The sequence below is a fragment of the Onychomys torridus genome, chromosome 10, assembly GCF_903995425.1.
Source record: "Onychomys torridus chromosome 10, mOncTor1.1, whole genome shotgun sequence".
Classification (NCBI taxonomy): domain Eukaryota; kingdom Metazoa; phylum Chordata; class Mammalia; order Rodentia; family Cricetidae; genus Onychomys; species Onychomys torridus.
Genome location: NC_050452.1, coordinates 82247059 through 82391237, shown reverse-complemented (window position 1 = coordinate 82391237; position 144179 = coordinate 82247059). Strand labels below are relative to the sequence as shown.

The 144179-nt window shown below is 44.0% G+C and overlaps 2 protein-coding genes across 3 annotated transcripts in view; both read left to right on the top strand.

The window, feature by feature from the left end:
- Nucleotides 1-63685, top strand: part of Fras1 (Fraser extracellular matrix complex subunit 1) — a 417436-nt gene extending 353751 nt beyond the window's left edge. The window contains exons 48-74 of the mRNA XM_036200993.1: nucleotides 1632-1756; nucleotides 2006-2146; nucleotides 3411-3638; nucleotides 6493-6606; nucleotides 8525-8675; nucleotides 9626-9785; nucleotides 11755-11923; nucleotides 14143-14389; nucleotides 15639-15983; nucleotides 17673-17833; nucleotides 19045-19192; nucleotides 23784-23989; nucleotides 31099-31255; nucleotides 34284-34484; nucleotides 36514-36701; nucleotides 37707-37982; nucleotides 40687-40919; nucleotides 43337-43497; nucleotides 46043-46257; nucleotides 48511-48661; nucleotides 49703-49810; nucleotides 50712-50871; nucleotides 51684-51800; nucleotides 56257-56423; nucleotides 57681-57886; nucleotides 59786-59932; nucleotides 60929-63685. Of these exons, the coding sequence (XP_036056886.1) occupies nucleotides 1632-1756; nucleotides 2006-2146; nucleotides 3411-3638; nucleotides 6493-6606; nucleotides 8525-8675; nucleotides 9626-9785; nucleotides 11755-11923; nucleotides 14143-14389; nucleotides 15639-15983; nucleotides 17673-17833; nucleotides 19045-19192; nucleotides 23784-23989; nucleotides 31099-31255; nucleotides 34284-34484; nucleotides 36514-36701; nucleotides 37707-37982; nucleotides 40687-40919; nucleotides 43337-43497; nucleotides 46043-46257; nucleotides 48511-48661; nucleotides 49703-49810; nucleotides 50712-50871; nucleotides 51684-51800; nucleotides 56257-56423; nucleotides 57681-57886; nucleotides 59786-59932; nucleotides 60929-61522 (5276 nt within the window). The 3' untranslated portion in view covers nucleotides 61523-63685. The remainder of the gene's footprint in view (nucleotides 1-1631; nucleotides 1757-2005; nucleotides 2147-3410; nucleotides 3639-6492; nucleotides 6607-8524; nucleotides 8676-9625; nucleotides 9786-11754; nucleotides 11924-14142; nucleotides 14390-15638; nucleotides 15984-17672; nucleotides 17834-19044; nucleotides 19193-23783; nucleotides 23990-31098; nucleotides 31256-34283; nucleotides 34485-36513; nucleotides 36702-37706; nucleotides 37983-40686; nucleotides 40920-43336; nucleotides 43498-46042; nucleotides 46258-48510; nucleotides 48662-49702; nucleotides 49811-50711; nucleotides 50872-51683; nucleotides 51801-56256; nucleotides 56424-57680; nucleotides 57887-59785; nucleotides 59933-60928) is intronic.
- A 10605-nt stretch (nucleotides 63686-74290) lies between these two features.
- Anxa3 (annexin A3) lies at nucleotides 74291-132940 on the top strand. 2 transcript variants are annotated; one of them, XM_036201006.1, is made up of 13 exons: nucleotides 74291-74450; nucleotides 77996-78048; nucleotides 94293-94380; nucleotides 98944-99038; nucleotides 102046-102159; nucleotides 105841-105931; nucleotides 110838-110917; nucleotides 114993-115049; nucleotides 115402-115495; nucleotides 117315-117410; nucleotides 121002-121060; nucleotides 123557-123679; nucleotides 132453-132940. In XM_036201006.1, exons 2-13 carry the CDS (start codon nucleotides 78034-78036, stop codon nucleotides 132510-132512), a joined length of 972 nt encoding a protein of 323 aa, XP_036056899.1. In that variant the 5' UTR covers nucleotides 74291-74450; nucleotides 77996-78033; the 3' UTR covers nucleotides 132513-132940. The 2 variants fall into 2 exon arrangements, with proteins under 2 accessions (XP_036056899.1, XP_036056898.1); XM_036201005.1 differs by lacking the exon at nucleotides 74291-74450 and adding an exon at nucleotides 90010-90097 and having other exon boundaries at nucleotides 78018-78048; nucleotides 132453-132774.
- The last annotated feature ends 11239 nt before the right edge of the window (nucleotides 132941-144179 follow it).

The window sequence follows — 144179 nt, the reverse complement described above, 5'->3', positions numbered from 1 at the left end:
ACCTTGAGCTCATTGATTCAGCTAGGCTAACTGGTCGGTGAGGGTCAGAGATCTACCTGTCTCCACACCTCTCTACCCTAGGACTCAGACATGAGTGATGGGCATCCAAACTCAGATCTTCATACTTGTGCAGCCAGTGTGCTAAGCTACAGAGCCATCTCTCCAACCCCTGAAGTTATTAAATTTTTAAAGAATGGTGTAGATTTCTGTCCAGCTATAAGACAAAGCTGCAACACCAGGGGCTGCATTTCTTCCCTGTCAGGAACTGATGTAGCAAGTGCAGAAATATAAAATGCCTCATCAGAAAATTAATGCCCCAGTAGTCAGAAGGCTCTTGCATCTGGATGACAAATTTCAGATGATAAAGACACAAATGGAAGCCCTGTGAGTTGATTTTTTTTCCTTAAAGACATAGCCTGGGATCCTGACATCACACTAGGACAGAGAGCAGTCAAAGAAAAAATCATTGTAAAATAACACTGGTTTTATCAGGATTAGCAGTGAAAAATAATAATTCCTGGGAAGCAGCAGAGGAAATGTCAAGGCCAGAATAAAAGACTAAATTAATGAGATCAGTAGCTCACTGCCCCAAATCAGAAAGGCAGGATTACATCTCCATCTCTCATCTTTCTTATTGTGCAGAGGCTCAAACACGGGGCCTTATGCATGCTAGGAAAGTACTCCACCACTGAGTTACACTCCCACCTCTATTTCAACCTTTTGTTTTGTTTTGTTTTCTCTTGTATAGTCAAGGTTGGCCTGAAACTCACGATGTTGCTGAAGATGGCCTTGAACTCCTGATCTCCCAGCTACCTCCCAAGTGCTATTTTAATCCAGTATGTTTTAGCCTTGATTGATGCTTGAGTATAAATCCCTGTAGCTCTAAGATACAAACAAGGATTCTGGACTATTTTTTACTAAATTTGGGGGATTTAAAAACAGAGCTAATATGTGTTTGAAGAATAACATCATTTTTTAAAATTGCTTAAATTTTTAAATGATGATTTCTTTTTCTATGACATGTTATTAAAGAATACTGTTTTCTAGGTCAAGGTTAGTTGATATAGGATGACTGTTCAAACCCAAAAGTCCTACAGTAAGTCTTATTACCACCTGGCTGGCTAAAATAGCATGAGAACAGAATCACATGCCTGAAAGTTGAAAGGGACCTTGAAAGACACTGGGATGGTTCCCCAATTCCACAGACGGACTGTGTAGTTGAACCTTGTAACTACAACAGTCACAACATTAAGAATTAGGGCAGAGATTCAGAGAGAATTGTGAAGTCATGGGGGAGTGTAAAACTTAAGAGAGTAGCGTTTGAACAGTAGAGCAATCGTTCCTAAACCTTTTAGAGATTTTTGGCTGCGTACAAGAAAGGAAAGGAACACTTATTGAACACCTCCTGTAGCCAGGGCAAACAAAAGCCTCGGCAATCAAGTTAACATATACTACCAAAGAGCATATGTCTTTGTAGAAAAAAGGTCTAGGAACTACACTGGTCTTCAAGGACAGAGCATGGACGCTGTGTAAAATACAGAAGACTCTGCAGGAAAGTCTGGCATCTCCCTGCCTGGAGGGATGGCTAGCATCTTGGTGTCCTTCCCATTTCTCTCTGCTCCTCGCACTAGGTGTCCAGATTGGTTCCTTTACTCAAGCTGACCTGATTTCACAAAGTGTCCAGTATGTCCATTCTCGTAAGGCCGTGAAGCACTCAGATGCCTTCAGCTTCGTGCTGTCTGATGGCGTGCATGAGGTAAGGGGCCCTGTCACCCATCCTTGAGTGGGTTTCGATTCCGAGTTGTCTTTGTTGAGAGGAATGGACAGACAGACTGGAGATCAGCGTGACCCTCTGTTCTTAGTCACAGCCCAGGCGCAGCCCCTGACAGCCATGGGCTTGAGCTCAAGAGGATTCATGTCAGGGTTCCTTGGGAGTGAGGCATGGCAAGGGCTGAGGAGAGGGTGGTACTGGGGACCGGCGCCCACCCACCTGTTACTGGTGTAGGTAATGCAGACCTTCCACATCACTCTTCACCCTATGGATGACTCCCTGCCCCTGGTGCAGAACCGGGGCATGCGTGTGCAAGAGGGCGTGAGGAAGACCATCACAGAGTTTGAGCTGAAGGCAATGGATGCAGACACAGAGGTAAGTGGCTTCCCTGGTCTCAGGCCAAGCCGAAGTAGAGTTGGGGGCAGGTGCTGATTTGCGATGCATCCTGGGAGTTGGGAGAAGGGAGGTGAAAACAGAAGACACCTTGGCTTTATGGAAAAATTAAATTGGAGTTCAAATTGCTTTTCAGTTCGTCCCGAACTCCTCAGTAACTCATCCTCACCTTAGCTTGCATATAACAGCTCTTTACGAGCTGATTTTATTGTGAGTCCTAGAGACTAAGGTAGGTGGCGCTCCATCCCAAACATGCATTATCTCTAAGTGGAGGTACTTTGGGCCTCTCTGCACCTCTCGTCCATTGTACCTCTAGCACCCAGACTCCTTTTCATGGTTAGTGGTCATCACAACTTGAGCAAACTCTAAGAAGAGTCTTTGTCCAGAAAAAAAAAAGGCATATTGAGGCCCAGCTCTCCTCTCATGTTGCTGCCCGGGCCGAGCATTTAGCGTGTGGACTTGACTGGGCTTGGACAAAGCCCACCGCTGTACCTGTAGGTCTGTGTACCCCCTTCTCTGTGCCCAGATTTCACTCGCATAGCCGTGTTTTCATGGAACGTTCATTGCCTACTGGATTGTAGACTCCTCTCTAGATGCTAAAGGTATAGCTGTGAAGAAAACAGAAAATGTGACAGGAATTTACAACCTTTTTGATTGGAGTAAGGAAGGGAAGGAATGAAAGAATGAAGGAAGAGAGGGAGGGAGGGAGGGAGGGAGGGAAGGAAGACTGAAGAAAGAAAGGAAGAGGGAGAGAGGGACCAATCGGACATGGTCGGCATTGAGTGAGATCAAGATTGGTGGGTATGCTATTTTAGACAGAGGAACCAGGGAACATCTTTAAGGAGATGCTGTCTGAACAGAGACATCAGCGTAAGAGCAAGCTATGCAGTTACCTGGGAGAATTCACTCTCCAGGAAGAGGAGACAGTGCCAGGCTTTTAGATCCTGAAGCCAGGAGGCTGGAATCTAGTGCCCAAGGGGCACCAAGAATAGGCAGCCCCAGCCTTCCCTGTAGTCCAGCCTGTGCCATGAGGCCTGAGGAGAGCAAATGTAGATGCTCAGTGTTCTGACGAAGGCTGTAAGGTGTAAGTCCAGTTGTAGTAGAGAAGGTGGTTTCTCTCACTAGCTTCGTTGTGTCTCTAAAGAGAACGCAGGCTGTATTGGATGGCTTTAGCCTCTATTCCTTTACCAGCTCCCGGCCACCACTCACTCTATGAACTTGCCTCTTGCCTTTCTCCTTTGGGCAGGCCCAGTCTATCACATTCACCATTGTGCAGCCCCCACGCCATGGCACCATCCAGAGGATGGCCAGGGGTCAGCCTTTCCAGCTCATCTCCTCCTTCACTATGGAAGACATCTACCAGAACCGGATCAGCTACAGCCACGATGGCAGCAACTCCCTCAAAGACCAGTTTGCCTTCACCGTTTCTGATGGGACCAACCCCTTCTTTATCATTGAGGACGGCGGGAAAGAGGTGAGAGCCGGTGGTGGAGGAAGAGGCCCAGCAGAGCCTGTCAGAGGTCACGTGGGGATTGTTAATGTTAAGTTATTGGCTCTGGCCGAGTGCTTTCTTTAAGTCTTGTTTTTCGTCTATGAAATGGGCATAGTAATGATGGCCAGCTTCTGGTGCTTTATCTAGACACTAAAAGGGACAATCCTAATAAAGTGTTTGACACTGCTGGTAACTAGTGAGCCCCTACTAAGACATGGTGATTATTAATGTTACTCTTTATTTTTTCTTCCATCTGGTATTCCTACAATATTGTGTAGTTCTATATTCTCTTTCTTTTTTTGGAATAAGACTCCTCATTCACAGAGCGGCTTCTGTGTACAGGAGACACACAAATCTTGAATCCTGGCTCTGCCACTTCTTAGCTGAGTGACTTTGTGAGTCATGTTCCTTTTGAAAGCCTCGACTTCTCAATCTGTAAAATGGAGTTAGTGCCTCTCCTCCTCCTGTACATAAGGCCCTCTGCCCCGTGGCAGGCCACGGAAACATCAGAGCATCTGTAGCTACATCCATCTTCATTGTCATCGTTTTCAGATCAGCCTCTGGATTCTATAATAAGATGCCTTGCTGTTGAGGCTGAGCAACTTCCCAGCTTTCCTTCCTCCAAGACTGAGGAGGAAGGAGCTGGGTAGATGGCTCAGTTTGAATGTGTTTTCTGTGTGGTTGTGAGAATCTGCATTCAATCTCCAGTACCCGTGTAAAAAGCTGGGTGTGGTGGTGGGAGCCTGTAATCCCAGCACTAGGGAGGTAGAGACAGACAGGCTCATCCCTGGAGCCATTCTATTCTAATTAGCAATCTCCAGGTTCCAAGGAGAGACCCTGCCTCAAAAACACAGGGTGCTTAGTTACTGAGGAACAACACTTGATGTTGACTATTGGGTTCTACATGTACACACACACACACACACACACACACACACACACACACACACACGACCTGGGTTCAGACTCCTAATCTACTGCCTCTGCACCATTTGCTCAGTTCTTTGTCCCTTAACAGAACTCCACTATTATTCCACAAACTCCCCCTGCAGTCACTGTATCTCTGATGGAAGGTGGTGGGCTGGGGACATCCCAATACCCTCCACAACTGTGTCTGGCTCCACAGAAGCAGCTAGTAAACAGTATGCTCACAACCTGCTGTACTCCCAGGACAGTGGAAGAGTCTTTCTTGGTCCTGGTGAGTGAGTTTCTGTCCTACACTGATGGTGGATAATTATACTCCTGGGAGGGAGATCATCCTGTGTCCTGTGTCCTTTGGAGACACAGAAGGTCATCCTCAGCTGGTCATTGCATCCGTAGGTGGCTCTTGGGATTCCTCTGCCTGGCTGCATCTGTCTGTCTGTCCCATGGCATCCCTGACAGGCTACCACTTTCTCCTTTCTCTCGCTGCTGCTGCTCCTGGGTAGCCTGACTTTCAAAGGAGGAAAATAAATCTAGATGTACCAGCAATGGCTACCCTCTTAAAAACCTAATCGTCAGAGCAAGCCTTCTGTGGGACCGTGTCAGCTTAAAAAATTGCAATTGTGTAAATTGTAGATTGAAAAGCTGGTATCTCACTGACCTGTGTTGCATGCAGCTGGTACACAGTCAGGGCCAGTGAGCGTGCGTGGGCTAGGACTCGTGAACGGAGTCTATAAACAGGTCTCTCTCTCTCCTCTCTCTCTCTCCTCTCTCTCCCTCTCTCTCTCTCTTTCTCCCTCCCTCCCTCCCTCCCTCCCTCTCTCTCTCTGGAATTACAGCGTAAATTCCCTTCACCATTCATGCCCACAGATGCTTTTTATTCTTGATTTCTTCTGCCTCTTACCCACAGAGGGAGCACTGTCCTTAAACCAAACAAGGACAAAAGCAGGGAAAGGAAAGGAAAGGAAAAGATCTCTGTGCTTAGAAGCTTCCCTCCCTGTCTGAGCTGACCCACCTGGAGCTCCACCACCGTGAGCATTTTACTGGTGCTCTTCCCCAGCCTCTCCTGAAAACTTCAATACAAGATATGGAGAGAGAAAGTATCTGTGTATTGTTTCCTCTTAAGCAAGGGTTGTTTTTTTAATTAATTTTGTAAGTTAGTGGACAAAGTAATGTGTTTCTACACACAATTTCACATGTGTGTGTCACCCCACCTTCTTCTATTTTATGTGCCCCACTGTCCTGCCTGGCTTCCCCTTCTTCCGACCCCAAAGTTCCACCCTCTGCTTTCATGTGACTGACGTATATTCCACTCTCCCCTCGTTTCCACTCCCTTTAGGTCCTGCTCCCCTTCTACTCCCATGTCATTTGTAGACATTAAAATATAGAACCTTACCTCAGAGAAAACATGCAATATTTATCATTTATTCCAAATCTAACATCAGGACATCCCCTGAAGAAGACATAATATACCCACCCATGATGGCACATATATGTAGTCCCAGCTAATCAGGAGCTTTAAGGCAGGAGGATTACTTGAGCTCAGAGGTTCAACCTAAGCAATGCTGGATGACCCCATATTAACACACATGTATGCACGTACACACACACACACACACACACACACACACACACACACACACACGTGAAAACCAACTTCTATAGCAGGGGCACCGTTGAGGTTGAGTGGAGACACCTTTGCTTTTTGTTTCTGCGTCCATGTTGGACTCACCCAGTCTATGATCTTTCTCTCTGAGGCTTCATGCCAGTTGTGATAAGAGATGAAGGCTAGCTTTGTGGCCTCTGCTTTGTCTCTGACATGTGCTGGGAATTCAAGGATTCTAGCGTTTTAGGTACAGTGTCTAGGAAACTCCAGTGTTGATAATGAGTGCGTTTTTTGGGGCTTCCCCTACAGATTAAGACTGCAGCACCTCAGCAGTTCCATGTGGACATCATCCCAGTGGATGATGGCACCCCCAGAATTGTCACCAACCTGGGTCTGCAGTGGCTGGAGTATATGGATGGCAAGGTAAGTCCTATCCCATCTGCCATATCCACTGTCCCATGCTCTATGTGGGCTAAGTCCTCAACAGAAAGCTACTTAGCAACAGAATGGCAGCTCACCCACCACTCTCATGACCTGGCTTTCCTAAGGTAGGGGAACCCAAGAGTTTCGTTAAGATTCTTCACTGATTAAATTCATAGGATCATTTAGCTTGTTATAATTTAATATAACCCTCTAACCCTAAAAAAAGATCCCCCCAAATAGTTAAACAAAAGAAACATGTGATGGGAGAGTACTGGGCCAGGTCTGTAGCTGACACCTTATAGCTATGATGGTCCCACCCATCGCTGAGGGTCTGCTGTTGAATGCACAGCTAGATTTCATTACAAAATCCAGGATGAGGGACTTCATTTTAAAGAAGAGACACAGAAATTGAATCTGTCATTTCCACTTACATTCTGTTGGCAAGAAATTGGTCAGATGAGCACGGATGTTTCACAGGAGGCTGGGAAATCGTGTCTGGAGCTGGGCAGGCAGGTGCTCCACTAAAACTGTTAACTTCGAGGAAGGGAGAGTGGACTTTAAGGAGCATTAAATGCTTGCCCTAGATAGAGAGGAGCAGATATCTCTGTCGGCAATTGTCCTGAGAAGAGTCCTCCTTCAGAGACCCAGTCCTCAGCGGGTCCTTTTAAGGTACATCTCATCATTGTGAAATGGTAGCGGCTCAGCACTAAGCAACAGCATCAGCACCTTGGCATCTCTTCCTCCCATTTCGGAATTTGATCAGTGATATTCATCTTATGCCACGTCTTTTCATCCTTGTGGAGCTGCTGAGATGGATAGGGTGTTTAGCTGTTGATCTGTTAGGTTGAGCAAACAGCTTAGGCAATAAAGAGCGTGAGGATGTAAGCTCAGATTCCCAGCTCCCATGTCAAAAGTCGGGCACACTGGTGCATGAGTAGAACCTCAGTGCTGGAGGCAGAGGCAGGCAATCCCTGGAGCTCAATGGAAAGCCATCCTAGCCTAACTGGTCCAGATTCAGCAGCAAGAGATTGTTTCACAAAATAAGATGGAGAACTATCAAGAAAGTCCTGACGTAGATCTCTGGCTTACACACACACACACACACACACACACACACACACACACACACAAGTTCTTATACACTCTGATTTTTTTTCCTCAATATTCAATCAGAGTGATTAGTTTCTCATCACTTGGATTTCCTTCCCATCTCTCTTCTATTCCAATAGCAGTTATTAACGTTTCCAATGGCCAGATGTAGTAGCACATCACTGTAATCTGAGCACTTGGGAGACTAGTATAGGAGAACTCCAGTTAGAGGCCAGCCTACATAACATAATGAGACCCTGTCTGGATAAATCAGTGAATTATGAAGTCACCAATGACATGTGGTTTATAAAATCTAAAAGTTAATGCCCTGCCCTCATCCGATTAACCCCCTGACTAACATAGTGCTGCTCACCACTCTTTCTTTCCATGGGCTTCAGATCTCACTCTGTGTGATTGAGTAAACAGGTAAAGCAATCAAGTTTAGCTAGTGTATTTGAGTAATATCAGGGTACAGTATATTTATCCTAATCAACTTTAGGATTTTCGGTGATTCTCCTAAGGTGTAAGGCTTAGCCATTATATCATTCCTCCCAGGTTCCAATTCTCTTTCAAAGCCAAACTGAAATCTCCTGCTTATTTTCACAGAACTCTTCCCCCATTGACCTTGCTTAAGAGCCTTTCTTTGTGAAAACTTCCAGAGCAGAGGCTGGCATAGTTTCCGTTCTTATGGTCTCTTCCATCCAGCAGTTTTCTGTGCAGTAAATGCTCTCAGTAAATCACTGTGGAACAGAATTAAATCTGAATCCAAGGGTCTTGCTCCAGCTTAATTCCCACCTCAGGAATTAAATTTAATGGGTTTCTATTCCAGGCAACCAACCTGATCACCAAGAAGGAACTGCTGACCATGGACCCAGACACAGAGGACTCACAGCTTGTCTATGAGATCACCATGGGCCCCATGCACGGCTATGTGGAGAACAAGCTGCAGCCAGGCAGAGCCACGGCTGCCTTCACCCAGGGTGAGTTCTTAGGAACTATACAGGAGACGTGCTCCAATGTTGCTCTCCCATGTCTCCGCCAGTCACTTCCAGCTACTTTTATGGATGGATCATCTAGTTTCTAACCACCCAGCTTGTACATTTTACTCTTCCTGGTTTCTTCCTGTCACTAAGAACCAGAGAACTTCATCTTCGTCATGCCCCTGCCCTTGGGTTTCTGGGTTTTCTGGAAATGATGTATGGAACTGCTCCATTTTCCTATAAGACAAACAACAAACTGGCTGCCAGACCGAAAGATTTGTGATCTTAAGAAGTTTATTGTTTTATTCTCTAAGGATGATGGCATTTATTTCTAAACATCTTCAGCCAAGACGTTAAAGTCTGCTTTATATGTCTATAAGTTGCTCAACAGTAATATTTTCCTTTTTAAATAACATAAAGTAGGTCATTTTGGATAAGCTTGTCACTCCTCTTTGGGGATGGCTGTGACTGGGCACTCACGGAGACATTGCTTCTTAGGGTGTTCCCTTGCCACCCCATTCTCAGCCATGCTGAGCTGTGGCTTGTGTGTGAGTTGTGTAAGCTGCTGTCAGCCAGCTTTCCCTCTCCCACACACCTTCCTCCATAGAGGGTGAGTCAAAGGCTCGTCTCTGTCAGCTTTCAAATTTGCACTTCAGCATTCCACAGACACTCTCTGGGCGCTTTCTGTCCAGACTCCAAGATTCTCCTTTTCCAAGAGCATGAAGGAGCTTTCTGTAAGATAGGTATTTGCACATGAAATTGCAAGAGTAATTTAAAACTAAGAAGAATCATTTGTTTTTAAGCCTTCTATACTTGTTACAGTTTTGAAAAACAGTTCTTCTAGCCCATTAGACGACTAGACTTGATATGTTGGTCTGGTACTTATGAGAGTGTCTTCACACTTCCACATTGTTCATGGTGGATTCTGGGACTCTTTTTTTTTCTCACAGAGGATGTGAACTTGGGGTTGATTCGTTATGTGTTGCATGAGGAGAAGATCCAGAAAGTAATGGACAGTTTTCAGTTTCTGGTGAAAGACAGTAAACCCAATGTGGTCAACGACAATGTCTTCCATATCCAGTGGTCCCTCATCAGCTTCAAATATACCAGGTACAATTTTTATTGTATACTGTGTGTTGAGATATAAATTGAGCAAGAAGAGGAAATTATGATGAAATACTATAGAAGGCAGGTCCATTATGGTTGATGATGGTGGTAGTGACGGTGGTGGTCATGACGGTAGTGATGATGGTCGAGGTGGTGGTCGGGAGGCTAGTGATAACAATCATTAAAATAATTGCATGAAATATTTATTGGATGATATAATGTACATACCAGGTATGGTGCTATGTGCACAACATAATTCATCTTATTTGCTTGCAACGTGCAATTATGAGATTCTCTTCCCATCCCCACAGTAGCAAAGCAGCAGAGACAGGAAGAGGCCAAGTCCCTCACCCCTAGTCATGTAGCTCTCAAGCAGTAAGATAAAATCTTAAACCCAGTAATCTTTTTAAAAATAATTTATTTATTTTTATTTTATGAGCATTGATTGGTGTTTTGCCTGCATGTATGCCTGTATGAGGGTGTCAGATCCCCTGGAACTGGAGTTACAGACAGTTGTGAGCTGCCATATGGGTGCTGGGAATTGAACCCGGGTCCTCTGGAAGAGCAGCCAATGTTTTAAACACTGAGCCATCTATCCAGCCCCAAACACAGTAATCCTAACCATCCTCCTTCAGTGCCTCTCTTGAATACTTTTGCTTCCATCTTCAAGTTATAGAAGATAGTCCTATAGAATATGTAGGAAAAACAGAAAAGAGACCTTCAGGTTGTGTTTTTCCAAGATTTCTCTGAATTTCATAGAACTGTCCATCACATATGTGGATTATGATGTTTTCCTCATCTATTGGAGAGTTATAGAGGGAACCCAGAAGAGTTACCATTTGATAATGGTGTTGGACAGATATGGTGCTGATTTTCTAAGTTAAACTAGGGATATTATAACTAGGGTTATTATTCTACAGTGAACTATTTTTTTAAATAGCATTTCACTGTCACTGTTCTAAGACCTCAACTTCTTGACACTTCTGGTGTGGATAGGACAACTGAACTTCCAGGAGCCCCGGACATAACTTCCCCATTCTTGGACGTACTCAGAATAGTTAGAACTAACTGTAAAATATATAATGTTTTGAGATTTGCTTTTAGTTTCCTCCTGATTGCATCACCTCCAAAATTAAACAAGTTGAGTAAAAGCCATCCCTTCCTTTGTGCTGGCAAGGCTGGTGGACTGAGTTGCACGGTCCATGAACTGACAGTGGGGTCCGCTCTCTCAAAGGTGTTTTGCCTAAAACACTCAAATCAGTGAGACACACAACAGGCTGAATGGCTGCCCTCATTGATGAAATCCAAAGCCTTGGTCACTGCTGTCTTCCTGTGGCTTTTCCAAACCTGCTCACTATATGAATTAAGATCTTGAGAGGAACCAGCCCCTTGACACATCCAGTACAAATCCCAGTGTTAGCCTGAGACCCCTGCCCAGGCTCTCACATCGTACAACTCTGTCTAGAATCTTTGTCCTCTGAGCTCAAGCTTAGACATCACCACAGCTGGATTGCACACATCCTACAGAGCTGGCTCAGTGAGTTCCTACTGGAGCTGCCCCTGACCACCTTCAGAAGGACTCCCTGGCCTCTTCTCACTACTCTGCCCACTTGTGAGGGGCTGTTTGTCACACACACACACACACACACACACACACACACACACACACACACACACACCATGCTCTGAATTCTGAAGTTTGTAGCTCCTGTTATAAATGTTTTGGGTGACTCTAGTCTGCTCCACAGCGAGTAGGTGGCATTCTTTAACCCTGGTATCCTTGTTCATGCAGGCTGGGACTGCCCCTGGTAAGCACGTTCTAGCCATGTATGTACCTTTTTGAAGGCACTAAATTGCCTGTCCTCTGAAATGCCTGACTCCCGTGACTAAGTAGCACAGATGAGCACTGAGTGAGTGGTCTCTTCATAGCCCCAAGACAGATTTCCAGGGCCTGATTTTTGTGTGCCCCTAGCTATAACATCAGTGAGAAGGCGGGGTCTGTCAGCGTCACAGTGCAGAGGACTGGGAACCTGAACCAGTATGCCATCGTCCTGTGTCGCACCGAACAAGGCACAGCCAGCTCCAGCTCCAGGGTCAGCTCTCATCCTGGACAGCAGGACTACGTGGAGTACGCTGGCCAGGTAGGTGTGGTGAGGAGCACCCTCAGCTTGGTGGCAGGCTGTGGTGGTACCCATCTCCTTCTTACCCATCTCCCGTCCCATGGCACTGTGTTCTTCAGCCTGGCTGCTCTCCCCTGAAGTATCTGCCAGGCCTTAATTTGTCATCCGGCTTCTAGGTGTTTACACTTTGCTTCATGACATGACCTCGTCAAGGTATGTCTGTACTCAGTTCTTGGTGTCCTCCCTCATCCCCTGCCTTCCTGGAGGTATGGAAGAGAGTATATAAACAAACCACTTAGAGAGTTCTTGGGATAGACGAGGTGAGAGATGATGAGCTAGGGGGCTTCAATAGTAAGACTGACAGGATTGACCTGTGGATGGCAGAGAGGGCCAGGAGGCAGGCGTGGATGGCATTGCCCCTCCTATGAGAGGGTGACCAGGAAGAACAAGCTTGACAGAGTTTAGTGCTGGGGTTTTTGTCTTAGGCATATTGAGTGTGAGTTGCCTTAAGCCTGGGCTCCAGAGAACTTTCCAAGTCGTCTCTTTTACCTTCAGGGTGGTAAGGAGAAAGAAAAGGGAGAGTGAGGAATGGCAGGGTTGGATATGTGGTACAGGTCAATGGGGGATGCATACCTAGCATGAATTAGGGGTAAAGTCGGGTAATTAGCTCCTCTTCTCCCATAGGATGCAGTGCTTGTACTTAATGGGTATTTACTCCATTTTTTTCAAGTCAACTTCAGTTTAGAAGTTAAATCTCTGTAAAGCAAAGTGGGCTATGTCCTTTCATGAAGTTCAGGCATCATGAATGGAAGCCTTTTATGTCAACAAGGACATAGAAAAGGCCAGAGAAGATAAGGAGTTTTTAGCAAAGGGATGTCCCATTTTTCACGTGAAGACAAAGGTCTGTCAGTGTGTTCCAGATCTTAAACAGAAATCTAATGAGTGTTTTGTTTTCCTGGGGGCATTCTGAAATACAGAGATTAGCAATAACTCGGTTTGATCAGTTGATTAGGTATGCACTAGTGATTTTGACTGATTTAAATTATGCGGTTTCTCTGAGTTGGGTGCCCTGAGAGGCTTCTGACTAGTTCTTATTTTTAACTGCCTCAGTTTATGCAAACAACAGGCCAGATTCATTTCCCACTCTTCCAGTGTGGACAAGTGTCGATCTCTGGTTCTGTTTAAAGGATTTATCACTTTATTAATTCTCTCTCTCTCTCTCTCTCTCTCTCTCTCTCTCTCTCTCTCTCTCTCTCTGTCTATCTGTCTGCCTGTCTGTTTCTGTCTCTGTCTCTTCTACTTCCTTCTCTTTTTCATTCATTCATCCTTTTTTTCAGACAAGGGTCTAACCAGGACAATTTTTGTTACATTTACAGTTATGTGCATACAAAATAAGTTCTCTGTATTGTACCTGCCAAATTCACTCATAACCCTAGCCCATTTTATACAAAATATTAGTCTAGCGTGTTAAGTGATGTTTTATGAACTCAAAGTACAACAAGTTTCTATTGCTAATTTTTAATTAGATGTATAATATAGTCATGGCAGTGGTGTGTAGTGTTTTAAAATATCTTAACACTTTCATCATATGGTTTTCTTTAGTCTTCCTAATAATAGTTAGTGTAGAGAAATATAATGAATTCATATATGATGTTTATAAACTTTCATAACTTTATCTACTTGGGGGAGGGGCACCTGAAACTCAAACTTCATACTCTAAAATCGGAGCTCTTTCCTGTTAAGCTTGCCCCCAATTAGAAAGAGCACTGAGCAACTAAATGATCATTGTTAATGAAAGAACACAAATAGAAGCCAGTAGTGGTGGTACATGCCTTTAATCCCACCACATGAGGCAGAGGCAGGTGGATCTCCATGAGTTCGAGTCTAGCCTGGTCTACAGAATGAGTTCCAGGATAAGCTCTAAATGCTACACAGAGAAACCCTGTCTTGGAGGGAAAAAAAGAACACAAATAAATGTCACCCATTTTTCTAGTCACCAGGGGCAAGATATCTCTTTGCCCACCATGTTCTTATACAATAAATGAGCCCCAGTTGCACATGGAGAACAGGGAGAGGTGTCTGAGGGTTGTGGGCTGGACTGAGGGGAATTGTGAATAGAAGAACTCAAAGGTATCATGCAGTTTTTTGCTGAATCAAGTCGGGTGATCTTTTCTCGCAATCCTCCCGAGGAACTGAACCTAGAAAGGCACAGTTCAAGGCCTTCTCTTTATTTCTGGTAGGTGCAGTTTGATGAACGAGAGGACACCAAGTCCTGCACCATCGTCATCAATGATGACGACGTATTTGAGAATACTGAAAGTTTCACTGTGGAGCTCAGCATGCCAGCCTATGCCCTGCTAGGAGAGTTCACCCAGGCGAAGGTCATTATCAATGACACCGAGGATGAGCCCACACTGGAGTTTGATAAGAAGATCTACCGGGTCAACGAGAGCGCTGGGTTTCTGTTTGCACCTATTGAAAGGAAAGGTCTGTTGTTGCCGCTGCTGACGAGGAGCTGTGATGATAACTAATGTGCCTCGAGCCTCTTCTGTGTGCCAAGTGCTCAAGTTTTATATTAACTCCTGTGTTATTTTTGTATATATTAACCCACTGAACCCCTAGAAGAGCTCTAATGTAGAGTCCACCTGTACAGAGCATTACCAACAGGTTCCCCTTCTCGGTGCATGTAGTTAGAGCTCCGTTTATTTTTAAAGGCCATGTAAAGACTAGTTATATTTCATCTTGCATTATTTATTAACTTAGTCTTTTTAATCAATCACACATTCCATGAAATATTTACTAACTGTGGTCAAGGAGAGAGGTTGTATTTGTGCAAATCTCAGGTTTCAGAAGGCAGAAAATATACTTAAAGGTTTCCCTACCCATATGTAAGTATAATGTTGCGATGAAAAATATACCCCTTTGGGAAATAAAGGGCAATTTTTGAAGGCTGAACATTCAAAACAAAGATTTTTATGGGTTTATGATTGTGCAGTTCCGACCTTTCAAAACACATAGGGATGAAATCCCCTTTCAAGACCACAGGAATGCAAATGATGAAGTCAGGTTTCAGTGTTGAATCTGCTGACTGGTTATTGGGGAGATAAATACTGAGGGTAGCACAAAAACCTTAGCAAATAGCACTTGGAAGACAGGCAAGCTCCACTGATTGCTCTGGGCCATCTCACCTGGCCCACAGCAAGCTGTCACCAAGGGATGTGACAGCACTAATGAGTGCGCTGTCGCATTTTTATAGTGTTTTATATTGTTTTGTATTGTTTCATCTCTCCTTTTTTTAAACAAGCTTGTTTCTCTCGGGGAATTAAAGTGCAGAAGTTCCTCCAGAGAGGCACTGAACTGTTCTCATCTCACTTCCTTCAGGACACAATTACTTTGCTACTTAAAGTACCAAATCTGCCTCTTATCTTTCCACCCGCTGTGGTCTTAGATGGTGGGCAATGAGTCTTGTGAATTAACAGAGCACAAAATTTACAGAGTAGGAAATCCATTTTAAGTTATTTGGGGAAGTATCTGGGGTATATTAAATCCCCAAGCGGTTTATACCACAGGCTTAATAGAAACTGCAGTTCAGGAAGGTTGCCTGTCAGAGTTTGAGCAGCAGTAGTGATGGAATGTGCCGAGGGAAAAGCTCATTAAGTTACTAGAAATGTAGAAATGTTAAAGTGTGAGGAGCACTCATTCACATGCTCTGACTTTCTCGCCATGTGTATTGCAGGAGACCCGAGCAGCATTGTGTCTGCCATTTGCTACACAGTCCCGAAGTCAGCTATGGGCAGTAGTCTCTATGCTCTGGAATCAGGTTCCGATTTTAAGTCCAGAGGGAGATCTGCTGAGAGTCGTGTGATATTCGGACCTGGTGTCACCATGTCCACATGTGACGTCATGGTCATTGATGACAGCGAGTATGAAGAGGAAGAGGAGTTTGAGATTGCCCTGGCTGATGCTTCTGACAATGCCCGCCTTGGAAGACTGGCAATGGCCAAGGTCCTCATTAGTGGTCCCAATGATGCCTCCACTGTCTCCCTGGGCAACACAGCTTTCACCATCAGTGAGGATGCAGGTAATGGAGAGTCTCTCTGGGTTTCTAGGAACTATTTCCTGATCCTTCATCCCAGTACAGGTTCCTGTTTGACAATGTCCTTAAGACATAGTGAATGTCGTTCCTTAGTGACACTATTGTTGGTCTTAAGTATTATTACGTGTTGCTGGGCATCAAGACCAGCAATGGAAGGTAGTGAAAATAGAGTTCTATTAACTTTGCTTGCTCTTCTGGTTAAGGATAGAAAGGTAACTGGCTTGGAGCATCATGATCTTTGTGGCCCAGAAGGATGCTATGGTCCTAAGCATTTTGGCTTGTGAAGTAGAGCAATGTGAGTCATTGAGGGTGCAGACCGTTAGTACACTGTTAGCTGCTGAAACAAACATTCTCGTTTCAGTGTCTTAACACAATGGAGCATAATCATTTATATATCATCCCAAAGAAGACAGTAGTAAATCTCTTCTCTATGCTGTTTTAGAGCCAAGGCCCCTTCCTTCTGGTGGCTCTTAAGGGTCTCAAAGTCTATCATGTGCCCCTGGTAGAGGGAGACAGCAATTGTATTGAAGCTCAAGGCCTTCTATATCTTTGAAGAGATTCTGTGGTATACTGGGAACTAACACTTTTTAAAGATTGTGTATGTGTGTGTGTGTGTGTGTGTGTGTGTGTGTGTGTGTGCGCGCGCATTCATGCACATGCATGCACGCATGCACACAGCACATGCACAGGTATGCAGGTCCCTCAGAGGCCAGAGGTGACATCAGATCCTCTGTAAGAGCAGCAAGCTCTCTTAACCACAGAGCCATCTTCCAGTTCCCAGGACTAGTGTTTTTAACACATACTGAATGTCAAGCACAGTGTCCTGTGTGCTCTGTGCCTTCTAACTCCATCTTCAGTGGATCAGGTAACATTGCACAAAAAAGCACATCGAGGCCCAGAGAAGTTACCCAGATCATCTGAGTTTATTCACCTAAAGACTGGAGAGGTGACTCAGTGTTTAAGTGCCTCGCTTACAGAGGACTGGGTCTGGCTCCCAGCACTACGTGGATGCTCCAGTTCCAGGGGACCCAGCACCCTTTTCTGGCCTCCATGGATACCAGTAGGATATATACCTGTAGGCAAAACATTCATACAGTTAAAATAAAAACCAGCAAATAAGTCTCTAAAAAAAACTTCATGTAAAAAAAAAAAAAAAAAAAAGATTATATAGCTATGAGGTATGAAATATCTTTAGGATACTGCAACTATGGTGAACCCAAAAGACGAGGCTTGTTCCTAAGATAATAAGCCCATATGGTTTAAGTAATGATGTGTGTACTGCTGGGTAAAATAGGAAAATCAACCCAGTTGAAACATTTCATTAAGAACGTGGAGCTCCAGGGCCCCAGAGCTCAGTGCTGACTTTTCTAGCTGAGGTTCTCGTCTCAGGGGATTTTCCCTTAAATAGGCTTGGTTTTTGGGTTTTTTTGTTTGTTTGTTTGTTTTATTTTGTTTTGTTTTGTTTTTGGTGGCAGGCGATCCCTCAGGTAGGTGTGAAACCTGCTCTTCCCAAAGGCTATTTTTTTCAGTGCCCCACCCCACTCCTCCTGTGAGTCTCCTTTTGACCTCGGTGTCCAGGAAAGGGACACCTCTCAGCCATGTTCATGTCCTGAGGTGCCCTCTGATATTTTGGCTCAGGGTTGGACATTAAAAATCACTATTACCTTAATCCAGGCACAGTGAAGATTCCAGTTATCCGCCATGGCACTGACCTTTCTACCTTCACCTCTGTGTGGTGTGCAACACGTCCCTCAGACCCAGCTTCTGCCACTCCAGGAGTTGACTATGTCCCTAGCTCAAGGAAGGTGGAATTTGGGCCAGGTATCACTGAACAGGTAGGTCCACAGCCACCAAAGCACCTCAAAGTCAAAAATCTCATTGTTGTTAGTGTAGTTTCCTCCCTCCCTCCCTCCCTCCTTCCTTCTTCCTCCCTTCCCTCCCTTTCTTCCTCCTTCCCTCTCTCCCTCCTTCCCTCCCTCCCTCCCTTTCTTCCTCCTTCCCTCCCTCCCTCCCTCCCTCCCTCCCTCCTTCCCTTTCTCCCTCCCTCTCTTCCTTCCTGAATATAGATTCTTCCCTCTTACAATAGATCCTGACCACAGCTTCCTTCCCCACCCTCCCTCCTCCCAGTTCCCCCCTCCCCACCTTCCATCTCCGCCAGATCCACTCCCCTCCATCTCCCATCAGAAAAGAGCAGGCCTCCACGAGCCAGCAACCAAATATAACCAAACAAAACACAATAAGACAAGGCAAAAGCCCTCACCCCAAGGCTGGACAAGGTACTGGGAGGGGAGAGTTGTAGGAACAGGTAGGAGTCAGACATACACCACACACCTGCTCCCACTGTGAGGAATCCCACAAAACCACCAAGCTACAAACACAACATACACAGAGGATATGGTGCAGACCCATGCAAAGCCATGCTTGTCCCTTCGGTTTCTGTGAGCCCACGAACCCTGTTCTGAAGGAGTCCTCCATCCCCTCTGGCTCCTAAAATCTTTCCTCACTCTGCTCCCTCAAGCTCCAAGGGGAGGGACCCAATGACCTCCACTTTAGACCTTTTTCACATAATGTTTCCAGTGCAGTTTCTGCCTGCTTTCCAAGTTGCTTCCAAATAGTAAAAGCCCTTCACAACATTTCAGTCCTTTCTTTCTTTGGAAACACATACAAACAGAAGCAGGCAATACAGCCCTCACCTCTAAAACTTATGGCCTGAGTTTGATCCCGGTACCCACATGGTAGAAGGAAAAAAACCATCACCTGAACATTATCCTGTGATCTTCACACTTGTACCATGGTGTGCTTGCACACAATAGATAAATGTAAAAAATGCATTAAAACATATGCAAATGAGCACCAATTCATGAAAGGATCTTCTTTGCCATCAAATCTCTGACAATGCCAGCTTAGAATAGAAACTGTAAGAATGTGATAATGAGATTATCATTATGAATTTCAATAAAAAATAAACTCGAGTTATGAGCACAGAGAAAGATGCCAGCGATGGGTGTCGTGCCCTCTCTGAAGTTTGCTTTCCTCTCTCCCGCAGTACTGCACCTTGACTATCTTGGATGACACGCAGTACCCAGTCATTGAAGGACTGGAGACCTTTGTGGTTTTCCTCAGTTCAGCACAAGGAGCTGAACTGACCAAACCCTCTCAGGCTGTCATTGCGATTAATGACACATTCCAAGACGGTAAGAGACTGGGAATGCCTACTGCTAGTTTAAAGTGTATTTCTGTATTTTCTTAACTCCAATGCATGTTACATTGTATCTCATTCATGCTTTCATTCATGAAATCTGCATGTTTGTATATATGTTATACATATATCTATGTGCAAATGCATGCATGTATACTTGCATAGACATGGAGGAGACAACCACTCATGACAATACTCTGCTGGGCTCAGAGAGATGTGTAAGCCTTAGGTCTTATGTTCAAGAAGTTCGGTGTCTGGTGTGGCAGCTTTTACAAAGGAGTCTCTGATAGGAATTTATTCATGGATAACAGAGGAAAGCCTATCACAAATGAGAGGTAAGTATAGACGAGTGAGAAATACTGAGGGATGCATATTTGGGGAACTGGAATGCTGATGTCTGCAATGAACAGGACAGCAGGTGAACAGAGGCATGAACAGGAAGTTGCAGTGAGTCAGGTCCTATGGGGCCTTGTGTCCTGGCCAAAGGGCTTTGCAAAGGGAGCAATATGTGGTTATGAGCAGGAGGGACAAGTTTGGTTTTTTTAGGAAGGTAATATCGGCAGTAGTGAAAATGGTCTACACCAGTGAGTAGAAGCAGTATATGACCAAAATGCAGTCACCACTGAAGACATAATGCACGTAAGTGAGGCTGAACACGAAAGCTGCTTCTCAGGAAGGAGTGAAGGAAATTAGCATTTCAGAACATCTGGATCCATATGTGGGTACAGAAATTGGATATCAAGTCATAGTTTCCAAGTGAGGCAAGAGGACTGTCATCAGCAGCCCCAGTGGCTGACGACAGAGTCAGGGTTGAAAAAATTCCCTAAAATAGGAAGAGACAAGCCACAAGATAATGTTTATGTTTTTATTTATCTTTAGATATTCATGTATATAGTAGTAAAAACTACAAATGGCAAAAGACACGCTATGAAAATTTAATATTCCTTATATCCCTACCTCTCAATTATCTAGACCCCATCACTGGAAACAATCATTTTTTATGCATTGTTCAGGATAAATGTGTGTGTGTTTATATGTGTATGTATGTACGTATCTATCTATCTATATATGTAACAATTCATCAAGGTATAACTTAATAAGTTTAAACATATGCACTAGGAGAAGAGTCTTAGAGACTCTGTAAACAGCGACATACATGTCACCAGGATAAAGATGAACAGTCTCATACCCTACCATCACTCATGCCCTTGTGGCAGTCTCTCCCCAACTGAAGCCCTAGCAACCACGTGTCTGCTTTGTGTCCCTGAGATTCTACTTTCCTCAGAATGTCAGAGACAATTCTGTAATGCGCCACATAGTAGATGTTATTCCATGTTCATGTATTCTTGGCATGTCTATAATTTACCATATGAACTGGTCAAACTCCAGTAACACTTACCATCTTCATTGGTAAATGAACTCTGGGGAATGGATTTCCCCCAACATTTTATTGGTAGGTGTTAGAGTTGCAATCTTGGGAATCTGATATACAAAAAATGTTTCTGATCTATTAGGAAGGCTACCACGTGAGTTTTATGTCAAGAATTATCCCCAGAAAAGAAATCCCCAAACTTACTGTAGTGATCGGTTGTAGTCAACGGGATTTTCTCATGATGGTCACCTCTCTTCCTTGTGATCACTAGTTTTTGTTGAGGCCCTTCACTGCACACACTATTGGGTGTAGAGACTTTACACATGTTAGATCTGTCCATCACAGCAACCATTCACATGTGACGACACTAAAATCTGAAGAGTCTGTGTAAGACCCTGTGAAGAGATGATGGAGCCAGAGGCAAAGCTCAGCTCTGTTCCATTCTGTTCCACCCAGTTAAGGTCCTGCCTTGCTGCCTTTCCGCCATGCTGCTGGAGCTGGCATCTGCCCTCTAAGTGGCAATGTCTGCTGTAACTTGAGGACCTTATGAAGGCAGCTTTTACCTTACAAATGCAATCGCTCACCTTTCTGGGGCAGTTGCTCACATTTCTGACATAATCTTGGGGACTTCTATCTTTTTTCCACTGTGCTGAATTCAGAACCCTAAATAAGGAATTCATCTTAGAAGGTTTTCTTGTTTTTATTTACCTCTTCTGAAATTAGATTCTAATGTGCATATGAGTATTACTGGCAGACAACAAAGATCTTGTAGCCACTGACATCACTTATCCCTGTGTGTACAACTGAATAGAGCTTACTCATTAACTCCAAAGAATCAGAGGTGAAATTTCTGTTAACTCCCCAACATAACCATTGCCTGAAAGGAGGCCACCACATACCAAGCATTGTTATTGCATTCACTTTGTCAGTGACCAAAAAGATGAGCAGAATAATAGGGCCTATGGAACATTTTATGTGCCTGAATATGGTGCTCAATATTGTATCAATAACAGATACAGATTTATTTCCAGATCTAAGGCTTACATAAATAAATATGTCTGTCATGTACAACAAATGTGCTAAGAGAGCTGCTCAATGATAAATGTGTTATACCACAGCAAGCCCACATGCCTTTAGGGAATAACCTCCTTTGCATCTATGCACCCCATCAGTAGAAAGAGAGGGCCCCTGAAATCCTGGAAAATCATCCCCCTGGCCATTGCTGCCTCTTCCTAGGACTGCATTGCTCTGAAAAGCACTTGACAGATGGCATCAATATGTATGAGAGTCCTAAACACAAAGCATGACCTACACCGTCAGCAGTGTGCACAGCCTGTTCTGCATTCACCTTGCTGTCTTGTGTTGTCTCTTGCAACCTCCTGGTGATGGGGGCTTTCTTAAAGACAAGGATTTTTTTTTTCTGTGCACACAGTCAGAAGTGTCCATCCCTCAAACCCCCAATAGATAGATAGAAGTGACAGTGATTATCTTGTCACAGATGGGGAGAGAAGAGTGTTTACAGTCTGGAAGAATCTGGGGTTGGTTAATGCATGAGAAAAATATTACCACTTCAGTCCTTAACTTTATCACTTGGCTTGGAGCTTGCCAGGCTGGCCAAAACCCATCCAAAGCTCTCAACACAGGCCAAGAGCAGCACAGTTTCCTTGCTTGTTCTGTTCTCCCTGTGGCAACACACCTCCGTTGGTGTCAAGCACTTTGCACCGGATGACAGGCCCCTACACTCTTAAGATGCAGTCACTAATTTCCACTTAGGCTTCATATTGTTTGAGGAGGCATCCTCTTTCGGTTTGTGTGGTCATCATTGATACCCGGGAGACTCCATTCTGACAGGATGGGTTTGTCCTTGCTCCATCCAATCCTTCTAAGCCAGAGCCAATTGAAGGCAAACAGAACTTTCTGGGTATGAACTGGCAGAGTGGCGAGCTGCTCCCAGCACCCCTTTCTTTTAATTTTGAGAGGCCTCATGCAGAATGCAGCCAAGAAGATAGTGACAGTAGCATGAGGGTTGCATATCTACAGCTCTGAACACAAAATTCATCTCAGGAGGCTTTGGCCTCTCTCTCCTTGCACTGTTCATGGAGAAATTAATAACCAGCAGTTAACCAAATGCTGGGCTTGGTGAAAGGTCTTAATGTAGAGCATCACCGTGGGCACTGAGGCAGCAGAGAGAGAAATGATTCCCTGAATGAAGAAGCATGAGGCTGGGGCACATGCCAACCAAAATATATTCAACCTACCATATTTGATTGACTCCTGTTGAACCTTGTGCTACATACACTCTGAGTATCATGGCTTGTGTTATCTTTGGAAAGCCAGTCCTCTTAACCATGCTAAGAGATGCTCATATTTTTGCTTTGCATGTTTAAAAACCCAAAATTCAGAGAGTCGAAGTCATTTACCTTGTCATACAGCCAGTTTGGAAGGTCAAGTCTGTTTCTTCTAATTCCTTTGCTTCCAACCACCTCTCCTTGGGGTTCCTTCCTGAAGTCAAATAAGCTCATCAGGTTTCAGAGAGCACCTAACACTGTAGCACCAGTCACAGGTCAATTACAACCTCTGAAATTCAGCCTGTTTGTTTGGTCCAAATAAGTTGGACCTATGTGGAATTTCTTTGTGGTATTTTATTTACTGTTGATATTAACTTAGGAGAAAAATGTAGATCTCTGGCTCAATTTGTAAGTAACATCTGGCAGCAACAACAACAGCAAATGAAAACAAAGCCCTCTACATTGATCCAGCCTGTTTTGTTGTTGTTGTTCGTTTTGGTTTTTTCTTTGCTAGCAGCTCTGCTCTTCCCTGGTGTCTCCTTGACCCAGGACCTATGTGAGGGGCCTTCAATTGTCATCAGCCTCGGTTTGTGTTTTTCTTACTGTATCCATAGGAGGAAAGTGGGCTATGTGGCATATTCAAATCATTACCATACTGTCTTTGTGTGTGTTACCTGTTTGTATTGGAAGTAGTAACCGCACTCTGAAGCTGGGGGAAGATGGGTACAGAGTCAGCTTCGTGTAGCTCGTTGGAATCACATTCATATCAGCAGCGGCGGTTGTGTTGTAGGATGGACAGCCATGCTTGAGGCCCCCTTTGCATTAGTGTTCGCCGTCCTGTGTTGGCCTTCAGGGGAGCGCCACTGTGGTTGCTGCGTCTTCTGTCTCCCACTGACAAGGCCCCCATCTCCCCATCCCTTGCCCAGTTCCCAGCATGCAGTTTGCCAAGGATTTGCTTCTAGTGAAGGAGAAGGAGGGTGTCCTGCACGTTCCTATCATCCGGAGTGGGGACCTGAGCTATGAGTCTTCAGTGAGGTGCTACACTCAGAGCCACTCAGCTCAGGTCATGGAGGACTTTGAGGAAAGAAGAAATACAGACTCTTCACGGATTACATTTCTGAAAGGGGAGAAGGTAAGTGGGCTCATGGTGGCTCAAAGATGAAATTAACCTCCTTGTAACCTTGATTTGTCCATGAAGTAAATTAGATACCATCTACTCTAAGAGTTCTCTACAGATTGATAAAATTACTAATAATGCCATCATTTCCACTTTGTCTTTGTGTACAAGAAAACATATACATCATTGGTTGAGCTGGGAAGCATAGATGGAATCCAGAAGAATCAAACATAGACCTCTTATTCTGGAACTGTAATAGAGAAACCCCCAATGTCACTTAAACAGCAAACAGTGAAAGAGAGTTCTCTGATATGAAGGTCTTTGTCCCAGGGCAATATATATCCCAACATAGGACCTAAGAGGTGTGCGCTATACAGCTTCAAGGGTTGTCTTGACAGTGTGCATAAGTTATTACTCACCCTTTTACATTAAATTAAAGCCATTCTCAAGGGAGAAACTCAGTGTCTCAGATATGGTGGCTTCTGAATCTCACAGTCCTCTCAGAGGCCTGTTCCCTGTAATTTCATGGTGTCTCAGAGGGAGGACTGAGAGAGAATTGCATTTATAGCCATGTCCAAGTCTCAGTCTCAGTGGCAGAGCCAGGTGCGTGCATCCGTTGTTTAAGGCACACGGTCCTCACTCCATGCAAAGCTCCTCCACCGCCTCTCGGGCTTGTCCGTTCCCTTCCTCACCTGCTCTGTTTCATCTGTAGCTCCTATTTGTATTTTTTTCTCTAAAGGTGGTTTTGTTTTGTTTTTGTTTTGTTTTGTTTTGTTATGGCCGGGCCATAACAAATGGTAAAAATACTTACTGCTCTTCCAGAAGACTTGAATATAGTTCCCAGGACCCATGTCAGGCAGTCAGCCATGTCAGGTAGTCATAACTGCCCTTAATTCCAGCCCCAAGAGATCCTTCTCCCTCTTCTAGCCTCCATGGATTCCTGTACGTACACACACACACACACACACACACACACACACACACACACACACAAGTAAATATAATTTCAAAAAATCTTTTTAGATGTTATTATTTATAAAATGTTATTCTTTTGCTGTCTTTACAGCATTATGTCTCAAGTTCTGCATGTGTCTTTTAGGTCTATATCGAATCTGGCACTTTTGGCTATTATATAATATTTCATGGCGTGTACCTAGTCTGTTACTCATGCATGCCTGGGAATAGTAAGGAGCCGGTGTGTCCACACCAAATGACCCCCTAGCTCTTGTCACCACAAATCATGCTTCAGTGTCCAGCCTCACAGGGTGCATTTCCAAGGCCTGAGTGAGAATCTCTCTAGAGATTTATCTTCTAAACAAACTGCTGGATCCTAGGATGTACATACACTACATTAGATAAAGGAATTCCAGAGAACTTTCCAGAACATGACTGGACATGTATGAAGAGTGCGGTCAGTCTGCATCCTCTCCTGCCATTGGCATTCCTCACCCTTTCCATTTTTTGTAGTATAATAAAAATGAAGCTGGTTGTCATTTTGCTTTGTGTTTCTCTGCTACTGTTTTATGTGACCATTTAGTGGGTGTCTCGGTTACAGTTGCTATTGATGTTATAAAACACCACAACCAAACGCAACTTGGAGAGAAAAGGGTTTATTTCATCTTACAGCTTACAATCCATTATCCAGGGAAATCAAGGCAGGAACCTGCAGGTGGGAACTGATGCAGAGGCCATGGAGGAGCAATGATTACTGGCTTGCTTTTCATGACCTGTTCATCCTGCTCTCTTATACCAGCCAGGACCACCAGCCCAGAGTTGGCACCACCCTCAGTGAAGACGATACTTTACAGACTTGCCTACTGGCCAGTCCTATGGAGGTATTTTCTCAATTGAGAAACCCTCTTTCCAAATTACTGTAGCTTGCATCAAGTTGACAAAAAAAACAAAAAAAACAAAACAACAACAAAAAAAAACAACTGGCTGGTACAAGTGATCCCGTGTCAGCTCGACACACAAGCACATTGTTATTCAACTGGAATCTTTCCTTTGTTGACAAGATGGCATTGTTAATATTAATATCAGAATATAAAAGATTGTAACTTTTACAAGTCCCATAGTCTTTAAGAATTGAAACACTTTAAAAGTTCAGTCCCTTTAAAACATTCAAAGTTTCTTTCAAAGTTCAGTTTCTGAAGATATCCAAAGTTTCTCTATAATTTCAAAGTCTCAAGTGTGGGCTCTTATAAAAATAAAAGATACGTTAAATACTTTTCTTACCTCGAAAGGAGAAAACCAGGACACAGCTACAGTGAGAACAAACCAAAACCCAAATTCAACAGTGTAGAAAGTTCTCAGAAAGACATCTGAGACTCTCTCACAATCCTGGGCTCCCAAGGGCCCTGATGGCGGCATTTCTCCTAGGCTCAGGCCAGCTCCGTTCCAAAGCCGGTATGTCCTTGGTGGTCACCCCACAGTACTGGCATCTATAGAATGTAGTTAGAGTTTTCCTACCTGGCCCAGAGTCAGGACAAATCTCTCTCACCCACCAGTCCCACAGTCTCTCAGACCCAACCAAGTAAGCACACAGAGACTTATATGACTTACAAACTGTATGGCCGTGGCAGGCTTCTTGTTATCTACTTCTTCTATCTTAAATTAACCCATTTCTGTTAGTTTATACTTTGCCACATGGCTTGTGGCTTACCAGTGACTTTACATGTTGTTTCTCATGGCAAAGGCTGGCGGTGTCTCTTTCTACCCAGCATTCCACCTCCCAGAATTCTCTTCTCTCTTGTCCCGCCTATACTTCCTGCCTGGCCACTGGCCAATCAGAACTTTATTTACACAGAGCAATATCCACAGCACTTCCCCTTTTCTTTCTTTTTTTTTTTTTTAAGGAAGGTTTTAACTTTTACATAGTACAATTACATATAACAAAACAATTATCAAGCAAGAATTACAGTTACAATATTAAAGAAGATATCCTATCTATCTTATTTTTGTGAGTCTAAGGTTTTATATCTAACTTATCTTTTATCATAACTGAGGAAATTATAACTTTCTATTCTTCAGCCATATCAAAGACCTCAGAAGGCTATAATATTACCTGAGAACCGGGAGAAGGATGTAAGCATTTTTCAGGAGTCTTGCGAGAGTAGACAGAGACAGCTGGCAGCCTGGACAGTAACCTAATGTTCCTTTGTAAAGTTGGGGCATTTGTCTTCAGCCCACAGGGCTAGAGACTCTCGGTCACTTCTCTCAGTGTCCTGTAGAATGTCTGGCAGTTTCCTCTGTGAAGCAGGAACCTGAAGGACCATTTTGTCAAGCAAAGTTTAGTGGTCACCTTTCTATGGGTCCTGCATGTCCAGTCGATCAAGCAGTCCAGGCAAGAACAGTTTCTTGTCCAAATGGTTATTTTTGCCAAGGTGAAGATAAACTCCATATGAAGTGTCTTCAATGCCCATCCTCCTCTCTGAAGTAAAACGGTGCTGCCAGGAGCAGACATGTCTCACTGTCCAGAAAGTATAAATTTTAAAAATATTTTAAATGCCATATTCTGTAGGTCTTTGAAGTATTTGAAGATTACCTATTTATCTGAAATATCTCTATGTATATGTAGAAGACTTAAGTAATATGGCTACAAGTATGATTATCATAGATGACTAATTATTAATCTATTTTTAATTATCCATTACAATTTAAAATGAGCTATACAAACATAATATCTTAAACATGAGTGGAAATATGCACACAGTACAACAAAATTAACTTTAAGTTTGTATCAATAGACTAAAGTCTATACCAATGTAAAACATTTTAAACAAGTTGTTGCTCTTTAAGTAAGTTCCTTAATCTACCCTTTTATCCTATTATATCTATATCATATCCCCTTTTTATCTTTAGAAAGAGATTGCATTTATAATTAACCTGTTTTAAATAAAATATTGGTTTTTCTCTATCCCACACCAGAGGGCTCTTCTGATTTGGGACACAAGAATCTCTTAACCTATTCTTCTAGCAATATTTCTGGGTTTAGAGAAGGAGTGAGCCAATTCCATCTCCAAAGCCAGCTTGATAATTTTGGGAATGTGGGCATAGTTTCTCTTACTACTTCCTGCTGGAGGGGGGCGCTGAATCTTATGGGGACACAAAGAAAATTTTAGGATTATGGAGTAGTCCGTGAGGGTAAACCTCTGAGCCAGTTGCCTTGAAACCATTTTGGATGTTGGATGATCGGGGCTATGGTGTCATTGGAGACCTTTCAGGTGGTCTTGGCTGATCAAACCTGATGTATCTTAATCTGGAACAAACCCACAGCCTCTGGCTTTCTGTGGAAACAAAAGCAGAGACTCCTTTCCAAAGCAACATATCCTTATATCCAAATTTTGAAGTCAAGGTACCTTTAAAATTTACATATTTGTTTAACTCAACAGCTTTTATGGTCAAATCTTTTTCTGCAGTTAAAAATCCCAAAGACAACATAAACCAGATTCTCTGTGTAATATCCATCTTTGTAAGACTGAAACGCTGCTGTGGCTGCTGGCTCCGCCCACCTCAGCTTCCCAACATGGCAGTGGTACAGTTTACCACCAGCTCTGGGTCTGGAGCCATGTGTACCATCAACTATCAGAAGCAATTCTATCAAAGCAGCATGTAGCCTAGAAACCTTTTTTTTTTTTTTTTTAAACTCCAAAAGTCTAAATCCACCACGCAGCAGAGTAAAGTGTCACTTGTAGACTCCTCATTCCTGCCATACTGTGGTTCTGAATTCAAAATATCACATAAATGGTCTTGATAAGTAGAGTCTTGCTCCCCTCTGGAACTTTACAAGCGAGGCCTCTGTCATCTGCACTGTTCCCAACATTGTCTTCTGTGTTCTCATGGGAATAGGTCATTAACCTCTGAGCATTCAATGGCTTCTCTAACCCAAAGTTCCAAAGTCCTTCCACAATCCTCCTAAAACACATGGTCAGGTCTATCCCATCAATACCCCACTTCTGACTCCAGTCTCTTACTTAGGGTTTTCTATTGCTCTGATACAATACCATGACCTAAACCAACTTTAGCCATTTTTTTTAACCTAACTAAAATTTTATAATAAATATCAAATTTTCATAATATAGTTGAATTTTGTCAATTTTGATGGGGCTGGAGAGATGGTTCAGAAGTTAAAAGGATTGGCTGCTCCTGCAGAGGGCCCAAGTTCAATTCTCAGGTTCCACGTGGCAGTTTACAACTGTCTTTAACTCCCAGTTCCAGTGGCTCTGACTTCCTCACACAGACATCCCTGCAGGCCAAACACCAATGCACATAGATATCTAAAAAATAGAAATGAACTACTTAAAAAAATAAATTACTATGAGAATATAAAATTAAAAGCAAGGATGTGTTCTAATATGATATATATTAATACTACAATTTCCTGGCTATGAAGACATAAGGGGTATTTGCTAAGTTCAAATTTTAAACTATATATAGGAACATTTTTTTTTCTCATGTGCTTTCACATTCATGTGAGTGTACACAAAGAACATAAATAACAATTCTTGTGTCTTCTGTCTACTGTTTTCTGTAACTCCTAAATCTAGGGGGGAAATCCTTTAAATGGGAATCTCTAAGGGTTTAGATTTATTTTTTATGTATAATTTCAATTTTAATTTTTTATGGTTATATGCTTTTTTTATCTTTTTAAAATTAACCATAATGTTCTTAGCTCAACAGAAGTGTCACATTTTGATGTAGCCAAATGGATCAAAACCTTGTTCCCTGGTTTAACCCTTTGACACTTGGCATAAGAAGACCTCACCTGCTATAGAGGGCTCCTGACTCATCCTATGCTCATCCTCACTACAAAAAGTAAAGAAAGCCTTAGACAGTCATGACACACAAAGGCTGGTGCTAGTTTTTGGAATTTTGTTTGTTAGTGGCACATTAGCACCTCAGTTTAAGAACATGTACAAATACTGCAGATACATTCTTGTGCTTTGAGTCTGCACGTCTGTATTTGTTTTCAGCTAAAAAAAAAAAAATTCACTGCCTACTCGAGAAATAGCTTTTCATTTAATAAAAGAAATTGAATAGACCATATGGTACCCAGTCTATAATCTCTCATAATTCTTCAGCGTACTCTGGAAGCTTCATTTTCTTTGGCTTATTAAGCATATGTCTTCAGAGTTAGCATTTACAAAACTATCTTTTTTAAAAGATTGAAAAGTCACTGCTAAATTCATATATTCTATAATGAATTCTTGTTGTAGGAAAGATGTTGAAGGGAAAGGCTATCCTTTAGGAGCTTGAAACGATGTTAAGAAGCCACATACAGATGTTCGTGGGGAAGTCTTGCCATTTAGCATGATTTGGGAAGTATGATTTAGAACTCCTTCCTGCCCACACACAGCCTGTGTAAGATAGTTGGGTAGTAAATTTAAAATGGTCAGGTGATGATATCCCACATTCTAGCTCATGAGTCTATTGCTGAGGCTGCTATATATAAAAACATTATGATTTGGGTTTACATTTTCTCAGAGACATGGTCCTCAGTGGAGAATATTCAGTTTGAGAAATGCTTGGCTTCTGACCACCACCAAGAACTTAGATTCTGTTCCCAGGTTTCTATCTTCTCTAGTGTTTAGATGACATACTTTAGGTAGAAGATTGGAAAGCTTTTCAGCATTTAAAGTTGTCTTTAACCTGAGATCCTGCCTTTCTGAATTCCTTACAAAATTATTCAGTTTTCACAAAAGAAAAGGAATTTATTCAACCCTCCAGGAAGAAGAGCCATATGCTGACTCCTATCATTAGACTTCTGGTTTTTTAACATGTACAAACGTCTTCATTCACCCAGATATCATAAGGGAAAGCACACTGATGTTTGCAGGTGTGCTATGGTGGGTTGTTTCTTGTACTGGTTTGATTTTCATAACATCTCACCAAAAATTTCAAATGGTTTGGAGTGTTTTTATAATACAAGCCTTATCATATAGGTACATCCTACTCAGGCACAAACTGCTAGAATTAAAATTTTATTTTATAAGTGAGACTGCTAAAATGCTTTCGGGTTTGTGCCAATTCTTTGCTGCTGCAAAGAATGAAAAGAATCATCTAAAAAACTGCCTCTCACTGGTCTCCTCCTCCAAGGCTGACTTTGTCTTGTGTGTTGGTTGTAGGCAAAGAACTGCACTGTCTACATCCATGATGACTCCATGTTTGAGCCTGAGGAGCAGTTTAGGGTCTACCTTGGCCATCCTCTTGGAAACCACTGGAGTGGAGCCAGAGTCGGGAAGAACAGCATGGCCACTGTCACCATATCCAATGATGAAGATGGTAACAGAAGAGAATCCCTTTAGTATTGGTGAAATTATTAAGGCCACTCCACATAGTTAAAAGGGAGGTTTATTTTGTGGGGTAACTTACAAATGAAGGTATAGGTTGTGGGGTCTGGCAAAGGTATGGCACAGTCTGGCGGTGTTCTCTGGAGAACTCTGCTCAGTCTATCTCCAGCGTCCAGGGTCCTGGAACCAAGAGAAGCCTCTCCTTTGGATCCTGGATCTTCAGCATCCTCTCTCAGCCCCGCCTTGTAGGTGTGAACATTACCGAAGCCTTAATGGGGCTTGGAACTTCCAGGCCAAGGCTGGAATGGCAACCCACTACATCTCCCCCTTTTGTCTAAATAAGAAGGTTCTAACCTAATACAAGACTATGTACAAAGAAATGGTTATCAGATATTGTCCAGGAGTAATAAGGGATAATGACCTAGATAAGATGGAACTACAATCAATGCAAACAATATCAAGCAAAAAACACATACTAAAATCACTAGCCTCACTTAGGTTGCTAGGACGTGACATGAGGGCTTATGAATAATACTAGTGTTTTGAAAGGGATACTGCTAAAAAAAAAAAAAAAAAAAGTACCTACTTATAGCAACCTGGATATTTATATAGAATGCTTGTAACCAATGACCACCTTCTGTGGGGCTCCTGTAAGTTCACAGGAATCCTTAGTCTCATTATGCCCTACATTGTCAAAGATAGAGAACAAATATGCTTAAAGCTAGGACAGGAATTTTAAAACGGTGAATAGAAGTCACCTAAGTCACTACAGGTCTGGCAGGGGGACTGGAAATATAAATCAGATGTAGTTGAGTCCTGAGAACTGATCTGAAACGCTGCTGTCTGCCTGACAAAGTCTAATTTCTAATTGACTTTTCAAACTGACAAAGATAAACAACCTTAAATTCTAACACCAAGTGACCTACAGAGTAACCAGACACCCAAGGAAAACAGCACCTGTTTTTATTCGAAACATCGTTATTTTACTAAAATAGATTTTTTTTTTTTTTGTAGTTTTTTTGTTTTTTGAGACAGGGTTTCTCTGTGTAGCTTTGCTCCTGTCCTGGACTAGCTCTGTAGACCAGGCTGGTCTCGAGCACACAGAGATCCACCTGCCTCTGCCTCCTGAGTGCTGGGATTATAGGTGTGTGCCACCACCGCCCAGCTAAAATAGATTATTTTAACAGGTGAATACATAATGCAATCCCCACTTTTTACTTAATGTTTATTGTACTTGTTAAGCGTGTCGTATTACTTTGTTTTACTTAATTCTGGCAATAATCCTTGAAGTAGACGTTGCTAACCTTATATGTGAAAAAACAGAGTATAAGCAAAGCACTTAATTTGCATCTTAGCTACCCAGCTATAAGCAGTGGCACTGGATGAGAACCTTGATTTTAACTGGATTCTGGAACCTGCATTTTAACTACTCTGAGAGTGGCAAGACTCCTAGAGGTCCTAAGGAAAAGTCAGAAACCATCTTGGACATCAGTAAGAAAAGCCAACCTCGGGGCTGGGAAGATTATTCAGTTGGTAAAATGACCCTCATGCTTGAGGGTCAAGACCTGAATTCAATCCCTTAGGATCCACATAAAAAGCCAGATGTATTTATATGTCCAGTGCTGAGAGGTGGAAACAAGGAAGAGCCCTGGGTTTCGCTGGCCACTGTCCTTGCCTAGTTGGTATGTCCTAGGTCCCAGTGAGAGATCCTGCCTCAGAAAAAAAAAGTAGATAGCTATTGAAGAACACTGCCTGCAGCTGACATCTTGCCTCCCCATGCACACAAGCATACACACAGAGAGAAAGACAGAGACAAAGGGGGAGAGAGAGAGAGAGAGAGAGAGAGAGAGAGAGAGAGAGAGAGAGCGCTTTGTAGTTGAATTAGCCCTTTATACCAACCTAGGTTCAACCCCCAAGGTGAACCTTTCTCAGATACAAAGAAAACCCAAATGATCAAGACTCAACACGGCCGAGGCTAGACAGATGGCTCTAAGGTTAAAAGCAATGGCTGTTCTTGCAGAGAACTGGAGTTCAGTTACCAGCAGCCACTTTAGCTCACAACTGCCTGTAATTCCAGTCACAGGGATGCGATGCTTGTTTCTGGTCTCCATGGGCATCTACACACACATGTGCATATATATAGATACAGATGAAAGAAAAAGATTCAAAAGGTAACAAATTCACCCCATTCAGCAATGTTCCAGTGTTTCAAAGAACCTCTTACCTAGAACTATTAAGTCAAAGTGAAACTTTCTGAGAACGTCAGAAAAAACAGATGAGAATTTCTGAAATACACTAAGATGATTATAAAATTAATAATTGCTCTCAATTTTCCCATCATGTTATCTTCTCTACCACTGTCCTAACCTTCCTTTCTTCATGAAATTTGAATTCAAGGTATAAAATGAATATTATTATTATTAATCATTTCCCAACAAAATAGTGTCTCAAACCATATTGAGTCAAGAAAGCTTGTGTTCCTTAACTAACTATACTGACTGAAATAAATATTTAGAACTTAGAAACAGCGGGCACAGGGAAGATCTAAACACTGAGACAAAGTCCAAAGGTGCAGAAATGGAGTTGGTACACTTAAGAAACATGTAAATGAGATGCACTGTAAACCTTTGTAGTGTGTAATTTTTGTAACTGATCAATAGATATTTATCGAGTACCTTCTATGTCTCAGTCACTTGATAAACTGTGCAAACTTTAATTTTAAAAGCTTTAATTTAAAAACATTCTTTGAATGTTGGAAGCTTGGCCTTTATGCATTTTAAAGTCTCTAGGACATTTCTTCATTTTTTTGCTTTTAATAAGAATCATGTGAGAAATAATGCTCACAGGAGCCCAGATGAGTTCCTTTGTCTAAAACGTTGCTCAAGGGTAAGCACTGGTTGATCTTTATGAGTGCCGGCCATTTGGCTGGTACAGGCATCTGCAAGCTATTTCCTTGGGAGTCTGATGCCTGCTCTGAGTTATTCTAACTTGCTCTTATTTTCCTGCCCACATTTCCATAGCCCCTACAATTGAGTTTGAAGAAGCCGCATACCAAGTCCGGGAGCCCACAGGGCCAGATGCCACGGCAGTGCTGAGCATCAAGGTCATCCGCCGAGGTGATCAAAATCGGACCTCCAAGATCCGCTGCAGCACTCGGGATGGCTCTGCCCAGTCTGGTGTAGACTATTACCCCAAGAGCCGAGTCTTGAAATTCAGTCCTGGTAAGTGAGTGCCAATTTCAGTCTTTGGGTTTCCTTTTTTGTTTTTATGTTAGCCTTTATTGATTATATAGAAGAATATGTTTCATTATATTTGTATACCTGTATGTAATTTGTTTTGTTCGTATTCACGACCCATTGTCCTTTCTTGTCCCTCACATTCTCTAAGATCCCCATTCCCTTCCAACCTGTCCAATTTATAGGGATCTTGTTGTTTTCGCCTTTGTTTGTTGTTTTGTTTTGTTGTTTGTTTGAGAGACAGGGTTTCTCTGTGTAGCTCTGGCTGTCTTAGCACTTGCTCTGTAGACCACACTGACCTCAAATTCCAGAGATCCACCAGCCTCTTCCTTCCAAGTGCTGAGATTAAAGGTGTGCACCACTATTGCCCAGGCAGGGTTTTCTTAGTGGAGAGGAAAATGTCATCTTTGAATAAATGATTATGATGAGCTATTAAATTAGAATAGAATAGCCACAATAATATAAAACATTTACTAAATATATATTTGAGATTACAGGTAAAAAATTAGCTAGTTTTTTAAAAAAGTACCATTCATAGAGCACACTGAGCATTTGGGTTTATTTGACAGTTGTTTAGTTGAGTGAAACAGCACTTGATTTTAAAGACAGATACAACATATGCATACACCATTCCATTCGATGGATGGTGGAAATACCGTCCTGGGCCCTTTAGGGCTTATCAAACTCTGAAAGACACACAATCCCATTGTACAAATGGTTTTACAGCTACTGGGAAACAGAATAGCCTGTCATAAGCTTCCTAAAACAGTTTATCCTAGAGACAGAAATAGTGATGGGTCTGGGAAGAGGGAAGACAAGAATAAGTCATAACCATTTGACTGTCCGATGCATTGATTTGATAGAGAAATGGTTGGTGGTTCCTGCAGCTCAGACACCTCACTGGAGCTCTACAGGGCTCTCAGCTGTCTTAGTCAGGGTCCCTGTTGTTGTGATGAAACAGCTTGACCAAAAGCAAGCTGGGAGAGAAGGGTTTATTTGACTTACACTTTTACATCATAGTCCATCATTGAAGAAATTCAGGACAGGAACTCAAACAGGGCAGGAACCTGGAGACAGGAGCTGATGCAGAGGCCATAGAGGGGTTCTACTTACTGACTTGCTCCCTGTGGCTTGCTCAGCCTGCTTTCTCGTAGAACCCAGTACCACCAGCCCCGGGATGGCCCCACCCACTGTCAATGGCCCTCCCCCATCAATCACTAACTAAGAAAATGCACTACAGGCTTGCCCGCAGCCTGATCTTAAGGAGACATTTTCTCAGCTGTCTTTCTTCTCTCCAACGACTTGAGCTTGAATCAAGTTGACTGAAAACTAGGCAGCACAAGTTCCCTGCCTTGAGTGTCTACTGGGTGTCTGTTTTTGTTGTTTAAGATTCTGAAGGGAGGACAGGCCAGAAGCAGCATAGACCAAATGTGAGAAGGAGGGAGGGAAGGCCCTTACTGCTCTGCACTTCACGAGAGATGGAGGGAACTAAAGCCGTTGCTGCCTCCGTCCGGCATCTGGTCCTCTGTGGTATTATCTTTGCAAAGCCTGGCCTGGTAGGCATGAGCCTTTGCTTTGAAGGGCATCTGTGTGCAAGCTCTTAGGTGGCATGCAAGCTCTCATAGCCACCTAAGAGCTCACGCATAAGTGTAAAAGGGAAAGAAAAATTAAGCAAAAAGTAAAAAAAAAAAAAAAAAAAAAAAAAGTAACCAGGATGAAGTGTACTTCGGATCATAGATTTTTATTACAGCCAGCCTGTGTCAGGCAGGGGCCATTAATCCTTGTATGGTGTTGAATAGCAAATCTGCACAGTGCCGAGTCTCTGCCATAGGTAGAATTTGGTCTATAAAACAGTCTTCACTCAAGACGGGTCTGCAGTGTTTAGCAGTCACTGCACTTACGAGAAGCCCCTGAAAGGACAGGGCATGCTTTAATGTCATGTCCGAGTTGTGCCAGCCTGCACTCTGTAGTTCACGCCCTCATCTTTGACCGCTCTGTTCGTTCCTTGGTGAAGGTGTGGATCACATCTTCTTCAAAGTTGAGATCCTGTCCAATGAAGATCGAGAATGGCATGAATCCTTTTCTCTGGTCCTTGGCCCAGATGATCCAGTGGAAGCAGTGCTTGGGGACGTGACCACTGCTACTGTGACAATTCTAGACCAAGAGGCAGCAGGAAGTCTCATATTGCCAGCACCGCCCATTGTGAGTTGCTTGATCCAAAGGATGGCTGGTTTTGTGTCTCCACAGCCAGGCGACGAGAACTGGGGAGGAGATAGATCCCAGTGTGCACTGCTCCCAAGGGAATCTCTCCTCCTACTTCCCCTTACAGAGAATGTTGAACCATGTCTGGAGACATTTCTGTTTGGTACATCTCTCACACAGGGTTCTATGACCATCTAGTGGGTAGAACCCACAGACTCTACAAAATACCCTTCAGGGCACAGCATGGCACCCAACAACAAAAAACAGTTATTTGGCACAAATGCTAATAGTGTGAAAGATGGAGGAACCCATTCCTGATGTAAGACCAAACTATCGCCACATTGATTGGTCAAAGATAGAAAGTGCAGTTCAGTGGATCTTCTAATTGCTTTGGTGGGAAGAGTAAGAAATGTCCACTGTCCTCCAGAGTTACTGCACATGGAATTAAGTATATGTGGAGATGTGGTGCCATGTTTCTCAGTTTGGGAGGAATAGAATGAATGCCATTAAGAAGCAAATGCCCAAAGGTCACCAGTGGACACTGAATCTTTGAGTCAAGTAACCAGAACTCCTCTGCTATCTTCCCCTAACTAGTCTCTTATATATCAGAAGAGAAGATTATTTCAAAATTTGTCTCTTATTTGACTATGAAACAAATACACTACCTTCATTATTACTTTTTCCTATTTTGGACAAGCATGCCTCTATGCGCCACTAACAGTTTAATGCAACTCTAAAATAGCAACTGACCATTAGAAACAGAATTTGGGTCTGTTGTGTAAAAGAATTAGAATATTTTTTCACGTAAGAGATAAGGCTCTGGTTCCAGAATGCAGCTAATAGGATGATGAAGCTTCTGGGAGGCTCTCCTCCACTTACAGTGTCTTAACCTCTCCCTGGCAAGGAACTGCAGAGTTTCCTGTTGTGAGTGAAGAGGCTGTGGGGTCTCAAGGAAGGCCGAGGTAGTTCCTCAAAGCAGCCTGAAGCTCTCCTGCTTTCTCCTAGGTCGTCACCCTTGCTGACTATGATCATGTGGAAGAGGTTGCAAAGGAAGGAATCAAGAAAGCCCCATCTCCAGGCTACCCGCTGGTCTGTGTCACCCCCTGCGACCCCCACTTCCCTAGGTATGCTGTCATGAAGGACCGCTGCAGGGAGGCTGGCGTCAACCAAACATCAGTGCAGTTCAGCTGGGAAGTGGCCGCCCCCACTGATGGCAACGGGGCTCGGTCTCCCTTTGAGACCATCACCGATAACACACCCTTCACCAGCGTCAACCACAAGGTAAGGAGGGAAAGAGCTGGGGTTGCTCTTGCCAAATTCCATGAAGTCTGTGCATCGCATTAGAGTAAATCTAACAATCAAGTCTAGGCTTAGATGTTAGGAAAATTAACGTGGTATAATAGAACTATGCAGTTGTCTGTTGGCCTATTTACAAATCCCGAGTATGCCTACCTTTCAGCCACTTCATATAAAGGAGTTCTTTGGCCTTTCTTAGTCTCCTGATCTGTAAAATAATATTTGTTTCATTTGACTGCTTGACAAGATCACTGACCAATGTGGTTTTATAAATGACCAAGCAAGTCCATGATTCTAGGTGGGTACCATTACGTGATTCCTTTTTATGTATTTTTAATCATTCAGTAAGCGTTTGGGTATAAACTTCTTGAGGATTCAGATTTCTCCCACGTTCACGAGTCTTCAAATGACCAGCAGATGAGTGGGGAGTGGGTTTTAAACAGGATAGACCACTTGCTGTGTGGTCTGCACGTGCAGAGCCCTGTGGGAGGACATGAAAAGGATCTCCTTGGGCAGTTGTTGTTGTTTTTTTCAAAGAGCACACGCACGCCCCACCTACCACTCACCAGAGAGTGGTGGCTAGTGCTGTTTGCCCAGCCTTGGGAAGAAGTGAGGTGCCCCCAGCAGATTTCTTCATACACCAGTGACAGGGGTGGGGTTTTTGAGATAGTCGAGACCCAGGCTCAATGCAGACTCTAGTCCTGTCTGGTGTGTGTTTTCGCTGCAACTCCGCTCCTGACGGGTTTGGGCCTCGGAGACTATTTCAGACTGTATTTTTTTGAAGAACAGGGTCACTCATAGTGTTGTTTTTCACACAACTCACTCACAAGGGCTGGGAAGCCCATTCTTTTGCAATATAGCACACATTTCATCACCTTCTGCATTATTAAAAAACTTAAGAGCTTGAGAGATGCTTGGGAGATAGAGCCCTTGCTGCACAGACAGGAGAACCCGAGTTTGACTCCTAAGAACCCACATAAAAGTGGGCATGGTAGCCTGTCATTTCAGTGGTCCTAAGGTGAAATGGGTGGTAGAGACAAGACAGTCCCTGGAAGCCTGCTATCCTGGAGCATGCAGGACAGTGTCGAACAACAGAGATCCTGCCTTAAACAAGGTGAAGACAAGTACAGAGAGCCCAAGGTATCAGTATACACACACACACACACACACACACACACACACACACACACACACACACGGAGAGAGAGAACGCTTTAAAGTAAGACTTAACAGCTTACTGTAAGTGTCTGATTCTGTTCCAACAGAACCTTGAATTTGAGCCAAGGGTGCATTTGTTTTACAGGTACTGAATTTGAAGCATTGTGACCATAACTTCTTTCCTGTGTTGAACTAGTGACTAATACCCTTTACCCCAGTTTCCTTTGCTTTATGTTCATTTCTTCAATTATTTATTGAATACCATTGTGTTTATGCATTTTTGTAACATGCCTAGCATCCCTCCTAGACAAAGTCCATTTATAAATAAATAAAGAGGTGGCAGCTAATTAAAAAAGTTTAATGGGAAAATTTTCTTTAATTTTTAATGGACTTCAGTGAAAATTGTTTCCATGGGAGGAATTGCAACATTTATGTGATTGCTTTGTGGGAGGTCTAAGGCACACAGAACTACTAATTAACTTCCCTGACCTGTACTTCCATGTGTGCACACATCACCTGACATGTCCAGGTGACGGGGACCGACATTGCCTCCGAGCTGACCCCCCACACACACTCTTGCTTCTGCATTTTTGGAAATGCAAAGGACTCCGGAGAAAGACTTTCAAAGGCCAAGAGGTGTCAGAGGCCAAGTTCTCTGCCTCAAGCTTTTATGACCCTCTGACCTGGGCAGTGTTGTGGGGAGTGGTGGGAATCTCTCCAGGCCGCTGTTACTCAGGAAGGGCTCACTGCCTGACACCCAGAAGCCAGGATGCCATCAGCAGGTTTTTGCGGAAAGGTGAAGCTTTTTTGAGCATATGACTGACGAAGATCAGGAACTAACCCCTGCTCTGGCCGGCCTCCCTGCTCAGTCAGGAGTGCGAGAACATCTGGGAATGGAGGAGGAGAAAGGCTGCTATTGGGGTGACAGAAGGGAACTCGTGTTTCTTTGGGAGGCGGGCTGCATTCTGCGAACAAGATTTTGAGGTTGGGACATTGCTGGCCAGTCGTCTTAGCCTCTTCCATGCACTCTTGAAAGACTGGTTCTAAATCAGTCCTTAGGGAAAAGAGTGGAAGCTTTCTCCTGAAGATTAGGAATTATGCCTCTCGTGTGCAGGACTTCACCTCGTGGAAGCACGTTCTCAGCAGCAGAGGCCAATGAGTCTGCTGGAAAATGAGAAACAGTTGCGTTGTCCTAGTGCTAAACCTCCAGTCTAAAGAGAACAGTAGGCACAGTTACTGTTGACTGTCTTTGGATGCCTGTTCCATGTTTACTTGCTGTCCCGTCCCGTCCCGTCCCTTTCGACTACCAAGCATTTACTTCTCTGGCCCTACTGCTTGGTTCGCGGTGATATCATTGACACTGTATGCTAACGAACAGATGGACATCTCAGTGGGTTGATGCGGGGATGGATGGATGGATGGATGGATGGCCCCCATGGCTGACTTTCTAACAGTGCCTGTTGCATCATACCCATCAGATACAGTGCTTATGCAGCATACTCATGTCTGTGATGCTTTCTTTGTCTCATAGGTCCTAGACAGCATTTACTTCAGCCGGAGGTTCCATGTGCGTTGTGTGGCAAAGGCGGTGGACAAGGTGGGCCATGTAGGGACCCCCTTGAGGAGCAATATTGTTACCATTGGAACAGACAGTGCCATCTGCCACACCCCAGTGGTGGCTGGGACAGCGCGAGGCTTCCAGGCCCAGTCCTTCATAGCAACCTTGAAATACCTGGATGTGAAACACAAAGAGCATCCAAACAGGTCAGGCAACACTCCCCCCCCCCCCCGCCCGCCCGCCACCCTTGCCCCCCCCCCCAAGAGTAGATTGCAAATATCCTGTGTGTTTTCCAGCTGGGGCAGATCAGCAAGAGACAGGTTCTGCAAAATTAAATAGTGGTAATTAGAGCTTCAGAAGAAAGGCTTTCTTCAAAGGCTCCTCGAGGTCTGGCCACTTGCCTGTCTTCCAGCCTCATTCATCTCACCTGTGCATTTCACCTGCCCCCCCCCCCCACCTGCGGAGAATCACTTCCCAAGGGCTTCCAGCTCTTTGGTGTTACATGCTTTAGAGCCCGACTCCAGATCTCCCACTCTCTCCACTTGCTGTAGTTAAGCCCTCTTGTTCTATAACGTGGCACAGCGCAGCATCTCTTCTAGGAATATTTTCAACATCCCCTCCAATCCTCTGATGTCCGTCTCTGCTGCCTTCCGCATGTTATCATCATTCTCGGCGTCCATGTGTGGTAGATAGTGAAGACCTTGAGGGACAGGACTGTGGTCTGTTTTGTATCTCTTCCATCCGGTTCAGTGCTTCTGGTCCCCAAGACACACTTGCTAAATCTCCGCTAAACTAATGAGTAATAACACGGCCCAAACCACAAGTCACTAGACTTCTTTTTTCCCCCTCTGCCACTATGATTTTAATGGGAGACAGATACTTTCATTTCTTGCATAGCAGAAGAGAATTCCTCCATGTCATACATATTCATTAAGCTTCATAGATTTTAAGCATTTACCTTTTTTGAACAACTGAGTGGGCCAAGTATATGCAAATCCCTCTTCTCTTCAAGCAGAACAGAATTTATTTGGGCTAAGGAGCAGTAACAGAGGGACACAGGCAGCAGTGACCCTTTCCTAGGTAAAGAGACGCACTCCTTACATCTCATGTCTGGATTCCTCTGGGGGAAAAATGAACTTACAGACAAGCTTTAGAAACTCAAAGCCCAATAAGCTTTGTGAAAATTTAAACTTGCGCAGTGAAAACAAATGCAGCCCATAAGTACAGCTCGGCTTGTGTCCCAGGCCTTTCCCAATATTTATTAAGTTCATATTTTATTTTGAATTGTATTCCACATGCACTGCAGAGACAAAAGCAATACAAGAAATGGTCCTTGTCCTCAGAGTGGGGAGGCAAGATAAGCAGTCTGTAAACATCCAAGAACTAGCAGCCAGTGTAAATAAGTTACACACAGCCTGGGACAAAGGCTTCCTCCCAGGGCTGAGGATAGAGATTGAGGGCCAGCTTGCTGCAGACTGAGGATGGTCAGAATGGGGTGCAAGGTGTTGGGGTGGAGGCCGGAAGAGAGAGATGACTGTGGTTAGTAGGATTTGGCTGGGTGGAAAAACTGACCTTAAATTTTAAGAATCCAACTGTTCTAGTTTTATTATTATTATTATTATTATTATTATTATTATTATTGAAATCAATGCTTAAAACCATATAAACAGGCTGGGGAGATGGCTCAGTGGCTAAGGCACTTGGCACACACAGTGTGGAGAATGGAGTTCAGATCCCTAGAACCCGTGTGAAAAACTCAGCAGTGGTTGAAGCCACTTGTAATCCCAGCACTCAGGAGACAGAGACCAGGGCATTCTGGTCTAGCTAAGACTGCTAGAACCAGTGAGCTTCAGCCTCAGCAAGAGACCCTGCCTTGAAGTGGAGTGAAATCCAGGGTGACCCAGCTTCCGCCTTTCTCAAGTGCACATGAAGGCACACGGTGCATGTGCACTACACACATGCAAGCATGCATGCGCACAACAATATACAGGACATACACACGAAGAAGCATATAAACATGTCAGCCTTCGGTATACACGGCGACAGAGTTGGTGGTAGCAGTGGCATCTGTCACTAAGCCTTAGCTCCTAAAGAGACAAGGCTGCCACTTAAAGCAGATGAAAGCCTCAAAATGATTTGTGAGCACAATGTTATCCTGTATGGGAAGGAAAAAACATCTATACTTCCTGATTGCCATGAGTCTTGAAGATCCTTTAGGAGTGAAAGTGACCCTGCATGGATATGTATGCCAGAGGTTCACAGGCTGTGGGTCGTAACCCCCTTGGAATTCAACTGACCCCTTCACAGGGGTCTCATAAGACCATCATAAAACACCATTACGATTCATAATAGTAGCTAAATTATAGTTATGAAGTAGCAATGAAAATAACTTTATGATTGGGGTTCAGCACAACATGAGGAACTGTATTAAAAGGTTGCAGCATTAGGAATGTTGAGGACCACTGATCAACACCCTCATGTTCAGATACAACTCCTACATGGAAAACTTCAAGGGAAGAAAACCCGCTCAATTCTCTGGCGAAGACAGATTAGTGATGACAGAGGAATGTGTCCAGGTGGCTCCTCCACCCTGCAGCTGAACACTTCTGTCTTCTCCCTCTAGAATCCACATTTCGGTGCAGATCCCTCACCAGGACGGGATGCTGCCCCTCATCTCCACTATGCCCTTGCACAACTTGCATTTCCTGTTGTCCGAGTCCATCTACAGACACCAGCACGTCTGCTCCAATTTAGTCACCGTCCGTGACCTGCGAGGACTCTCGGGTGAGTTTGCTCCTATGTCATGGCTTTGGAGGTGGGGCTCCATGGGGAGGAACAGACTTTTCCTGGTTTCTAGTCCTCAACTCTGTATCACTTCTTCCTTCTTAGAAAGTATCCAAACCCAGGGGGCACAACTGGTGTAAACAGGAAAAGGGGGTCTTTCAAATCCAATTAGATTCCCAGCCTGTTCTGAGCTGTTACCTAACCTGACCAAAAATGGCTTGACCTCTCTCAACCACTGTGTTCTGATCTGTGACATGAAAACAACTATTTCTACCAGTCAAATTGGGAGGAGCCGATGTGTTGTTACATTCAAGATGCCTCCATGGTAAATATTGGTTACTTCCCCACCCATGGAGACCATTCTTAGTTTCAGGCTCCCATGAGAGCAACATCTTTAGAGAGTGCAGTGTTAGATGTTGAAGGATGGATGCTCTGGATGCAAGAACTGAGGAACTGAAGTAGAGTTTAGGCAACATGGTTTTCTTTAGAGATCAGCATCTACTTAAAGGGAAAGGGAAGAAGCAGGACTGGGCAGAGGGAAATGCCCAACAGCACGGTGCGCAGCAAAGAGAAAAATGCTGAAGTGAAACAAAAACCCTGTATAGCCCACCTCCCTCTGTCACTGGGTGGGCCTGTCTAAGCAAGAGCTTGACCTTGGCTGGTACTCCACAGCAGATGAGGGCCTGAAGAGGCCAACAGCTACAGGCTGTGCATCTGTGTTCACCACAGCAGACATTTACAAAAAGTCCTGCCTGTTTCCATTTACCAGTGCATGTGAAATACATGCCTGCCCACCCGCCCCCTGCCCCAACCGCTTCAGCTGATGAATCATTCACCAGTGGTTTTGAAGACAGAAATGCGTTCATCTGCTCTTTCATATTCATTAAGTGGCCTTTTTGGTAGTGGTGGTCTTTGTATAGTAGAATTAGTTGAGCACAAATTATTCTTAAGCCATTGAGCTACACATGAAAGTTGAATTGGTCCAAATACATAGGCAATGAAAAAAATGGTATAATTAAAAGTTGAAAATCTCTGCCTCTCCCTACTTAAAAATATTTAAATTCATCACAGGTCCATTGAGTTCCTAGTAGAACAAAGGGCTGGTTGCTGGTGGCAGACATTCTGAGATGCTTTAGCTCTTTTAAAAACAATGGCCACTTTTAGTACTCTAAGTTATAGTCTGAGGCTGGCAAGGTGCTCAGAGGGTATAGGCATCTGCCTCAAGGCATGGTGACCTTGGTTTGGTCTCCAGGACTAACATGGTGGAAGGAGAGAACTGACTCCTGCAAGTTGTCCTCTGACTTCCATGCCATAGTCTTCTACACACACATGCACACGGGCACACATACACACACACACATACACACACACGCACACAGACACACACACACACATACACACACACACACACATGCACACGGACACACACACACACATACACACACATGCACACGGACACACATACACACATACACACACACATACACACACATGCACACGGACACACATACACACACATATACACACACACACATGTACACGGACACACACACACATACACACACACACTAGAATAAATAAAAACGTGAGAAAATTAATTGTATTTCAAATGTTCTAAAACTCCTGTAATTCAGAACAGTTCACAGGCTTGGCAGCGTTTGATTCAGGAATTTGGACATGCAGCAGGTGAAGTTGAGTCATGCACCATTAGCAAGCTGTTTACTAATTGAGGTGTTTCCCCCAAGAGTTCAGGGCACTATTGCAGGAAGGATGAAAGGAAGTCAGATGATGATGGCTTTTCATAAAGCTGTTTTTCAAATTGGTCCTAAAAATAGTTATTCATGAATGAGTGATCCACATAGCAAATCAGTTTCATCAAGACCAGTGGTGAGCCATAGGAGGTGTAGAAACACTTGGAAAAGCTGCTTTATTCTTCCACGATCTCGGGTTGTCTTCACCCTTTCTCCTGGGTACCTGAGGTTCTTAGAGGGGCAGTGACCCATTTAATACCAGACAACAGGCGGCTCAGTGCTCTGTCTCCCTCTCTCCTCTCTGTCTCTCTCTCTCCTCTCCTCTCTCTCTTTCATTGGTGTGTGCGTGTGAATGTTATATCTTGTGCACATGTTCATCTGCATTGTGCGTGCTTGTACACATGTGTTAGCCGAAGCTCCATCAGAGGTCTCTCTCAGTCATTCTCCATTTACTTTTGGAGATTCTGTCTCTGGGTGCCAGTGAGTTTCAAGGCTCCACATGTCTCCGTGCTCCAGCACTGGCACTACACACACATGCCTCTACAGCTGGCTTTTTTCTGTATGCGCTGGGATTCCTCATAGGCTCCTCGTGCATATCCTGTGGGGAACGCTTTACTTGCTGAGCCCTGGCCGCGGTCCCCAGTAGGCAGCTCACCCCTTTACAAGCTCTCCTCTGGACCTCCCTGGGCACTGGGATTCCAAGGTAAATCCAGCTGTAGTCTCAGATGAACAGCTCAGCACAGCCTCTCCTGGCAGGCTCAGACCCTGTCCCTTGTTCCCTCTGTCCCCTGCAGAGGCAGGGTTCCTGGATGATGCAGGTTTCCACAGTATGGCCCTGGGCCCTGGCTATGACCGCCCCTTCCAGTTTGACCCGCGTGTCCGGGAGCCTAAGACCATCCAGCTGTACAGACACCTGAACCTGAAGAGCTGTGTGTGGACTTTTGATGCATACTATGACATGACAGAGCTTATCGATGTGTGCGGCGGCTCCGTGACTGCTGACTTCCAGGTGGGTACCCTGGGTTCTTGTGCTTGGGTGCTGTGCCAACTCTGTTCCGGAAGTACGTCAGTTCGCATGTAACATTCCAAACTGGGCTAGCCAGGTAGGCAATATATTCTGTATAAGTCCCTTATCTGGATCTTGGCAGTATTGTGCTTAAGAGAGCCCCGCGGTCTTCTAAATCAAGTTAAGTACAATAAATTACTACAGCAAGTCACGTCTGTACAAAACCTGAGTACCTACTTCTTTAGATGGATGTGTGATTCTTTTCTCTGGGTACACTTTGGAAAATGGAGATTTACATTCGATAGTGGGGTTCTTTATGTGGGTGTACTCTCTTCCCCACTTGGAACAAATCAGAATAGCAGATGGCAGGCCTACTCAGAAGACAACTCTCGATTCCATAACACTGGGAAGAGTGCATTGTTTCGAGCACTTTGACTCTGTGCTTATTCCAAATTCACAACCCCAGCAAAAACAGATACATACACAGGCATGTGTGTCTGTGTGCGTGTTTAGCAAACCACTACACATCCCTGATGACAGCAGCTTTTCTAGGGAGAAGCCAGAGGCTCTGGAGGACAGTTCTGTGAGAGAGACAATGGCATTGGCTACCTCATGAGAAATTTAATTCTCAAGTTCCATCCCACTTCTGAGCATTTCGCTCATGGAGCCAAACGTGTGAGCTGTTTGTTTTTCACTCCAAAAAAACAAGTGCAGCCTCACTAGGTGAGAGAATCTGCAGAGAGATTTAAATCATTGGGGGAGTATCTTTAGTTCAAATGCGGTTTCTTTGTTCCGGCTTCTCTGGTTTTTGTGTGCAGCGCTGCCCTCTACTGGAGAACTTCAAGGCAGCCCAGTTTGTTTCTGTTTGTGCAGATGCCCGGCCTACATAGTCCAAGGATATGAACAATCACAAACCTGATCATCCCTCCCCTCAAAAATTAATGTTCTCCGTTCACCATGATTTTTCTTCGATTACAGATCTGGATATTTTTGTTCATACTAGTCTTTAAAAAGTCCCAAAGACAAGGATTGTTTATGTCCACTTTTAAAATTTGAGACAGAAAAAAATAAATACCCCAAGTATTTCATTGTTGTGTGTCTCTAAAAGTAACTGAAATTGCTGATTGTAACTGGAGAAACAACCGGAGTAAGTAAGCTCTCATTTGGTGTCCGTCAACTAGTACCAGTGGACTTCAATGAGACAGCCTCCCTGAGTCCTATTAAACTGTAACTCATGCTCTCCGCATAACACAAAGCAGATATGCATGAAATAGTTGTTGGAGAATGTTCTTAAAGATTAGCAAGTCACATCATCTGAGATAAAGGAAAACAGTAAGGGAGGAGGAAAAACACAGCCTTCCGTGTCCTGTCAGAGTTGCCCAATAACAAAATCAAACTGGTCCAAACTTACTAACTTAGCTTTTCCTTATAAAAGAAATGCATATTTCTGGAGAAAAATATGAATTTTAAAATAAACTCTCCCATCCATTCATGTACACAGTTCACTGTGGAATCATCTGCTGGCATTTTGTTATTTTCCTGTCCAGTTTTTGTTGATGGCCTAGTAAAATTCATGTCAGTGCACCAAATTAATAACTGTGAGCAGAACCCCCTGAGAGTGGTGTTCCCTTGAATGTGTCATCTGCTCTGTTTTCAAACATTTCTCCAAAATACTGTCTGTGCCAGTAAACTGCTGGAGTTCCTGCAGCCCTGAGCTGTTGGTAATCTTCCTAGAGGTGATGTTAATGCCTGGCCTTTGTTCCTGGAGCATGAATGTGATGTTCAATAAGACCCCCTGAGCCAGGCCTGTGTTCATTCCAGAGGACGAGATTTGGGTGCCTTTCCAGTCACCACTGATCAGCATTTCCTACAGGTCTCGGGTCTAGCTCACTGACAGTAGGTTACAAGTCAGCAGCCAATCCCTTGGCCTATGAGACTTCACATTTCCAGCGAATGCCTCTAGAAACTGAAGGTCGGAAGCCAAGATGGTTCTTAACTCTTTAAAATTTTTTTATTCAAGTATTACCTCCTCAGAAAAGCCCTTGAAGATCACTTCTGAAGAAGCGTCCAGGCCACCTTGTACCCACCCTCTTTATGTTTCAAAGACACACTGCTAGTGTAGGACTTAATCAAGAATTACTGTAGGAGCCAGTGACCGAGGGGGTGGATGGAAACTGAGCCAAGAGCTCATGATCTTCTGCCCTTTCCTCCGAGGAAAGAAGTAAGCCTGTTTCTCGTACACTGTTTCCTTGGCAGGTGAGGGACTCGGCTCAGTCCTTCTTGACAGTACACGTGCCGCTCTATGTGTCCTACATCTACGTGACAGCCCCCAGGGGCTGGGCCTCCCTGGAGCACCACACAGAGATGGAGTTCTCTTTCTTCTATGACACGGTTCTCTGGAGAACAGGTATGCCCACGGCCGTCTTCATTGTTCTATCTCACATTCAATCGTGATTAACTAAGCAGTGAATTCTAACAGGGGCTACATTCCTGTGGTCTTCTAGAAAGAAAGAAAGGTGAACTAGGATCTAGAGAGTATGCTGATCTCTTATTCTTTTGTTTGTTTGTTTTTCCATTTCCAATGTCCTGTACCTCAACACGACCCCAAGCCCACCGCCCCTTACTTCACTTCTCCCAAGCTTACCTCTCTCTTTCTAGGGGTGACACCCTTCATCTGCTGAAGAGATGCTGAAGAGCTTTAGGAACGTCTTTTAGATAGGCTTCATCTCTAGTACCTGAACATGCATCCATTCTTCTGTTGATGGCTTGAGCTCAAATCATCTGTTGTATATTCCCTCAAGGGAAAAGACCTTGACATTCTCCTGCCTGAACCAAATCAACCCATTCAGCCTTTGTCTCTTGAGGGTGGGGTGGGGAAGGGGTTCATAACTTTTATTTTTCTCCTCCTTTGATTACATTTTATTTTAGGTTATTCTGAACCCATTGGGCATCATGCCTCTAACTGCCTCTACTCACTGTGGGTAAACCCACAGTTGACTTTCTACAAGATCCCCTGTCCTCTCTATGGTTTAAGTATAAAATGTAGATATCAGGACAATAACTCTTTTAGGTCCTAAAAGTAAAAAAATAAAAATAAAAATAAAAACAATATGGAGGAGCTACAGAGCCAGGAGTTTGAGATCCACTGTTTTCTAAAATGTGGGCCTACTCTGCATCTGGGATAAGTGGTATCCACATAGATAAAGAGCCCTACAAGGACAATGGATGTGGGGGAAAGAAAACAGAATGAGCTGCTGTACTATTTTCATTGGCTTTCATGTCTTAGTCAGTGCTCATGTGAATATATAACTTTTCTCTAAATCACATTCACATAAACACTTGAATCCTCTTAGAGATGTCTCTGGGACAATGTCTAAGGGGGCAGGTCACTATCTGGGAGATTCTCTTCATTCCCTGACTTTGTTTTGTGGCGTTGTTGCTTGTCAAGGGATCCAGACAGACAGTGTGCTCTCTGCAAGGCTTCAGATAATAAGAATCTACATTAGAGAGGATGGCCGTCTCGTCATTGAATTCAAGACCCATGCCAAATTCAGAGGTAGTTTCTGTGTGTTTTTTTCCTGCTTCTTTATTTAAAAATGTTTTAAACATTCAGAAAAATTGAAAGATTGGAACAATAAAAAATAAATATCTACTAACATTTTACTATCCATGTATGAACCTACACATACTCCTTTTGGTAATCTTATTTGAAATTTCCATCTTCATGTACATTACCCCAAATACTTCAGTAAACCTTATCTAAGAACAAGGAAATCCCAACACCATTTTACATCCAGTCTACCCAACATAGAGACCAATAGTCCCTGTACAAATAGCCCCTTGTCTCACAAATGCTTTTCCTACTTGTTTTTTTTTTTATATTTACTTTGTATCTATACATATAAAGGAAAGTAGATTCAATCAAACTCTACATGTTACATTTTGGTTGTGTTATCTCTTTAGTTTCTTTCCATCCAGAAGTGTCACTCCACCTTGAACACTCACACTGGATTTTCAGAGTAATGATGTCTTATTAAAATAACCTTTATGTTTTTAGAGACATCTACACTTGTCCTCTTCCACCAAAGACTTGAATAGATCTAAATGTGATTATATCCAACATTGATATTTATAAAGCACTAAGACTCAAAAATGTGTTCGTTGAGATTCAAAGCTAAGTATATTCAGTGTTTGTTGTTCCATAAATATCGATAAAATTGCATATTAGCTTAGCAATTTCCACATTTGTTTACACATATATCATGTGACCATAATTGCCATTATGAGTAGTGTGATGGGCTGATATAAGATGCTATGCTGTCTCAACATTTGTAAAATGTATTCTAAAGGGTATATGTGCCCTTAGTGTCCTTAGTTCTTTGCTAGAAAAATAAAAATTAGGTTCTTAGGCAAACACAGAAAACTCACAAGTCAGAGTGTGTTTCCCTCTGAAACAGGCCAGTTCGTAATGGAGCATCACACTCTCCCAGATGTGAAGTCTTTCATATTGACTCCAGACCACCTTGGAGGAATTGAATTTGACCTACAGCTCCTATGGAGTGCTCAAACATTTGATTCTCCACATCAACTCTGGAGAGCCACAAGCTCTTACAACAGGTAATGACCTTGATGGAAGCTTCTGGGGCTTGATCTGAAGTTTCAACTTCATTCAAGAGCTTGAAACATAGGCACTTGAAGATTATTCCAGAAGTTTCTGGATGTTCTCCTACCTTCCGTTTAACCTGCTAGGGCTATGGTTGTTACCTAGTAACAAGTCAGGGATGGGTACAAAGACTTCTTGAGAATTTTGTCTTGCCATAAGCGCACCAATTCCTACTGACAATCCCCCCCAACAAGAATCCATAGTTTTGTGTTCTTCAACTTTGAAAAGAAATGAGGCCATGGAGTCTGGGAAGGGGACCCTGAAATGGAGAGCTAGTCAAATGGAGGTGGATATTCCAAGGGCACTGCTTCTGTTCTTTGGAGAGTTGCTCTGTCTTTGTCATAGTTGCCTTCTTTTCTGCAGTATCACCTGATATAGTCCCATTTTAACAGACAGAAACTCTTGCATCTCAAACTATGTTAGCAGGTTGTCAGTTGACAAGAAACACTAACCAGATTGCTAGGCAGCTTTCATGAACTCTCTGCTTGTCATCACCTGAACCTTCTGGATCTTTATTAGCCATGTACCTTTTGTGGCTTTCTTTGTGAAAAGGACTTGAGTAATGAAAATGTTGTGTGTTGTGTTTTAACACCTTGGGATAAGACTTTGAAGGTTAGAATAATCAGGGATGAGTCCCTGAAAGTGCCACTTACAGATTGTCAGTGTACAAGTACCACCTGAACCTGCTTAATGAAGTCATGTCTTCCTGAGGCTGAGTCATCATCAGGCGTTGCCTGTGACTGCAGTCTGCTCTGCCCATTTCCAGAAAGGACTACTCGGGGGAATACACCATCTACCTGATCCCTTGTACCGTGCAGCCCACACAGCCATGGGTGGACCCAGGAGAGAAGTCTTTGGCCTGCACTGCACATGCCCCAGAAAGGTAGGCCAACATAGTTGATCCTCACTAACTTTGTCTCATTATTTGATAATTCCCCTGCTCACTAAAATGTATTTTTAATCCTCAAGTGAATACTCACACTGCATCCATAGTCATTCATAGATGTTCAGAAATGTCAAGTCACCCGTCAGGCACAGCCCCAGCTAAAGCTGAACAAGTGAGTTCTCCGCCTTCTCATATCAGCTCACTTGAGTACGATGATCCTTCATGGTCTATTTAATGCTATATGTTTTCATTTGTGTACATTTCATTGGTGGCCTTGATGTTTTAAGTGACCCCTAAGCATAAAACTGAAGTGTGTTTCCTACTGTTCGTAAGCACATAAGGGCTATCCTGTGCCCTATGGAGTATTAGATAAACTCCATTCAAGCTTCAGTTATTGTGCTGTTGGCCATGAGTCTGATGTTAATGAATCAACACTGGATTTAAATGAAGGGATCTTTAAACAGGAATACACATAAGGAATGGTTGTGTGTTTGTCTATTGGTGAATGTTATAACCAGACATTCACAGAAACCTAGTTCTGTATCTCCTGGGAGCAGGGGCCAACACCCGCTAATTCAATGTTTATAAACTGTATAGACATAAACTATGGAGAAGAATAAGAACCAAATATATGGAGCTGAAGAGATGGCTTAGCAGTTAAGTGCACTGGCTGTTCTTCCAGAGGACCCAGGTTCCATTCCCAGCACCCACATGACAGCTCACAGCCATCTGTAATTCCTTACTCCTCCACTCCATGTTATTCCACACTGAACATTACCCCTTCCTTCCGTGTTGTTATTCATTCCTGTCTTATCAAGTGCTTTCCTGGTCTGAACACTGAGATTATATAATTACGTTACAACAGTGTCTTAAAAGTCACCCAGGCCTCAGACACCTTATAGTTTAAAGCCACCTGTCTGAGCACGATACCTAGAAAACATTGAGAGATGATGGGAAAGACAGAATTGGCACTGAGAGAGAATTACTTGAAGTGTGACTTTCCTGTTGAAAGATTGGGAGTTGGCTGTCAGATTTGGTAATGCCAGGGTTCATGGGTACACAGGCTGGTGAGATGCATGAGATGCTAACCTGGGAGAGGGGGTGAATTCAAGAGAGGAAGCAAGCAGGAACAATAGGCATGAGGAGTTTTTCGGAAAAGCATGTCAGAGAAATGGTACAGTAACTGACAACAGATGAGAGGCCATATTTGTAAAGAGCTTTTACTAGGTTGTGCTTTAGGGTAGAAAACGTTTCCAAATGTTTGCATGCTGCAGTGAAAAGGAGAACTAATAATGCATGGGATGAAGCCAGGTCCTTGAGGGTGGTAACGGGAGAGTCATCCGACATGAAGGAAGGGGCTGGCTTTAGCTCGGAGCTGAGACAGCTCATCCACTAGCCAAAGAAAACAGGCAGAGCCTGTGGGTTCCAGAGGAGTAAACCAAGTGACCAAGCCTGACAAGGTAGGTGTCTGACTGCATCTGGCATTGGCCAGAAGCAAGAGGAGCACTGAGGTCTCAGGGAGGGGAGGAAGTGAACAGAGGGACTTAAGTACAGCGGGGCAAGCAGGCTGGATCATTTTTAAATTGTTGTATTATCGATGGTAAACAAACTACAGATGCAAATGTACACATTTAACACATATTGGCATACATGTGTACTTGTGAAACATCACTGTGATCAAGACAATACACAGCCATTTCCTCCAAAAGTCTCTTCATGCCTCTCTGTAGCCCCCAACCCTGCCCCTTCTCCAGGTGTCCCCTCGTCTGCTTTCTGTCACCAAGAGGAGACTGAATTCTCTAGAACCTTTGTAAGTGTTATCATACAACTGCAGTTATTTTTCTCTGGCTCATTTCTCTTGGCATGATTATTTGATTTTCTGTGTTACTGTTTAAGTAGTTTCTATTACCGCTGAGTTGTGTTACATGGTATGGAAATAGCAATCCATCAATTCATCATTTGATGGGCAGTTGAACTCTTTCCAACTTGGATCTATTTTAAATAGATCTGCCCTGAATATGTATGTGCAAGCCTTATGTGAATACATGTTTTCTGTTTTCTTGGGATGACTGGATCATATGGCAGATGTATATTTAACTTAAAACTTAGGCTGTTTTCCCAAGTGTTTATAAATAAGTAATTATGTGTGGACATCTCCACCATGTCTATATAAAGTATTCCAGGTCCTTTGAATTCTGGGAAGAGTGTTCAGGGAGGGCCTGCTGTAGGTGGAGAATTAACAGTGTGATAAACGAGGAGAGGAGCTGAAAAGATGGGGGACAGCATGGAAGGTGTTTGAAAATGGAGTCTAGGGTGCTTGTCAATAGTAGCAGTAGGAAAGTAAGTAGCTGCCATTGGATGGAGAATTAGCCCAAGGCAGGTAAGGAGGTGAAGATTTAGATGGTCTCTGTCTGGATGTTGAGCTACCAGAATTGATGGCAGGAGTAATGTTTGAAAGTATCCCAGTCAGCCACATACAGGAGGTGTAGTGACCAGGGAAATCCCTGAGGCTTTGATAGAGAACTCCCGTGTAGGACTGAGTGTTCCCAAGTCTCCCCCTCTCTGCTCACTGTCCATGGTGGGCCTTTCACTCTGTGCTCATTGTTCATGGCAGGCCTTTCACTCTGTGCTCATTGTCCATGGAGGGTCTCTCCCTCTCTGCCCATGGTCCATGGCGGGTCTCTATGTTAATTCCCATCTACTGCCGGAAGAAGCATCTCTGGGGAGGGCTGAACAAAGGCACTGATGTATGGGTATAGTAGTGTGTTATTAGGAGAGTCATTTTATTGCTAAGTTCCTTTAGCAGAAGAATAATAGTAGGTTTTCCCCTAGATCCATGGCCTATCTAGTCTCCTGTTCTCATCTACTTTAGCAGTTCATGATGGGTGTGGCAGAATCTACAAGTATTCATCAAAAGAGTCCATGACTCAGGGTTTATGAATCTAGGATAAGTCTAGCTGGGGCACTGTGGTAATCAAAGAGCCACTTGAGGGACTGATAGGATGGGATTCAGGAAGGACAGAAACCCCAGTCTGCCACAGACAGGGAGGGTGGTGACAAGAAAACTGTGAAGAACAGAGGGCGAGTTCTATGTTGGGACATGCTAAATAACTTACTCTACATTAAAATTTTTAATTTTATACTGTGTCAGCTACTCAGAGGACACATATGCAACAAGCATGTATTTAGCCCCTGTCTTAAATAGAACATTACCAGTGCTTGGAGATTTTTATTTTTATTTGTTGTTTTGTGTGCAGGTGTTTTCTGCAGCTCAGCATTTAGGACAGAGTTTTGTTTGCCATCATTCAGGCTGGATTTGAACTCTCTGTAATTCACATATGAATCCATAGTCTTCCTGATTCAGCCTGCAAGTGCTGGGAGCCAGCAAGTCTAGCAAATCAGTGAGCTCCAGGTTCTCTGAGAGCCTTGCCTCAAAAATACAATAGAGAGGGACTGAGGGAGACAGCTAACAGTAACCTCTGGCTGCCACATGTGCATACTTAGACACATGCTCCCATACATACACACATACAATACACACACACACACACACACACACACACACACACACACACATGACACTTTGAGGGGGAAAAAAGTGCATCTGGTACCAAAGAGTTCTAAAGAATGAATTATCCTATTCACAGAGAGGCAGGGGCTGGAGATGTAGTTGAGTTGGTGTGGTGTTGGAGTGTCAGCACTATTGAAACAGTGTAGTGGGGTGCATGCCTGTTATCCTAGGACCTGGAATGAAAGAAGAAGGAAGGGTCAAAGCCGTCTTAACCTACATGAGACCTTATTGTTTTTATCTCAATATAAATGTTGCTTTTAACTAAATCTCAGTCGTTTGATTTTACCAATAAAGACTCAGGAGCCAGATGCTGGGGTGAAAACCTGCTACCTCAGAGAGGCTGAGAAAGCAACCAGCTGACCTTCCTTCTTTGCCAACATCCAGAAAGAGGCTTTCTCCCACGCCATCTCAAAACAAAAGGCCGCCAAACTCAATGCCCCTCCCCACTACTTCCTGTGTGTCTCACTATCCATCTTCCTGACTCCCTCTTACACTCTATGGTTACTTCCTGTCAACTGGTTGCTTGCTCTGCCTCTTGAACTATGGAATGCTATTTTTATTTAATCCTGTTTACAAGAAGCAGGAAGCTCTTGGGTTAAATGCATGTGCTAGGGCTGAGCCACACCACAACTAGAAACAGGTTTTTACAGTAAATAACAATCTCGGCGTTCACAGTGTGATCAGATGTCCTGCAATAAGACCCTTTCTCAAGAAATAAAAATGAATAAAAGCGCCGATTATCCCCATAAAGGCATTCAGTAAATGGTTAGTGCCCACAGCAGAGTGCATTCACTGTCAAGAAGGGCAGGCAAAGAAGACAACTCAAATGCCCATTGTAAGTTGACCCCGCCCTCAAGGAGCTCTCATTTCTCCAACCTCTAGGTTCCTGATACCCATTGCGTTCCAGCAGACCAACCGCCCTGTGCCGGTTGTGTATTCTCTCAATACTGAATTTCAGCTCTGCAATAATGAAAAGGTGTTCCTGATGGATCCCAACACGTCTGACATGTCACTGGCAGAAATGGATTACAAAGGAGCCTTTTCCAAAGGTGAGTTGCTTCCTCAAGCTGCAGTAAGTGGTCTGCCTAGAGAGCCAGCCCCTGGACTGGATGCATATTCTGCTCATGTCTCATTCAGCAAGCTCTGCAGGGAACATCTCCCAGGCTTCCGTTCTGGGGCAACCAAGAGAGAAGCAAGGTAAAGACTCCCACTCTTCCCTCAATTTATAAAATACATTGTGGTCTCAGTGCTCTAGAGACTGGCATTGTAGCACCATGGGTAGGAAGAGGATTGGCGTTTCCAATCCAGTTCTAACATGATGTCTAACTTGGGTAAGTTATCTCAGCTCTGAATTCCCTGGAGAGACTGCAGTAGCACTCCTGTTGGCTCCCAGTTACACAGTCACTGCTGTGGACCTCACTAGCATAGGCTACTTAAGGGAATAATAACTGAACCATCGTTTGGACTCTTGGAAGAATTAAATAAGATGCAATAAAGAACTCGAGGCCATATCAGATGCTGTTCAAAACAAACAGTTCCCACACTAGGATTCCTGCCAACCTAGCCTTCAGTATTTTACATGGATTTTGTTTTGCCTAGAATATGCTGTCCTGTCTCCCACCCCAAAATATTCTGATGACTCCTTGTTCGTGTTTTAGGAGACAGCTCAAAGAGCATCTCTCCTTAACCCCCTCCACACCTCTCCCAAAGCAGCCTGTAGCCTGGCTAGCCCCACACTCATGTAACATAAAGGATTCTTCTCTGTTGTAGCAGGTGGTGTACAGCATTGTACACGCCGTTAGAGTGAGTTGCCGAGCCTAAGTGCCCTCGTTCTGCATCCCTCTGAATCCCACCTTCACTACTTGCAATCCTGGCGACTTTCAGCAACTCACTTAGCCACTCAATGTCTCAGCTTCCTCAGCTAGAAGACTGTAGGCACCCCATGAGTTTCACTGCAGGAGAAAAATTTAGTGCAGCATGTAGCAAATACCGAACTTGATGAATGTTATCAATAAATGTTATTAATCTCTTTGCTCTCATTTCTGCCCGCTCATTTGCATCTCACTTACCTCTGTATCCCTTGTGCATAGCCAAGTGGTTGGCATATCATAAAGGCTTCAGTAATATTAATGAATTAGAAGCATGATAAATGGTAAACGTGTATTTCTGGGACACTTGGAATCAGAGCTCTTCATAGAGAAGACACTTTGACTCTGAGGACGTATGTCACATCCTCTCTGCCCTTGACATGTTTTTTCTCTTTAACCTCGGAGTCCAATCGAGTTGATGTTTTTTGGACTTTCCAGGGCAGATCCTTTATGGCCGTGTCCTTTGGCATCCAGAACAAAACCTTCATTCTGCTTACAAACTGCAGCTGGAGAAAGTCTATCTTTGTACTGGCAAGGATGGCTACGTGCCTTTCTTCGATCCTACTGGGACAATCTACAATGAAGGGCCACAGTACGGATGCATCCAGCCAAACAAACACCTGAAGCACAGATTCCTGCTGCTGGTACGCTCTCCATTAATGCTAATGCCAAGGAGCAGGTAGTGAGCCAGTGTCTCTGCTGTGAGTTCTGGCAGAAGCACAGTGCTTTCTCTATACTTTCTTTTTATTGTTCTTTCTCTCCCATGAGTTACCTACTACATTACCAATTTATTGGTTATGGTGACTTGCAAGATATCTGCTTTTAACATAACAGGAAGAGGAAACTGTAAGCCAGTGTTTCTTCAAGACTGGTTCAGAGGCCCTGAGTGGTCCTCACACTCCTTCCAAGAGTCTACAAGGTTGAAATGGCTCTCCTAGGACTACAGTGGTGCCCCCTTTGCACACTCACATCCTCACCAGAAAGTTTATTAATATGATTTCAGAGTCCATGTTGTACTTGGGCAGTGGAGAGATGGCTCAGTGGTTAAGACCATGTACTGCTCTTGCAGAGGACCCAGTTTGGTCTGCAGAACTCACATCAGGAAGCTCACAGCCCCCAGGGGATCTAATGCCTTCTTCTGGTACATTTCCTCTCCTCAAGCACTCACATGCAAGTGTATGTACATACCCACACCACATACACACACACACACACACACACACACACACACACTAATTAAATATTGAAGAAGGAGCAAAAAGTTTTGAAGACTATCCAGGGTATGGAGATATGGCCCAGTCAGTAAACTGCTTGCCATGCAAGTATGAGGACCTGAGTTTGATTCTCAGGACCAGCATAAAGAGTGGTCACATATAATCCTAGCACAGGGAAGCCAGAGACAGGAGGATCCATGTAGCTCAAAACTAACTAGTCAATGAGTTCCAATTTCTGTGAAAAACCCATCTCAAAATGAAGTGAGGAACACACCTAATATCAATGTTGGGACATCCACACACAAGTACACATCCCAACACAAACATGCCCATGCCACACACAACTCATCTATCTATCCATCCATCTATCCATCCATCCATCCATCCATCCATCCATCCATCCATCCATCCATCCATCCATCCATCTGTCCATCTGTCTATTCATCCATCCATCCATATCTGTCAGCTATCTACCTGTCTGTCTATCATCTATCTACTGTCTATCTATCTATCTATCTATCTATCTATCTATCTATCTATCTATTATCTATCTACTTTCTCTGTCTATCATCTATCTATTATCTATATATCTCCCTCAGTTACCTAAAAAACGTTGTAAATGGATACCCCCTTTTTCCTGCTTATAGCTGTGTTGGAAGCTAGACTTTCTTCATAAATCAGTTAGGATAGTATATCACAGCTGACTAAATACAAAAACAGTTAGGAATCTCACAAAACGGGGGATATCTTTGAAGACAAAGATGAATATGGGCATATTTCACTAAAATGTATCTTCCTTAGATTCGAATATAATGAACTTTTCATTATAAATTTAAAATGAATCAGGAGTATTTTTTTAATTGCTCAGGTTTAATTTTTAGTAAATATTGATAGAAGAAAATCACATAAATAAAAGTTCTTTGAGGTCTTTAGTTTTTAAGTATGGAAAGGGCCCTGAGACAAAGTAGCTTTAGACCTGGTGGTCTGCTGGGCATGTCCAACCTTTGGGCAGGCAAAATGAATTCGTCTACAAGGCTCTTGTCAGGGGTTCCACAGATGACTAACAACATCAAAACATGACCAAAAAAAAAAATAAGTTTGTAATTTTGTGTTGACCAGCATTCATAGCTACCCTTGGCCACACAAGGCCTGTGAGACACAGGTTAGATAGAACCTACCAGAATCCTCCCTTAGGGGTGTCCAGGGGCAGCACCGACTTGGGGGAAACCTTCTACAGCACACTCTCCTCAGCCAACCCAGAGAAGCAGGGGAGAACATCCTGTCCTCAGGATCGCCTTCCACATGCTGTGTCTCTTCCTCTAATTCTAGGATCGCAGCCAGCCGGAGGTCACCGACAAGTACTTCCACGATGTGCCTTTCGAGGCCCACTTTGCGTCTGAGTTGCCTGATTTCCAGGTGGTCAGTAGCATGCCAGGTGTGGATGGATTCACCCTCAAAGTAGATGCCCTCTATAAGGTGATTGACCGTTTCTTTTGATAACTTTCTGGCCGTGAGGCCCTTTTCCTTGTTAGTAACCTATCCTGCACTCCAAGCTTCTTCCCCTATGCCCAGGAGACCAGAGCAAGGACAGAATTCTTTGATTTGCATCTGAGCGTCCACCATTGTCCATCAGTATATGGGCTGCTCTGACTTTTCCTGAGTTCTTTTAAATTCTAGCTTTGGGGCTGTTGGCTGAACCAGCAGGTTTCACAGGCATTTGGAAAACCCTGAACAGAGTCACAATGCCCAAGCTAGAGGGCACAGATGACTAGTATCAGATAGGAAAAAAAAAAAATACCCTACACTCTAGCAACAAACCTGACCTTCCAAGATCAAATTTTGCAATTTTTTTTTTCTGTCTTCCAGCGGTTGTCCATGACCTTGGGTTTCAGGGCCATCACTGCTCTTTTGAAGTTATTTCAAAGCCATGAAGTGTTTCCAGGCAGGCAGATAAGGAGGCAATACAGTACTCAATGGTCCTCCTCTGGGGGGTGATCTAGAGACTTCAAGTTCAGCAAATTTTTGTCATGAATCTGTATATTATGCTGAGAATTGTTTAGTGAAATTTTGTTGACTGACTCCATTTTAACTGAAGTTCATCAGTAAAAAGTAATTTAGCATAAGGAGCAGTTAAAGGGCACAGAGAGTAATGTGGTAGTTAATAGTATTATTTCACTGCTATTAATAAAGACCAATAACTCATAAGCATTAATTTAGCTGAATAGACCATGAAAAATAAATTCTTAGGCCATTCCACATGAGTAGGGAAATTGAAAAGAATATGTTTAGCTATCCTAATCTAGAAATAAAACAGAATCCCGAATGCTTGGTTTAGTTCCCTGTATCTTAGAACATGGAGTATCCATTGCCAATATTTAATTGAGACTGTTTCTCTGCCTGGTCCTGTCATAACAGGTGTCCTTCACTTCTTCTGAAATGCTCACGGATAACAGGTGTCTTGTCTCCCTGCAGGTGGAAGCAGGACACCAGTGGTATCTCCAGGTGATCTACATCATCGGCCCTGACAGCACCTCAAGGCCCCGGGTCCAGCGCTCTCTCACAGCCTCTCTGAGGCGCCACCAGAGGGACCTGGTGGACCCCAGGGGCTGGCTGTCTCTTGATGACTCCCTCATCTACGACAACGAAGGAGACCAAGTCAAGAATGGCACCAACATGAAGTCCCTGAACCTGGAGATGCAGGAGCCCATTGTCGCTGCATCCCTGTCCCAGACTGGGGCGTCTATTGGCAGTGCCCTGGCTGCCATTATGCTCCTCCTTCTGCTGTTCCTGGTGGCCTGTTTCGTCACCAGAAAGTGCCAGAAGCAGAAGAAGAAACAGCCCCCCGAGGACACTCTGGAGGAATACCCCCTGAATACCAAGGTGGATGTAGCCAAGAGAAGCACAGACAAGGTGGAGAAGAACGTCAGCAGACAGTACTGTACCGTGCGCAATGTCAACATACTGAGTGACGGCGAAGGGTCTTACACATTCAAAGGTGCTAAAGTAAAAAAAGTCAATCTGGAAGTCAGAGTCCACAACAATTTACAAGATGGAACGGAAGTTTAATGAGAAGACCCATGTATATTTTTTTTTTCTAAACTCATTTTTATAAAACTGGGAGAAATACTGGTATTTTTATAATCTTTCAGATTTAAAAAAAAAAAGGGAAAACTAGCTTTGAGTGGTGGATAGCACACATCGCATGCATAAAACTCACAACTGAGCTACCTCATGAAATAGAACCACTGAGACCCCCAGAGTATCATAGTAGAGTTATGCCTACAGGTCCCTGTCACAGTCTCTGTGGCTGCACAGAGCGACTCTTGTCAGGCTGACCACAGAGGTGCTTTAGAATTAGGGCAGACACTGGACAATTAGCTTTGCTGATAGAATTGAGAGAGTGGGTGCAGTGTGGGTAGTGGATATCTGAGAGTACAGAGCCATTGGTTTCCTCCTTCGCCCGAGCTTTCCACTGTGTGGGCTTTTCTGGACTTGTAGGCAGCAGAATGCAGGCTGCTGACACAGATTCCATTAAAAATTCTAATTGGCACAACTCAGACATTTGTGCATTGTTTCCACTCCATGGCCTGTGCACCTTGGCCTCTACGTACACTTGGCTTTCCTAGGGCTCTTTTTGAATGGGGATCTCAACATGCTTTAGACTGGACTACATGTCTGTATGTACTTAAAAGCCAGGAGAACTCAAGTCGGGGCACTGAAGAGTGCTGCAAAGTTCCGGTCTTTGCCTGCCAGAGATCCTTAAAGATCAGCCACACTTGCCCACTTCCCAGGCCTTCTATGGTGCAGCAATGCAATAGGAGCCCGTGGGCTTTGGGTTTTTAATCTTGTTAGTGTTTCTGGAGAGTAAGTGAATCACTTGAATGAGCACATTTACCAGAAGTTGGAGTAAAACCAGAGTTTACAGGTACACACGGGGCCTGTTTTCTGGGTGTCACACAGCAGATAGAAGCATCGTCCCTGGCACAGTAGTTCAGGGACTTCTCTCTGGGGGTTCTTTTCTGGTAGCTCAGGCACTTAATTTCCCCCACATCAGTACATGACAAGGCCACATTTTTGTGGCTTTTACACAGCATAGTGTTCAAATATCAACTCGAATATTCTGTGTGGTGTGCACACAACTTGCCTTTGCTTTATTTTCATTTCTATTTTTTTGGCAAAACATTAGGGGTACACATTGTGTTTTTAACCAGAGGTACAATTCCATTAGGCAGAAGTGAATGTTGTTCCGGTGCATGGCACATCCTATGATTGAGCAAATAACATAGCATCCGCGTTGTGTAGCATTTGTATGGAAATGACCCACACTCTTTGAGAACATTCCAAACTCCTACTAAAATCCAGAGTGAGCCGCAAAAAGCTCACAGGCCACTCTGCCGACCCCAGGCTTGAGCACAGAGCCTGTGTGAGCCACACCTTCTCATTCTTCAGCAGTGCCTTGCACATTACCACATGCCAGACATGTTTGTTGAGTGAACAAATGGACGGTGCTGTGGTGACTGATAGGAAGTGAATTTAAGAAGCCAGGCTGAGAAAGTATGCCAGCAGTACAGCAGGGAGTGTAGAAGTGAAACAGTCCTCCAACTGGGAGGAAGAACAAGGCATACTTTTAGGTGGGCGTGTGACTGGTGGTGGTCCTGAGGAGGCAGGAAGAGAAAACACTGCAATGATGCATAAGCTGTGTATTGGCATCTAGAACAGATTTGGGGGAGAGCCGATTTCACGTTCTGAGAGCAGTGCAGTGTGTTCAGGAGAGGGTGTGTTGGATTGAGCCCAGAAATTTCTGGCTGCTCAGGTGCTGCTGCAGACCAGTTTGCATAATTCAGGGCAGAAATTCTGAAACAGCGCCAGAGCAAGGAGAGGGAGCCCGCCCTCTGCGGAGCAGCCTCCCATTCCCACTTGGCCCGTTACTGGTCACACCTCCCGGTGCCAGGGTGTTCACACTTTAGCTCCGCAGATTCCCACAGGCTCCCATGAGCTGCTTACACACACCTTCCTTTACAGTCAGTGGGACACGGACATGGGAGGAGACGGCAGAAAGCCCAGTGTGGGAAGGGAGACTGAACCCAGAGGCTTTCATGCACAAGGCGGGGAGTGACAGGGACATCAGCCTGTGCAGACCTGGACATGAAGAACTCTGAAAGGAAAGCCCCTGATAATAGCGTCACCTCCCTGCCTCCCTGCCTCCCTCCTCCCTGCCTCCCTGCCTCCCTGCCTCCCTGCCTCCCTCCTCCCTGCCTCCCTCCTCCCTGCCTCCCTCCTCCCTGCCTCCCTGCCTCCCTGCCTCCCTGCCTCCCTGCCTCCCTGCCTCCCTCCTCCCTGACTCCCTGCCTCCCTCCTCCCTGACTCCCTCCTCCCTGCCTCCCTCCTCCCTGCCTCCCTCCTCCCTGACTCCCTGCCTCCTTCCTCCCTGACTCCCTGCCTCCCTCCTCCCTCCTCCCTGCCTCCCTCCTCCCTGCCTCCCTCCTCCCTGCCTCCCTGCCTCCCTCCTCCCTGTCTCCTGACTCCCTGACTTCCTGACTCCCTGACTCCTTGCCTTGCCACTCCAGACACTTTATCAGAAGCCAGAACTACTCTAATGGATGCCCACTTCTTACACAGAGAGCGTTGAAGAGGTGTGAGGCTGATTTGCCCCATTGATGTCCAATTGTTCATTTCATTTACGTTTTCTACTTCCTCTTTGGGGTTGGATAATTTGGTGACGAATGTGGATTCTATTTCGGTGAAAGCTGTGCTTTCGGTGTTTCTTACCTATTCACGACTGCCTTGTGTGTTGCCTCACTAACCTTTTATATCATGCCTTCAGGTGAGAAGGAAGGGAAAAGCTCTCGGCAGGTTATTCCTTGTTTCTGTCAGACGCTGCCTTCACGTGAAGGTCAAAGGAAGTCACTGTCTGCCTTGCCTGCCCCGTTATTGCACCAGGCAGGGTCTTCTGAAAGCTCCTACAGCTTCCTGTGGTTGGATAGGAAACTGCGTAGGACAGCGTTTGCACAGTCTTAACGATAATCACTCCCAGTCTCCTGTAGGTATTTGTTATTGCTGGTTTTTCTCACCTGCCCAGAGTGAGGAAAACATTTGTGGTGCTGTCAACCTGGGTTCTTGACCCTCAAATGATGTGTTTGTATCTCTAGTATGAATTTGTGTGTTACAAATTTCTGATTTCTCCAATAGTGTATGCCACTATATAAATTTGTATCAATAATAAATGGCAGCCGGTTGTCTTTTGTGTGCTGTACTGTTTGGTTTTTTCCCCATTATTCATCTCATTAGTATAGAGCTGAACTGTTGCATTGTTCTGCAACTGGAGGCTTTTTTTTTTTTTAAAGAACAAAACTACTAGTATTGAATCTGAAACATATTAACTGTGCTAAGAGCAGGATGCTGCATAAATTCATGTTCTTGGAGAGCTTTGCTTTTGCAATCCGAACAAAGAGAAATCATTTAATTTCCAAGTGAATACAGTAGGATGAGTGTTGTCATCCAGCCTTCTCAAGATCCCTGATACAGTGTGAGGATGGCTGTGTCCTTTTGTTGCACAAGCAAAGGTTTGCTGAGTGTCCCAAACACCCAGGAGATGGTGGAATCTTCCAGCCAGAGCCTATTGGCTTGTGAAGAACACAGTGTGGCAGAGACAGAATGGAACTGAGCCCAAGCAATTTTGGCATTCTGTAAGCCTGTGCATTTGTGTGTCTTTACCCTCTGATAATATGAAAAACTGCCAAGGACAGTGACCAGTATGGCTCTGTTGGCACATTCGCAAACTCAGCAAGACCTGAGAACTCAGCATGCTTTCATAAACCCCAGGGAAGGGATGCCATGTCCAAGCCCCTGCGTTCTCAATGCCCCCGGGGCCCGGTGATCTTTATACCCTCAGAGTCTCCCATTGTCACCCCCACCTAGCAGCAGACTCAGCTCTAGGGTGCATGCCTAGAGCACATGGAGGAGCAGTTCCAAAAAAACAGTCTCTAAACTTTTATGATTGGCTACAAAAACCCTTCTGAGACCCGAAATTTCATCACCATAAAATTTAGGAATTTTGAATGGCAGAATATTCATATGAATTTAGGGTTTAAAATGGTACATATGATTTTTAAATTGAAAACCGAGGAAGGAAATAGTATCTAGAATATGTTACTATGTTCAGCCACATGAAATTGAGGGTTTTGTTGGTCATGAGAAGTCCACAATGTAGTTTTGTATGTCTCCACTTAATATCAGGATACCGGAATGTCTTTTATAGATGCTTTCCCCAAGTGAGCTAGAGAGAGATCTGTACAGGAGTGGATCAGAATGATGCACTGACTTAACAGCCTGGTCACAGTCTAGGGACAGTGTCAAATGATGTGTGGAGTATGCCTGGAAAACAAGTACCATGAACCCATCACGATTTCCACCTTGACCCCATAACAACTCTGAGACAAGTGCCCTAGATAATTTTCTTTAAAAATTCCAAGTGAACACCAGAATTTCAAAGCCTTAACAAGAAGAGTTGCTTAAAATTGGCCTCAGGTTCTCATTACCCTGATTGGAATCTTGTGCTGAGGCATCCCATCACTCAGTTAATATCCTATGACAGGACCATGCTACAAGCCTTCCTTTCCAAGCTGGCAGAAATTGCATCCTTGGGTCTGTTTTGGTTTAAAGCTCTCAGGTTTTAGAACTAGTCAACACATGACAAAAGTTTATCAGGATCCAGCCTCTGGGACAATTTCCAAAAGTTGTCCAAAACCAGATCCAAGATACTCTCTCAAACATCCCACTGAGAGATGTTTCAAAAGTGAAGCAATGCTTGGGACCAACAGCTCTGGAAACTGACAACCACCCAGTGTTCTGGTTTCTAGCCCTGTCTATAGCCACTGAAGTGAGAAAAGCTTCAGGTGATGGGCCTGCTGTTCTCTCCTGCCTGTGATTTCCTCTTCTTACAGGTTCCAAATAACCCCTTCCCTCCTTTGCCCATGTGGAGACAGCAATGATTTCATGCTCCTCCCAGTTCTCAGGAACTTCATGATGCCATGGGAAAATGGTAACGTGGCCCACACTTGGGGAAACACTCTCTGTATGAAGCTCTTTCCTTCAAGCCCTCTGGGTACACCACCTCTCTTCTACTTGAACTCAGGTAGTCTTTAAACTCTGTGACATTCAGCCATAGTTTGTTTTTATTTTAACACAAAGCCCAAATGCTTGAGTTCAAACCAAGTATCAATTTGAAATTTGCCATTCCAATTAATATTTAAAAACTGGCTCCTAGAGCCACTGGGAGGTTTAAATGCAGCATCTATAGGCTTTTGTTAGTATATACTCCAACCTACCATCACCATTTCCCTAATGCAGAGCTGGAAAGAAATGAATGAAAGCACAATTTCATACCATATTTTCACCGTAGGTAGCTCAATAGGTATACGTAGCCTCAAGAGCCTGGTAACATTAGCAAGTGGTTTCTCTTGAAACCTTCTTATTTCCAGTGCTGGGGACTGCATCCTCCCCTATGTACAGGCAAGTGCCACAGGCTCAACTTTTAATACTTGTTTCCTTTGTTGTTAGTTTACTGCATTCAATTGTTACCTATTCAAGTTTTACTTATGTCTTAAAATATTTTTATTAATTCCTTGAGAACGTTATGCATTGTATTTTGATCATATTCCGCTTCTGCTCCCCATCTCCATGCAGCCATCACCCCTGTTCTACACTCACCCACTTCGTGCTGTTTTTGTTGTTTTTATACCCACCAAGTCCAGTTTGTTCTGCTTACATACTCTCAAGTGTGGGGCACAATCTTTAAGAAACCCACTCTCCCTTTTTGTGGAGGTTTGAATAAGTACAGCCTCCATAGACACAGGTGTTTGAATGCCTGGCCCATAGGGAGTGGCACTATTAGGAAGTGTGGCCCTGTTGGAGGAAGTGTGTCACTGTGGAGGCGGGCTTTGAGGTCTCATATCTGCTCAAGCCATGCCCAGTGTGACAGTTCACTTCCTGTTGCCTGCAGATCAAGATGCAGAACTCTCAGCTCCAGCCCCATGTCTGCCTGCACACTGTCATGCTTCCTGCCATGATGAGAGTGGACTCTGAACTCTAAGCCAGCCCCAATTAAATATTTTCCTTTATAAGAGGTGCCATGGTCACAGTGTCTCTTCAACACAATAGAGACCCAGATGAAGATACTTCCCCAGCAGCTATCAATTACCAATAGCTCCTCAGCTAGAAGTGAAACTCTTGCCTGCCTTCCCTCTCTGTGCTGGAATTTTGTCTTGTTTGGGCTCACCCAGGTCTTGGGCATAACTGCCATGTTGTGTCCAGAAAACACCCTCCTGTAGTGGGTAGCCATCCCAGCCTTGGCCTGGAAGTTCCAACCCCCATTGAGGCTTTGGTAATGGTCATGCCCACAAGGCGGGGCTGAGAGAGGATGCTGAAGACCTAGGATCCAAAGGAGAGGTTTCTCTTGGTTCCAGGACCCTGGACGCTGGAGGTAGACCGAGCACAGTTCTCCAAAGAACACCGCCGGACTGCGCCATACCTTTGCCAGACCCTGCAACTTATCCCTTCATTTGTAAGTTACTCCACAAAATAAACCTCCCTTTTAACTACGTGGAGTGCCCTTAATAATTTCACCAATACCCTCCTTGTTCCCATCCACCACCTCTGGCTTTTACACTCTTTTTCTCCCTCTTCTACAATGATCCCTGAGCCTTGGGAGGAGAAGGTATGACACACAGATGTCCCACTTAGGGCTGAACACTCCACAATTTCTTATTCTCTGCATCTTTACCAGTAGTGGGTCTTCGTATTAATCAGAATCTGCTGCTGAAAGAAGTTCTCTAATGAGGCTGAGAAATGCACTCATTTGTATGTGGTGGCTTGAGAATGGCCCACCCAGGCTCATATGTTTGAATACTTGGTCCCCAGTTGGTGGAACTGTTTCAGCAGGATTAACTGGTATGACCTTGGAGGAGGTGTGTCAGTGGGAGAAGGCTTTGAGGTTTCAAAAGACTCATTCTCGGTGTCTCTGTCTGCCTCATGGTTATTGCTCTCAGCTACTACTCCAGCACCATGACTGCCTGCCTGATTCCATGCTCCCCACCATGATGAGCTGGACTCTGACCTTCTGAAATTACCAATTCCAAATAAACTCTTCTATAATTTGCTTTGGTCATGGTGTCTTCTCATAGAAATAGAAAACTAAGACAGGTATAATGAGAAATCATTAGGAATCATTTTAACACTGTGTCTCTTTAGCAGAGTACTAGGTTCCCTCCTAAAGACTATGACCTGTCTAGCCACACAGTTAGGGCCCTGATAACATGGAGCAGGTCTCAAACTAAATTTTTACAAGTGGTTGGTTACTCTCTTGACATTCATGCCACTACTACACTACTGGGAGTATCTTGTCAGGCTGGTTTTTATTGTAGCTCATAGGGTTCATACATTGATATGAGGGGGACTAGCTAACACCAAAACCTTATTTTAAAAGTCATATGAAAAACTACTACTAATTGTGGTTGTAGCTGCTGTTGCTGTGCTGCAACCACAAAAAGAAAGAAAGAAAAACTACTATAGCAGAAGCTTCCTAGAATGTAAATATATATGTACATAAAGAGTTTAAATGAAGTTACCCATAAGAAGAAGACGATGTCTCTATTAGATACTACAGACTAACAAATAAAAAGCTGAGTTCCAGAAATGGGTTACATCTTTTGGAATTATTGGCCAATGAGGTCCCAAATATTATAGGCTATTTGCCATTGTTCTTAGTTACCCTTCAGAACTTTAGGAAAACCCTATTACTGAGTACGCCAGAGGCATGAATCATAGAACATGGAAAGTCATGGTACTGACCTGGAAACTTCATCCCTAAGGGCTAGCTTTCATGGTACTGGGAGGTACTATGCATGCTACCAGAGGAGAAAAGTAATCGTCGAACTTATATTTTTGAAATGGGATGTCTCTGTGTAGCTTAAATTGGTCTCAAACTTTTAGGCTCAAACCATCTCCCTTCCTTAGCCTCCCTAGTATATAGACTATAAACACATACCACGATGCCAGGCTTCAGCTTAAACCTAGCCCTGGAAACTTAGCCATTGATTTTATATACTTTGAACATAAAATATCACAGAATAAATATCCTCAATCCTAAAGGGAGGAATGGGGTTGTAGTAAAGAAGGATCAGACCAAAACAAGAGAGAAATACAACATGGCAGATGCTGAACAAATCCTACAACTCCATGTCTGGCAAATCCTGTTGCCCGGTCACAGTAGAAACCGGCACCCTTAGGCACCTTTGTGTCCTTGTTCTGGGGGAAACACTTCCTTATGCCTTTGGTTTGTTTGTTTATCAGGGAATCCCTCCAGAGGCAGGGTTTAGGCTGTGTGGTGGAAGTATATAAAATTAATGCCTAAGTTTTCAGGGATGTCATAGTTATTAAAAAATAAATTAAGTTGAAGGCTGGGCCAGTGGTTCGTGTTTAGGCTCTCCCTCACTGTAGACCTGGATGAGCAGAGTGTACAGTAGACATTACATGGCCTGAATGTTAGCCTGCCTTAAAACATCCCCCACCAAGCAAATTAGCCCATTAATGCAGCCTTGCTTAAGTTCTTAGGACACAGGCCAGGCCAAATGCAGCCAGATTCTTCGCCAGACTGTCACAAGGGTTCCCTAGCCCAGAGCCTTATAGAGTCCTTAGTCCCCTTTGAAGCCTCGTGAGGAGCTTCCACTGTCCACATTTCTCTCATCTTCTAAGGTCCCATCACAATGGTCCAGTAAATTCTCCTCTCAGCACTCTGGGACTGGCCAACTTTTCCACATCACTCCAGACATCTAAGAACCACACAGTCAGGTCTCTCTCTCCAGCATCAGTACTCTTGGTACCAATTTTCTATATTAGTTACTTTTCACGTTGTTGTGGTTAAAATACCTGCCAGGAAGCAATTAAGGAAGGCAGGCTTTATTTTGGCTCCATTGTATCTGCAGCCATGAAGCAGAAGGAATCGAATAATGGTTCCTAGCTTATTAGTGAAATTATTAAGGCCACTCCATGTAGTTAAAAGGGGGGTTTATTTTGTGAGGTAATTTACAAATGAAGGGATAGGTAGGTTATAGGGTCTGGGAAAGGTGTGTCACAGTCCGGCAGTGTTCTCTGGAGAACTCTGCTCGGTCTACCTCCAGCGTTCAGGGTCCTGGAACCAAGAGAGCCCCAGCATCTGGAACTTGGGTCTTCAAAGCCCTCTCTCAGCTCTGCCTTGTAGGCGGGACTGTTAACAAAGCCTCAATGGGGGTTGGAACTTCCATGTCAAAGCTGGAATGGCTACCCACTACACCAGCTTGCTTCTCCTTTTTGTTCAGTCTTGGCCCTCAGCTCAAGGGATGGTGTTGATCTACATTTAAGGTGTGTCTTAGTTAGGGTTTTTAAATGCTGTGAAAAGACACCAAGACCTTGGCAACTCTTATAAATAAGCACATTTAACTGAGGAGGCTTGCTTACAGTTTCAGAGGTTCAGTCCATTATCATCAGGGTAGGGAACATGGCGGCATGCAGGCAGATGTGGTGCTGGAGCCGAGAGTCCTATATCTTGACTCAAAGGCAGCAGGAAATTGATTGTCACACTGAGGGAAGCTTGAGAAAGAAACTTCAAAGCCCACCCACACAGTGACACACTTCCTCCAACAAGGCCACACCTCCTTATAGTGCCTTCACAAGGTGGATCTTCACACTTAATCTAATATAAATATTCTTTCAAAGATATGCCTAGAGGTTTGCTTCTTAGGTGATTAATCCAGATCCTGTCAAGTTGACAATATTAACCATCATAAGTGAGTTTCAGATACTTTGCCTGGCAGAAATAAGTGAAAGGTATGGCGATTTCCCATGTATCCCATTTCTCCATGCACAACACCTCCCATTATCCACATACCCACCTAACTGGTATATTTCACTTGAGCATTCACATATTTCACCCAGAATCTATAGTTTTCCTAAGGTTTACTCTTGGCACCATATAGTCTGTGTTTTGGCAACTATATAATGTCATTTATCCATCATTAGAATGCCACACTACATGATTTTATTGCATTGAACATTCTCTATGGTGCACAACTTCCTTCTCCACAACTCTTAGCAACCACGGACCTTTTCACTGTCTCCATAGTTTTGTCTTTTCCCAGAGTGTCACAGAGTAGGAAGCACATTGTAATATACATCCAAGGTTTCTCTATGGCTTGATTGCTTACCTGGTTTTAGCCTTGAATAAAATTCCAACATACAGTGTACCACATTTTACTGTCCATCCACCTACTAAAGGACCTCTTGGTTGCTTTCATGTTTTCAGCTATGAATAAAGCTGATACAAACATCCATGTGAGTTTTTAGTGAACACATAGATGCCACAATATTGGGACAAACACCAACAAATGCAATTCCTAGATTAAATAAGAGTGATTTATCTTTGTAAGGACCACCTAAATTATCTTCCATATGGCGGGCGGGTGGGACCACTGTTGATTCTCACCAGCAATCTGTCCCATGGGGTCAAGCTTGTTGTTAATTAGACTATGACCCTGGCCATTTGTTTCAAGTTTTCAAACCTGACAACAGGACCACCCACAGGGATCAGTCGGTAAAGACACCTGCCACTAAGCCTACCATCTGAGCTCACATGCCATTGCATACACACAAGCACACACACCATCTGAGCTCACTTGCCATTGCACACACACACAAGCACACACACACCATCTGAGCTCCCATGCCATTGCACACACCAGCACACACACACACACACACACACACACACACACACATCATCTGAGCTCCCATGCCATTGCACACACCAGCACACACACACACACACACACACACACCACCTGAGCTCACATGCCATTGCACATACATAAATACACGCACACACTCACAAATATGAGCATATAGGCACATACACACATAAATAAATGTAAAAATAAAAACCTAAGAGTTAATAAATAGTATTATGTAGTACTGCCACATAAGTATTTGGAACAGTCTAAGGTCACATATGAAAACTGGCTATAACTATGCCTCAGGGTGGTTCTTAATTCAGTCCTGCACAGAGGTAGGGTAACATCAGGGCTGGACCTACCACTGACCACTGTCCACTACCTTGGCTCATGGGTAAATTACTTTCTCAATCAACTTCTCTAAGCTTTTTTCCTGCTCTATACACTCTTTACGTTTTATTTTGTTGCTGTTGGTGGTGATGGTGTGTGTGTGTGTGTACGTGTGCTGTGTTTGTTGGTGTGTCTGAGCGTGCAAAGACCAGAGCAGTATGTTTTCCAGTGCTGCTTGCTGTAGATGAATTGCTAAACGGTCAGAACTTGGCTCTGAGTTTTTTATTATTAAGATGGTTTAGCAATTCATCTACAGCTTTCTGCCTTATTCCCTTGGCGCAGAGTCTCCCTTAGAACCAGGAGCTCACCGTTTGGGTTAGGCTGGCTGACCAGCCAGCTCCCAGAATCTTCCCCAAACACAAAGTCATGCCAAGCTTTAAGTGGGTGCTGGAAATTCAAACCCAGGACCTTGTGCTTGCATTCTCAATGTTCTCACCGTGAGTCATTTCCCTAGACCCCTCCTCTGCAAGCTCTGATAAAAATGCCGTGTGCTAGAAACAACTTGAAGCAAAGTAAAGGGACCATGTAATCTTCAATGTCTGATAAATGGTAGCATTTCCTTCTGCCTTCTTCCACAGCCCGCTGACCAGAACTGATTTCCCAGCATTAAATGGATGTCTTAGGGCAAAGGTTCTCAACATGTGGGTCAGGGCCCCCTTGTGAGTCAAATGACCCTTTCACTGGGGTCACCTAAGATATCAGAAAACACAGATATGATTCATAGCAGTAGCAAACTTACAGTTACGAAATAGCAACAAAAATAATTTTATGGTGGAGGTCACCACAGCATGAGGTTAAGGGATCACGGCATTAGGAAGGTTGAGAATCACTGCCTCGGGTTTCTATTGCTAGGATAAAGCCCCATGACCAAAAGCAACGTGAGTTTATTTCAGCTTACACATACATCTACAGCACACTCCCATCACTGAGGGAAGTCAGGGCAGGAAGCCAGCGCGCAAGAACCTGAAGCAGGAACTGTTGCCGAGCCCATGAAGGATTGCCAATTCCTATCCAGGATCACCAACCCAGGGGTAACACCACCCACAATGGACTGCGTGCTCCCACTCAGTCACTAATTAAGACGCTCTAAAGGCTTGCCAACAGCCCCATCTTATGGAGGTTCCTTCCTCCCAGAAGGCTCTAGCTTGTACTCAAGTTGACATAATACTGACCATCATAGTGGGACTTTAGTTGTTATCCTCCGTGACTTAATGAGATTGCCGTGAGCTCTAATCCTGAGCTCTAATCCTCAACCTGGAGTCAACAGGCGTACTATAGGGCTCCCCAGACTCCTGCGCTCAAAATGTAGCTCTGCTGTCCTCTCTACCTGACGTGTCCTTTCTACGTCCTTCCTAGCCTGTCCTCCTTACTTGTAAAACGGGGATTAGAGTGTAATAACAGCATCTACCTTGTAGCACGGCTATTATGCAGGATTTAGAACGGTGCCTGGCACGAAGTACCCGCTAGGTAAGTAAGTGTTACTTAGTGTAGGTACCTGTGAGGCACTCTGAATCCACTGCGTCTAGAAAACAAGCCAAACACTGAAGACAAAGAGAAACAAGAAAAAGAAAAGGCGGAGGAAGGGGTTTGGAGGCAGTGGGTGGGGTGGCGAGGGGTTGGGTCAAGGCTGGAGCACAGTTTCGAGGGGTTGGGTCAAGGCTGGACACACACAGCTTCCCTGGCCCCTGGCTGGCCTGGCCTGGGCGGCCGGTGAGTGGAAGCAGGAGGAGGGGCCGAGGAAGGGCGCGGTCGCGGTCTGGGTCGCCGTCCGGAGCAGCCAGAGCGACAGCCGGCGCACACCTCCCGGCACTTCTCCCTCGGGTTCGCGGCCGCTGCGCCTAAGGGTGAGTCTCCCACGGCCGCTGCTGCGCCCACGAGCAGCGGGTCCCCGCTTCGTCCGCGCCGGCCCCGAGCGCAGCTAGATCCCCGCACTGTCCCGTCCCGGTCCCTCCCCTAAGCCCTCGGAATGGAGGAGACTGAACCCCGGGAGCGAAAGGGCGTCGCTAGGGCAAGTTACCAAACTCGGGGTCCTGGCGGCCCAAGCTCACATCCTGGGGGTCCGGACGTGCGGGGCCCTTCATTCCTAAAGGTCTTGGAAACATTTAAAAGAAGAAGGGGAAGGAGCGGGCCTCGGTGCCTCTGTTCAGAGTTCTGTGTTGAGAACTTTATCCCAGCAACCCTCCTGAGAGCTCATTCTCCCCTTCCCGTGTGCAGTTTGTTTTTATTTTTTTAGTGATTAGAAGAAAGGTGAATTAGGGTATCGGGCATTGAGAGCTCAGGAAATTCAGTTTTCTCTGAAAAGACACCGTTTTCTGTGATTACAACAGCATTCTTTGACTAGACATGAATCACCTCCCCTGGCCCTTGCTTGAGTCAGCAGGTGAGGGATCCGGGATCCAGGTATGCGATTTGCAAATGACCATATATAGTAGTTCTGGGTCCCTGGAGCCCCTCTGCCATAAAAAGGTAAGCACGGGGCAAATTCTTCCCCCGGGGGTGTGTTCAAGAGAAGGGTTTCTGTCCCGGAAGGAACTTCAGTTTCTACTCTTTACAAACATCATAAAAAAAAAAAAAAAAAAAAAAAAAAAAAAAAAATAGACCAAAAGGTTATTCTTTGAAAGATTGTTACTGGGTTTCCCAAAGGTGGAAAAATTCACACTGCCCTGAAAGGTAATTTTAAAATATAAGGAAAGTTAGACCCCTGTTCCCAGAGCTGTTTGTGTTGAGAAATCCATAGATTTCGACAGAAGAGCGTGAGGAAGTACAGAGAAATTATGTAGCCGCTGTAATCGCTTTCAGGAAGGACGTGTTTCAAGTCCTATTGTTAGGTCATCTGGCCTCTGCAGTGGAGTCATTCTTTACTTTTTAAAAGCTTAAGGGGTGGCTCAGTGATACTTCTTATAACTTCCAGATTATATTATGTAGTGGGTAGCCATTCCGGCATTGGCCTGGAAGTTCCAACCCCCTTGAGGCTTTTGGTAATGCCCACAAGGCAGGCCTGAGGGAGGACGCTGAAGACCCAGGATCAAGAGGAGAGGGCTCTTTATCTCAGGGTCATGGGTACGAGCCCCACGTTGGGCGCCAGATATTGGTGAAATTATTAAGGCCATTCCACGTAGTTAAAAGGGAGGTTTATTTTGTGGGGTAACTTACAAATGAAGGGGTAGTTTGCAGGGTCTGGCAAAGGCATGGCACAGTCCGGCAGTGTTCTCTGGAGAATTCTGCTCTGTCTACCTCCAGCGTCCAGGGTCTGGGCACCAAGAGAGCCTTCTCTTTTGGATCCTGGGTCTTCAGCATCCTCTCTAGGCCCTGCCTTGTAGGTGTGATCGTTACCTAAGCCTCAATAGGGGTTAGAACTTTCAGGCCAATGCTGGAATGGCTACCCACTACAATATTGGATCAATAAACATTAAGCATCAGTTGGGTCAGGGACTGCGGGGCATGGGGACTAACAGTTCATTTCTTTGGAATTTGGATGTGGGGCATGGGGACTAACAGTTCATTTCTTTGGAATCTGGATGCCTGGGTTCAGTAGGATCGACCAATAGCTATGATTTTATCATAGCTCTCTGAGCCAGTGTCTTCCTAGGCAGAGTGGCTCCCTAACTCACTGGGTTATGCTGAGGCTTATGTTTAAATCACTGAATGAGTTTCCCCCTCATATACACCAGTGGACACACATTACACAAACCCCCAGCTTTGTGGAACTCACATTCTCATACTTTTCCTATTGCCTGGCACATAGTTAAAACAGAAGATGCTGGCTGACATTATAATGTATCTATTTTTTTTTTCTTCAGCACTAGCAATAGCCTGCTTTCTGTTTTACAGATGAGGAAATCCTGACTCAAATTAGGTTTCACATTAAGAGATGTGTTAGCTTTTTGTCAGTGTGACAAAATACCCGAGAGAGAAATGATTGAACAGGAAGAAGGATGTCTTTCAGCTCATGGTTTTGGAGTTTTAGTTCAGTTCTGGGCAACTGGCTCCATTGCTAAGCTCTCTAGATGAGGAAGGATATGTTGGTAACAGGTGTCAGTGGCAGAGGAGAGAGCTGACTGCATACGGTGCAGAGAATGGGCAAAATCAGGGGCTAAATATTTCCAGGGACCATTGAAGTAATTTCCTGTTGAACTTTGCCCTTGAGCTGCCATTGAATTTTTAGAATATTTTGTTGCCAGGATGGGTGGGAGCAGCTTGTTCTTCTAAATCAACCCTGGAGACAGGCCAGCAGGCCTGAGGAATGTCTACTATGGAAAGTAGACTGGGTCCAAGGAAGTGGCCTTTTTCATGTCTGTACCTACTTGGGACTGACCTGGCCTCCTCAAAGAATAGATGGGTATTTATAGCAGGTTGCATAGACTTGTACCTTGGACAATAAATAGGCAAGGAATCAGCCCAAAGCCAGCTGGGATTATCTTGTTTTGGGGTGGGGAACAACTTCCTGGATTTTTGTTTATTCTTTTTTTTCCTTGCTATGACGTCAGCCTGTCCAGATTAAAAGACATTGTTAGTAGACACAGTTCTCCTGGTTTTGTTGTTGGCATTTTGAGTTGGATGTCCTTGTGTAGACTAGGTGACCAGGTGACCCTCCTGCCCCAGCCTCTCATATGGTGAGACTGTAAACATGGACTACTAGATTTAAGGAAGTAAAAGGGACTTCCCAGAAAGTATTTCTACAAGACACTGAAGTGAAGTGCTGAACTTCTCTTGTCTTGGAGCCCTCGAAGGTCCAGGTCCAACACAACCCCCATGCAGATGTTGTAAGGCCAAGGGAAGGGATGGTAAGGGGAGACACCCGAGCCCCTCCCTTTGATTACCACACTATTGAAATGGTGGTCTCCAAAGACTTAAAACTTCCCCAGAAGTCTCATGCTGAGGTAAGGAAAGGGAAGCCAGACAACTTGTCCCCAGGAAGAGATTTCACAAAGTTTTGACAACTTACAGGACAAACAGGAGCCAAGACAACAATGGCGGGCCCCTGGCGCATCAGGCGGTACTGTTTAACTGTGCATGCCTCCTGTCCCGTGTCAGTACCCTGAAGGCAAACATGAGGTTCCTGCACTCCTTGTTTTTCTTCCCAGCAGGCCACTCTGAGTGAAGCTCCTTCCTCTGCTTTCCATTATCACTTGTCTCTTTCTGATTGTACCGAGGACAGGTGGCCAGACCCAAATGACTCTGCTAAAACTTTGAATTTGGAAAGTGCCTAGTAAATGCTTGCCCAGGGAATGGGTTTCCTGAGGCCAGATTCACACCTTCTTCAGGAGAAGTTCCTCACTGACTGCTGACATCTGCTTTCTGGATTAAGCATTAGGAGTTGAACTGAAAAGTTTCCTTCTGAATCACAGCACAGCTTATTTAGTTCAGTCCTTCTTTGTTTCTTTCATAGGTTACGGTGGTTTCGGCTTGAGAAAGAGGTGGAACATCATGGCATCTATCTGGGTGAGTAAAAGAGCTAAGCCCTCACAACATAGTAACTTATGTGAGTCACAGAAAATCAAACTACCAGGCAAAAAAGTTGAAAGTTGATTAGCTGTAAAATACACACACACACACACACACACACACACACACACACACACACACGCTAGAGAATATCTAAAAATAATAAATTATAAAAGAATGTATTATAAGCCAGTGTGGTAGCATGTATCTGTAATTCTAGAACTCAGAAAGTTAAGGCAGGATGTCAAGTTTGAGGATAAACTGAGTTGGACTAGCAGTGAAAAATGTCTTAGAGGGCTGGAGTCATGCTTCAATGCTACCCTTGCATGCAGAGGACCGCATTTCAGGTCCCAGAATCCACATCAGGCTGGCTACAATCACCTGTAGCTTCGGCCTCATGGGATCCAACACCCCAGCTTCCAAGGACACCTGTACTTATGTGCATACAACTCCCCCCCCCCCCCCCATACAGGTAAGCAGGTTTTAAAGGTATTATAGAGTTCCACACTTGGCAAAGAGGCCCTAATGGAGAACAAATTAGTGTATAACTCAACATAAATAATGATAAAGATGGCATTTACTATCAGACAAGGAAAGATAGTTTCTTCTGTTAGTAAAATTAGAGAGACTTCTAGCTCATTGGAAAAGTAAATCTATACTCCATCTCCCTTCTTACATTAAAATAAAATTTAAATGCATAAAATATGGAAGTGAGGGGCTTGTGATGGCAATCCCTGGGTTCAGTGAGAAACCCTGTCTTAAAAAATAAGGTGAGCGGCTCCTGAGAAATGACACCAGATACTCTGTGGCCTCTATAGGTACCTGCACACACATGCACCTACGCAGCTATGAGCATGTACTCACAACCTGCGTAACACACACACACGCACACGCACACGCACACAATACAATTCAAGTGTATCTTTTAAAATTAATTTGGAATGGAGAAGGTAATTACAACCATAAGCCTAAAGCAAAAGCCTTTAAAAACATGTATCTGGGGGTTGGGGATTTAGCTCAGTGGTAGAGCGCTTGCCTAGCAAGCGCAAGGCCCTGGGTTCGATCCTCAGCTCCGGCAAAACAAAACAAACAAACAAACAAACAAAAAAACTGTATCTGTTTATAAATTTGTAATTATAGCAGCAACATAGTGAATAGAGCCAGCAGATAACCTCCAGGGAGAGACATTTGTAGAACATCAGACAAGAGATTTATTTCTGTAACATACAAATGACTTGAATAAAACAATTTTGAAAAATGAACTCAATGGGAAACTGTATATACAAAGTAGCATGTGAACAGAATTACAAGTATCTGGTACACATGTATAGAGAACCTTGCAGAGCTAAAGAAATACCTAGCACAATAAGGAACTATTTCCTACCTAAGAACTCGGTAACCGGAAAAAAATAGCAAGACAGAGTTAGTTGTGTATTCAACAAGAAGTCTCAAACTGTTCATGAGAGACTATGTTACACTTTCAGGTAGTATTTGGGTCTGCATCTGTCAGTGTTAAATGCGTGTGTCCTTTACACCATTATTTACATCACTATGTGTCATAAATATGAATAAGGTTGAAAAATGGGGGGGCAAATGCATATTTGCCCATATTATTGAAAATACACAGACAATGTAAATGAACACCCAATAGGTACAATTGCTCGTTTTTAATTTGCAGTCATTTTTAATATAAACATTAGAAAGCATGTGGGAAATAGTTAGCTCTATGGAATGATCTTAGGAACTGTACCAAATGTGTTAGTCAATGAAAACCTCCAGCTCCAGGAGCAGTAGATAGAGTGGCTCTGTAGAAGAGAAAGGACATGAAAGGGCCTGCAGGGACAGTGCTGCTGACAGCCCTGGGTGGCACCTGGCTCTTTCCATTGTGTCTCCTTTAAGCCATGAGCACACATTTTTGTGTATGAGAAGTTGAAAGACAAGCATGCAGAGGTGTGGAAGGCCCTAGCAGAGCCTATGGAGGGGGAAGTGTGCTACGTCCTGGTCAAGAAACTAACCTTATCCCTTTCCCTGCCGGAAAACCCTTCTGAGTTTATGCGTCTCTGACAGAGTCAGAGTCAGAGTCAGGTGAAAAGAGGCTTCTCAAAATGCTAGCCCCGCTGCACTACAAAACGGACATGGAGTCGGCTGACACATTTAACGGCCTGAGAGACCTTGGTTGAGTGGGAGACGGGGTATTTAGTGAGACTGTTGGAGTCAGTCATACAATGACTGTAAACTGAGAATATAAACCACCTAGCTGGCCATGTTCCTCTGTGGTGGAGTGCTCACCTAGCGCGCTAAGGCTCTAGGTTCCGTCCTGGGGACTGCATAAATAAATGCGGGATGGTTGCTGCTTGTGGTCACACCAAACCTATAATCCCAGCACTTGGGAGGTGGGTCAAGAGTTCAAGGTTATTCTCTGCTAAATAGACAAAGTTCACACACACACACACACACACACACACACACACACGCACGCACGCACGCGCGCATTCACACCTGCCAAAGCTCCTTGATTATCCCACAGTTCTCTCTGCAGTATGAACTGACTCCCATGGCAATACATTTTTCATTAGCTAAGAAGTAAAAGCACCCCCCCTCTCAGTGAACGGGGGGGAGGGGAGGAGGATATATACAATGTGTCCTGTAGGCACAGTATAGAGCGTCATCCAACCTTAAAATCAAGGGGATCTTAAAAGTGGGTGAAGCTTGAGAATGTTCAGTTAGTAAAGTAAGACAGTCATGTAAAGATAGACATTACATCATTCCTCTTATGTAAGGCATCTAAAGGAATACACGGAGAACTGTGGCTGCCAGGAGCACAGGAGAGCAAGAGGACATTGTTGTTAAGCCAGCATAGAATTTGTGTTCTGCCAAATGGCAAGGTTCTGGAATTGCTTCAGAACAATATGGATACTCTCACTACTCCTGAACTATGTGTTTTAGAAGGGTTAAAATTTACCAAAAAAAAATCATTTTTACAGGTTTAATATTCTTGTGTATATGTGTCCATGTGTATGCACATCTGTGTAAGTGCTTGTGAACATGTGAGCATATATGTGAGGGCTGTAAGTGAGTGTGCAGTAAAGAAACCACAGAAATGGCCACTTCATGATTTGGAGGAAGATTTTTATTGTGGGTAAGGGAGAACAGCCAGAGGCATCTGGAAGAGACCAGAGCAGAGAGAGCAAGAAGCAGACCTGACATGGCCAGGGCTATCTGTGGGAGAAGCGAGACAGCCGTGCAGGGGAAGGAAGAACCTTGCCAGGAACTGGTGTCTAGGAAGAGGGAAGTCTGTGAGCCCTGTCGACCACAGCAGCCTGTGAACTAGCACAGGGGGGCAGGGGTAGGGAAGTGAGAGGGCCAAGAGGCTAGCAAGAAAAGGGCAGACTTCCGGCTTATTTCTCAAGCTCCTGACCTGAGACAAGGCCTGGCATGCTTTCCAGCCAGCAGGGTCCCTCTCTAGCCGACTTGATCCAGGGTAGCCAGATATGACCAATGCCTATCAGCTTCCTATTCTTTGTTTAACCAGATCAACCCAAAATTAAGGAAAGGGACTCATCTCAGGTCACCAGAACCCACTTACACCCCCAGCCCTCCAGAGGAAAAATGGATGATCTATTCTGCAGAAAGTCTTTCTCTGTGTATGTTTTTCTCTGTGTCTCTGTCTCTGTCTCTGTCTGTCTGACTCTCTCTCTCTCTCTCTTGCTCTCTTCTCTCTCTGTGTGTATGTGTGTGTGTTTCTCTCCTCTTTGTGTGTGTGCAATCCTATTCAGCACATACACACACATGTATGTCTACTTTTATAATAAGGTTTGCTACCTGTTGCTGCCCGTTGTGTCTGGGACTTCCCCCTGCCTTTTCATGTCTCTCATCTGTGGAGAATGATGAAGATTCCTAAACAGTCAGCCCCCTGCCTCTGACTCATAGCACTGGGATTGCAGGCACACCCTGCTGCTCATAGCTTGCACACTGGTGTCGAGGATCGGAACCCAGTCCCTCAGGCTGACAAAGCAAACGCTTCACTAAGCTACCTCCCAGCCCTCTGGGTTTATATTCTTAGCAGAAAGTTCTGTTATGACACAGATTGCTGCCCTATTCACATATGCACCAGTACTGTGGCAACGGGTTGCTGTAAGGAAAAAATCATCTTTATTTCGTGGTAGACTGACAGGACTCTGGGAGCCGAGCACTCAGAGATGCCTCCATTTACCTTCAGGAAGGGAAGCAACTGCCCTTTAGCTGGATGGTGCAGAGGGGAGTCTTGTATGACACTAGCAGAAATGGGTGTCACATCACCTCCTGTGTCATGATTCTCTAGAAGTTGTCATGTGCTGCACTGGAGGCCTGAGGATGTTGACATCAAAAGGTCATCGATGGGACAAACTCATTTTTGCACACACCCATTTCTATAAAGCTCGTTCCAAGCTGTTCTCGAGAGGATTCCGGATGCATTACACAAAAGACAACTTAAGAACTTTGTTATTTACTGAATGTATGACCAAGGCTGCAGCTGCATTCGTTCTCAGTGTTTTTTTCTCCTCCTCACACACAAAAGAAAATACACGCCCAAGTACAAATACGCAATCGAGTCCACCCATTCCTGCACCTGTCTAGGTTACTTTGAGGTTACCAGTGTGTGGCTGGTTTATTGTAACTAACTCAGGATTAAAAGAAACTAGGAAGGCATGAGAAAGGCAACGAGCCTCCCATTCTGGGGTCTAGTTGGAGTCTTCACCAGATGAAAGTCACAAATTACAGCACAGTTACCAACATTTGCTGTGAAGGTTGCCTCTGTAGAGACACATTCCTTTTCTATGGAGTTATTTCAAATAAGAATGTTAACACAGCAGTGAGCCGTGCTTAAGACCTAAGCATGTAACCTTTGAGTCTTTCCTAGATGAGAACTCGTAATTTTCTGGGGGGTCTGGAAAACAGGACTGAACTTGGTTTACAATAAAAAGCCTTACCTCACTTATACAGCCAATATCGCCCATGGTTTTACCTTATTAGCTGAAATCCTATTCAATAGCTCTCTTACCAAAAAGGAGAGAATGAACTCTTGAGATGTAAGCACTGACTACTTAAAAGGCTGCTCTCACACTAGAATATGGATTAGCCTTTTCCAACACACCTTTCTCCCTAATGCCATGTTTAAGCCAGGCTTCATATGGGCTCATCCCAAAATTCTTTTCTGTGGTTCAGTCAGGAATCTGGCTTCACCGGAGGTCTCTGGAAAGAACCCCTCAGCTTGTGTCTCTGGGTCCTGACCTGATGGCCTCTGGCAGAATAAAGCCAAAGAAGAAGTCCTCGGACTTTTCAGTACATTCCTCTGAGGAAGAAATGGCTGGATTCTCCGCTTTCCAGCTGAAGGTGTTGAAACTCTGCCACTGTTTTGGATAAATAATCTCTGTTGCCTCAGTATATCTTTTGTACTGAAGTTTTAAGTCTTTGTTTATGTTCGACCTGACCCCTGTCTGAGGGCCTGATATCAGTTTGTATTCCTGGACCTGAAAGTCCTATGTTGTATGTTGTATGTTGCCTTGCAAGTAGAATTGCTTATAACATGATGTTTTAAAAAATATTGATTTTATTTCTATTTGTGTGTATATGCATGTGTCTCTGTATATATACACATGTGTGCAGGTGCCTGGGGGGGGGCAGAGGTGTATGATCACCTGGAGCTGGGGTTACAGGAGGTTGTTAGCTGCCTGATGTGGGTGTTAGGAACCACAGAGCCAGCTCCTCAGCTCCCAGGTTGTAACTTTCTATTAAGGCATGATAACAAGGCCTGGGAGGTGACTCAGTGGCTAAGTGCACTGTGCTCTTCTACAAGACCCACATGGTGAGTCATAACTCTCTCCAGTGGAGTTTTCTGGCCTCTGCAGGCTCTAGACATGCACATGGTACATATGCAGGCGAAACACCCAAGCACATAAAATTAAAAAACCAATTATTTAAAAAAGACATACTGTGTGTGTGTGTGTGTGTGTGTGTGTGTGTATAGTGTGTGTGTATGTGAGTGTGTGTGAGTGTGTGTGTATAGTGTGCATGTGTGTATGTGAGTGTGTGTGTATGTGTGTGTATAGTGTATGTGTGTGTGTATGTGAGTGTGTGTGTATGTGTGTATAGTGTGTGTGTGTGTGTGTGTGTGTGTGTGTGTGTGTGTGTATGCATCTCCTTGTCTCTCTCCTGTAGGAGCAGAGCACACTACCCCCCTTGCATGTTAGTGTCTCCACCAACAGAGAAAGTCCCCCCAGCCTCAGTGGTCAGAGTTTTAACTGGGCATGACTGATTAAAATATTAACTTATTATTATATTATTGAATTCAATATCTAGACTCCTTCCTTTCCTAAGAGGTGGAGCTGACTCCAATTCCAGCCCCTCTAAATTACGTAGTCTTTAGGTGACTAGCTCCCATCCTGAAACTGTCAAAGGACCTAGGATGAGTCACCTCAGTCACAGAACAAAGGCATTCCATCCATTCCGGAAATTCCAGGGGTTTTGAAACTCTGCCAAGAATCATGACAAAGCCAAATACATCCTCATTAAACCATCGCAACTCACAACTCACATTGCAGCTCTGAGCTTGCAAAGCCGCAACGCCTGTCTTTCTTTGATGAAATGACAGGGACATAGACATGGAGGGCACCCTCTTAATTCTGGTGGGAAGCTGTGGTTGTAAATTATATCTTTAGTCACTAGGAAAATGGGAAATAGGTGGCTCTAATGAAGACTGGCAAAATGAAATGTTCTAGAACATGGGTTCCGCATAGAAGAAATGAAAAATGCACCTTTGGTATTGGAGATGTAGCTCAGTGGTAGAGTGCTTGCCTGCCATCTAGAAGGCCCTGGCTTTGCTCTGCAAGACCATCAGGAAAGGTGTGTGTGTGTGTGTGGAGGGGGGTCTGTAATGGTGGAAATCAGCAGAGAGGTAAAAGTCACCTGTGATGGATCATGTGTTCCTGGGGGCCAGTTAGAGTGTGGCTGCCCTCCCCATCTGCCCATTCTGCCCATCCCCATCTACCCATCCCCATCTGACCCATCCCCATCTGACCCATCCCCATCTGCCCATCCCCATCTGACCCATCCCCATCTGCCCATCCCCATCTGACCCATGCCCATCTGCCCATCCCCATCTGACCCATCCCCATCTGCCCATCCCCATCTGCCCATCCCCATCTGCCCATCCCCATCTGCCCATCCCCATCTGACCCATGCCCATCTGACCCATGCCCATCTGACCCATGCCCATCTGACCCATGCCCATCTGACCCATGCCCATCTGCCCATCCCCATCTGCCCATCCCCATCTGACCCATCCCCCTCTGACCCATGCCCATCTGACCCATGCCCATCTGACCCATCCCCATCTGCCCATCCCCATCTGCCCATCCCCATCTGACCCATCCCCATCTGACCCATGCCCATCTGCTCATGCCCACCTGCCCATCCCCATCTTCCCATGCCCATCTGCCCATGCCCATCTGCCCACCCCCATCTGACCCATGCCCATCTGCCCATGCCCATCTGACCCATCCCCATCTGCCCATCCCCATCTGACCCATCCCCATCTGACCCATGCCCATCTGACCCATGCCCATCTGCCCATCCCCATCTGACCCATGCCCATCTGCCCATCCCCATCTGACCCATCCCCATCTTCCCATGCCCATCTTCCCATGATTTGAGGGAGAAAGAGAGAGACAGCTAGAGGTTCTGTGACCTCGCAGTGCTCAAATCCTCTCTGGGGTTTAGATGCTGTTGGTGTAGGGTTTGTGGAGTTCTGAGAGCCCTGATTTCCCATTTCTTGCCGGGTGGAGACATCCCATCACTTTTTCTCTGCTGGTGCGTTTGCTCTTCCTGACGTGGAGTGGGAGACGCATCCGCATCCAAGACTGTGGGCCTGCTACGGTCCTGCACTGGCCTCCCTCTCATCCACCACATCTCAGGAATGGAATACTTGGCTTTGAAACTGACTTTTTATGGCCCATGTCAAATGGGGGCCTCTTGTGTGGTGATTGTAACTTCCTATCTGGTGTGTATGTTTTAAACCCTTCTTTAGGTAAATATTAGCACTTGGACCATTGCCCCTCTGCGGGAAGCTGTTAGAAGGCAGGTTAGACCCGAATTTCAAATCAAAACATTTAAGGTGTTGTTTTTTGTTTTTTTTTTTTTAATGGTGTTTGGATAAATAAAATAAAAGCAACTTTTCAGTCTCAGGGAGGAAGGAGGTGCTCTGGGAATGGATGGAATGAGTGCTAAAGAGCCGTCCCTCACATTCCCTGGACCAAGATCCAAGTCTAGCTGTGGTGGAGAGTCCTTCTGTGATGATAATCATGATAAACTACAATTTGAGTGATCTATGGGGCACCCCTGGATAAACCCAGGAAATTAGAGGCAAAGGAGAAAGAATTTAATTCAATTAGGATCAAGAAATGTCCACATGAGAAGGTGTGATTTCATGCTCTTGAAAGCCTATTGTTTAGTAGATGCAGAATGGGTGGGGGGTTGTTGAAGTCCTATGTCAGTATTAATGTATGTATTAATACATTATGTTTTATTGTATACACATTACAATATGTAAGGCTAATGCCTGGGTCTCACAAGAGGTAGAAGAGTGTAAGTCTGAAGGGCAGAGTTCCTCAAGTCTGCCCCTACCCGTTACCTGTTATCAGATCTCGGCTCCTTCCATTTTCATCTTTCTGTGTGATGAGTAAGTACCTCACCTGAACACTGGAGGCATGTTGAAATAGTATCGACAACCACTTTGGACAGGGTTATAAAACATGAAGCCTGCCTGTGTAGAATTTTGGCATGGAACTTTGAACTCTCTGGGAGTATCATTTGATAATTCACAAAGGAAGCAAGGCCTAAGACAAAAAAAAAAAAAAATGCTTTATTACATTTGTGTGTGTGTGTGTGTGTCTGTCTGTCTGTCTGTCTGCCTGCCTCTGTCTTTGTCTGTCTATCTCTTTCTCACCTGTCTATCATATCTATCTATCTATCTATCTATCTATCTATCTATCTATCTATCTATCTATGAGGACATGTGTAAAAGTCAGAGGACAACTTGCAAAAACCAGTTCTCTCCTTCTACCATGTGGGTTCACAGGATCAAACTCAGGTGGTGAAGCTTGGCCAGAACTAGGCTCTGATGATGTCTCAGAGAAAGAGACTAAAACAGCATGGAGCCCACATTTTATTAAGGGAGACCAACAGTAGACAAAGAAACACATGGATCTCTGAAGTTCATTGTAAGCGTCCGAGAGGAAAGCAAACATAGATGTCAGAGTGATGGTCTCTGTTATTCTTTGCTCTGATGGGTGAGCAGAAGGCAACATGGATGAAGGAGGGGGCTGGGGAGAAGGGTCTTCAGGAAGAGAACCCAGGCAGAGGAAGCATGGTGTGAAACTCTGCGGCCATAGGACACCAAGAAACTTCACACAAAGTGAGGGAAGGGAGACAAGACCAGAGGGAGATTTTTTTTTTTTTAAAAAAAAAGATTTATTTATTTATTATGCATACAGTATTCTGCCTGCATGTGTCCCTGCAGGCCAGAAGAGGGCACCAGATCTCATTACAGATGGTTGTGAGCCACCATGTGGTTGCTGGGAATTGAACTCAGGACTTCTGGAAGAGCAGCCATTGCTCTTAACCTCTGAGCCATCTCTCTAGCCCCTAGAAGGAGATTTGAGAAGACGTCACAGTTATTTCTTTTGTGTGTGATGCTTTAGAATTCCTCCCAGGGGACACACAAAGTCCCAGAGTCTCCTGTCTCCTTATGAACTGTTCATAGAGTGTCCTCTGCACTAACATCACATTAGTTCTCTCTCTCTTCCCCTGTAACACCCCCCCCACCGTGTGTGTGTGTGTGTGTGTGTGTGTGTGTGTGTGTGTGTATGTGTGTGTGTGTCTCATGCATGCTAGACAAGGTTCTACCACTGGGTTAGCAAGCACTCTTAAATCTGTAACAATTTATTAGGATCGTCACTTCCCAAACAAATTCATAAACAAACCATAAAATGAAACATTCCACTATTGTGTCTATGTGGATATTGATAGCTTTGGCCATTTTTTCAAGAGACGTTCTTCCCAGAATGTCCCCAGGAGTCAGTGTCCTTGGTCTCATTTCCTTGTGGATAGGTTCCCAACCCCATAGTTGTGAAGTGGATGGAAAGAGTCATCATCACTGCAGTCTACAAGCCCTGTGGAGTCAGGTAAGGGCTGTGGTCTAAAACTCTTATCCCCAGGGTGATGGCATTGGGATATGGGTCCTTTGTAAGTGATGAGAGAAGAGTCCTCACGACTGGAGCTTTTAAAGGGGGCTGATGAAAGGGAGCCAGTGTCTTCTGCCATGTGAGTCTGCAATGAGAAGGTACCACCTGTGAGGCAGAGTGTGGCCTGTTTTAGTTAAGGTTCCTATGGCTCACAACCATCAATAGTGAGTTCTGGTGCCCTCTTCAGACACACAGGCTTACTGTATACATAATAAACAAACAAACAAACAAACAAACAAACAAACAAGTATGTTCAGGCTGCCATGATGAAACACCAGAGACTGGGCAGCTGCAGACAAGAGATGTACATTGTCTCAATTCTGAAAGGGACAAGTCCAAAATCAAGGTGCCAGTATGGCCATCGTCCTTCTAAAGCTTGTAGGGGAGTCCGGCCTTGCCTCTCTAGCTTCCTGTGATTTGCTGCTGTAGAGAAGTAATGATGGTCCTCAAAAATAAGTGATGGGGACTGCCCCATGTTCTTAAAGCCAGACTAACAAGATGAAAATAAACAGACATTGATGAACATGCATAGGCCATACATTCATGGGAGAAATCCAGAGCATCGAAAGTGGTTCTCGGAGGTGCTCTGGATTTTAGCTCATCTAGCATCTTCAATGATGAGTGCATTTTGAGTGACGAGACAGGAAAAGAAAGGACTTGGGTCTCTACAGTCAATAATTTGGGGGAGAAAGGCAAATGACTATAGACAAAAGTCTAGTTAGTGATGTTGCATTGCATAATCCCCCAGGTCCCAGCTCCAGGCTGATAAGGATCTCAAACTACGTGAGTGATTAACCTTTGTTCCCCAGAGGAGATGACTAGGCAGGACACCTTTTGTCCTTGACACCAATATCCTTCTTTGGGGTGACTGAGAAGCTGGGCTGAGAGCTCAAGTGTATCCCTTTCTCCATGTCCTCAGTTCCCCCATCCTTCCTCTTGGGGGAGGCATGTGTCTGGTCTCTCACACTGGCAAACTTCGCTGTTCCTTGCTTTGCGCCTGTATAGTCTCCGCCTTTATTGTCATACCACATTCCCCTCAAATTCCCTCTGTCTTTTCCGAACTATCTTCTTACAGAACGCTAGTCATATTGGGTCAGAGGCCCATGCCGATGCACTTTATCTCAACCATTGGCATTTGGAGTGACCTTGCATCCAACCACAGTTACATTCTTTGGGCTGCTGGTTAGGTCTTTGGCATAGGGAAGATGCAGTCCAAGTAACTGCCTGCCTCATGTGACCATATTTTATTTCAGGGCCTCTTCTAGGACCCTTCTTTGGTTTTTGAAGACCATTTCTTCCTGGAAGGACTGAACAAAAAGTCTTACACTTTCCAAGTTTGAGCTGCTTTACTTTTACAGTCTGCTCCATTTCCCCAGTACCTACCATAAAGCTTCATGACCCAGCACAGCGCCTTGACATTGAGCGCAGAGTGTAATCATTTTTCCCTGGCTCTTTGAGAGACCTTGATTCCTAGCATTATCTCTGCGGCTTCATTTTCGGCTTTGGCTTTTCTGGGACTTTATGAAGTGATGTGTGATAGGGTTGTACCTCACTTCAGAATGTGCATGCAGTTGCTGCCGTTTTTTTTTTTGCTCTGGAGCATTTGGCTCTAAATATGTTTTGTGTCAACAGAGCTGACACCCTATGTTTCTCTTTTATTCATCCTTTGTCTATAAAGGTTCAAGTGATTGCAAGCCTGGTAAACATTGCATGAAGAAACAGGTGCAGCCATGTTTACTGAGACAAGGACAGATTGGCCAACCAAGGTAACACAGACAACGCCCTGGGAGCAATTTGGCTATGGCGGTGGCTTCCGGGCACCATGCTCTGTGGCTAGCCAAAGGATAGTTGTAGATGATCAACTGGCATAAGGTAGATTCAAAGGAGGTATTAGTCTAGACTAGTAAGCTGAAGAAAAGAATAACAGAAAGGACTAGTCTCTGGTTGTGTGAACTTGGGCAAGGGTCCTAAGCATCTCTTTTATTATCCAGGCACAGGATTTAAGTGTCTGCTTTATATGTTTATCCTGGGGATTGAAAATGTTTTTAGCACAGCTCTAGACACATAGCCACTAACTGTCCTTGTTATAAAGAATTCCTACTATTTTCTTGCTTTATTCTTTTTATTACTTTATTTCTCAATGGATTTCAGCATCATTTTTCTTTTGAGAGCATCTAAAGGTCAAGTTTGAGAAAAGGGAAGAAGCTAAATATGCATAAGAAAGTAGATGGAACTCTGATCGAGCATGATTTTGAAAAATGACTTTAGCCAAGTGTTCATGGGATGATCGACATTATCACTGGCTATGCTAGGTACCGGGAAAGTGACCACAACCAAGAACCAGTTAATGATTTTCCTGGGAGGACACTAAGGCTTCAGTGAAACAGGCAATAACAACAGCTTGGGCTGTAAACACCGACATTCTTCCTAAAACAACACTTCACTATTCAATTCCTCAGCTTCCACACCCGTCCGGAACCCAAGGCTTGCTGCTGACTTTATTCTCTTTTTTCCCACGCAGCTGAGAATGGAACAAAATGTTGCTTATGCCGCTTGATTGTCCATTAAAATCACGGGGGAGGTCTCGTTAAACCAGGTGCTGAATCCTACGCGCCATAGTGTGGACGCTGTGAGAGTGGGCTACCAAGTGAGAATCTCTGCAAATTCCAGGAGATCACCATAGAGTTGATCCAGGAACCTATTTGAGGACCATTGAGATAGTGTTCCCTAACCCCCAGCCCAGGCAAAGCTCTGTAGAACATAGGACATTTGGAGGTGGCTTTAAATCCAGGCACCTTTCTGTAGCAGAATCTTAAAAGTTCTTATTAATAAAATCAAACCTGAGCCAAGTATTGGGGTGAATGCTGGAAGATCAGAGACACAGAACAAGCCACAGCCGCTTCCCCACCTCACCAGTTCCTCAGCTGGTCTTGTTTCCTCAGACTGCAAGCTTCTGAGTCCTCATCCAAATAAATCTCAGCTGAACTGTGCTGCTCCAAAGCCTAAAAGCTTAACCAGCCAAATGCTGTTAGTTTCTGGTCCTCACACCTTATCTATCTTTCTCTTTCTGCCATCACTCCCTGGGATTAAAGGCATGTGTCTCCATGCTGGCTATATCCTTGAACACACAGAGATCCGCCTAGCTCTGCCTCCCAAGTGCTGGGATTAAAAGCGTGCACCACCACTGCCCAGCTTCTGCTATGGCTTGCTCTGACCCATTTTCTAGCCACCATTTTCTGGCTCTGTATCTAGTGGCTGTTCTGTTCTCTGACCTCAGATAAATTTATTAGGGTGCACAATATTTTGGGGAACACAGTACCACCACACCTTTCTTACCAATGCAGGTGCCTGTGGAGGCCAGTGGTAACAGGTTGTCATGTATGAGGCCCTGGGGTTTGATTCCCACACAGCAAAATTTAAACAACTGAATAAATAACTAACTAAATAAAATCAGATTTCCAAGTCTTCTTTCAGGTTCATATATGTGTGTGGATGTTGGGGAAGGAGAGGGAGGAGGAGAGGAATCCTTTTATTATCTAAGATGTTCCTCTCCATCTAACTCTCAGTAGAAAAAGGGTTGCATGCTGTGTTAGGAATTTCATCCTCATCTAATGTTGTAGAGGTCACAGCTAGAGTGTCAACCCTGAATCTTTGTAATACATGAACATTGAGAACCCAGCCATAACAATGTCTTCTTGTATTCAGAAGAAGCCATGTGAAGTGTCTTCATGGCATAGGCTCACACAAATAGAACTTCATAAGCATGTAGAACCTAGCACCTGGTTCCTAAAAATAAAATTCACTAGATCTAGGGCAGGGTCACACGCATTTTAAAATGCCACCTCGAGAGATGCAGAGACATATTTCAAAGGATGATTTAGAACAGAAAAGACTACTTGCAAACTCAGATCTGTGGCTTAACTAGCTGAGTGGATGGAAGCAAATTCAGCAGTCTCCTTAAGTCCTGATGCAGAGATGATCATGCTTAGAGTCGGGGATGTGTAGATTGTACTTAACATATGTAAGGTGCCTCGCATCGGGTACCTGTGTGGTCCTTCTAGAACGTCAGACATCAGAGGCGGGTGGATAAGGAAACACAAGAGCTCAGCGGTAGAGTGGACAGTAACAAATTGAAGCCCATTGGCTCTGCCAATTTATAGAGCTTATTAAGCCCTGAGGAAAGAAAGTTCTCTGAAGATTATGCTGAAGTGACTGATTAGATTGCTTCTATTGTCTTTTGATCTGGCACATTCTCACTTGTTAGCTTACAATTTTTTATTTGGGGCTCTTTAAACAGTGTTTGACAACATTGAAACAAATTGTTCCATCGGATCTATTGAGTCAGCAGGCTCTCATTTCTACTGTGCCAGTACATTAATTTTCCATTCACTTTAATGTGACAAGATAATGTCCCTTCATGAAAATAATAGACACTTTAGAAGAGGGTAAATGTGACCATATTAGTTCATAACAACACAGTCAATACCACTCAGTGAGAGGGTTGAAAGCCCTGTTTAGAAAGAAGATGTTAACTGTTACTACTATTAGCACAGATTTGTATTTAAAAGGTCAGAATATACTATATAAGGACATGTGAACTTTGAATTGTCTGAGTACCCTCTGGCCATCATCTGGTTTCTCCAGCAATTTTAGAATGTCTTAGCCTTTTAGCAGCATGTTTATTCCCAGTTTACTGTCATGTTTTATACCACTAATTTATGTGATTAAACTTAGAAATGTGGCTATTAAAAAAAAAAAAAAAGGCTTATTCTATTCTCAAAGCTCCATGATGTCAGTAGAGTTCTCAGGAAAAACGCAAGCCGTGGTCCACAATTGCACATCCATTAAGCAGAGCATAAGAACCGACATTCTTAATAGCGTTTTCATTTATTAATTCTTTTGAGTAGCGTCCCTCAAGGACAGTGGTCAACATTAATTAAGCCTTCCCAGAACCTCCCAGCCACAACTGCTTCTGTGTGAGATGTGACGAGGTGCTTACTGAGAATTCTCCCTGGGAAATCTAGTGGATGAAGAAAATGGAAGTGTTCTTATTGTTTGTATACAGGTACCTTTAAAGCCTGTACTCTTCAGGGTCACTCGTGTTGAAACGTCTCATTGCCCTAGAGAAGCAATGTGTGTGCAGTTTGTTACGCAAGAGAAAACAGGCTCCTGGCAGGGCTCTTGCTACATGTAGTAGAGGCCATGGTGCCTGTGTGTCTAGGGAGGGGAGACTCTTGCACTGGGCTGGGAACACAGGAAGCCAGGCTGCCGCAGACGCACACTAGGCCTGGAGAGATGGCTCAGCAGTTAAGAGCATCTGCTGCTCTTTCAGAGGACCTGGAGGTGTTCTGCTGGGTACCGCTAACAATATAAAAAGCATTAGCTCTGGTACTTCAATATGCAAACACAAGCCTCTGGGATCTTCCCTGAACTGTGCCGCTACAATACCTCTGAGCATGCCGCTGTGGGCTGTGTTCAGGCTCTGGGTTTCCTGTTGACAAAGAGCAATTTATTGAGTTACACACTGAACTTCTGGGGGCAGTGGCGTTAGCATCTAGGAATCTGTACTGGCCTGCCCTTGGGGTCCTGGGAGGATACACCTCAGCTACAGCCACTAAGAGCACCCCCTGCGCCTTGGACGTTTCCGTATAAAAGGCCGGCCTTGTACACCTCTGTCTCTCGTCTCTCCCTTTTCTCGTCCTTCACTTTCATCCCCAGGGACCAATCTCTGCCCGCTTCTGTAACCCTTCTCCCCACTCCCCTCAATAAACCTCCTACATGGGCCCTGTTGTCTGGTGTGACTCCTTCCCACGGTTTTTAAAATACAGGTAGAATTTTTAGAAACATAAACACTTCCAGATAATTTCAGTAATGACCACGTGAGATAAACATTTAGTCGAGTAGGTTTTAATGTAATGTAAATAAAGGTGTGGTTCTGAACTAGTGGAATTTTCCCTCTAGGTTGGACCTCGAGGAACCATAAAAGATTATCCAGGCTTTAGCCCATCAGTGGATGCCGAAGCTGTCCGGAAAGCCATCAGAGGAATTGGTGAGTGGAGTTTTGCAATCCCTTTGTCGGTGTTGAAACAAGCCAGGAAAGTTCCTGTCTAAAAAGCTAGTTGGCTCAGTTTGAATCCTGAATTAGAGAAGTTGTCGGGGACATTTTAAAGTGTGAAGTGATGAGAAGTATATGGGAACCGAGTTTTAGTAAGTAAAGCATTTGTAATGTTTACTTAATTAAAATCGAACATGACCACAGCTCCTTCGAACAGTCATTACCGACATCACCATAAATCCTTACAGATACAGTCCCTGACCATTCTTCCTAGGTTTTATGTTACCCCATTACCTGGAGAGAATCACCTTCCTAAATTAGACTTTACGCTTGTGGACTTTCAAGAGCACAGCCACACACATATGTCCCTGCTGTTTCCTATACTTTCACCCACTAAAACTGGAGACATGCCCCCTACATTCTCTCGCCATTTGTTTTTATCTCTTAACACAATGTTTCTGAGATTTATTCATGCTGATATGTTTAGCTCTAGATCATTAATTTTAACTGCATAGTAGTCTATTGTATATTATACCATAAACTGGGAATGTTGATGAAACACTCAAATTGCCTATAATTCTTTTCTATTACAGCGTAAAAGTCCTTGGTGAACATTCCTTTAACTTCGTCATGCACATTTGCTAGTATTTCTCTAGTTCATGACAGGAGTTGTGATTTCTGGGTGGAAATTACCAGAATATTCATTTTTAAATTAACTGGAAATTTCACCGAATTGTTCTCTAAAATGGTTATAAAAATTAGTAGTACTCTTGCGGCTGGTGAGGTAGGTTAGAAAGTAAAATAATTGTTACACAAGCTCAATGTCCTGAGTTCGATCCCCAGACCACAGTCGAAGGAAACATAAAGCAGACCTCTAATTTCCACATGCATGCTATGGTGTCCCCATCATACACTCGGTGATACTACTGATAATAACTAATAATAATACATAGTACTCCTTCCACAATGCATGAGACTTTCTCTTGATCCCTATTCCATACTCTGATTAACACAGATGCAGACATACCATTCAGTTTTTCCAGTTGACTAGGTCTAAAGCTGTATGACCACACACACACACACACACACACACACACACACACACACACACACCCGCCATCTTTAAATACTGACACAATCCAGCATCATTTTTTTCTTTCTGTTTCCTCTTTCATATGTGACTTCTTCACATGTTTTAGTCCCTCTCAGTTGTGCTGTCTTCTTCAGGGCTGCCAGGAGAGGTTCTGTGCCTTTCTTGTCACTGGTTTTTGTATACAAACCTTTCTAAATAAAAATCTCAAGCCATGAAAACATCCTCCTCCTCCTAGTCCATGACCAGAACCAAAACAAACAAACAAAAGTATTAGGTTAATGTTTATTTTATCCAGTTTTATATTTTAGCAAAAAAATTAAGCTTAGGAATATTTTTCCTAGAATTTATGCCCACTATATCTTTTTGTTTTGTTTTGTTTTTGTTTGTTTTGTTTTGTTTTTTAGGACAGAGTTCCTCTATGTAGCCCTGGCTGTCCTCAAACTCGCTCTGTAGCCCAGGCTGGCCTCGAACTCACAGAGATCCACCTGCCTGTGCCTCCCGAGTGCTGGGATTAAAGGCGTGTGCTGCCGATGCCCAGCTTACTGTATTTTTTTAATAGAAAAGTCATAAAGATATTCTGCGTGTTCCTCCTAGATATAGAAAGTTTCTTTTGAACTTGACCATCAATTGACATGGAACTGGTATTTATGAGGGGCATTTAGAGATACCTAACTTCATTAGGTATCTATCTCAAGTAGATATTTTCTTGTAGGCAGATTTCCTGTCCTGGCCTGCCGGCAGTCAGAACAAATCTCTCCCACTCTGTGTCCTTCAAGTGAACACACAGAGGCTTATATTAATTATAACTGCATGGCCATGGCTCAAGCTTCTTGCTAGCTAGCTCTATATCTTAAATTAGCCCATAAATATTAATCTATATATCGCCACATGTTCTGTAGCTTTACCTGCGACCCATTTCGTGTTGCTCCTTGGGAGGCTGGCAGAGTCTCCTCTGCTCTGTCTTTTTCCTTCCTCTCTCTCTAGTTGGAATGTCCTGCTTAACCTTATTCTGCCTCACCATTGGCCAGACAGCTTTATTTATCAACCAATCAGAGCAACTCATATTCACAGCCTACAGAATGACATCACTCATCATTTTCTCAGCACAGTTCCTGAAGATGTCACCCCATCCTCTCTGCCACGTGAAGCCGCTTTGCTAGGAGTTTCCTGCTCTCCTGTCTGTCCTCACCTCAGTACCCTTGTCACGGTTCTCCCACCTTTGCAGCGACGGCTCACGTCGGGGACTGTTTTTGTCCTCTGTTTGTTGTTGACTTGTAGGGCACTCTTCCCCTTCTGTGTGCCTTTGAGGACAACCTGTGCAATTCTGTGAAGCATGCTGATAAGAGTTTATCTTCTCTTATACAAGACAGTTTGGGTTTTAATGAAAATACTTTTCACTTATCTCTTAAACTTTTTGGTTAATATTTTAGTATTAGTTCCTTTTGAAAATTTGTATACATTTTATTAAGATGTAAATACATCACTTTCCCCTTCTCTTTGCTCCTCCCAAACCCTCCCAAGGTGATCTGATGTCCTCTTCTGGCCTTTGGATACCTGCACGCATATGTGCACACACAGGGATTAAGAAAGCATATAAACTATTGAGATGTAAAAACAAAAATCAGAGCAAACTAATGGAGGACACGCAGAGTAGACGGGAGCACCATACTGTAAGGAATAGGAGAAGAAAGGAGCAGAGGATAGTTCCTAGAAAACATCTTGAGTCAAGGTGCCATGTGTCCCTGGTTGGCCCTGAACTCACTCAGTGTGGAGGAACAACCTTGGACGTCTGATCTCCTGCATCTGCCTCCTGGGTGCTGGAATGACAGGTGTGAGTTTCCACTCCTGGCTTACAGGCTTCCTGAATGCCAGGCAAGCGCTCCATCACCAGCCCCCATTCCCAGGGATTTGTTTTTTGTTTTTTTTGTTTTTGGATAGCTCTATCCATAGTCCTGTTATTGATTCGGGAACAGTGAAAACAAGTCAGAGATGAAATCTGGCATGTGGACCTGCTGTGATACGGAGAGGCACAGTCGCAGGTGCTCAGCAACTGGTTGGCACTGATGCTGTTTCAGGTCCAAGTTAGTTACCAGACTCACTGAGCAAGTAGGCCGCAGTGTGATTCCATTGACTGTAAGGAAACACAGGATCAAAGGCAAGCAGGGCAGCAGCCTTCACCGGGAGGGCAGCAGATGGCCAAACACACAGGTTCCTTCTCCCTCCACAGATTCAGGCTGTGTAGTACAGTCACAGGCTGTATAAACGTGGTATGTGGGTGTTACCTCAGCACAAAGAAACCTAGCTTGAACCCGGTTCATCTTCCTATCATTCCAGTCTTGTCTACCCAAGGCCTGCAAGCCACCTCAGGGATTCCCATCCCAGTATAGTCCTCTCCATCCAACGAAGGAGATACAGCTTCCCACTGTCATAATGCTCAACTACTGAAAATTAGTGGTGTAGAGGACATTCTCAAACAAGCTGGCCTCAGTCCTGGCCTGGTTTTACCTTGTACTTACAAACATATGCGTGTAAAATGCACCCTAGAGGTGTGAGTCACAAACAGAAATCTCTGTCAGTCAGACTTCACGTTGCTGTGGTAACTACCTGTGATCAAGAAGATTTATTTCGGCTCGTGGTTTCCAGAGGGTCCAGTCTGTGGTACTTGCCTCCATTGATTGTGGGCTTGTGGTGAGACAGAGCATCATGTGGCACACTGCTTACCCCCTTATTCAAGGTAGACAAGAAGGAGGGGGATAATCTTAAAGGAAAGTCCCTAATGACCTACCTCCTCTAGGCCCCACCCCTTGAGATGTTTATCATTTTCTGAAATGACACCAAGTACTCAACACATGTCTGAAGGGGGCATATTTCATATTCAAACCACAACAAAATCCACGTTTGGGGGGGAGGGATTTGTTGCATTACTTCAAAGCTGTGTGACTTTGACAAATGACATAAGATCTCTGAGTATTAATGTCATCTTTAGGGCAGCTTTATCTATCCACAGTGTGGGACCCTGTAACTCTTGGCTATAACACGGAGTAAAAAAGGCAGTAGACAGTAGGTTTTCAATAAACCTTCCGGTCCTGCCCTCGGGAGGATAGAAGATTTGATGTCAGCCCTGGAGTGAGAGCTGACATTCAGTAAGAGTCACTCAGGAGGGTCTTCATGCTCCTCTCGCAGGGCATAGGAGGAGGAGACAAGGATTGACTGTCGTTTTTATTTCCCATCCCCCAAATCATCCAAATAGTTAACTTCTTTTTCAAAAACAAGACAACAAACAAACAAACAAGCAAAACCCCCAAACCAGGCAAACACACAGATTCTGACCCAGCAAGAAGCTCTAAACTGAAAATTAAAATGCCTTAGTGTAGGCCCTAGTTTCAGACGATGTATTGTTATTCTGTTGCTCGACACAGATACGGAGAATCCTTGGTTGATAAAATAACTTTGGTCTCATTTAGGAACTGACGAGAAAGCCCTCATCAGCATTCTGACAGAGCGCTCGAATGCACAGCGGCAGCTGATTGCCAAGGAGTACCAAGCAACATATGAACAGGTACCGCCGTGAACACGACAGGCCCTGAGGGGACAGTCACCGGTCTCGGTTCTTCCTCCGGGGTCCACTCGCAGGTCTTCGGTTTCAGATGGAGTGTGGCAGAAGATGCCGTGTGCACCCACTCAAGAACCAGGACTCTCAGTCCTGGTTTTGCCTTTCATCATCTCAGTGGCTTTGGGGCTTCTGCTTCTTCACTGTGGAAGGCAGAACGTTGCCTCAGAGGAGTCATTCCCAACCTATGGGTCATGACCCCTTTGGGGTCAAAGGATTTTGTTTGTTTGTTTTTTCCCAAAGGACCTTTTTACATTGGCCACATAGCAGATATTCTATCTGGCACATCACATATTTACATTACAATTCATAAAAGTAACACAATTACAGTTACGAAGTAGCAATGAAATAGTTTTATGGTTGAGGGTCACCACAACATGAGGAACTCTATTAAAGGGTTGAGGCAATGGTTCTAAGTCAGCAGTGAATACCCTCCCCACAGGACACTTGACTTAAAAGGGAGATTTTTTTTCTTTTTTGAGACAGGGTTTTGTGTAGCACAGACTAGCCTGGAACTTACAAAGTAGATGGAGATTATCTTGAACTTCTGATCCTGTGTTCACTTCTCAGTGTTGGGATTATAGCCCAGAGTCACTAGGCCTGGGGTATGTGGTACTGGGGAATCCAACACGGGTCTTTGTGAAGGCTGGGCAAGCACTCTACCAACTGAAGCCTGTCCCCAGCCTGAGTAGAGACATTTTGATGACCCAAGTTAGACTCAGGGTGGAGGGCGATTCCAACTTCCAGAGGTTAGAGATACTGTCAAGGGTGTGTAGTATAGAGGACAGCTCTCCCAACTAAGTATTACCAGAACAGCTATCTGAGAAAGAAGGCCTTAGATAATCTTAAGTTTCTGTTTTAATTTTAAAATAGTTACGTAAGGATAGGCTCAGTTAAGTCAGCAGATGGAAACCCACTAAGTATCCAAAATTAAATTCGTAAGAACAAGAATGCCACACAATTTGTTCATCATCTATTTGGTGAGTAGTACTCTTGTCGGAGACTGTAAGAGAGGAAGGACAAATGGAAAGGTCCTGGCCAGGAGTCAGCTGGGAATGTGGGGGACACAGAACTCTGAACCCCAATATAGCAGAAGTGTGGACTTGGTGAGGCGAAGGGATAGTTCTGTAGTATTGGAGCTTTTAAAAATTCCGGGTGCCACTGTTTTTCAGGCTAGTTCAAATGATTGTCTCACCTTACTAGGAGCTAGAAATATATAGGTGTGCATCACTGTGCCTGACTACCAAACGTTTTTATTTGTGGATTTTGAGATAGGATTTTGCCATGTTGCCAGTCTGGTCTTTAGCACCTGTATTCAAATAAACTTCCCACCTCAGCATCTTTCCTACTCAGTGCTAAGACTACAGATGCATGCCACTGGGCTTTATCTCTAAGAGTTGTTTCATAGTCTTGATTTTATTCTACAATAGGGAGCCATTGGAAGTATGTAAGCAGGGGAATAATCTAGTCCAATTTTTAGTATTAAAAGATTATTTGGGGACCTGGAGGTTTAGCTTAATGGTAGAGTACTTGCCTGGCATTTCTGAGGCTCTCTGTTCCATCCCCAGAATGACAAAGACAATGGAAAGATTATTCTGGATGCTGTGGGTCATGAAGTATGGAAAGGAAGGAGTACACACAGAGCAGTCAGGTTGTTGATCAACACAGTTGGGTCAGCCATCACCTGACAGCGCTCTCCAGTCCCCCCAGGCAATAAAACTCTGTCCTCAGACACCATTTATCACACACTCAATATACTATGCAATACAATTAAGTTTCATCTTTGAATACTTTTACCATTAGGGTGAACATCTTAGGCATAAGCAGTATATTGTGGCTACCTATAATGTCCAGCATTAATTAGGCGCCCTTAAACATGTATGGAAATGAATGAATTGCCAAGCATCTGGACAAACCCCCCTCACATATAGGTCAGTAGATGACATGGATGGTCCATTGGCCTTTTAGAGCACTGGAAAATGTGGAGGAAGAATCAATGGAGGCAAAGGGCAGCAACCATTTCTCACTGTGTGATGGGTTGAGAGCACATGAGATAGGATTTCTTTGCCTTCGGGTTGAGGACAGATGGTATCAGAATTTAGCTTCTTTAGGCAAAAACAAAACAAAACAAAACAAAACCAAAAAACCCTCTGTTGCAGTTAAAGCGGGGTGATACTTGGCTCCGTCTCATGACTCCACTGTGTCCCTGGTGGGTGGTCATAGTGTCAGTCATTATCATCAGAGCTGCCTGAGAAGCTGCCCGCTGCCACGCCTGAAAAGAAAACTGTTCCAAGTCACTCCTTTGAATATTGGAAATAGAAACCACATCCCTGCCCTTAGGTGGAGTGATGGACTTATTATGGAATGTGTGGAAACAGTGGCAAAGGATGCTGTTGTCCTGCTTGGAACACCCCCAGATCCATTAGAGGAGACTCACCAGCCACTGTCCTCCCCTTTCTCTTCGGAGCCCAGTGGGGCCTCTGAGAAGCAAGGTACACAGGAACAGAGAATTTACCAGAGAGAGCCCTCTCCCTCCCTCCCTTCCCCTCCTTTGGAAGCACCGAGGACCTAGGAAATGCATCCATTCTGTTTTTCTAGTTATCAGTTATTATTTTAGCTGTGCATATTTGTGGGTATGGTGTAATGATTTGGTACATGCGTACAATGTGTAATGAGCAGGGTATTTAGGGGGATGGCATTTTAATGTACAGTTCTAAACCCTGGTGAACTTGAAAAGCTTCCTTTGGGCTTTGCAAGAGTCTAAGGTAGAACGTTGTGGAAACATTATAAAACGAAGATTAATGTCCACCGAGACATTCCCAGCGTTCCTGCTCTTCCCTATGGGTGGGCATGTTTTGCTTGGATCTTATGCTTGCGGTTCTCTTTCTCTGAGTTGCTGTTGAGAAAGAGAAAAGAAACGTGTCTCGTGATTTCCTTCTTGGGATTTTTATTTTAGGAGTTGAAAGATGACTTGAAGGGTGATCTCTCTGGCCACTTTGAGCACATCATGGTGGCTCTTGTGACTGCACCAGCCCTGTTTGATGCAAAGCAACTGAAGAAATCCATGAAGGTACAAGCCCTAAACAAACTGACGCTCCCCAGATTCCCCGCCATCGTGATTAGGGAACTCATGAGCACTCACTTGAGACCTAGCGGGCTTGAACTCCATTTTTGACTGTGCACTTTAAAGGGTGGGGTGATCATGGGGAGCTCTATGCAACCTGGAGCCCAAATGCCCCTGTGGCTGCAAAGACAGTTGCATTTTCTTTTCTTTCTTTTCTTTTTTTTTTTTTAGCTGAGGATCGAACACAGGGCCTTGCACTTGCTAGGTGAGCGCTTTACCACTGAGCTAAATCCCCAACCCCTCTTTTTTCTTAAATAAATATTCAGCTTCTTTTTTTCTTTCACCAAATATAAATATTATCATCCACCCATTACTCAGGCCCCATGATTTATATTATTTTTAGCCCCTTGCTTTCCTTTACCCTTCAGAAGCCCAAACCTCTCACCAAGTCCACGTGCACTCTGTTCTAAGTCTACAGCAAGAAGCACATCTGAGACAGCGTCAGGATGGAAGGCAATGTCTCCCTCCATGGCTCCCATTCTGCTGTGGCCACCTGCACCTCTTGGTTATACTTTATCAGTACCCTAAGCAGGTCCCTTCAGCTCCATTTCTGCCCATTGGAAACTGCTCTCAATGGGATGGGCAGACTTACTTTTTATAAAGATATTTTAAAGTGAGTCGATGTGATTCGAAACCCTAAATCTCCAGTGATCACTTAAAACCCAGACTCCTCATCACCTTCATCACGCAAGGCTGCCCCTTGTCTATCTGGAATTCTTTTTAAAACCCTGCCAGCCTTCCCCTGAGAAATAGAGCCACTCGGCAGAACCTTTATATTAAGAACTTTACTGTAAGGCAGAGTCTGGGTGGTAAGGACCAGGATGAGCAGGGCAGGTGGTCAGGGAAGGCCTGAGCCTCAGCAGTCTCCAAAGCTGCTGCCCACAGGTACAGCCTCTTCTTCAGGGAAGACTTGGCTTTCCATTAAGGCCTTTGAGCAGAATGAATTGGGCCCAGTCAGAATGCAGAGTGTCTGAAGTATGTCCCACTTAAAATCAATTGATAATGGACTTTATTCATAAAATACCTTCACAGCAGCACACAGATTAGCATCTGTCTGGATAGCCAGGGACTGTACCTGACCAAGTAGCCACATAAACCTATCACCTTCCTCTTCTGTCCACATTCAGTGGTGCTTGCTTCACTGGCCTTTTCTCTGCTTCTTGGGCATTGCAAGCACCCTTGTTTGGGGGTCTTTATCCATGGTGTTTGGTCTGGATTCCTTCTCCTCGGAAATCCCACATCAGTTTACCAATTCTATGGTTATTGTCTTTTGTTTAACTTCCATTTGTGTGTACTTTATGCTGAGTTTATCCCCAGGCCAGAAATTTGGGAAGTTTTGTTTTGTTTTGTCTGGGATACCCTTTTTCTTCTGTGTAGCCTCCTCTTCTGGCACAGAAAGAGTTTGTTCATTTCAGTGAGGATCATCTCCATGCGGGCAGCTCAGGCATAAGCTAACCTGACCCTATGGACTTGGAGAGTCTGGGGAGTCCGGATGCTTTGTCACATGGATATGTTGAATGACCACAGAAACAAGTGACAACACTTAGGATCTGAATCTCAGTATACGCTCTGCACTTTCAAGTATGCAGAGCAAAAATTCAGCTCTCTCTCCTTTTGGGACCACCTCACCCCGTTTCTTTCCAGGCGTGTCTATCTCAATTCTTATGTTGTGGCAACAGAATGGTTACCCTAAAAAATGAAGAGACAAGAAAAACAAGATCTCACTGTGTGGCCGAGGTGACCTTTAACTCATAACTCTGCCTCACCTTCCCAATTGTTGGAATTATAAGCATCCAGCCACTCAGCACTGCATGGGACTTGTATAAATTAACATCTTTCAGGTACTTGGTAGGTAGAGGCGCACCCTGATGGCCTAGGCAGTTTGACAAGTAGGCTTTAAGACTTGAACCTCTTTCTTAATTCTGTGGGTTTTTCTGCAGTGAGTCAACAGTGAACTATTTTTGTAGATGACCACAGGGCCACTTACAGAAAGAACCGTGGTTTTTTCTGTTTTGTTTGGTTTTGTTTTTTGTTTTTTAATTTCTCTTATTGCCGCCTAAAATGTTCTCTTCATTTTTAAAGGTACATTTCTTTGCCTTTTTTTTTTCATATAACTAAGATATGAGTCTTCATCATGCTAAGGGACCTCACAGGCTGTAATCTCTATTTCTTATCCAACATCAAAGTCTGAAATGACGTAGATGCTTAGCAGACTTAGAGAGAAGTGGTGGGAAAGGGGTCCAGATTCTGGCCTCCCACCCACAGGAAGAGGGGTTTTTTTGCTTTCATCTGGAAGGGGTAGGGGCATCTGAGAGCAGGTGACCAGCTGGAAGCAGTATGCAAGAGATTTGCTGTGAGAAATGCCTGTGAGGATGAAGAAGAAACAGCAGGGGGAAAAGTGAGCCTTAAGGCTGCCCTGAGGGTGTGACCCCTGAAGAAGAGCCCTAGCACAGGGCACATCTCTAAGAAAGTGTGGCAGGCAATGACAGCATAGGAGATGAGCCCCATGACGAGCAGAAACATCCCAGCTCTGGTACCTTACCCATATGTACTCTGTCAGTTACCAGGGGCAACAACAAGTCTTCATCATGAACCCTAGGGCAGACCCAAAGGTATGGCAGTTGGAGGCTGTTAGCAAATAGCACACGTTACAGCAGACAGTCTGAAGTGAAATGTGAGCAGTGTGTATCCATTACTTCCACACAGGGAGAGCTTTACAGGTGTGATTCTTATGGCCAGATTCATCAACATGTACTGGAAAATGTTGTCTTTGGTTAAGAAGAAATCCACAGTAAGGACTCTGGACCAAGAATGGTGGCGGTACCATTATCAAGACCCTTTGGTCTTAGGCTCTCTCATCTTAGCCCCTGGATGCTACTTCTTGGCTAAAGTTGGCAACAGTAGTCAACTAAATAAAACAAGGATAAGAAAAGTTTTAGCAGTTATTCTGGTCAGAATGTATAGATGTATGAACATATGATAGTTGTATGGATGATTTCAGTGGCAGGCATCCTGGCCAGAACTGAATCTCTGTTTGTACGTTTCAGTGACTTTATTTGATCAAGTTCTATTGCAAAGAGCTTACAATGTGAGTCGGTGATCTTGATACAAACAAGGCTTAGAGGTAACTGGGCTCCAAGCCAGCAAGGCCCATGACACACATTTACTGAAGATTTGAAAACCTCTGTGTATGAGAAGGCTGGGACATGCTGACCAACCTGCTCAAAGGTGCAAGGATGCACACATTCAAAATTGCTGCAGAGCCCTTTCTATATGGAGTGCTGTGTCGGCTTAGTGGATGGAGCCTGTTAGGCCATCACCTGCAATTGATTGTTAGTGACACACGCTTTTTCCTTTACGCTCTTTCCTCCTAGAATTATTTGACCTATTTTCACATAGAGTAGGGCACTTCCTTGAAACACTTGATGTCAGTTTACTCCAGATGACTTATTGTTTTAGTTCTAAAACACATGGAAAAATCAGAAAACTACAGTAGAGCAATTTGAGATGTTTCGTTGATTTACTCAGAGCTGTTCTTTCATCTATACAAAATAAGATATTAAGACGGAAAGCATGAAATTAAGTTATTTTAAGTGTTCTAAAATTAGATTTCTTTTTCCTTGTTAGGGCACTGGGACGGACGAAGATACCTTGATTGAAATCTTAACCACCAGGACAAGCAGGCAGATGAAGGAGATCACGCAGGCCTATTATACAGGTGACCTGTCTTCTTCTTGCCTTTACCACTGACCACACATGTGTGAGCCAAGTTGCTTCTCCTAGCACCTCACCTATCATGAAGCAACTTGAGAAGGCCAGAGACAGGGATGGAAAGATGCATTCTAACATGGACTGTGCATTCTAGGGAAAGATATGATCTGCCACATAACAATAGTATTAGCATCTTGCATTTATAGTAGTATCGCTTCAGAAGAGGACTTTTCCCTCAACAATCACTTAAATTGAGTCAATCATTTTCATCAATATCAGATTCTCACATCATTGTATACTTCTACTATAAGTTAAAACCACTCAGACTCATGATTTTTGGTGTGGGAAATTTGGTAAGCCATTTAGAGGGAGTGCTGAGTATTTAGATTCAATATAATTGGCCAAAGTCCTAAAAGTCTGTGAAATTAGAAGATCCTTAAAATGTAATTCTGCCTCTACTCAGAGGTGGTATGAAACCTCAGTCATGGGGCTGGAGAGATGGCTCAGAGGTTAAGAGTACTGGCTGCTCTTCCAGAGATCCTGAGTTCAATTCCCAGCAACCACTTGATGGCTCACAACCATCTATAGTGAGATCTGGTGCCCTCTTCTGGTGTGCAGGCAGAATACTATACATAATAAATAAATAAATCCTTAAAAGAAGAAAGAAAATCTCAGTTACCTCATTTCAGACTCAGTCACAAGCTCAGACATTCCCAGGCCATCTACATCTCTAATGAATGGACATTCAGGTTCAGTAGTCCACTAAAAGTCCCCATAACTCAGAATGTGTGGTATTCCCAGTGACAATTTTGTTCTGAAAGAACAGAAATCATGGCCAGTCAAATAACAGAACACAGACAGGTGTCTGAGTGTCCCAACTCTTAACTCTTCTACCCTACTGGCACACTGATGAGGAATCACTACCGGGCATGCTCACTTGAACATTGGTAGCCATTGTTTTTACTGGAGTTTGTTACTCAGATGTGATTGGTTGAATCATTGTCCATATGACTGAGCTCAGCCTATAGCCAGTCCTCAGAGATTAAGATGACTATGTCATGTGACTCACTTCTAATCGCAGGGCTTGTCTTTCTAATCTTACTGCTTTCCATTCTCAGTTACCTTATTACTAAAACTCAGAAGAATGAAATGAATAAGAGACTCAGTTACCAGAGGGAGTGTGAGGATTTGTCCCAAGAATGAAGGACTAAACAGCAACTCAATGCTGTATTATACAACAGCCCCATAAAGTTTTCTAAGGACCTTCCTTGATGGTGTCATGCTTTCTAACCTTATGTTTCTTACTTTTGCTGTAAGAGAAGCCCGCAGAAAGGGGAATCCTGGGCCCCAGATGGGTATTATTAGAAAGGTTATTTTGAGAAATTCTCATGAAATGATAGATACTTAAATTATAGGTGACTAATTTGTTATTGATGCACTAATTAGAGTTCAGTCAGAAAAAAAAAAAACACAAACACTAGGTATTTTAACAGACAGAATTTATTAGAGATAATTGCATCCATACTTTTGGAAAACAGAAAAACAAACAAACAAACAGAAATAGAAGACAGAGGGTAATACACCAAATACCTCCCAAGTTAAGGACTCTGTGGCAAAGAAGTTGGGGTTATCTGAAATTGCAAGTTTGGAAGGAGGGATACCACCTGTCTGGAGTTGGTACCCCAGGAACTCAGAAGAGAAGCTTAAGGAAGAGTTTAGATTTCTAGGAAGAGGACCCCATGTGTCTGGAACTGGTGCCTCTCTGGTGCTGCCTACAGCTTGCTGTAGAGGCCATGGGCTGCCTCTCAGGGTAGAACTAGTGACAAAGGCCAATAGGCAACATGCATTTCTTTCCTCTCCCTGCCCTCCGGCCTCCTTTCACTGCCAACTATTCAGGAAACTTAGCGGAAAGCATGTGAATTTGAAGTAGATGAAAGAACTGGTTAACCATAGGCACAAATGGGTACATCATTAGTGTTTATAATACTTGAGTTTTTTGGTTTGATAAGATGACTGCAGTGGGTAAATGCACATTCTTTCAAGGCTGGAAAAGTAGGTTCAATTCCAGAGACCCACGTGATAGAAGAAAAGAACTTATTCCAAACGTTGTCCTCTGATTGCCACACATGGGTTGTGGTCCATGCGTGTGTGTTTATGCACACACACACACACACACACACACACACACACACACACACAAATAATAATAATAAATGTAATGAAGGGTATAAAGTTATTATGGAGTCCTATAAGGTGAAATGAAAAAAGTGAGGTCATCAACTTGACCTTCATAAAAATAACAAGCTGTCTTGTCAGCGAAGTGACACAATAGTCTACATAAACAGCTAACAACTAAGGTTTCCCCAGTCTTCTAAAGTCACTGCTGTGTGAAAGAACGCCGAATTAGGGATCAGGAACTCTTATGTTCCAGTTCAAGCTCCTTCCTACCGCAACACCATCCACATTCTTTTACCTGTTGTCTTAGTCGGGGTTTCTATTGCTGTGAAGAGACACCATGACCATGGCAACTTTTGTAAAGGAAAACATCTCATTGTGGCAGCTCTCTTACAGTTCAGAGCTTTAGTCCATTATCGCCATGGCAGGAAGCAAGGCAGCGTGCAAGCAGACACGGTGCTAGAGAGGGAGCTGAGAGTTTTTATATCTTGCCTCACAGGCAACAGGAAGTGGTCTCTCCCACTGGGCGTGGCTTGAGCATAGATGAGACTGCAAAGCCCGCCTCCACAATGACACACTTTCTCCAACAAGACCACGCCTACCCCAACAAGGCCATGGCTCCTAATATTGCCATTCCTTTTGGGGGCCATTTTCTTTTAAACCACCACACCTGTTATGCCTCAAAGTGCACAAGGCAATTGTCAACTATATTGGAATCATTTTCACCAACTTCTTTTTTATCATAACTATTGGTACCTATTGGTTGTACGTATTAATGGGTTTGATTGTGACATTTCCATGCATTTGAGTGGTGAGCGCTAATCAAGTCCACCCTTCCTTCTTCTGCTACCCTCGTTTTCATTTTTTGTTGTTTTGTTTTGTTTTTGAGACAGGGTTTCCCTGTGGCGCTCTGGCTGTCCTAGAACTAGCTCTGTAGACCAGACTGGCTTCAAACTCAATTCACCTGCCTCTGCCTCCTGAGTGTTGGGAGTAAAAGCATTCACCACCACTGCCTGACTTCATTTTCATTTTTTAATAGTGCAACTTCCTGCAAAAAAAATAAAAAATGTGAAGAAGGAAGCCAGGGGAGACTGCATGGCATGAATATTATGTCTTATCTAGATAATTCTAAAATTACACAATACTCCTCCAAATTCTAAAACACACGAACCTCATTTTTTATTTGTTTTTAGATTTAAATTTTCTATTCTCTAAATAGAATGTAGGGTAGGACAATGATGTTATGATTGATAGGTAGGCATACACTGTCACCATTTCTCTCTCTAGTGCCTTGTGCTTGCATGAATTTCTTTGAAAACGATAGATTTCATTAAAAAGAGTCATTAATTGTGCTGAGGAAAGTTTTGCTATTAGATCATCCTATCACTCTCTGTAGTTGTCTTCTATTGATTTAAAGATGATTTTCCATGTGGAGCGTTTATATGGTGTCATAGAAAGTGGAGCAGATGGAATCCATGTTGCCACCTGGTGTCCCCTCCATCCAGATATGTATTAGCATCCAGAGAACCACTGCCTCACGGGAGCAGAACAAACATTGGAAATTGTGGACTGAGCAGGGAAGGTTGCTCATTGGTTTGTGCTCTTGCCTAACATGCATAAGGTGCTGGTCTCCATCCCCAACTCTACAACATAATAAGAACAAAAATCAAAGCTGGAGAAATGTCTCAGAGTGTAAGGGAATTTGCAGCTCTGCCAGGGGACCTGTTCGGTTCCCAGCACCCATATGGTGCATCACAACAATGTAACTTCAGTTCTGGGGGGCCTGACCCCTCTTCTGACTTCTGTGGGCACCAGGAACACACAAAGTGCACTTACATGCATGCAGGAAAAACACTCATGTGCATAAAAGAAAATAATTAAATCTTTAAAAATTAGAATAAAAGGTAAAAGTGGGCACATTTTACCACTTGCCATGCAAAGGGTCTACAACTAGTGTATACTAAAATATGTGAACACAAAGCTGGCATTGGGTAAACAAAAATAGTATTTGGAGGATAGCTTTCTTTTTTAAAAAAAAATAGCATCTAGGAGTATTTCTTAAGATGAAAGTTAGATTCAATAACACCGGACAATAACAGTGACTGACACACCATTGATGTTTAACTCTAATATATGTAGAGGCGAAAATTGACAATTCTAGACTGGTATAACAGCTTTTCAAAACGTCCAGGAACTCAAGCCCCATCTTTCATAGTGATGGAGAGCTGCCTAAACTTCAGGCCCCAATCTATAGAACGGCAGAGTCAGAAAGGGATAATGGTGGCCAAGGCTCATCTTTTGAGTAGATTTCCCAGCAAAAGCATTCATGCCTGCCTACAGGCAGTCAAGAACTTCGTACCTGGGTTGCGCCTGGCTCAGAGAGACCCTGAGAACATGCCTTCAGGCTGTTTGAATCGCCTCTGCCAAAGGTTAGGTTCATATGAAAGAAGATAAACATGGAAACCTGAAGGCCAACCAGCAGATTCCCACCCTGTGTATTCTTTTTAGCCACTGTCAGATGAAATGAACCACAATTCACCCGAGAACCACAGGTCTTCTTATGGTTGGCCTCTCCCAACACACGGCAGAAATCACTGCCAGAGCAATGCCTCCACCCCACACTCCCACACCAGCGGAGCACCAGGAAGTCAAACAGAAAAACCACGAGCTCGCTGCACTCTGCTCTGTAGTAGTGTTTCAGTCTCCCACGACTAAATCTCATTCTTATTTGGTTTCAGTGTATAAGAAGAGTCTCGGAGACGACATTAGTTCTGAAACATCTGGTGACTTCCGGAAAGCTCTACTGACTTTGGCAGATGTAAGGTTTTATTTTTTGTTATTTGCCTCACCAGTAAGCTGCAAGCTCAGAGATCATTTTCAGGGAGTTAACAAAAGCAGAGATAGCGAGATTTCCATTTCCCTGTGAAATGATTCTTTCACATCACATTTGCTTTGCCACCGTCAATAAAACATTTAGCCAAGATCACAAAAGCACACGTGGTAATCTAACCACAACAAAAACTCGTGGTTGGGTCAGAGCAGTCTATAGATTAGAAGTGTTTCCGCGGAGATTCACAGTATGCTGCTCCCATGTGCCGCCCACAGAAACTCTTAATTTCTCATTCTCAGCATGCTTGCATCTTTAGACACGTAGATTTTCTTCTGGACTCCAAAGAATCCTTACTTTGTTTAAACTAAAGGTGAAAGCATAAAGGAACTGTTCTCGGAGATGGGCAGTAAATCCAGAAAAATAGTATGTTTCTGGACTTTGTCCCTATTACCGTGGGAAAAACATTATGTGAGCAGATGAGGCCTGTGCTCATTTTACTTGGCAGGTCCATGATTTCAGTAACAAAGACAGGAGACCTGCCGAGGCACTCTAGCAGGTAAAGGCACTTGCTAACAACTCTGGCAACCAGGGTTCAATCCCTGGAACCCACAGAAAAGAGGATAGAGAGAATCTCCTCCATAGAGCCATCCTCTGACCTCCACACTTGCACTGTGCATCCCTCAACATGCACATAGTAATAAATAACATATGTATTTTAAAGGTGTTAAAGTCAGGGCTGGAGAAATGGCACAGCCATTAAGAGTACTGACTGCTCTTCAGAGGACCAAGATTGGAGTCTTGACACTCACATCTTGGCTCACCATCACCTGTAATTCCAGTCCCAGGGGATCCTGCTCCCTCTTTGGGCATGTGTATGGGACATGTGGGACATAGGCATACATGTTGTGCCCAACCACACATGCGGGCTAAACACCCATACACATAAAAAAAAAAAAATTGGTAAAACCGAGGATGAGACATATTCACGGGCTTGTATAAGAGAGGACATGACTGGAGCCCTGTCTCACAGACTTCTTGCAGCTGATTTACACAGCTCCTGATGTGGGAGAAAATCCCAAGCGGCTCAGCATGAGGGCTGGAGCTGCACTTGCCAAAGTGAGCTATTATGCAGCTTGGAAATAACTCATCCTCATTATAGCTTGAGGTACTTTAACTGCTGAAAACCTCAGGAAGGTTGAATCCACAGACCCGAAGATATGAAGGGCAGTGGCAGACATGGTCTCAGCGGCGCATGTCACGGCACACATCCACATTCGCGACGTGAGCTCACCCACAGTAAGCAGGAAAAATAGAGCTCCTGGGGCTGGTTTGAGATCACACAGAACTGGACCCTCCCACCGCCTTTCTGTATCTGAACAAGTTACTTTAAGCTTTAGGGGATTTATGTTCATGCCGGGGACATTACACTTCAGCAAGTATTAACCCCTCAAGGTGTTATGAAGGTGAAGAGAGAGTAGGTGAGGGGCCGAGTGCATAGAAAGGGATTAGTGTGTTGGGATTTAATTAACTGCTCTGTGGACTTTAACGAATGTATGAATGTACCTACCATTACAGTTTCCTGCAGAATGAGTCCACTGCTCCAGGAAGCCCTTCTTCTGTCGGTTTCTACCATCCATTTCCTCTCCCACAGAAACTACTCATCTTTTTCTGCTTCTAGTTTGCCTCTTGTATAGATGGTGTCCGGTAGTTGAAGTCATTCCTTATACAGGCTTTTCAGACCAGCTTCCAACACATAGCCATACGCTGTTCTATGCGGTTTGGAGACTCAGCCATGATAGGGTTTTGTTGTTGTTGTTGTTGTTGTTGTTTTGAATGAGTGAGTTCCCCAAGTATATAGCAAGCAAAAATAAAAGAATATATCAAACGTAGTAGGAGGAAGATAAAAAAAAATCATCTTCAAAGTGGGCACTCACAACATCCAGCAGAAACCACTGGAGTACCCAGCTGAGTAACAAATGCTAACCCTGTCAAGTTGGCGATTGCAAAGATCCAGCAGACGTCCAACAGGGGAGAGCCGCTTGAGACAGCCAGCTCAAGCTCTGGGATGGGAGTCCTGGGCGGAGCACTGTGTCCCCTCTGGTGAGGCTTCCAGGCAAAAGAACAATCATCAGGCAGCATCATCAGAGCATCATCAAACCAGTGCTTATAACCATCCAAGACAGTGGTTCTCCATCTGTGGGTCGTGACCCCTTTGGGTGGCATATCAGATATTTACATTATGGTTCATAACCATAGCAAAATTACAGTTATGTAAGAGCAATGAAATCCTTTTTCTGGTTGTGAGTCACTACAACATGAGGGACTGTTGAGGGCCACAGCATCAGGAAGGTTGAGGACCACTGTTCTAGCGGTAATAACTAGGGACGCTCTGTTCAATCATGCTAGAAAAGGTTCCTGGCAACTAGCTCTAAGACATCTTGTCTTTGAGAATGGCTAAAAAGTAAGCTATCTCCATCTAAAGGTGACTATTGTTTATCCCATAATATTATGATGTCTGCAGCAGGAAAGAGAGGGGTGAAGGTTGCTGCAGAGAACACTCTGCCTTGCCAAACTTTAAAGAGTCAGGGGGTTGGCCTGACTCCAGACAGGGGCATTTGAAGGGCCCTTAACATAAACATGCTTGAGCCTGAACTTGGAGAATCAGTCCTGTTTCCAGAGCCAACTTCTCAGTCATCTCAAACTGTATATGACATTTTACCAATATAGTGGATATTGCATATGCCTGTAAGGTTTTTGCATATTTTTTTATAACTGGACAGCTTGTATCTATTTTTACTGAATAATATTTTGTTGTATAAACTGTTTATTAGTTGAAGGGCATCTTGGTTGCTTCCAAGTTTTGTCAGTTATAAATACAACTTCAGTTAATTACTTATGTCCAAGGTTTTGTATGGACATGTGTCCAACCTGCTTGGATGAATGTCAAGGAGCATAATTGCTGGATCATATCATGAGAATGTACCTAGCAATGTAAGAAACTGCTGGATGGTCTCTCAAAGCACATGTAACGTCTTACATTCCCACTAGCAGTGGAAGGAGAGTTCCTATTGTTTCTGTCTTTCCCAGAATTTGGTGTTGTTAGTGTTCTGGAGTTTAACCATACTAACAGATTCTGTTTTAATTTATAGTCCATAGGGACATGATATATGCTTCCTTGCTGTCTATACATCTTCTTTGGTAAGATGTCTCCTTAGATCTTTTACTCTTTTAAAATGGGGTCGTTTATTATCTTCTTACTTTATTAAGTTCTTTTGATTATTAGTCTTTTATCAGATACGTTTTGTAAATATTTTCTGTCTGGATGTTTTCTTTTTATACTAACACCTTTGAGTTTCCAGAGGAGATTGAGACCCCAGATTGTGTGCTCTGCTATACTGACTGACTGGCTGTGGTGGTATTGTGTTCCCCAAAATATTGTGCACCCTAATAAATTTATCTGGGGTCAGAGAACAGACAGCCACTAGATACAGAGGCTAGAAAATGGTGGCACTCATGCCTTTAATCCTAGCATTCCAGAGGCAGAAATCCATCTGTTCAAGGACACAGCCAAGCATGGTGATTCATGCCTTTAATCCCAGGGAGTGATGGTAGAAAGCAGAAACGTATATAAGGCGTGAGAACCAGAAACTAGAAGCCTTTGGCTGGTTAAGCATTTAGGCTTTTGAGCAGCGGTTCCGCTGAGATCCATTTGGATGAGGACTCAGAGGCTTCCAGTCTGAGGAAACAGGATCAGCAGAGGCTCTGGCAAGGTGAGGTAGCTGTGGTTTGTTTTGCTTCTCTGATCTTCCAGCATTCACCCCAATACCTGGCTCAAGTTTGATTTTATTGATAAGAACTTTTAAGATCCCTGCTACAACTGGCAGAGGCAGGCCTGGAGCCAAGAGTGCCCAGATACTTTTCTGCTACATGGTTTGCATGAAAAAAATCTACCAAGATGAACTACTGGTTGGAGTACAGTGCCCTTAAAAGACTGACCTTGTTTTGTTTTTTGTTTTGTTTGTTTGTTTGTTTTGTTTTGTTTTAATCATCCCTGCTGGTTTAGGGTAGAAGAGATGAAAGTCTAAAAGTGGATGAACATCTGGCCAAAAAAGACGCCCAGGTCAGTAACAGCCAGGAGAAAGTCTCTTTTACACATACCCTTGATGACCTATGAAAAGATGACGCTACTCAGGCCAGTCCTCTGCTGTCCTGTCTGAGTCAAAGCCTGGGGACAAGCATCATCCAGCCCATCCCCTGCCTGCCACTGTGATGGTGACCGTCCACCGCTACCACCACCAGGTCCTGCATTGGACCTTCAGATTTGAAGTCTGCTTAAAGTGAACTGTGTAGATGATAGATGATTTTATTGGCCTCGAAAGTCAAGTGAAAGCCCCACTCTTCCCCTTCCATCCCCTCCAATGGAGAGGGCACTGCATTTGTGATGACATGAAGGGCTTCTTCTGTTTGTCCAGATCCTCTACAATGCTGGTGAGAACAAATGGGGCACCGATGAAGACAAGTTCACCGAGATCCTGTGTCTACGGAGCTTTCCGCAGCTGAAACTGAGTACGACTCGAGTCTGTTTCGCTCCCTGTTGATTTTGTGGGTGTCTTTGCAGTTTAAGTAGAAACTTCTTAGGAAACCAAATGGAGGAGTTGCATTTTAACTCAGAGCAGTACTGCAATTCCCTTTTTTTTTTTTTTTTTTTGTCCTGAGGACTGAGTAGGCTACCTACCCCGTGAGTAGCAAGCAATAGAAGAGGATGGAGAAGATACAGGCAATCCTGCTGAGAGCTGGAAGCCTGGTTGCTGCGGGGTGGAGGAGCTTCTACCCCGTCTCTCCTGGTCCGCCACCTTCTGGAAAAGACAGGCACTGAAAGGGAGTTGGGGTTGATTAATGGTAGGAAAGGGAGTTTTGTGCATTGATTAATGGTGATGAACAATGGCTACTCTCTGATATGAAGAGAAATGAGAGTGGGTGGGGGAGAACCAGCTCTTCTTCTCAGACCAGTGACCCACCCTCTCACTCACATGTCTCCTGAGCTGTTCCAGAAGAGCAGAGCTCCATTTAGCATGACCGTATTATGGCCATGGCTCCCAGGTGCCGTTTTTGAGAACAGCGGCAGGGTGGGACTAACTGGTGCTGAGCTGAGGAAACAGAGGGTTTTGCTGAGACTTTTCATTCTGAAATTGCACTTCTTCAACTTTAACGGTGATTTTTGTGAAGTAAGGGTACCATAGTTTACTGGGTTTGCTAAGGTCTTGGTTTGAAAAACAGAGATAGGATGACCCCTGTATGTCTTTGCAAATTTTCTTCTCCTTGTTTTCAAAATGTGTTGGATGGCCCATGCCTTTGATCCTAGTGGAAGCAGGATTTCTGGAAGTTCCAGGCCAGCTAGAACTACTTGTAAGACTCCCATCTCAAAACAAAACAAAACAAAACAAAACAAAAAACAGCAACAAAAAATTGTTGGAAAAAAATGTACTAGGCTAATAACCTTCCTGTACACTCGATGGCATATGTGCAGGTTTTACTTAAGGTAAATACTGATCAAGAAATTTGAATCAGGCTGGGCAGTGGTGGTGGCGCATGCCTTTAATCCCAGCACTTGGGAGGCAGAGCCAGGCGGATCTCTGTGAGTTCAAGGCCAGCCTGAATGAGATCCAGGACAGGTACCAAAACTACACAGAGAAACCCTGTCTCAAAAAAAAACAAAAAAAAAACAACCAAAAAACAAAAACAAAAACAAAACACTTTGAATCACTCCTGGTAGGTATGAAGTGGGCAATACTGCCTTAGAGAATGGTTTCCTCAGCACAAGAAATCCAAAGCCTCCCAGACAGAGCTGGTAGGAAGTTGGCTCCTTAGGTAAGGGTATTTGCCACCAGGAAGGCACTTGCCAACAAGTCTGACCACTTGAGTTTGGTCTGTGAAACCCATGTCATGGGAGGAGAAATTCCAGTCCCAAAAGACGTCCTCTGACCTCCACACATGTACACACACACACACACACACACACACACACACACACACACACACTACATAGAATGTTAAGAATGATTTAAGAAGTCTTCCCAATTAACTTTCTGCAGCACATAAAACACATCTGACCTCTAGCACAGCATGGATGCCTGGTGCTGCTGTGATTTTGAAATAGAGAAGTCACAGAACATTTCAAGCTATTTTAACTGCTTCAAGCTGGCAGGGGAAGGGAGATCACTGAAGAAACGGCCGAAGGAGCTGAGTCTTCATTGTGCTCAACTTTTGATGGTTGAGGTTCTGAGCTTGCTAGTTCACCTACTACATCTTGCATTTTAAAATGTGAAATATATTCAAGTGTGGCCCTCTGGGATGCTTTAAATATTTTTATGGTGCTACTTTTTAGCATTTGACGAGTACAAAAACATTAGCCAGAAGGACATTGAGGACAGCATTAAAGGAGAATTATCGGGGCATTTTGAAGACCTGCTGCTGGCCATAGGTAAGCCCTGGAGTGTTAATAAATGGAACTATTTCTTTTGCTTTGAAGTCAGTGTCAAGGTGAGCTAATTTTAAGAATCCTGACTGATCCATCTGTGTGCTCTACAGCCCCCAGCAGTCCATGGTTCAAACAGTTAGCTCAACAAATATTGTTAAATAATGCATGGAGAAGTTCTGTACTTGCTTCTTCTCTTGCCCTTTAAATGTGTACTCGGCTTGTTGTTGTGCTTAGATTATACCCTCTTTGAAAGCTCAATTATATTCTACTGGCATTTTTATTGAACCTGGTTGAAGCTGAGCCCTAATCAATTTGGTATCCCACTATTTGGTTTTCTCTGGAAGATGTCTATTTCCTCCCAAACTGGAGCCAAGGTCAGAGCCGTAGATCTCTTCCTCTTTGGTAGAGGAATCAGGTGTTATTCAGACAGAATCCATTCCCATAAAAACACATACATTAGTGAGTGGTCAGTAATGCTGTCTCACAGTCTGTCCTCCCAGGCACTAAGAGAGCACCTCAAAGGAAATGTGAGATCAGAGGATGAGACGCTGCTCAAAGACAGGATTCTTGACCTCTTTAGTGAAGAGTCCAAAAACATGTTAACTCCCCCCTTCCTTCCACTCTCCCTCCCTCCCTCTTTATTTGCTGTCTCTGTCCATCTGTCTGTCTGTCTCTCTCTCTCTCTCTTTCACACACACACACACACACACACACACACACACACACACACACACACACACGAAGAGAGAAAGAGGCAGGGGTATGTCTAGGATACTTCTATTAGGGACACAGTCGAGCTGACTGCAGAATTCCCATTGGGGAAGGCCTAGACTCTGCACGCCTTACCATCTCACCGGCGGGATGTCATTTCTACCATCCATTATAGTCATTCACAGCACCTGTGGTGAGATCATGACAGCTGATCCCTAAGGGTAACTTTTCCATTGGTACCTGGGATTCATCCTCCAAATGCTAATTCCTACCTCTGAAGAGTGACTCCTAATTATGATGCCTTAGCTTTTGTTTTTAAGCATCTTCTGTGTGCTGAATACCACGTTAAACTCCTCACAAATGTCATCTCACTTAAACCTTTGACAGTCTTTCAAAGCAGGCTCATCCCCTTGGAGACACAGTAAACTGGGGACCCAGACCGATTCCCTTGAACTGTGGCAATTGAGTTTGTAAGATGAGCTGAATAAAGGGACAGTGTTTTCATTTTAATGCTTGCTCAAGATTAGGGCAAGCCAGAATTCAGGGGCTATAGCAAGTTACAGTTTGGGCAGGAAACAGGCAATTGTGAACTTTGGTGATGATTATCACTGAGGTGTGTAGTTAGAGTTTTCTTACCTGGTCCAGAAGCAGGACAAATCTCTCTCACCTGCCAGGCCCATAGACGCTCAGACCCAACCAAGTAAACACACAGAAACTTATATTGCTTACAAACTGTATGGCTGTGGCAGGCTTCTCATTATCTAGTTCTTCTATCTTAAATTAACCCATTTCTATTAGTCTATACTTTGCCACTTGGTTCGTGGCTTACCTGTACCTTACATCTTCCTTGTCATGGTGGCAGCTGCCAGTGTCTCTCTGCCCCAGCCTTCCACCTCCCAGAATTCTCTTCTCTCTTGTCCCGCCTATATTTCCTGCCTGGCCACTGGCCAAACAGCATTTTATTTATACAGAGTGATATCCACAGCAGAGGTGGCTCCTCCAGTCTCCATTCCGATGATGTCAGGTGCAAAGTAGGTGTCCTTGCTGCTAAGTTACTGCCACTTGCCCTATTTTTACATACAAAGAAGAAACTTTCACCTAAGAGCATAAAGGAAAGGCCAGCTACAGGAAAGGGAGGACTCTGGTGAGAAGGGGTGTTTATGGGAAACTAGTTGAAAAGCTTAATAAGATAAAAGAGATGCCTAATATTTGTTGAAGAAAATTTAGGTAGCACCAGGGCAAATGGTTGGTCCCTCGTCAGACAGTATCACATCTCAAGTTTTCCTCAAATCATTTACAGACACTGTATTACTAACTTTTCTGTCACTGTGGAAAAAATACCATCACCAAGGCAACTTACAGATGAAGGCAAGGGTTTATTTGGGCTTATGGTTCTAAACGGATAAGAGTCCATAATGGGAAGGACAGCATGGCAGCAGGAACAGGAAGTTCAGAGCTCATGTCTTGAACCACAACCAGGAAGCAGAGAGACTGAACTGGAAGTAATTTAAGGCTTTCAACTCTCAAAGCCCACCCCCAGTGATAGACTTCCTCTAGCAAGGCCACACCCCCTAAGCCTCCCCAAACAGTGTCATCAGCTGGGAGTCAAGTGTTCAAATCTCAGAGACTATGGAGGACGTTTGTCATTTAAACCACCACATGCAGCAAGTCTTTGGCTCTCCTTAAGATGTAAGCACTATAAAGAAAATTGAGGACTTTTTTTTTTCTTTTTTTTTTTTTTTTTGAGCTTTGGGCTTCATTATAAAATCCATTCCCTCACTGTTGGACAGACTCCTGCCTGGACAGACTTAAGCTATGAAAACAACTGTGCTGCATGAATGGATTCTTCTCTCCAGACTTTACCCTTCCTGTGTATTTTCACTTTATCTCAAGGAAAATTAATTTACTTACATTTTTTGTGAATACTCTTTCTGGTTTTATTTCTATGTAGTTAGAGTTTTCCTGCCTGGCCCACAGTCAGGACAAATCTCTCTCACCCACCAGGCCCATTGATGCTCAGAACCAACCAAATAAACACACAGAAACTTACATGGTTTAGAAACTACGGTTATGGCAGGCTTCTTGTTATCTACTTTTTCTATCTTAAATTAACCCATTTCTATTAATCTATACTTTGCCACGTGCCACGTGGCTCATGGCTTACCAGTACCTTATTTCTTTTCTGTCATGGCGGTGGCTGGCAGCATCTCTCCTCCCCCAGCCTTCCACTTCCCAGAATTCTCTTCTCTCTTGTCCTGCCTATACTTCCTGCCTGGCCACTGGCCAAACAGCATTTTATTTATACAGAGCGATATCCACAGCATTTCTGTTCTCTTTGTCATTTCATGATAAATATTTGGAAGACTGTAGTATAATTTTAGAGAACTAAACCTAAATTGCATGTAGTTGTTCTAACACAGTCAACCTCAACAGCCTGTGTCTCATCATCCATTCATTTTAAACAAAATCCTTCCGTGAGGTGATTGGGTTTTGCATTGAAGTTCAGTGCCCTTTTTAGGTAAGGAGTTATCTGTAGCTACATTTCCATAGTCATTAGTAGCCCAAGCTATTTATTGGTAGCCAAAGACGTTGCAACTGAGTTGTGGGACACCCCAGGGAATTATCAGAATAAGATGAGGTATGCAGTGTATCTGAGATGTGGAGACGAGTCAGACAGTGTGGGAGTGTCTTTGGCATGTAATTTTATTTTCCCCGAGGCTGAAGATATTCCCATCCTAAAGTTCTGTACAAATATGACATTGTGAGGCTTTGAAATCCAGAATGAGCGGCTTTTCTCTCATTCTAAGTAAAAGTCAGTACTGAGATTGACTCAGTTTCTGTTAAGTGACACTAATCATTGCTTTCTTTTTCAACAATAAACAGTTCACTGTACGAGGAACACCCCAGCTTTTTTGGCGGGAAGACTTTATCAAGCTTTGAAGGTTGGTCTGAAATTTTCGTATTGTACTCAAAGATAGCATCCCTCATGGAGGAAAAAAATTACTGTTTAATATTGATGGAATGTCATATTCATTTTCCACTTCAGGGAGTTTCTTTTTGTAGTTAATTTTTCTACAAATTTGCCTCGAAGTATACTAATGAACGCACCAGTCAGGGTAGAGGCAGCTGTAATGTGTTAGCTAAATCATTCCCCTCACTTCACTTGTGTAGGAAGTAGAATTTGTAGAATTCTAAACCTCAGTGCATGGCCTCTCAAGCAACCTTATTCCAAATAAACCCCGCCAAGTCAGCAACCTGGGCAGGATGCTGATGACTCATGTCCTCTTCATGTCTTTTTTTTTTTTTTTTTTTTGAGCTGAGGATCGAACCCAGGGCCTTGCGCTTGCTAGGCGAGCGCTCTACCATTGAGCTAAATCCCCAGCCCTCATCTTCATGTCTTAATTTCCTACCTCCAGGTTTAGCTCAGAGGAAATGCTCCAGTTCTTTAGTGGGCATTTCCCGGGGCTGTAAAAATAATGTCCAGCTGGACATCTCATTCACCTCACCCCATACCACCACCAGTCCTGGCTCCCGGGTCCAGTGACCTCATAGGTTGTCCCTACCAGACCTGGCCTCGCTCAGCTCTGGAAACTGAACACTGCCTCCTCGGCCTTGCTCCCTCTGCCTCAGCCACCGCCTACTTGGTGCCATTCCCTGGTTACCAAGGCTGTTCCTATGTTGGCATCTCTGTGTTTGTCTTTCCTGTCTGCAGAGTCTCTCCACCTGAGATGTGGCTGCTCTTCCTCATCTTTTCAGGTCTCAGCTCAAATGTTTCCTCTTGAAATAATCCTCCCTTGATGATGTGGTCAACTGCTCTCTTTCCATCACTCTGCATTCTATTTCCCTGTGGTTTTTTCCCCTCATTCTTATTAATGTTTATTAAAATAATTAGATAGTTTGCTATCTCCATCTGGTAGAAAATCAACTCCATGGATTCATTCACTGCTGTGTGCAGGGTGCAGAGCAGAATGCTGGGACACAGTAGATGGTCAACGGGCATTTGCTGGCTACATCAACAGAGTCAGCATTCACCTAACAGCTACCTGGAAATATTCCCCGCTCTTCCCCCATTGTCTACCCACCTGCAAACATCTCTCTTGTCTCCCTGTTTTCTCCACCTCTGACCATTGCTCAGCTGAATCATGGCTATCTCCTTGCTTGACTGCAGCAGTCACATCTGGGTGGGTCTCAGAGTCTCTCCTCTGACTCCCTTGTCCTCATTCTGGTTCTTCCCTGGACCTGTGCTTCATATTCCAAATGGATTGCCTGTCTTGAAAACACCAACAAATAAGATCTCATCTCAGCATTCTTAGTTTAAAATATTGCAACAGTTCTGCATGTGTGGGATACAGTTAGAATTTTATGTCATGGTTAGCAAGGTCTAGATCCTCAAGGCACATCATTTGCCGTTGCTCATTATCTGTATATCCTCAGATGTGACATTCTTTCTTGTTCTAAACTGTTACCCACTTCATCCACACCACACACACACACACACACACACACAGAGAGAGAGAGAGAGAGAGAGAGAGAGAGAGAGAGAGAGAGAGAGAGAGTTTTATTAGAGCGGTTTTATATTTTTGCTTCCTATACAAATCCACTCCTCCTTCCCTGATGCATGTGTTACATGTGCTTCGATGCCTCTGGCCCAGTCTCTCCAGGGCTGTGATCGCAGGTGTGCCTCACACCTGAACGGGAGTGTGTCCAGCACACCCCGAGCTGGTCATTTAGGCTTCAGCATGTATGCCACTGTCTTGGGCAGACCTTTCCTAATCCATCGTCTTTCCCAGGCCCCGCTATAACACACCAACCCAATTTCTGTCATCTGTCAGACCAGCTATAATTACTTTTTATTTAATACTTTCATTAGTTCACAGAGAATTCTGGACATGTGTTGCTCATATTCACCCTCCCAACTCCAGCTCTTCCCAGATCCACTCCCCTTCCCTCTCCACCCAACTTTGTGTACCCCCCTTTTTTCCTGACGAAGGTCAATTTGAGTGGCCCAAGTATTCATGTGTGTGCAGCCTTCCACTAGAGTGTGGTCAACTTAGCAGGGCTACACTTTTAGAGAAAACTGACCCTGCCTCTCCCAGCAGTTACCAGTTACCAGTAGCTCCACAGCTAGGGGTGGGCCTTTGTGTCCAACTCCCCCCATGCTGGGATTTGTGTCAGATTCATTGCCAGTGGCTTGTTTTCTGGTCTGTATCCTTTACAGCATTGGAGGCTCATCGGGGATATCTTCTCTATGTTCTTCACAGCCCCTCGTGAAGAGGCTCAATGCACATTTCTTTAATAAATGAATGGTGGAGTTTGGTGCTAAATGAGTGAAGAATTACTGTAGTTGAGTATTTTGTGCACAATCACTTGTCTCTTGTAACTGAATATCTGTAGGTCATTGTGCAAGCAGTGAGATTCTCATGGCCCTTTTGTCCCAGGGTGCTGGAACAGATGAATTCACCCTCAACAGAATAATGGTTTCCAGATCAGAGACTGACCTTCTGGACATCCGCCATGAGTTCAAGAAAAATTATGGCTACTCTCTATACTCAGCCATTCAAGTAAGTCTCCTCTGGAAATAGCAAGGCATAGTTCCCCCTTTCTCTGCTCACAATCTTTCTTTTGCAGTCCTTAAAATACAGGTAGATCTGATTAGATTTCTCTCTTTTTGTCATTGTGCTTCCTGAGTTTAAAATAGTTATACCAAAATATCCCTTAAAGATGGGGACTGGGGACTGATAAGATAGCTCAGTGGTTAAGAGCACTCACTCTTGCAGAGGACCTGGATTTGGTCCCTAGCACCCAAATGGCAACCATCTACAACTCCAGTTCCACAGGACCTGACACTCTTTTCTGGCTTCCGTGGGCACTGTATGTACATGGTAACAAACTCATGTAGGCAAAACACTCATACACATAAAATTAGAAAGAAATAGAAATAAAAATATATTTGTTAAAAATGATGGCTGTTTTCCAGCTCTCAAACACTAAGACTGTAATAGTGAGTCATCTTTTTAAAGGTTTGTTCGTCAGAAAATTTTCTTTTGAAAAATGCATGTATAAGTTGGTTGTCTATTGTTCACATTGCAATGCTTTTAAATAATTATTTCAGCATTTATGCAAAGTAAGGAAAGAAAAGCACATATTTTAAATTTTCCTTTAGTGAACTAGGCACGTAAGTCAGTAGTAAACATTTACCTATCATGTGCAAGGCCATAGGTTTGGTCTCTACCACAGCAAAGATAAATTAAAAATAATAATACTAATAATAATAAGGAGGAAGGGGAAGAAGAAGAAGAAGAAGAAGAAGAAGAAGAAGAAGAAGAAGAAGAAGGAAGAAGAAGAAGGAGAGGGGAGAGGGAGAAGGAGAAGGAGAAGGAGAAGAAGAAGAAGAAGAGTCCTCTGTTGCACATAAAAGACAATGGGTTCTGTATCATCAGTTCTTTTCATTGCAGTGTGAGGAAGGTTTCTCATTTTTAGTAGACCTATATCATTCCATTTTTATTCCAATAACATCAACAGATGTTTACAGTTCCTGGCTATTCAACTTAGTGCTTCATTGTATATGCCCAATTTCATGTGATGCAAGTGTTGGGGGAGATGGATATATAGCTGAGACAGATTAAAAAACTATTTTTAAAACTTGGTAAGTCTGACCACTTCTTGACTCCCAGTTCCTTATTTTCACCGGATCCTCGGAACAGGGGGCTGTTTCCTACTCACAAACAACTCTTTTGTGTTTCTACATTCTGATAGGTGACGGTTATAAATGGATGTATTTTCACACTTTTAATGCCATTTTAAATTTTTACTGGGCTCTCTTTCTGGCTTTTGGGCTCATTCTTCTTTTGGGTTTCTGTTGCTTTTTGCTAACTTCTAAGACCTCCTTTCACATAAAGCAGATTAGCTTTTCAATCTCATTACAAAGATTTCCCCATTACTTTTTGCCTTGGCTAACGGCATTTTTTTCCAAACAGAACTTTTATTTGATATGTAATTGAATTTATCAATCTTTATAGTTTCTTGTTTTTAACCCATTGTTTCTGTCATTCTGGATGAGAATGTTTCTAAAATGTTTACAACTCCTTCCTGTCTGTTTAAGGAGTGAACCAATGGTCACTGTTATTAGGTCTCAGTGTACACACATATGTATGTAATAAATTAAGAACTATTAAGGAAGCAAGACTGACAAAATTGTTCAAGAAGCTTCTATACCATAAAAATCTCATGCTTCAAAAGTCATAGCTGAAATAGGACTATACCAGCTAGCTAATAAGTACTAAGAAACCAGCTCCAGGTCTTCCTCGCAGTATTCTGTTGGTTTTCCTTTTTGTTTTGTTTCGTTTTGTTTTGTTTTGCTTTGTTTTATTTAACCTTAGCCCCTCAGATGACACAAAAAGTCTTTGATAATTAAGAGAATTAATCCAGACTGGTTCCCTGAATCAATATGGGCACTGAGGTTGAGTGAGGCTATCTAACCATCCCAGTCACCCCGTACCACATTGACTAGGTGCAAAGATGGAGTCTGGGGCTGGCTCCACAAGGGCCCCACAGGCTGTACGACTCCCTTACCTCTGAGTTATTAGATACTCTACAAACTTTCTCAGGAAAATCAGCTTTGGAGAACCAGGCTGGTACCTGCTGAGAACCAGCACCCAGAGCCCAAAGGGGCCAGGACAAATGGGATAGTGTCCAGCAGCCAACAGGAAATGTTGAGAGTCCCAAGATGGAAGCACACACCCCAGGCCAGCTGCAGGATTATTTACACTGTGCAGATCCTGATTCTTAGCAGGATCTACTCCTCTAGCTCCTAGGACTCTGAAACTCTGAATCCCGAGGAGTGGGATGCCTAGCCATGGCCACTGGGAATGCCTGGTGTAGGCCATGTTCCTGTGTCACATTGGGTAGTTGCTATCTGTCCTCTTACCCACAATGCAGCCCCACCCATGACAGACACCCTTAACCAGGCACAGATACTGGCCTGGGTGTCTCTTAGCACCTTGGGAGCATTCCAGCCTCAGGGCCAACAAGTGATTTTTTTTTTTAAACAAATGAATAAATGTATTCACCTCGACCAGTCAGCTAGATCTGCTCACCAAATCCCTTTGTGCTTTGCAAATCAGAGCCTTTGTTTTCACGTTAAACTTTGACAGAGAAAGATGCATGGGTGAGTTGAACTCCTAACCAATCCAAAAGAGCACCAGGCTCTTCCTAGGGCTTAGCATGGCTTCCGTCAGCAGCCCACACTCGATTCTATTTGAATTGATCCTGACACATTACAATAGTTTCAATCATCATAGGAAGATTCAATAACGTTCACTGCATTGTACTTGCCAAGGCAGAAAGGCAGACTCATACGTTTTATAACAATTGTCAGTAACAAGGTTGACACACTCTGGGGCTTTTGCTTCCCCCTCAGCCAACCAGAAAATTTGATGAAGCTGTGGCTCTCCATCCCCCAGTGGTCTGGGTAATGGAGACTTATTATGTTAGGGAACATTTAAACTGTTTGTAGTTTGATAAAAAAGAAAAGTCATCACTGAAGAGTCCAGTTTGTGGTAGGAATTTCTCTCTACGTCCTACCCACATCATCAGATCATCTTGTTCACATCCTCCTGACCAGCCAGGAGGATTGTTAAAGATGGTTGTTTCTGAAACTCAGGAGGTGGAATTCCATGTTGTGAACATCCCAGTCTTTGACTCTGTGGTCCTCTACTTTCTCCGATTATTCAGACATTTGACCTCGTGTTGATCCCCTCATGGATGATGATTGGTGAGGAGGAGAAGGGAAGGAAGAGCATAGGTTAAGAAAAATGCATCTTTCCCTGACATAATGATTCAGGTGTGATGGCATATCCTGACGACACCCATAGTTTGGGAGTGGCTATGGCGGGAGGGATTCTGGTGTGAGGCCAGTTTATACTGCATAGTGAGGCCCTGTCTAAAAAAGATATTAATGGAAATTTAGATGAGACTACATTTTTGTTAGACTTCCCTGGTCAGTAATAAAAAGTGCTCTATAAGGGCTATATATGGATACCCTAAATAATCTCATCATCTATAATATACACCCCATATGAAGCTTAAAGTGGGCATTAGCATATATGATAATTGGGACAACATAATCTAGCCAAGTCCTAGATGTGCAGGATGGAGGATGGAGATACAGGACTTGACAGAAAAGACATTTTGGGATTGGAAAGGAATATTTCTCAGAGCAATGGGTCTTGAGTCCACCTGTCAGGTCCACAACAGGAACTGGGTGCCTCCTCTGGAGTTCTTATGCTTGACAGGCTCCTAAGGTGCATCCTAGAAACAGACTCCTGGTAAGTGACAGAAGGAAAAGAATCCTTAAGTCAATGCTTAATTAGAAAAAAAAAATCTACTCTAGGGAATACTCAGACCTTGAAGAGCGAAATGAGTTCACCCAGAGATCCAGAGTTGGAGAATTTGTGCTGTATTCAGCTAATCGCAAATATTTATTAGTGAATGCCATGTGCTAGACTCAGGGCTTAAGTTGTAAGGGGAGATAATTTTGCTCCTCTGAGACTACAGATAGGTGTAAAAATCACTCCTTTCATGTGAGGGTAAGAGACGTATCAGATAACAGGAGGGCCTGACTGACGGGAAAGACTTCTGTGGGGAAATGATGGTTCTGATCTAGAAAGGGAGCAGGCATGAGCAAGCAGAAGGCTGCGCCTGCATGGAGCTGGTTAAGCATTCTAAGGAAGGAACTGCAAATGGGAAGATCTTGGGGTAGAAGAAACAATGAAAACATGGTAGAGGGGCTAGCCCATGCAGGGATTCTCTGGCACCATTTAAATAGTATCATCTTTAGTACACAGGATTGTGAAGTCAATGAGAATGTTACATAAGAGTTCCTTGGTCATTAAAAAGACCCCGGTGACTGTGAAGAATGACTTAAACAGATACCAGGAGAGACGTGGGGTGGTGAGTTAGGTGGTTGTGACACAGACACACTGGAGAGCATGTGAGTGGTATGGTAGTCATGCAAAGAGCCCAGAGCAGAGGTTCAGGAAGGACTGGGGTTTGGGATGAGAAGTGAGGAGACAGTGTCAAGGATGACTCACAGGATTCTCTCCTGGGAAAGAGCAATAATTTCCAACAAGAGGGTCCAATCTTAGGGTGTCTTTCTTTGGGGCAGTGTGAGGAAGTTCCTGGCCTTGCATGTCTTGAGTTTAGGATGTGTTAGGAGCCAGTACTTAGAGAGTACAGAGAAACTGTTGCTGCTGTGGGTACGTTGTGAAAGTCAGTGTCCTAGGTACCTTCTGTTGCTGTTGTAAACACCCTGATAAAATCAACTTCAGCAGCCAGGCATGGTGGCACATGATCTCTAAGAGTTTGAGGCCAGCCTCGTCCACATAGCAAGTTCCAGGCCACCTAGAGCTACACAGTGAGGACTCTGAGTAAATAACCAACCAACCAACCTAAGGGATAAAGAGTTCACTTTTGGCTTACAGTTTCAAAGAGAAAGATTCCAACAGGCAGTGGGAGGTGGGTAGCGGGAGCAGGAAGCTGCCTGATCATGGTCATCTGTATTCAGAAAGAGAACAGTAAGTGGGGCTATGATGGGAAAAAAACCTAAACTAAAAGCTCATGCCCCACTGACATACTTCCTCCAGCAAGGCTCTACCTCTAAAAGGTTCTATGACTTCTCCAAACAGCGCCACCATCTGGGCACCAGGTGTTCAGACACATGAGCCTCTGGAGGACATTCCATATCCAAACTGCCACAGTCATGTTTCTGAATCTCTGGACAAGGGTGACAATACCCTTATCCTTAGAGAGAAAATATGGAGTGAACAATAGAGAGCTTAGAGTTGTGCTTTACCCATCACTACTATATAATGTCTCTATAGAGAGAAGATGAGGGTGGGGAGGGAGAAGCTTCAGGCTGAGGGGGGCAACGGAAGTCCAGGGAAGAGCATGTTCCAGGAGGGTGGATGAAGAAGATGCTGTATCCTACTGACAGAATGTAAGCTACGGGCTAGGAAATGGCTGTACTTTCGCGGGGTAGGATGGTTGTTGGGCATGATTTACAAAACACTAAGAATTAATGGCTTGGGTACTTAGATTGAAAAATTTATAGTCACACCAGTGGCAAGAGATGAGAGCCTAGACTCTATCTGTAGTGACTTGAAAAACATTGTTATAAAGGAGCAGTTTACTGTCAGAGGAAAATGTGGGAAGAAGTTGGGAGGAGAGGCAACTATGGAGAGTGTTAGCAGCAGTCAATGGAGTATTTTGTTCCTTTCTTAAGAATATTTTTTTGGGGGGAGAGATGATTGAGACGGGCTCTCTCATGCAGCCCAGGCTGGCCCTGAGCTGGATATGTAGCCACAAGTAACCTTAAACTCCTGATCCTCTTGCCTTTGCCTGCAACATGCTGGGATTACAGGCATATGCCACCATACCTGACTCTTTGAGACAAGGTCTTTCTATGTGGTCCTGGCTGTCCTGGAACTCACTCTGTAGCCCAGGCTGGCCTCAAACTCACAGAGATCCACCTGCCTCTGCCTCTGGAGTGATGGGATTAAAGGTATACGCCACTACACCCGGCTCCATACCTGACTCTTAAGAACAATAAATAAAATGTAATTAGGAATTATGCACAAAGTTCTTTTTAACCTAGCAAAACATCTTGTGAAACAGCATTTCTAAAATGCAGTATAACTAGGCTGTCATCTAGAGGGGTGACAAGTCACGAGTCAGGACAAGTGTTTTTTAGGCCCTGTAGCGAATCACAGTCCTGTTGTAAACTTCTTGGGTATCTTTTCGTGTGTGTGTGTGTGTGTGTGTGTGTGTGTGTGTGTGTGTGCATGCGTGCGTGCGTGTTTGTGTGTGTGTATGTGTGTGTGTGTATGTGTGTGTGTATGTGTGTGTATGTGTGTGTGTGTGTGTGTGTGTGTGTGTATGTTTGTGTGTGTGTGTATGGGTATGTGTGTGTGTACGTGTGTGCACGTGTGTGTGTGTGTGTGTGTGTACACAGCTTGTGGAAGCAGTTCTCTTCTTCCATCCTGTGGATTCTGGGGATTAAACTCAGATCACCAGGCTTGGTGGCACGCACCTTTACCTGATGAGCTGTCACATAGCGGAACGGCTTTTTTTGCCCAGTCAAACCCCAGTGATTGTGTACAGCTCTGCTCAGAGCGACTTTTTAAGTACAAAGCTACAGTGTGGCTGACTGCCAACAATTCGAAAGAAGGTTGCAAATAGCAAAGCAAGACAGGGGCGGGGGGTGCATTAGTTCCATCTCCTGCATCAGTGACAGTGTGGGGATTAACTCGTGTGTCTCCTACTGTGACGCTATGTCCACCATCTCCACTCGGTGACTTTTCCTGACTTACTTGACCTTACTCTAATGCCTGCCCTAGCTATACCTGTCCAAATATAAACTTAAGTGATAAGACGTGATCACCGGCTAGGTTACCCAAAACAGAAACAAAATAGGAAGTTTTAAGGCAATCTGGGTAAAAAGCTGAGTTTTGCCTCTAGTGCTAGCTTTTGCAGAGACAACATGGCCACTGTGCACTAACTCCTTCAGGGGGCATGGCTATCTTTTCTCAACCAGAACCTTTCTCTGCTGGCTTAGGGCCTGCTAAACCTCCTCTTGGGGCTGTGTCTTATCTCACCAGTGCAGAGTGGAGCTGTTATGTGGTGATATTGTGTCCCTCAAAATATTGTGAACACTAATAAACTTATCTGGGGTCAGAGAACAGAACAGCCACTAAATATAGAGGGCAGAAGATGGTGGCACACACACCTTTAATCCTAGCATTCTGGAGGCAGAGATCCATCCAGATCTCTGTGAGTTCAAAGCCACACTGGAAACAGCCAGGCATGGTGACACATGCCTTTAATCCCAGGAAGTGATGGCAGGAAGGAGAAAGATGTATAAGGTGTGAAAACCAGGAACTAGAGCCTGGTTAAGCTTCCAGGCTTTCAGCAGCAGTTCAGCTGAGATTCATTCCAGATGAGGACTGAGAGGCTTCCAGTCTGAGGAAACAGAATCGGCTGAGAAGTTGGCGAGGTGAGGTTAGCCATGGCTTGTTCTATTTCTCTGATCTTTCAGCATTCACCCCAATACCTGGCTCCATGTTTGTTTTTATTAATAAGGTCTTTTAAGATTCGTGATGCACTGTTATGTGACAAAACTTTTCTTTGGGAGACACAACACATGCCTTCTCACCTCAGATAGAGATCCCATGATGGACCAAAGTATGGACACCACCCAAGTCCAAACTGGTGAACCAATGAGCTTTATTGGGGTTACTTACAGGAATGTGAATGAGGGGTTACTTACAGAATCAGAAATGACTCAAAGATAGCTTTACCAAGGCCAACCCCAACATGGGTGACAGCTCTTAAAATCTGGGAACCTGGTGCACACTGCATAGCCTGTACGCAGCTCAACAGGTTGGAGAGTGACCTTTCCAGGTGACTCTGGCCTAAATCTTTCAGGCAGCTCAGCTGGTTATTGCTTCTCCCAGGCAGTTGATCTGGTCTCATAGTCTTTGCAGCTTGGCATATCTAAGAGGGACTCTCTCCTCTTATGGCTTGCTCTGGAAAGCAGGGGCCTAGTGAATCTGGTCAGCTTCAGGGACTTCCTGAAGCCATTTTGAGTTGTTGACCTTTCAGCTTAAGGAGCTTCCCTACTGGATGGAATGTTTGAATCTTTGAGCAAACTGTTACACAGGGGGAATGAGGGGCCAGGCTCTCAGATTTGAGGGCATTTTTCTTACCTTCTGAATTTCTCACTATTATTACATGGAGAGAAGGAGAGTTCATACTCTGCTGCATAGAATTTTTTTTATAAGGGTTGCAATAGTTAATACAAAAAAACTTTTCCTTTAAGCTTTTTATATTGGAAATGCAACCCAGGACCTTATGCATATTAAGCACACTGTAGACCATTGAATGACACCTGTAGTTCCCCATGGTAAGTGTCTGAGTTGCAAATAGGCATGCCGGATTAACTTTAATGTTATTAAACTATAGTTTTCAGAGGTTTTGTTGGCGCCTAATATGTAATATCGTGTAATTGTTGAAATCTTGGGTTTTTTGGTTTTTTTTTTTTTAAGTCCTAGTTGAAATTCAGGAGGATTTGAACATTATGTAGTGCAGAGAGCATGCTAGGTGGGAGCACACCAGCACTTGTGTATGAAAGAATGATTGGCAGTAAGGTGTACTGTCCTGAACAGTGTGGCGGCACATCTCCCGCCCAAATGGCTCCCCTAGCACAGTGGGGTCGGATCCCCCCAACCCCCTCATTACTTATGGTATGTTCTTCTCTGTTGGTCCTGCCCTCTACAGTCAGATACTTCTGGAGACTACAGAGCCGTGCTCTTGAAGATCTGTGGAGGAGATGACTGAAGGAGACAGTCTCCAAAGGCTACTGCCCTAATGGACGGCCTCGGTAATGGCAAAGGCCCTGCTTCCTGCTTTCCTACCGCATCCCCACGTGCAAGCAAATGCAAGACTGCAGCCTGTCTGCCTGATAGGAATCATCATCGTCGTTTAGTGCAAGAGCAAAAGCCAGCATGACTTTCTGTTAGAGCATTTCATTCATAATGTAGAGGTTTATAAAGGAAATTCAATCTGCAATTAAAGATCTACTAATGATTTTCTATTTTGATTGGGAAGTTGGAATCGGTGTAGTCCAAAAACATTCAACATAAATCAGGATACTAAAAATGGTTGCCTTTGTTAGATACAATTTGTGCATTTGTTTTCAGTATCTACCGATACCGTGTGTTGCCTGATGCCAACAAATATCTTAAAACACACATGTTGTAACTGCTGTTGCTGCTTCTATGTATTACTTTATCAGGTGTGGTCTAAAAATGTAAGAGTGAAATGGCATGGTTGTGCACACCTGCATCTCACACTTAGGAGGTAGAGGCAGGGGGACGGATAGTTTGGGATCATCCTTGTGAAGCTGCAGGCAATATAAAGAAGTCCATTAACAGCTTAGTATGGTTGGGGCTCAGGGCTCAGGGAAGGAGAATGGTATCCTATGGAATGTTGTCGGGGAAATTAGGTAGTATTGGGCCGGATGCTGGCAGGAAAAATGGAAGGATTGCTGGCAGAAACTTCCAACATTCCTCAGGAACCTGTAAAATGAATTTCTGTCTGCCAGGACGAGCCACCTCCCTATCTCCCCTTCCTCTGGTGGATGAGGCACCTGGCTCCCTGTTGACAAGTACCTATGGTACATACCCAAAGCCAATGCTAACCTTCAGGCTCCTCGGTCCCCCATCTGGAGTGCCATGGGTATTTAATTAGAATATTAAGAAAAAAATCCCCATTCTGCATAAAAGATAGCATGCCTTTCTGAATATGCATTGTGTCTCCTCCAGGACAATAAGGGCAGCCTCCATAGGTTTCTGGTCAGCGTCTACAGTAATCTCCAGTTTGATCATAGAGAAAGCAAGCATAGGGGACAGGTGTTTTAGAAATGGATTTAGGTGTTACAGGGATAAGTATCTCCTTTTGGCAACCAGTCTCCAGACCCCACCATGTGAGCGGTCTGGTTGAACTGCTGGATATAGATTTCATGAACCTCAAATCTCCATAGAGTTTGCTACTGATAGGTTATGATCAAGAGGAAGTAGAAGAAGCAGGGCATGACCTAATAGAGTCGGGCTTGGGTCTTAGCAGAGGCATGAGGTCTCATTCTTCTGAGACAGGAGGCAAGCTAGCTGACCTTGGTATCTTCTGAAACTTAAAGAGCAAGGTCTTATTGGGGTTGAAATGTAAGAGGGAGGATTGTGTCGAGCTGATGGTATCAAAGGTTTGAGATGAGAAAGATGAAGGAAAGCCTTGAGCTTAGCAGCAGTTGGGGTAGTCAAGGATGACCCTGAAGGGACCTGTTCATTTTGGAGAAAGGAAGGGATTGTGTCCTGGAGGAGAGAGTAGAGTAAGTCCCTGATGTTGATTGGAGAGGGGAGGGGGTCGGGATGAGGTTGAGGCAAATGACGGTGAGTGAAGATCCAAGGAAGAGTATGAAGATAGAGTAGAAAGAGGGTAAGAAGGTGATCAGGGAGAGGTGACGGCTGAGATGTGAGGCCAGGTGGCATAATTGGCCGTCCATCCATGAATTCAAAAGGAGAGATGAGGAGGGTTTCCTTGGAAGAGCTCTTAGTCACAGGAGAGCCAGCAGCAGCATTTTATCCAATCACTGTGGAGTTCTTGGGAGAGTTTGATAAGAATATTTTTGAGAGAACAGTGAGTTCGTTTGACCTTGCCTGAAGACTAGGGACGGTAGGGGATATGGAAACACCATGGGATGATAGGGAATTTGGCTAAATTTTGTGAGATTTGAGGGGTAAATTCAGGGCCATTATCTGATTGAAGGGAAGCTGGAACTCCAAAACGGGGGTGGGGGGGGACAGTCTCCCTAAAGAGGAGATCAGAAATTGTCTGTGATCTCTTATTAGGTAGGGTAAGCTTCTGTCCATTCTGAGAATGTATCTACCAGAACCAAAAGGTATCTGAAACATCTAACTGTGGGTATGTGGGTGAAGTCAAGCTGCCAGTCTAATCCAGGGAGGGACCCCATGGTTTGATGATGGGGAAAGGGCAATTCCAATGCTCAGAGGAAGGACTAGAGGTTTGACATTTTTTACAAGAAGCGGTGATATCGTCTTTAGATACGATAGATCCTCAGATGTTGGATGTGAATAGGTTTTAATAAAGTGAGACACAGCCTGGCTATTATGGTGGAAGATCTGGTGAAGACAGACTAATTTGTTGAATAGCTGGGGATGGTAATGAAAATGTAGGTTGTGGTAAAATGAGAGTACCTTGTGGCGTGTGAGGGGGACCCCGGTGCTTGAGAGCTTCAGCTCTAGCTGCCTCGTTAGTTTGGTTATTTCCCCTGGAAATAATAGAATTGTTTGCTTAATGTGATTGGCAGTAGATAATTCCTATGGCCGTGGGAAGGCGAGAGGCCTCTAACAAGGCCGTAATTTGGTCTGACTTGGTTATGGGTCCTCTTTTTGACGTTAGGTCTTATTGGGGTTGAAATGTAAGAGGGAGGATTGTGCTGATGGTATCAAAGGTTTGAGATGAGAAAGATGAAGGAAAGCCTTGAGCTTAGCAGCAGTTGGGGTAAGATGTGGGGTGTCACACTCCTTTCAAATAGCTGCATGTGATAAGAGAGTGTGAAGAGCATACCTGGAGTCTGTATAAAGGTTTAGGAACTGTCCCTTTGCTAGTTGAAAGACGCGAGCAAGAGCTGTTAATCCGGCCTGCTAGTTTGTGGTTTGGGCTGGAAGGGTCTGTGCCTCAACAACTTTGGTGTCTAAGACATTAGCATATTCTGCTTTGCGTACTCCTTCATTTTGGGAGGAGCTGCCATCTGTGTATCATGTATAGGTAGCCTGAGGTAGCGTTCCCTCATGGATATGTGTATGATGAGGTAGTAACCCCTTGAGGGTCTCAATGCAAGAGTGAGATGGGGAATATTCTGGGATTGGTCGGGGCAGGAGATTTGAAATATTAAGAAGTGGACATGGCTAAAAGGTAAGTGTTATGTTCTCTACCAATTCTACCTGAAGGGAGAGAACTTGGGAGGGTAATGTTTGGAGACCCCTGTGAAGATGGGACAGGTGGTGAGGAGAGAGGATAGTAATAGGTGACCCAAAGCTTGCCTTCTTTGATTCACATATGAGAAGTTCAGCTGCAGCCAGAGCTCACAGATGAGGTGCCCAACCTTGGATAGTGTGGTCTAATTTTTTTTTTTTTTATAAGTATGCAGTGGGTGAAAAGGAAGATCCTAGTTGGTGACCCAGGACCCTGAGGGAATATCCCTCTTTTTCAGTAACGTAGAGAGAGAAGGGGTGAGTTAAGTCCAAAAGATGTAGGGCTTGGGCCTGGAGGAGGGCCTGTTGAAGCTTATGAAATGGCTTGGTAACCAATGCCAGGAGAGGTTCATGTGAGGAGCCGGGGCTGCCTTATATAGGGGATGAGCAAGAAGAGAGAAAGAAGGAATCCAAGAGTGTAAGAAGCTAGATATCCTAGGAAGGATAGGATTTCACCCTTTGTGGTGAGGACTGTGAGTGACTGAAGTAAGTGTTTTCCATCTGTCCCATGAGTTAGAGTAATAGATAATCCCAGGTAAGTTACCTGAGGAGTGGACAGCTGGACCCTAGAGGGTGAGACCCTGTATCCCTGACTGGACAGGGAGTTTAATAAGATACAAGTGCCTGCCTGGCTAATTTGCAGGGAGGGAACACAAAGGAGAAGATCATCTAAATATTGTATGAATTTGGATTTAGGAAGAGACAAAGAGAGTAAATCAGAGCCTGGCCAATTAAATGTGGGCTGTCCCAGAATCCCTGGGGTAGGATGGTCCAAGTGAGTTGGGTAGAGATGTGGGTATCTGCGTCAGTCCAAGTAAAGGCAAAGATATTTTGTGACTGGGGATCCAGAGGAACAAAAAGAAGGCATCCTTGAGATCTAGGACAGAGAAATGAGAGGTTTCTGAGGGGATGGTGGAGAGGAGAGTACAGGGATTGGATACTATGGGATAAAGGGAACTACTGTAGAGTTGATAAGTTGGAGATCTTGAACCAAGTCATAAGTTCTATTAGTTTTTTAACTGCAAGGATGGGGGCATTAAAGGGAGAAGAAGTGGGGTTCAGAAGAGTCTTTCTTTTCTTTTTGTTTTGTTTTTTTGTTTTTTGTTTTTTGTTTTTTTGATACAGAGTTTCTCTGTGTAGCTTTGGAGCCTTTCCTGGAACTCACTCTGTAGCCCAGGCTGGCCTCGAACTCACAGAGACCCACCTGCCTCTGCCTCCCAAGTGCTGGGATTAAAGGCATGCACCACCACTGCCCAGCCTGAGTCTTTCTTAAGAGATCAGAGATGGGAGGTTAAGTCCTCTGAGGCTTTGGAAGGAGAGTGGGTACTGAGCTTGGGTTATATTTGGTGGGGTTTTGTAGTTGAATGATGAGAAGTGGTTGATGTTTGGCTATAGAGAGGTTTTGAGTGTCCCATACCTGGGGATCTGTCTGAGAGGCTGGTAAGGGAAGAGATGTGTCAGATTGTGTGGTTTGGAGGAGAAGGAGGAGAGGAACAGCTGGTGAGTCTGAGGTCAAGCAGATGGGGGCAGCAAGAGAAACATGCTCCCACTTTGGCTAGGAGGTCCCTTCCCAGCAAGAGGATGGTACAGGTTTCTACCATTAGGAAGGAATGGATAAGGGGAATATCCCTAAAGATACAGCTAAGTGCTGGGGTTTGGTAAGCCTGGCCAGTCTGTCCCCCTACTCCAACAATAGAGGAATGAGAAGGAGAAGTGGGTCCCCAGAACTTCGTCAGTACTGAAAAAGTATCTTTGGTGTCCAGAAGGCAGGAGATGGATTGCCTTGATACTATGGTGACTACCCAAGGCTCCCTGTTTGAGATGGTAGTCGTCAGGCCAAGGGAGTCTGGGCCCCCTCATGTCTGGACTAAGGAGGTCAGATGAAGGGTGATCTGGGCTTGATGTCCCCATGCCACAAGGGACATGGGGACAATCAACATGCCAATGTCCTTCTTGATGTCACCTTGGACATGGTCACAGGCCTGGGCCCAGTGACCTTCCTGACTGTGGATGGAATGTGGATGTTCTCAGTCTTTGGGAGGCCAGGCAACCTGGACTTTGGTTCCGGCCAGCTGAGAGGCCTTAGCTATCATCAGGTATTTTGTTTGGGGGCTTTTTCATCCCTCCCATGCTACACATTGGAGACCACAGTTAAGACTTCTCCCTGTAGAGTCAGGGGTCTACTCTGCTCCACTCCAGCAAAAGAAGGTCTTCACCCAAACCTCATTCAAGAGATTTATTGGGAGGGAAGAATCCAGGAGAGGGGATGCCTCTGCCAGAGTACAAAAAGGCAGCTCCCAACTGACAGGTACAGGGCTTATATAGGGACCCTTGGGGTGAGGTTTTTCCAGGATGAAGATTTTTCAGGGTGGGAATTGGTCGAATTTTAATCCCCTGAGCTTGACAAGCTCAGAGATTGGCTAGATTTCATATTCAGGAATTGGTTGAATTTTGTGCTGAGTAGGTTCAGGGGAAGAGTGTATTATTTTGGCTCTGGTTTCAGGACCTAATGCCATCTAGAAGTGCTAGCCTTTAGGCAGCTCAGGTCTCAGAGGGAATCCATGGCACTGGAGAAGCTAAGGCTTTACCTATTTGAGGGGGTTTGGAAAGAAACACTCATGCACTCTCTAGATCATTTCCTTTTTTATCCATCAGCCTCTTCTGATGGACTGACTGGACGGGACTCAGCTGGCATGGGTTTGGCAGGCTTCCCTGGGAACAGCCATACAAAGGTGTATTAATAGATTGTTACAGAAAGTATTTCCTCATACCAAGGTCCCTAACCTTAATTTACATGCCTTACTGAAGGGCCTCCATGACTCTAGTCTTTCATTATGCATTGTGTGTAATACACAATAATACAAGAGCCCCAGGTGTGTCTGAGGTGTCTTGTGACCAAGGTAATGGGGTGGCTGAAAGGCCCCCTCAGCAAAACAGTCATTGTTTTCCACAAGGATTCTTTAAGGTCAAGGTACTTCTAAAAACCATCCGTTCATTCTACTCTCCACCCCATACAATGATTTTGCTAAATTCTTAAAGAGTACAGGCAACATGTTTTTCATCTCTCTTATATGATTAAAAGTGAAGTCATCCCAATATCCCATGTACATTTAGGTCTAGGTAACTTATTGCAGATCAACAGAGCATACGCAGACAGAAAGCGTCTTTTCACAGATAAGAACGTTAGTTTTACAAAGAATCCTAGAGGAACCACAAACCTAAACTTTTGCACATAAAAGACAATCAGTCAGCTGTACTTTAGATCTTTAGGGTGTATACCTATCTATCACTAGTTTCTTATATCAGGAGATTGAGGGTAGGAATGGATACAAAGAGTTAATCATCATCTTTGGTCAACAACCACCCTTAACAGTTAGGCTGCTTTGTATTTTTAACCTCACCTATGTGTCCTTATGGATATTAGACTGTTTTCTCTGTGTGTGCTTTTTTCATTTTAAAGCTATTGTCAAAACATCTGATCTAACCTGAAGTTATTACCGGGCTTTGCTTCAGTCAAATAATATACACCGAGACCTTCAATTGTATCTTTTTAGTACTAAGAGAATTAGGGCCAGCCTGGCTTCCAGAGAATTCAATCCTTCTCCTAATCAACGACCTGAGCTGTGGAACTCATAGTGAAACATATCCTTGAATTTACTTTTATTAGTCAAGGCTCTGTGTAAGCTAACATTATTATTATCAATTAGGCAGCACAGCCTAGGGAGGAAGCCATCTTCATAATAATTTGCAGGTAAAAATGACCAGGAGAATGAGATGGTTCCATGAGATAAACATATTACCTTACAGGCAGCGGGAAATTTCCCCACACCCAATTCAATCATGCCAGACATCAGAGAGAAATAGCAACATCAAGCATGCAAGGCACAGCAGAAGCACATTCCAGGGTCTGTGGTCTCAGGGGCCTTGCCTACCTGAGAATTATCTATCAGGGGCTTGTCCCCTGGTGGGTCAACACACTGAACCTCAACTGTCACCTGCCCCCCCCCACACACACATACATGGCTACTGGCAAGGCCCAAAGTGTGTTTCACTGGCTCTAGTTTCAGGGTCAGGGTGTGTTCTTTCTCTGGCCCTTTTACCCTACAACATGACTACCTTAATGGGCCACCAGGGACACCGATACTTATGTAAGTATTGAGTGACTAAGTGATACAGGAAGGACAGGACATGGGGGCAGACCGTGGTCTTAGGATCAGGCTGCCCAGATCTGGAAGACACTGTTTCCTTGGAGTCAGCCATCACCTCTGGCTCTTACAATCTTTGCACTTCCTCTTCTGCATAGATCCCTGAGCCCTGAAGAGAGGCATTTGATGAAAATGTCCCATTTAGAATCCAATGCTTGAAAGTCTTTCATTCTGGGCAGCACAGTAGAGCTGACCCTGTTGAAGGGGGCACAGGTAAGCTGGCCCCAGAATGTGAGCATGGGAGATCTGGCCCCACCCCTCATCTGCTGAATGGTTGACATGGTTGAAGAAGAGGTGCCTTCTCCACCCCCTACCCTTGCCTGTCCCTCACTGCCTGTGGCAGTTGGGAGAGCTGGCCCTGAGGTCATAAGAGCTGGAGAGCTGTCGCTGCCCCTCACCAGCTGCAGCACTCTGGAGAGTGGTCCCTGCACCTTACCTGCACTACTGTAGAGCTGGCCCTGGTGGTGTAGATGTGGGTGAGGGGGACCTGAGGGCATAAAAGTAGGAGAACTGGCCCTGCCCATTGCTTCTTGTTGCATAGGGTCAACTAGCTGGGGCAATGGTGTAGAGCACACCTTGGTGGTGAGGACAGGGGAGATCTGGTAGGCTGACCAACCCTGCAACTACCCAGTCCCAGAACCAGGGCTATGAGTTGGCCCACTCCAACTACAATCTGGATGCACATGATGGGGCAGGTCCTGCAGATCCAAAGCTGCAAGATCTCCAAGGCACAGGGCAACAGCAGGCTAACCAATAGAAGTCCCAGTGAGGGTCCAGTATCAGTGGTGTCGCAGAAACCAGAGACCTCGAACCAGACCAATGACTCTTTGCAATAAACACTTGCAAATAAAGATATATGGACAAAGGGGTTTACTGTGTGACTCACAGAGTCATACTATGGCTTCCATGATGAGATCTTTCTTTTTATTTTTTCTTTTCTTTCTTTTCTCTTAAATTCTATTCTATTTTATTCTGGGGGGAGGTTGCAAGGGCAGAGGGTAATATGAAGGGATGGGGAAATGAATAGGATTGAAACAAATGTTGTGAAAGACACAAGGAATAAATTAAAAAATAAGTAATAAAAAGAAAATCTCTCACTCTCTGCACATTGTCCAGTTGTCTCAGTCAGTTATGTACTTTTTACTTTAATCATAAGATAATCATATATTATATTTATTTACATTTGATATATATTTACATTTAATCATAAGATAATCAAAGGCACTATTATTACTTTGGAGGATGAGGAAGAATGATTACATAAATAGTTGAGACATTCTTGAACCAGTGATACTGATCTTAGAGTTGTTTGGGACAGAGCCTGGGCCCAGCAGCCCTAACAAGCTGGGTTTGGGCATTTGTCCTCAGTAGATCAGTTAAAGAAATAGGTAATAATGAAGAACTGAAAGGTAGGATTTATTCAATATAGCAACATTCAAAAGAGGAACAAAGAAAGATAGCCAGTGGCCCCCAAGCCCATCAATAAATCTGATAAATAGATAGATAAATAATAAATAATAAACCTGATAGATAGATAAACAAAACAAACAAACAAACAAACAAACAAACAAATAAATAAATAAATAAATAAATAAATAAATAAATGGAAATAGGTATGCATAATTAAGAGTTCTGGTCAAGATATGGCCCCAGCCACCTTTGACACCTGTCTAGGCTCTCATCTGTTTTGCTAGGGGGTCTGACAAGTTGACAGTCTCTTTTCTAGAAACAAGCTCCTTTTTTGGCTGACCTCATCTTTTCCTTATCTCAATCTGACTAGGGAAATTCCTTGGCAGTCCATTATCTCCATAGTCTGATAGCCAAAGAGAAGGCAAAGTCTCTCTATAAAATATCATCACACCTGCTTGGACAGTTACAAGATCTAACTTCAAAAAGAAAGAGATTCTGTTACCCTACATCATACATTATTATAGTGCATTAGTCAAGACTGGTAGTTTTCATTGCCTCCAATTTCCACAAGGTGGCAGGTCAACTTCAAAGCCAAATGGTTGGCTTTGTGTCCAAACAGCAAAGCCTACTTGCTTGTGAATAGCTACTCCAAATAGGAACTACTTGGAAATATGTTTCACTGAGTGTATGTCATGGTACAGGCATCTTACCATCACTGTAAACTGTTTCTCAATGGAATATGTGAAATATTTAACTCAGTCCTTTGGTTTCCAGCATTCTCTGGAAGTCTGCATGTGTATGAACCCTGCCAAGGATTACCTGCACCAGTGAGTATCATCAGTAAGTCAGCTCACTGAGTACTGTGGTTATTCCCTGAAGACAGCGAGATGGAAGGAGTCCTGGGCTTGGGTTATGATGAACTGTAGAAGACAGAAGATTTGAGAGCAAGAATATACTTGGTCTAGAGATTGGGTATTACAAAAATGTCAAATGAAGATATTGGATAGAAGATTCTCAAAGAACTACTTGTAAGGGCTTCTGAAGGAAATGTTTAGGTAGTGCAACCCAGGCTTTTCTCTTGTGTGTCCTCTGCTGTCCATTTGCATGCAATTTGCATTTCTCCAATTTCTGCAATTGTAATTTGTCTTGAATGCATTGGCTTTTGAATCAGATTGCCCTGGACTCAAATCTTGGCTTTCTACTTACTACAATAATGTGTAGAAAATCAGTACATAGTTGGCAAATACCCTTCTCTTTACAGCCTGATTGATACTTTAGCTAGGAATAATAGTGCTTACCTCAAAGACTAGGGAATATTGAATGACATGAAGAATATAAAGGATTTAGCTCCATAAAAACTGGTTAGTGGGCTAGGGACGTGGCTTAGTTATTAGTTGGTAAGGGCTTGCCTAGTGTGCACAAGGCCCCCAGTGTAGTCCCTGGTTTTGCATAAATCACCATAAGTGTTCAGAAAACACCTGAAGGGAAAACAAATAAGATTTATTTTAGTCCTGCACAGTAATATTATCTCCAAGTTTAACACTGGAAGTCATTGGGGGAAATATTCCTTTAATAGTGAGTCAAATATGTACAGTTTGGTGATTGCAGGGTCAGACAACAAACAGGTCCATGGTCAAGCCGGGAAGACCAGGGTTTTATTGTTGTGAAGAGGTGTGAGGTTTCAGTAAGTCAGTTTAGTGCACTTAGCCCAGGGCCTGCACCCTGTAAAGTGTTCTGTAAATGCCAGCCATTGTTCTCTGGTTTCATTTGGAAAACTTACAATGGCTTGTACTCATTCAGTTGGGGGATGTGGGATGTTGCAAAGTTCTCTTGAGTTTGCAATTATGAGAGAAGATAAAGCTGACCTCCCGTCAATTCCCTGCTTACCAAGCCTTACTTTATGAAGAAACATGGAAAGTACCCCAAATTTCTTTTTAAAACTACCCAATTACTGAGTAGACGCAGGTCCTTCCACTTACTCTCTGGATATCCCCCAGTCCTGGAGAACTACATGAGTGCTGACTGCTCGGCACTTAAGCCATTTTGCTGGTCCGTTATTTCTTCCAATTAAAGTAGCCTAGCTTGGTGGTACCTTCTGCACCATGAGCAGCCCTGCTCAGGGACTAGAGCTTGCAGATTTTTCCATCAGCTTTCCATAGTCAAAGAGAGAGAATTTCAGAGAAGGCCAGTTACCCCGCAGCATTTATGTGGAATAGCTGCTGCAGCACACTTGAAAAAAGAAATGCCAGACACCCCAACCCAAGCCACCCAAACAGTCAACTGAGCTTCGTGTGTGTGTGTGTGTGTGTGTGTGTGTGTGTGTGTATGTCTGTTTGCACGCATGCGTGCACAGACTACATTATACATTCAAGAAAAACTGGCTGTCAATAGCTTCGTGTGGTCTCTTTAGGCAAAGCTCTATTAATAAGACCTTTTAAGATTCGTGTTACAACAAATCAACCACAGTCCAAAGAGACTTTGCAGAGACAAAGTTTGCAATAACACAGCAGTTGTGATTTGTCAACTGACCCTGGCCACCTGAGGCGGTGGTGGAGAGAAAGCTGAGAATGGAGAATGACTGCTGAGATCAGGCAGCTCCTGCATGAAGGAGCATGCCCCATTGAGGAGGAGGAGGCAGAGAACAAAGGGAAGGACACAATGAATCTCAGTTAGCACCTCCCTTCAGAGTACCAGGCACACTGGTCCACAATGTCTACCTCAGACGGCCTCCACAGAGTTCCAGTGTGGAAACATCTACTTTTGTGTTGTGTTATGTTAGAAAGCCAAACCCACCAGAGAAAAACCCAGATCATACATTGCAAATCCTATTTAAGCAGGTG

Excerpts from the sequence above, each read along its gene's own strand:
- Anxa3 (XM_036201005.1), top strand. The coding sequence starts at position 90,062 with ATGTTTACTGAGACAAGGACAGATTGGCCAACCAAG. Across the intron at positions 115,496-117,314 it reads CTTTCCGCAGCTGAAACTGA|CATTTGACGAGTACAAAAAC; the intron begins GTACGACTCGAG and ends GCTACTTTTTAG. Across the intron at positions 123,680-132,452 it reads CTCTATACTCAGCCATTCAA|TCAGATACTTCTGGAGACTA; the intron begins GTAAGTCTCCTC and ends TGCCCTCTACAG.